The 144,179-nt window shown below is 40.9% G+C and overlaps 4 protein-coding genes across 13 annotated transcripts; 2 read left to right on the top strand and 2 right to left on the bottom strand.

The window, feature by feature from the left end:
- The first annotated feature begins 17,263 nt into the window (after positions 1–17,263).
- LOC139460401 (uncharacterized) lies at positions 17,264–18,698 on the top strand. The gene has a single exon (XM_071241900.1). It carries the CDS (start codon positions 17,264–17,266, stop codon positions 18,362–18,364), a length of 1,101 nt encoding a protein of 366 aa, XP_071098001.1. The 3' UTR covers positions 18,365–18,698.
- A 46,807-nt stretch (positions 18,699–65,505) lies between these two features.
- Positions 65,506–108,860, bottom strand: LOC139473448 (tetratricopeptide repeat protein 39C-like). The gene is made up of 14 exons (XM_071256032.1): positions 108,602–108,860; positions 84,640–84,688; positions 81,660–81,797; positions 80,181–80,748; positions 79,491–79,588; positions 78,571–78,664; positions 77,245–77,299; positions 75,606–75,658; positions 74,067–74,176; positions 72,669–72,792; positions 70,158–70,255; positions 69,202–69,306; positions 68,166–68,204; positions 65,506–66,472 (listed from the first exon to the last, which is right to left on the bottom strand). Exons 1-14 carry the CDS (start codon positions 108,748–108,750, stop codon positions 66,356–66,358), a joined length of 1,797 nt encoding a protein of 598 aa, XP_071112133.1. The 5' UTR covers positions 108,751–108,860; the 3' UTR covers positions 65,506–66,355.
- Positions 108,861–120,089: 11,229 nt separating this feature from the next.
- LOC139460340 (carbohydrate sulfotransferase 9-like) lies at positions 120,090–132,735 on the bottom strand. Of its 9 annotated transcripts, none has more exons than XM_071241882.1 (5): positions 132,660–132,735; positions 126,362–126,470; positions 124,176–124,231; positions 123,152–123,313; positions 120,090–121,722 (listed from the first exon to the last, which is right to left on the bottom strand). In XM_071241882.1, exons 2-5 carry the CDS (start codon positions 126,468–126,470, stop codon positions 120,598–120,600), a joined length of 1,452 nt encoding a protein of 483 aa, XP_071097983.1. In that variant the 5' UTR covers positions 132,660–132,735; the 3' UTR covers positions 120,090–120,597. The 9 variants fall into 9 exon arrangements, with proteins under 9 accessions (XP_071097983.1, XP_071097968.1, XP_071097953.1 ...); XM_071241867.1 differs by having other exon boundaries at positions 126,362–126,473; positions 132,660–132,721; XM_071241852.1 differs by lacking the exon at positions 132,660–132,735 and adding an exon at positions 132,458–132,559 and having other exon boundaries at positions 126,362–126,473.
- A 2,681-nt stretch (positions 132,736–135,416) lies between these two features.
- LOC139460325 (uncharacterized) lies at positions 135,417–143,616 on the top strand. 2 transcript variants are annotated; one of them, XM_071241819.1, is made up of 3 exons: positions 135,417–135,561; positions 139,873–139,924; positions 143,385–143,616. In XM_071241819.1, the coding sequence occupies exons 1-3, from the start codon at positions 135,417–135,419 to the stop codon at positions 143,593–143,595; spliced, it is 408 nt and encodes a 135-aa protein (XP_071097920.1). In that variant the 3' UTR covers positions 143,596–143,616. The 2 variants fall into 2 exon arrangements, with proteins under 2 accessions (XP_071097920.1, XP_071097927.1); XM_071241826.1 differs by having other exon boundaries at positions 135,431–135,561; positions 139,876–139,924.
- The last annotated feature ends 563 nt before the right edge of the window (positions 143,617–144,179 follow it).

Below are 144,179 nucleotides of genomic sequence, written 5' to 3'. Positions count from 1 at the left end.
AGATAAGCGTGGAGCTTGTATATAATAAGATATGACAAAGCATGACAATACCGAAGCCAGGTCTTTCTATCAAGTTCAGGGGTGCCTACACTGTGCACATTTTGCGTGCGGCACCCATGGGGTAGAGAGATCACGGCAGGGCAGTATTACATTTTCTTTGGCACGTCAGAGTTATTGCGTCCGTTCATTGCTCCCAGGCCGCTAAAAGCATGTCGAATGCCAGCTCAGTTCTAGGTGCAACGAAAATCGGTACAAAGAAAGAAAACAAGGAGTTATTCCATACAGTCTTTAAAAGACATTGAAAGTTACTACCCGTGAAGATCCGGGTTAGAATAGGTCTTCAGCAATCGATGCTTGCCGTCAATGTCGACTATGCTTGTCGTAAGAAGCGACCAACGGGATTGGGTGGTCAGGCTCGCTGATTTGGTTGATGCATGTCATCGTATCCCAGTTGTGTAGATCGATGCTCATGATGTCAATCACTGGATTGTCTGGTCCACACTCGATTATTTACAGACCGCCGTCATCCAGCTGGAATATTGCTGATTTGGGCGTTTGACAACAAACAAACAAATGTAGTTAAATAGACTTAAAACACATAACACAATTATTACAATTATGCAAATTTACTTTCAAGCTAAGGAAGTTTTACAGGAGGTGTTAAACATTCATACCGGACATATTGTCTTGACATCATCGAAACAAATAATATTACTGAGATCTATGCAGAACATGTGTATGGAGTAGCGACAATTAGTTCAGATAACGTCACAACGTTACTGTGACGTTTAGTGACCCCCTTGACGTATTCACAGCGCTGCTGTGACATTCACTAACATCCGGGGCGGTGGGGTAGTCTAGTGGTTAAAGCGTTCGATCGTCACGTCGAAACCCCACATGGGTACAATGTATTTAGCCAATTTCTGGTGTCCCCCGCCGTGATATTGCTTGAATATTGTTAAAACCGGCATAAAACCATACTCACTCACTCACTCACTAACATTCATGACGTCGCGAAAACACGGTAGCAGCCGGATATGGTCGGACTCCATATATATCCAAAAAATCGAACCGACCCATACAAACCAGTGGGCGATACAATGAGCACCGATCCACATCCATCGACCTGATTTCGAGGTGCACTCCACACCAGAAGGTCAACGGAAGCCCTGGCTCCTGAACCCACCAACAACCCACCCCATATAATACCATATTAAATACATCACATAATGTTCCATTTTGCTTCGACAAATTCCTGGTAAATGTCGTCGAAGCAAGTGCAAGACGGTTGTCTCAATGTGAAGTAGAAAGTGGTCTCAACATCTATTTCAGTCCCTTATTAACCGTGCTACGTGCTTAATCTGTAATGAATCAGGTTCATTGACCTACATGCTCCGGTGTACACGCCTATATCAGCTGTTGTATCCGGCCATATATAGTCTCGGTGTGTAATTAATCAAGTATATAAATAGGGGGCTGTCGTCCTTTACGCACCCCAGTCTATAGTCAGCTTGTAGGGGGTAGTTTCACTGCAGGGGATTATTTAGATTTCCCCAGACACAGCAAATGACTCAAAATAGAAAGTCATGGCCTTAAGCTATTTAACTTTAACTGTCGAATTTAAACTTTAAATAGATTAAGATATTTCGTTTTTATGTAGATAGCGTTTGAGTTTACAATTACTTTGGTTCGTAGTCATAATGTCAGTGTATGCACTGCGATTGTTGTTTATTTATTAACCATATTCAAAGGGTTTTTTTATCCTACTAAACGATGACATGCTGTCTGTTGTCGTCATTTTCAACAAGCATGATGTTGAGACCTCGTCCCTCGGGCTGATATGGGAGCCTCGAGTAGATATTGGGAATGTTATGAAGGTCACAAATAATTGAGGCGACCAACGGGATCGGTTATCAGGCTCGTTGACTTGGTTGATGCATGAATTCGTATCCCAGTTACATGGATCGATGCTCATGATGTCAATCACTGGATTGTCTGGTCCAGATTCGATTATTTACAGGTCATGCGGCTGGTATATTGCCGAAAACGGATTTAAACAACGAACAAACACGAATAATAACCTATAATATGTGCACCTGGAAACACTACTCGTAGAAACAAAACATATATTTTTGTCTGGACACACTTCTGAGTACAAAACCTATCTAATCCATTCGGCATCTGCCACACTAACATAAAGGCGTAAGTATAAATTTAATTTAGGGGAGCACGTAATCACCTGTCTGGCAATAAAACTTAAAATAAACATGAATGTGGTCGCCCCGGGAGATTTCCGTCACAGAGGAGGTCCCTAGCAACCAATCATAAGAGGCGATTTAACAGATCGGGTGATCAGACTCGGTGACCTGGTGGATGGCGTGTCAACGTTCCCGGACGGTGTGGATCGTTGTTCGTGATGTCAATCACTGGCTTGTCTCGATGTTTTACCCTGAGTGAGTGTGTTTAACGCCTTCTTAACCACACACTACTCCAATCATATACTTAACAACCATCAATGTACCCATGCTTGGAATCGAACTCAGTCTTTCGGGTTGACGAACCAACGTGACCACTCGGCTACCACACCGCCTATAAACCCACGTGCGTCTCGTACTTTGATGTAAATAATAAAGTCATACACATATTCTCAATCTGATGACCATATTTTCACGATGAGATCCGTTCCCGCAATCAGTCACACTGTTACACGTATAGAAGTTACTGTCAAGGTGAACACCTGCGAGACATGTTCGTGTTGCACGTGCGAAATTGACAAGGCCCCGGAAGAGTCCATTTCAAGTTATGGGAACAGAAATAAACCAACCCTGATCATAACTGTGCCTCGAGCCCATTACGAGTCGTTTATGATCTCATATATTTATGGCCATAGAATGTCTGTTTGATCTGCGACGTTGTAAAGGAAAGCTTCCATATCCCTTTATCTGTGTTTGCCATGTATTTGATTGGCCTGATGAAACTATTGTTTATGCGAGTTTACTCCTTGAAATGTCAGTCACACAATGTCCTTGATCTCAGGCCGCGGTCCAGTCACACATGCAGCGATCTGTTTGTATCTGTGAATCTGTGTGTGTGTGTGTGAGAGAGAGAGAGAGAGAGAGAGAGAGAGAGAGACAGAGAGAGAGAGAGAGAGAGAGACAGAGAGAGAGAGAGAGAGAGAGAGAGTCCCTAAATAATTGTGTGGAAGTCTCGAATTCTCCGTAATCTGATTGTACTTATATCTGTGTACTTCCCTTTTTTAGACGTCCTTTTGAACTGTACTGTCGTTTTTGCACAAGCTTCCGACCTATGACAGTGACAGACTTTCAGAGCCACCACCCCCCCCCTCTCTCTCTCTCTCTCTCTCTCTCTCTCTCTCTCTCTCTCTCTTGAATAATTTACCTTTAATGTTAATTACAGTGAGTCCACTGAAGTTTTAATCATTTTGGAACGTAAACAATGTGTCTCCTCTCTCTCTCTCTCTCTCCCTCTCTGCCACCCCTCTCTCTCTCTCTCCCTCTTTGCCCCCCCTCTCTCTCTCTCTCTCTCTCTCTATCTCTCTCTCTCTCTCTCTCTCTCTCTCTCTCTCTCTTTAAACACATATGCGCGTGGCAGTTTCTTTCCATATTTGTGCCGCGTGCAAAAATCAGCATTAGCTGGAAGCGTTCGTAAATTCGCCCAAATTTAACACTTCGTACTAAAACCAAAGTACTATTCAAAGCGGCCTTCAACCATAAATGCACTCAAAAGGTGATATTGACCTTTGTGAAATGGGTTTCATCCGTGCAAGACTATGCTTTGATCATTTTCAAAACCCGCGGGTCGGTCAAACGTCAAATATATGTTTTAGTTCAAGGTAAATATATAAACATACAGAATCTTATATCCTTAGAAGAAGTTTGAAAACACGTTTACACAAAAATGTTTTGAGCTATAAGACATGAAAATAATTTACGGTTTCTCGTCAGGCTGAAAAAATCGTTAGATGTAATCCAGTGCTGAGAAAAATTTAAAAAGTTGGTTATGGGGTCACGGTAGATTCGTTAACAATGAACTAATATACATGTAAGATTAAAGTGATATGATCTATACAAGTAAACACTGGAATATATCCGGGTTTTATAAACCATGCACAATGTCGAACAACAAACATCATTCGTCTACAAGGTCTCGTATGACTAAAGTCTGTATTATAGCACTTTACCTGTCCCAAGAGCCATTCACGTGATACATGCAGATCGTTCCTCGGAAATCTAAGCCTACAGGTACACATTACAACTTCCAAAATAACCCGTGCCTCAAAGCAAAGACACAATATTTTTTCAGGTTTCATGATCATTTATGAGAATGTTATAACTGTTGAACGCGCCTAACCTCGTTCCTTCCGCTACAAACACAACATTCCAAATGATAGGATTTTCAATGTAATCCCTATGTATTTCTAGTGTAATAAAACATATATATCCAATGTTAACGGTAAACCTTAGTACAAACCAATTTCATTTTGGTTTTTTATTTAAGTCCTTAAGCGATCTGGCAAGCGTTAGATAATTATATTATGATTGATAACATCGACTGCAGTTCTGTTGGCGTGATAAATTTTGGCAGCGGTTATATCAAAGCTACAACAACGAACTCAGATCAAGGCGGGGCTTCAAGGTGATAAATGCTCCAGTTTCTTAGCTCGGAAAGATTAGGCACCAAGACTTGTCTCCAGCCCCCAGTTGCCAGGGGACTTTCAAGTAGGTTGGAAGAAAATTGCCAGATTGCGTGTCGCTGACGCCGTTTCGTAGGTGGCGTTAAGTTATCGGTGTGTCAGTCTGGAAACAGATAGTTGGAAATACAAGGAATGTGCATTGAAGTGAGGGGATAACGTAGGACGGGAGACGTTATTAATGATATACACTGACTAAAGTGGCGGTGAGTATTGTTTACAGATAGCGTTTCCTGTATCGATAGGTGTCGGTTGCTTGAAGTTTCAGATCGATATTTCGACTTTTAAGTATCACTGTGGCTTTGAATGGATTGCGAAGTGCTTGAGATTTGGAATTTGGAATAAAATAGGATCATACAATATGGATTTCATATGCGTTAACCTTGTACATTACTGTAGAAATGTGATAAGGTATTAAAGTTTTTAGCTCTAGAAGTGTTCAGGGTTTTGCGCATTTTATCTAAACACGTTTAGGATTTACAAACAGCTAAGGTTTTACTTCATTCTTACCACATAGACAAAATGTACGTGTTTAGATGCCTGAAAATTTAATATCGAAAACACGCTTAGCATTGAGTTTAAAACCTAAACATAATGCGATCTAAACATGTTTATTTTCGACGAAAAGTGGTGAAGACACGAAATAGTGAGTGAGTGAGTATGGTTTTACGCCGCTTTTAGCAATATTCCAGCAATATCACGGCGGGGGACACCAGAAATAGGCTTCACATATTGTATCCATGTCGGGAATCGAACCCGGATCTTTGACGTGACGCACGAAATAGTGGTGAAGACACGAAATAGCGGTGAAGACACGAAATAGTGGTGAAGACACGAAATAGTGGAAATCCATAGTTACCCCTCTCGGGAGTCAGCACGATGTTCGGAAAAATGGTTTTAGATCGACTGTCGACAAAACCGGTTTATCAAAATCATGAAGAGCCTTGCGAAGGGGAGTGTGTTGGGTAATGCTGCTTTATGTGATGTTTCAATTAAAAGAGTCTTGGGGAAATGTCATCATTTGTCAGTGGAATCTTGCAAACGTCAGGATAGATATGGTGGTCACTGTGTGACAACATGTCCAAATTTCTTAGCATCGCATAATCATATTTTTAAATTATGTTGCAGTCCATATATTAATACACGTTAGATACTGTATTCTTAATGTCGTTGGTTTCATTTCACTTCAAGAAATACAGCATCATGCAAGAGTTATGGATTGTAGATGGGTACATATATGAACTGTCGCGATTTACTGGAAAGTCCTTGGATTTATTCTGTTCTATTGTAATACTTCTAAGGCTATTTATATCTACACCATCGCAAAACAACTATATACTTACACGGTACAATTCTTGGCCAAACTGCTAAACTTTCTACCAGGAATGTAGCTAATTGTAACATGTTTTTTTTAAATATAAAAAACAATTCAAGAGAGTCCTTATGTAAGTATGTTCTAAAACATGTGCAGGTTTCTAAACGTGTTACAATTATGGTACAAGGAACGTGTTTAGTTTCATGTTTTTTATTATTTGTGTGTTTATTTTAATCAATTAAAAATATTTATTCATAGAAGTCATGCTATGCTAAGACGTTATAGAAACTTGAGATTGGAGTGACAGGGTGATACCGACATGTTGTCTTGAAAAGATTGCGCTGTATAAGATAAGGTTGCTATGTTTTCCTTAAAATAGTTTTATTACAATCCATGTTATTGGCAAAAACCAGTATGTACATTATTTCTACCGAGTGGCTTTTAGAAAAACGTTTTAGTTCTAGTTTTAATGAAACCAAACATGACGGATTTTTTTCGACAAAAACGTCGCAGGTGGTTTTGAAGTAGCAGTCTGGCTTTGTGATCAGTACAGACTTCTTGACGTCCATTACGATACATAATGGAGGCTATGTTGACGACAGCTTGCGTTTTTCCTTTTATAGAATGCGTTGATTCAAGATACTGTTTTAGAAAGTGTTTGCTTAATCAGTGTTAGCTCAAGTGGTTGACTCAAAACTTTTAATATCCGGTTTTATTTTTTGTCTGCAGAATTATCGCAAACTATATTGAAACAGTAACGTGAGCACTGTCTGGGATATTTGGCCAACGTTAGTGATAATTAGTGTGGGAGTAGCAATTAAACCCATTAATCTGGAAAATCCCGAAACAACTGCTGGTAATGTGTATATATTACATAATGCGTCAAACGTTTGCAGGGTTGTGTCCCTTGGGCGCACCGGGATCCGCTGGTTGTAGGTTCGAACTCCAGTGTCGACCTGATTATGATCCTTGGTTTGTCAGCACCACGCCCGTGTAGGACCCTCTTCACGTTGGGCCTTCATCCTATATTCCGCTGACAAGTATTCAATGCGCCGTTATTTAAGCCCCACTCACTCACCCCCCTCTGTATTGCCCATGATATGCTGCTTTGTTGGATAATATGTTGATAGAACTTTGATGTTACGACATTTTGGTCTTTCTTCGATGTCTAGTCTTTAAGTTAGCCACAAGTACTGCTGCTACTACTACTACAACTACTGTTGCTACTACTACAACTACTATGATACTGCTACTACTACCACAATTACACCTGCTACTATGACTACTACTTCTTCTACTCCTACAAGTACTGATGCTACTACTACTACTACTACTGTTGCTACTACACCTGCTACTACTACTACTACTACTGCAACTACTTCACCTGCTTGTACTACTACTGCTACTACTACACCAACTGCTACTACTACTGCAACTACTGTTGCTACTATAGCTACTACTACACCTGCTACTACTACTACTACCACTACTGCAACTAGTGTTACTACTACAACTACTGCTACTACTGCAACTACTACACCTGCTACTGCTACTACTACTACTACTACTACTGCAACTAGTGTTACTACTACTACTACTGCTACTACTGCAACTACTACACCTGCTACTGCTACTACTACTACTACAAATACTGTTGCTACTACTGCTACTACTACTACTACTGCAACCACTGCTGCTACTACTGCTACTACTACTACTGCTGCTGCTACTACTACTGCTACTACTACTGTTGCTACTACTACTACTACCACTACTACTACTACAATTGCTACTGCTACTACTACTACTACTACGTATACTGCTACAAGTAATGTTACTACTACTACTACAAATACTGTTGCTACTACTACTACTACCACTACTACTTCTACTACTACTACTACCACTACTACTATCACTGCTGCTGCTACTACTACTACTACTACTACCACTACTGCTGTTACTACTACCACTACTACTACTACTACCACTACTGCTACTACTACCACCACTACTACTACTACCACCACTACTACTAGTACCACTTCTACTACTACTACTACTACTACTACTACTACTATTGGGGGGCACGGGTGGCCCAGTCGTCTAAGGCGCCGCGATTCGCTGTGCAGAGTTGCGTCCCTTGGGCACGCCAGAAACCTATGATTGTGGGTTCGAATCCCGGTTCGCCCCGATTATGTTGCTAGGTTTGTCAGCACCATACCCGTGCTCGTGGGTTTCACCGAAGTGGTAAACGTCTAAGACCTGCATCACTTTACTCCCACATTAAGCTGACACGCCGCGATATAACTGGAATACTGTTAAAGGCGGCGTTAAACCCAACTCACTACTTCTATTTCTATTGCTATTGCTACTACTACTACTACTACTACTACTTCTACTACTACTACTACTACTACTACTACTACCACTACTACCACCACTACTGCTACTACTACTACTACCACTACTGCTGCTACTACTACCACTACTACTACTACTACTACTACCACCACTACTACTAATACTACTACTACTACTACTAATACTAATACTACTACCACTACTACTACTACCACTACTGCTACTACTACTACTACTACTACTACTTCTACTACTACCACCACTACTACTACTACTACTACTACCACTACTGCTGCTACTACTACCACTACTACTACTACTAGTACTACCACTACTACTACTACCACTACTGCTTCTACTACTACTACTACTTCTACTACTTCTACTACTACTACTACTACCACCACTACTGCTACTACTACTACCACTACTACTACTACTACTACTACTACTACCACTACTGCTACTACTACTACCACTACTACTTCTACTACTACTACTACTACTACTACTGCCACCGCTACTGCTACTACTACTACTACTACTACCACTACTGCTGCTACTACTACCACTACTTCTACTACTACTACTACTACCACCGCTACTGCTACTACTACTACTACTACTACTACTACTACTACCACTGCTGCTGCTACTACTACCACTACCACCACTACTACTACTACTACTACTACTACTACTACTACTACTACCACTACTACTACTACCACTACTACTACTACTACCACCACTACTACTACTACTACTACTACCACTTCTTCTAGTACCACTTCTAGTACCACTTCTACTACTACTACTACTATTACTACTACTACTACTACTACTACTACTACCACTACTGCTACTACTACTACCACTACTACTACTGCTGCTGCTGCTACTACTACTACTGTTGCTACTACTACTACTACCACTACCACTACCACCACTTCTACTACCACTACTACTTACATTACTACTACCACTACTACTGCTGCTACTACTACTGTTGCTACTACTAGTACTGCTGCTACTACTACTGTTGCTACTGCTACTACTGCTACTACTACTGCTACCACGTCGTCTACTACTACTACCACCACCACCACTACTACTACCACTGCTACTACTACTACTACCACTACTACGATGCGTGTTGATATGTTTCCCATGTGCCTTGTATACACCTACTTGAAATATGGGGACGTAAATAGACATGGAGCGTATCCGCAAGTCAGTCATTGTTGGTCATGTTTGTCATGTTTGTCATGATCAGCAGAAGTACTGTATGTATTCATACACAGACCGACAGTAAACACGAGTGTTAGGTTCTGTTAGTCTCTTTCTAGGGGGTAAGTTTCCAGTGTGTCCCTCGACAATACTTGTTCCTGACTACTAAGTCAACATTAATACTCATCTTTACGAGTCAATAGTATTTATGACAATGAAATGTATGCGGGCGTGTCATTCACACGCGATCTGGTATGCATGTTTTATGTTCACTCGGCTAACATCGTCAATTTCCGTAAGACGCGAGACAACGCTAAAGTCAGAGTAATCACAGGGACGCAACTTGTTTCGAATGCCTAATTGGAGGTGAGTGTTATACAAAACTAGAAATCGAAAGTAATTCAATTCGAGCGTATGTACGGAGAGAAGAAGATCGGTGGTCGATCCCCTGGCAGCGTCAAACCAAAAGACGTTACATTATGGTACTTGTTGTTACCCTGCCTTACGTTTGCCAATGAGGGGATTAAACAAGGACTGGTCAGCTCGGAGTCAGAATACTACATCTGAGTGGAGTATCCATGTTTAATTACGGCATGGTATCTCAATGGATGCTTATTTGCAGACCTTATCGTAAACGGCGAAATTGAGATCACATTGTAATTAGAATCAAGAGGCTGCTAGTAATGGCTGCCTGATGTGGTGTGTGGTCGTACCCAGACGGCACTGCTATTGGTTTGAATGCACAATGGGGCGGTCGGGTAGCTAGTGGTTAAAGCGTTCGCTCGTCACGCCGAAGACCCGGGTTCGATTCCCGACATGGGTACAATGTGTGAAGCCAATTTCTGGTGTCCCCCGCCGTGATATTGCTGGAATATTGCTAAAAGCGGCGTAAAACCAAACTCACTCACTCACTCACTTGTATGCACAATATCCGATCAAACACTGTGCAGACCCGCGATGTTGTGTGCTTCACTTACACCTGTTCCGACAGTTCAAAGAGTAAAAAGAGCTTTGACCACAGAGAACTGACCACCATCACCTGATACGATACGGTCAACCAAGAAGCCAAAGATTTGTTTTCTTGTGTTGGTGACATTTTATGCTGTTTGTTTGTTGTTTATCGTCGCACTCAGCAATATTCCAGCTCTATGACGGCGGTCTGTAAATAATTGAGTCTGGATCAGACAATCTAGTGATTGACATCATGAGCATCGGTCCACGCAAGTGGAATACGATGACATGCATCAACCAAGTCAGCAAGCCTGACCCCCATCCCGTTAGTCGCTTCTTACGACAAGCATAGTCGGTTGCTGTAGACCTATTCTAACCCGTATCTTCAAGGGTGTTACGCTAGGTTAACCAGTTAGGACAAGACGTTTAAATAACTGAGTGATTGCTGATTACCGCGAGATGGAAGACCCATATTCAAACCAAGCACCCACAAGGGCTCAATATCCCCATTAGCCAGTCATTCTGGTTTGTGCGCTTGAACGTATTAGATGTCTTCTAATTATGTTAAATGTGAATGATATTTTGTATTAATATTATAGTAGTATTTATTAAACTTTTTATTTTTTTTGCATTTGACAATCAAATGACAGTAATTTTCAACAGTAAGAAGTAACAATTGACAAAAGTCACAGCTAGGAATCTATCAGCCTTAGTTATATTATGGAGAAGATGACATACATCAACCAAGTCAGCAAAGCCTGACCACCCGATCCCGTTAGTGGGTTGCTGAAGATCAATTCTAACCCATATCTTTACAGGTCAGTGCTGTACGTCGTTTCCAGCAATTTCAATCATACCTAACAACAATTATATATAGAGAGAGATTTCGGATCTTCTTACAACAAGAAGGTAGCTCCTAAATGCATGGATGTACATGCAGTCGCGTAGCCTAGTGGGTAAAGCGTTCGCTCGTCACACCGAAGATCCGGGGTCGATTCCCAACATGGGTACAATGTGTGAAGCCGATTTCAGGTGTCCCCCGTCGTGATAGTGCTGGAATATTGCTAAAAGCGGCGTAAAACCATATTCATTCACTCACTATACGACCGTCATACGGCTGAAACGGAGTTAAGCCCCAACCTTATTCAGATTAGGTCGGTCCTACGGTCAAACTGACCATACGTTAAGGTCAGTTGACACTAGCCAGTGTGGCCATACCTTGTAGAGTACACCAATAAGGCGGCTATAAATAGAATATGTGTCGCGCAGGCCGACGTACTATTAGACCATGTGACATGGAATCTTGGAGCATGTGAGCAGGGCGTGTTTTGTCATGCTAACTAGGCATGCTCTGGCGGTGTCACTTTGTATGTTTGACGACAACTGTCGATAGCAAAACACATTGTCAGTCACAATGTAACTTCCAACTGGGTAATCGATTTGGTTTGTTTGGTTATATCATGGTTCGTGTTGTGCTCTATAGAAATGATTTCACTTAATAGTACATGGCGGTATTTCGTAATCATCTTATTTAAATGCATTGGGCGGTATTCTATTGCTTTACATATTTTATATAATTTATATAGTTGATCAGCATTGTCTATCTCGATTAACGTAGAATGGCGCTTTTGGTTGGTACGTCGACAAATGCGGGGCACCATTGTCCAAACATTTCATTTTGTAACTGAACATTTATTATACAATCTGCCTTTGAAAGAAAATAACCCACCACATACATATGACGTAGCTTGTCTTTGGGACCGTTTTGCCTTGTGTGGGCGTGGTCCCGTTTGCTACGTCATAATGACCAAGATAGTGGGGGAATTAACTTGGTAGAGCTGATTACTCGGCTGTCACCTTAAAACAGAGAGAAGGCTGCTGAGTCCCTTACGTCTTTATTCGTGGCAGAGTGACGTATCTGCCACTGGACTCCGTATATATATAGGGACTCAGGCCTTCTGTGGAATGCGTTAGTTACCTAATATTGAAACTATGATCTAAATCTGCCACATGTGTGGTATATTAATTACAATTATCGACAGTTACGGAGCGCACTGACCACCTAATATCCTTTATATTCCATCTATCTGATAGTAAAATGACGATGCGTCCGGCCATACACAGCATGTTACAGCCTGGGGCATAACCCTAGCGTGGCCGCCTGGCTGAGTTAGATAATCCAGAGTCACTGGTTTGTGACGGTCAGTTACGTGCACGGCAACTGACTAACATGATCTACAGAAATATATTTAGGTTTGGCTGGTTGTAAGATAAAATATTGGGAAAAATACGAAACGTATTATTGAAATATGACCACTATAATTATGGGTTAATTATAGTGACTTTAGAACTATGACACATACAACGGTTCCATTTATTCACTGTTAGCATGACAGCTCGTGGCTCAAGCATCCAGAGAAATGTCAGCCTAACAGTCCAAGGATCGAGGTTGGTGCTCCGATACAATGAATCAGACTGTTGTATGTGGCCATGTAGAATAAACGCAACCAGACAGTGTCCCGTACACTGAATTCTTGAATCTGATGTTACACGTATTTGAATCCTATCTGACCATGCCTGAAACCTATCCGACAGTATATTGAATCCTATCTGCTCAAAATGTTGATCCTATCCAACAGTATCTTGAATCCTGTCCGAACCGTGAAGATCCGGGGTGGAATAGGTCTTCAGCCACCCATGCTTGTTGTAAAAGGCGACCCGGCTTGTCGTAAGTGGCGACTAACGGGATCGGGTTGTCAGACTCGCTGACTTGATGCATGTCATCGTATCCAAATTGCGTGGATCGATGCTCATGATATCAATCACTGGATTGTCTGGTCCAAACTCGATTATTTACAGACCGCCGTCATATAGCCGGAATATTGCTGAGCGTGGCGTTAAAAAACAACAAACAAACAAACCAAACAAGCAAACTTGAATCCTGTCCGACAGTACCTCGAAACCTATCTGTTACTTTGCATCTCTTCAAACAGTGCCTTGAATCTTGCATCGTATTTGACAGAACATTGAGTCCAATATGACCATTGCCTTGAATCCTATTTTCCCAGCAACTTGAATCCTACCCAACAGTACATAAATTACTATTTGGCCAGTGCCCAGAATCTTCAGAAGAAGCATTCAACAGGCCCTTGTTGTGTTAGTGACATTTCTTATCGGTGTAGTAATATACTTGTTGACTTGCCATCTTATGTGGGACCCCCTTGGCTGGGTTATATCCAAAACCATTAATCATTCCAAGCAGGTACATGTGGTTACGTATTGTGGCTAGTGGCTAGTGGCTGACCAGTGGGGGTAGCCTATGTGTCAGTAGAGTATTTAAGGAATGGTAACAATGTACGGTTGTAAATAGTCGATACTATACTGGGCTGATCTATGAGGCACTATCAATGTAATAAATAATATACAGGACGGAAGTAGAGTCACTGACCGCTGTACTTTAAATGCGAGTTACACCTTTCGATGTTATGTTATGGTTAATTTAAATTGTGAGATCCCATTAATCGTCCTGTTAAGGGATGTTATAGTCTTTTAATGCTTTGAAAACAAAATGGTCCTCAGGTGGTCCAGACTCGATTATTTACAGACCGCCGTCATATAGACGGAGTGTTGCTGAGTGGGGCGTTAAACAACAAACAAACAAACAAAAAAAACCTGCTGGATTGTCATAAAAATAAAGTGTTGTTGGAGAAAATGACCAGTTTGAATTAATATAGTCGTACCGGAATGTGAGGTGTCCGGATTACCGTTGTCCGGGATATACAGGTAACATTGTTTATTGCATCATCTGCCTGTGTGGATATAAGCGAGGTAGGTATACGGACGACAGTCTGGAAGTGTTTTGGTGGTTGATAAAGAGTCTATTTGAGGCATAATGCAGATACATACATACTTCACCCAAGACTCAAGTAGCTGTATGAGTGTTGGTTAATATGAAATGACTCACAGCGTTGAGTTATCTCCCTTTACTAGATCGCTTCGTGAACGGTTGTAACAGTTTGATAGCGTCATGTGTGAGGTATGGTGTGTGTTTCCCCACAACACTGGGTCGATTGGTGCATGATATGTTCTCCCGTTAATAAAAAGACTTTGTTAATTATTGGGAACACGTCGATTCATTTCTACAAAGAAATGCAAAGGATTAAAGTTTATATTTTATTGCAAACTTTGACACTATAACGGGAGAATATACCAACACGCTATTTCACCAATTTGCCCTAACACTGATACACACATCCAACAACACCTTTATATACGCACTTCTCCTAAATACACATCTCCCCCCAATACACATCTCCATCAATACACATCTCCATCAATACACATCTCCATCAATACACATCTCCACCAATACACATCTCCATCAATCCACATCTCCACCAATCCACATCTCCATCCATACACATCTCAACCAATACACATCTCCATCAATACACATCTCCACCAATCCACATCTCCATCCATACACATCTCAACCAATACACATCTCCATCAATACACATCTCCATCAATACACATCTCCACCAATCCACATCTCCACCAATCCACATCTCCATCCATACACATCTCAACCAATACACATCTCCACCAATCCACATCTCCATCAATACACATCTCAACCAATACACATCTCCATCAATGCACATCTCCATCAATACACATCTCCACCAATACACATCTCCCCCAATACACATCTCCATCAATATACATCTCCATCAATACACATCTCCACCAATCCACATCTCCACCAATCCACATCTCCATCCATACACATCTCAACCAATACACATCTCCATCAATACACATCTCCACCAATCCACATCTCCATCAATACACATCTCAACCAATACACATCTCCATCAATGCACATCTCCATCAATACACATCTCCCCCAATACACATCTCCCCCAATACACATCTCCATCAATATACATCTCCATCAAAACACATCTCCATCAATACACATCTCCCCCAATACACATCTCCATCAATACACATCTCCATCAATACACATCTCCATCAATACACATCTCCACCAATACACATCTCCATCAATATACATCTCCATCAATACACATCTCCACCAATACACATCTCCATCAATACACATCTCCATCAATATAATCTCCATCAATACACATCTCCATCAATACACATCTCCACCAATACACATCTCCATCAATATAATCTCCATCAATACACATCTCCATCAATACACATCTCCATCAATACACATCTCCATCAATATAATCTCCATCAATACACATCTCCATCAATACACATCTCCACCAATCCACATCTCCATCAATATAATCTCCATCAATACACATCTCCATCAATACACATCTCCACCAATCCACATCTCCATCAATATAATCTCCATCAATACAAATCTCAATCAATACAAATCTCAATCAATACAGGGGCGGTCGGGTAGCCTAGTGGTTAAAGCGTTCGATCGTCACGCCGAAGACCCGGGTTTGATTCCCGACCTGGGTACAATGTGTGAAGCCCATTTCTGGTGTCCCCCGCCGTGATATTGCTGGAATATCGGCTTGACGAGTGAACGCTTTAACCATTAGGCTACCCGACCGCCCCACATTAGACATGAAGTATATTCAAACATTTCTGGTTCCAGGTGATAGGCGGACTGTGTTACCGTTCCACACGTGAAGCCTGCTGACAGGGCCGCCAGAACAAGGTGAATACTTGGTGGCGGCAAGGTATTGCAGTGAGTGAGTGAGTTGGGTTTAACGCCGCTTTTAACAGTATTCCAGTTATATATCGTTATAAATTGTTTGCTCAACTGTTTCTGTTGCGCTTTTTTAGAACTATTTTCCATTCAGTGTGACTACCGGTATATGTTTTTAGTACGGGCCTCATAAACATATTTTCTACTTTAGACATTAGACTCGGGCATACAAATAAAACATTAAACATCTACCTAGCAATCGTATTTATAAAATGATATAAAAAAAAATTCAGATGATTCTATAATATTATTAAGTCCATAATCGAGTCTATCTGTTTCTATATCCGCCACATGTGAATGTCCTATCTTCTTTCTCTATTGGTTTACCAGTCTCTATGCTGTACCCTGCCGTCACTCCGTAAACATGTACTGGTACTAGTTCATCCTTGTTTTAACACCAAACTTTCCAGTTTTTATTTTCAAATAACAAGAAGTCATATTACCAATACCATATTGAATTAAGATAATAATTAGTCAAATAATACCGACAAATTTATTTATAAACAATACTCATTCAGTCAGTTGTGGTGAGATTTTCCCAACGATATGTAATAACTACTTTGTAACAACTCATAGAAGCGCCGTGTTCAATGTTCCCACTGAGTGCAGACCGTCTCTAATCAATGTCTAAACTATGGCGAATGCAACACAAGAGCTACCGCTACCACGGGTTATATTACCAGTGCTACTAAGACTTTAGGACTGAGTGGTGTTGCCTCATATTGACCAACAAATCAATTATGTCTTTCAGGGAGGGAACTTGCGTGCAAGACTGTTACGTCAAATTGAATTATGCCCAGACCTTGAAGTAACGCTGCGTTCCACCCGCAATGGAAACGTGGTAGTGTGTCGGCTCAATTGACCACGCTCCATATACCTCAATACAGCTGATCAGCCTATCATATAGCCCTGCCGGGGCACAATGCGCATGCGCACCATGCGAGCAGACGACAGCGATCATTTGACGAGTGACAGTGTAGAAGCGAGCACCTCGCGACGAGGAAGTGTAGCAAGCTCGCGTTTACCGGGTGGATTGTCGACCGGTGTTAATCCTAAGTCTAAACGGAGAGGTAGCGCAGTTACCTTCGACCTCCCAGATGATTCGGATGAAGAGGAGAGGAAATTTAGAAGGAGTTGTGGTTATCGCAGGATGAGCGCACCCGAACTCCCGCCAATCGCGGACCGGTCGGATTCAAGAGGTAACCGGACATCCTCAGGTTCCATTACTGAACGGTCCAACTTCTATCAGAGATTCAAAAACGGTCGTTTGCCTCGGAACCACAGTGACAGTTCCATTAAAGGTATACTGACACGTTCCCCGAACAGCCAGTCCTCCTCGTCGGTGAATTCCATCCCGTCAGGTCCGCCCGGTTATCTTTCGTCCAAGACACGGTCGTGGTGTGACACTGATAAAAGTGCTGGTTCTACCACCAAGCTAGGGACGCTGTTCGAAAGGAAGCCAGTAAGTCCTACCAGAGAGAGTGGATCGGGATACAGGTCAACTTCCACGGACAGAGGCCTTTCCAAAGGCCATTACAGAATGGAGGGTGAACTGAACAATAATGATGAGGAGATATTTCCCATAGAAAGGTACGAAATTGATAACAAACGAGCCGTCCTGAGAAGAAATTATTCTGAAAATGAACTAACAGCTAATAACAAGAGAAGGAACTCGCAGCTCACCAAGAACACCTTGTCCGTGGGGAAAATGGACAACCTTACCAAATCCACACGTAAAAATGGATTTAATACAAACACTTTAAAGAGATTCAATTCCACCCCGGCTATCAACAGAACCTACACGTCTCAAGCATACCCAGATCGGGTAACCGAGGAGTTGAAGAATAGACAATTGCAAAATGGTGAGGATTCTGAAAATGAGACAGAGAGGTTGGAGAGGATATTTGAATGGCTGAGGGGGGTTCAGTTTGATGCTGAGGAACCCCCCGAGCAGGTGATAGACTACTCAGATGACCCTCCACAAACCGACACAGCTGTACATATCGTGTATAGCGAAGACTGACTAGTTTTGTCCATAGTGTTTGTGTTTTTGTATCTATGTTGTGCCCAGATGCTTCTGGAGGATGACCTGTCCGAGCAATGCATGATGGGATTGAGTCTCAAGGACTGTCTTCATCTGAAAATGTCTTTCAGGTTCCGGTATAGTTGTTACGAGTTAAACCTTTTTACCCAGTGACAGTGTAGTAACTTTAGGATTCCTTTAGGAATAGGCGTTAAGGACACCCCCTAAGAGATATACTGAAATGGTGTAGTTCGTGCACATAATGCTAACTGTAATGGATTCCACTGTCTGGAATTTCGAATTTGATTTTCGAAGGAGCTATCAATGATTAATGTTTTCCCGTGTGTTGATATATATATATATATATATATATATATATATATATATATATATATATATATATATGCATATTTTGACAAGATTGTAAAACGATTCAATATTTCCAAGAATAATTAACAAAACAGTATTTATTTCAGTATCTGTTATGTAGCCGTTACACATATCTGTGATACGTTCATCCTCGGTGTGCAAGGACCAAATCTGCACACATTGCAGGGGAATACTTGATAACGTGTGTCTGAGATAGTGAACTGGACAACAGGGTTGATCGAGGCGAGTGACTGAACATTTCCAGGTTGGATATCGTCCTACATCTATCTTGTGACTTCACTATCATGTTCTGAGATATGAAACTTTTCTGCCAAGTGTCTTGGATCTTGTGTGTGCATACTGGCGTTCCGCCCAGTGATTCAACAAAGCCAGCCAACCAAAGCTATATGTTACATAAACTTACAGTGACTTACAACAAGAAGAATTCTCTTTCACCTATGCGACATCTCACGTCCTCTTTAAAGATGGATTATTCATACAAGCGTTACCTTGAACATTCCTTGGATGGTCAGTCGTCTCAGCTCCATGGAGAGGTAAACAAAATATATCAACACCCTACTCCCTGCCCCTCTTACTCTCTTCTCGAAATCCCCTTAAATACCAGCACAAAGAGCTGAAGTAGCTGGCAATCACGCACTCGACCAAGTCATAGTTTGTATGAAAGTCATATCTAATGGCTAGATCTGATTTCCTCGTACAAGGCTTTGCCATCCAAGTATATCACAAAAAGACACGGGGAAAGAGAGCCCCTTTGACCGACCCCACTTTCTACCGGCTTCTTAAATCATTCGATCTTCTATATCCATTTTTAATATTTGTGTAGTATGTTTACCAAGGGCAACAAATATAAACCTCACACTAACAGTACTGATTTCCCCATTTGAGGGGTTTATATTTGATCTTAACCGATGTTTTTAAAGACATAAATTTAAATAATCATCTAGGAATAATCATGAAAAAATGTGTCTGTAAACTTTATCATATATAATTTCAAATATCGGTGAATTTGAGGTACTGTGTTTAATTACGGTAGTATTTCATTTGTAAATGTATTGTCTGGCAGTGGTTAACGATGGTTTCAAATCTAGTCAAGATAACGCATGTTTAACTATTGTGTGAAAATGTTTATGGTACAATCTTTTATCGTGGAATATAAGACACCTCTGGTTTACAAATACATTTTATTACATAGCCACACAAACTTACGTCATGCAGAATCGATATACAAGCTTGTGTGTGTCTTGTTATCGCAGTGACAGGAAATATACATGTACATAAATATAAACATCGTAACAATGAAAGGTAAACACTGCTTAGGCGGGGAGTATGTGTATAACAGGCGGGAGTACACTGGCGGTATTCATGGCTGAACTATTGGAATATTTATGAGCACAAAAGACACACATTTTAATAAGCTAGGGTTATATTTGAACATATTTATTTGATATCGTTACGGAGAATGTAACGAATGGGATCTTCATTTGTTGGAATGTCAATGAACCTGTGGTTGCTGTTTTGGTCACATATAAATACGACATATTCATTTATATGACAGGATTGTTGAACTGAGAGATTATTATGTTTGACTTGATAGGATCAAATTTCTTCAATGACTTAGGTGAAGGAAGAACAAAGTTACTTGCATGTCAAATATATATATGTCAAATTTATATAGAAATTGGGAAACGTATCGAACAGTCATCTCGAACACACTGTGTTGAAACATCAACAGATTGAGAAATGGTCCAAATTCATACCTAAATACATATTTCAAGGAACATTTTTAGACAAATATTTCATTTTTGTTCACATGACGAAAACTCAGCATATCATAATGGAAATCCCTGGCTTAATGTAAGTAATATTTCCCAAGACCCAGATAATCACCATGTTAAGGGCCTAACACACCCAGTTCTCTGCCCATATCGAGCACGAGCGTCATAAGTCCCTGCTCCAACTGTAACACGCTTCCAGCGAATGCAAGGTTAGTTATACTTAATAGGAATAAAGAAACTGTGACCCACCTCACCCCCAGGTACTAGTATATGGTACAATTGAAAACTGATACACTGTTAGGGTTTAGATACGCCATGGTTGAATGGCGTTCATGTTGAGCCTCAATAGAAGGTTGTCAAGCTGATTTGAATAATTGACAACCATAAAATATGACGTATAATTCAAATATTTGAAAATAATTATGTTTTAATGAACTTCTCAAGTAATTACTTCCAAATATTTGAATTATTCGTTCATATTTTAATGTCTTTCCCCGTATTTCACACAAATGATTAGTTTCTTGGAACAGAACCATGTTCCATTCTGTAAAACATTTGATTTTTCAACTTTGTAGACCACTTTCCAAAATGGCAAACTTAAGAAAAAACGTCATTTATGGATCCATGGAGCATTTGTTACAAAACGTGGTGACCACAGATACATTTACATATCTATCTTCAGTGGTTAAAAAATGAAGTCTTCTGAGAAAACAATATGTGAAATAACGGACTTCCTCCTTGATAAAATCCATGTAAAATTTGAGGGTAAGACATTTAGGCTAGAAGTAGGCATCCCCATGGGCACCAATTGTGCTCCCCTTCTTGTGGATCTGTTTCTTTATGCACATGATACCGGAATTTCTCCACAAGACTGTATGACAAGAGTGAGGACTTCAAGTTTCCAATAGTCAACTTTCCCTTCGTGTCGAGCAATATTCCTGCAGCTACAGCTTTTGGTGTTTACACTTTAAAACTCTTGACATATTCAATCGAGCATGCTCTTTCCACATGAATCTTGTTCAGAAGTTGTTTGATCAAGGTTACAACATTCAAGGCCTCAGTAAAGCTTTCAAAACGTTTTATGGTAGACATGTAGAAGACATTTCTAAATGTGACGCATAACTGACAAATATGAATTCCCTATTTTGACTTTTTCCGTGTTATTTCAGGTTAACAATGGACATGCCTTTGCATGTGTTTGTAACGGTTGCCACCGGTGGGGCAGGACGCGAACACCTGGTGTCATCATTGTTTGATAGTGATTCACAAACACAAGCAACATGATATGGTCGTAGTCGTACAATCGACTCTCACGATTTCTTATGGACATGAGGGGGCACGGGTGGCCCAGTCGTCTAAGGCGCCGTGATTCGCTGTGCAGAGTTGCGTCCCTTGGGCACGCAAGAAGCCTATGATTGTGGGTTTGAATCCCGGTTCGCCCCGATTATGTTTCTAGGTCTGTCAGCACCATACCCGTGCTCGTGGTTTTCACCGAAGTGGTAAACGTCTGAGACCTGCATCACTTCGGGCTTTCCCCCCACATTAAGCTGACTCGCCGTGATATAACTGGAATACTGTTAAAAGCGGCATTAAACCCAACTCACGCACTCACTCTTATGGACATGGAAAGGTTTGTTTCGCTTTTATTCATTACCCCCCACACACACCCTCAGCCTGACCCCCGACCCCAGACGTGAGCACGTCTTCATGCCAACTGACGTTGCCCGTATCTATGTCTTTCCCGGTATTTCACACAATCGTTGGCTGTTTGACAACTCACTGCACGGGGATCACGTGCAACCGGCATGTTTGTCAACTCGCTGTTGTGAGGTGGTTATGACACACCAATGTAACTGAGCAGATTATAAGATTAGCTATAATCACGCCTGCTTGTGCCTATTTTAAGTCAAGCAACACATCCTATTCAACCATTACGTAAGCCATTCGATTTGGAATTTCATTCACATCTTACGTTTTGTCGTTTGTCGTGTCAGCCACGTGATAAATGTTGTTTTAAATGTATTTGAACTTACATTGTTATTCAATATTTCTCAAAAGAAGTTGCCCAGGAGAACGGTAGGAAAAGTGTGTTATTCAATTAATCATTTTCGACGTTACTTGGCAATTGGTATGCATGGTGGATTGCAATCTCGGGAAGGTTTATGACGTCAACAGCACTGTAGCGTGATAAATGGAGTTTAAAACAACTGCAGTGAAATGGAAAGCCGCAGTCTTAAAAGAATTCTCTATGACTACTGTACCTATCTATGTATAACCTCAGACATATTCAACAAAAGTATTTGGTGCAATTGATGCTGACGTTGGCGTCATACTAGCCTCCAGAACATCAGAAACTATTGGTTATGTGTGTGAACATGGCGAACTACGTATATCGCATGCAGGTAGACTATTAAAGTTTGTCAACTTTTTTTATTTTGAGTATATGTGCTGGAAACAAATTCTTGGATGAACGGGTTCGAATTATTGATGACCTCTTTGAAACTTCGCTTGACACTTATGGTATCCCCATTGTGTTCTTGATCAGACCAAAGACGCACATCCTGACCTAACGACATCGTTCGTTCTTTCTATATCCTAACATACTTTGGATAACAGTCTAAGTCTCCATTCATCGGTGCGTGGGTGGACAGACGGGTGTGTGTCCTCAATTCCATCCCGTTCAAGACCCGATAATGTCTGAATTATAGACTGTATTCATTAAATTCTTGAAAAAGCTTTCTGAAAAATTATTTTTTAAAAATTCCGTAACTATTGCTTTCTGGAGTTGTCCGTGAAGATCTAGGTTTATTCCAACCCAACCCCAACCCCAACCCCAACCCCAACCCTCTATCTACCCGGCCTAGGTCAGGTTGTACCTCGGGTATCAGCTGATCAAGGTCTGTGAGGCACTAGGCCGTGGTGTAATCGATGCCGGCTCGCCTTGTGTCCCAGTGCTGGTCGGTCGGTCGTTAGCTACCGCCGAGAGCAGCTGTGGCTATGACGTTCAGCTACCGGATTAATTGTGTCAGGCAAACTAAGAAAGCTGATTTCTTTATGTCAAACCGCACTGGAGACGTTATCAGGCGTTGGAGGCATGATGGAAAAGTACAACTTGCCATTGATTTCTTAAAATTCCATTGTCTCCATTTTGCTGCCATATTTGGGGAAATTAATAAGTTACTGTACTTTTAACAACGTAAACTAATTAAAATGTATAACATTTCAAATTAGACACATTAAGACATATATACTATTCAAAAGAAGTTAAGGATGACCCGATTCTTTCATATTACTTAAGTTGATGTCATGGCATGACAGATTAACTATAGTCATATGAAAGAATCGGGTCGCCCAAATTTCTTTTGAGCTGTATAGTTATCAATTTCGAAGGAAATTTCAATTTAAAGGGTTTGCTCATAAACACAATTTGCTAATTTCCGTTGTCCAAAACAATATTAATTACCACAATTGTAGGATACGAACAGAATACGACAAAAAGTATCCGAAACAGAATAAACTCATTCAGATATAAACATTTTCTCATTGGTCGTGGGTGGACACAAGGATGTGAGTCCTCAATTCCCAAACCGTTCAAGACAAAAAGTAACCGAAACAGCCTAAAAACTCTTTCAGATATAAACATTTTCCCTTTGATCGTAGGATCGCTCTATGATGTCGTAAAAGTGACAGACTGTTGTCATGATATGAAAATGTCACCATGACATGATATACCATGTCAGTTTCACCCTTCCTTAATCCCGCTTTCATCTCCCCCGATCTAGCACTGCTTAAACCAATATTTGTTTCTTACGAAGTCTACCTTACAAGTCCCTCTGTACTGGTGTGATTTACTGCCGATCTTTCAACAAGAGCACGTTACCACCATTCAAGAGCAAACAGTGTTAGACGGCTGGCACGATATGACCTTTCATTAAATTATTGCAGCAAGTATTTGGTATTTTATGGTATTTGACATAGACACATTTGAAGAAGATGTTTGACAGTTTCAAGACCGTCTGTCTTTTAAAGCGCTCTCCAGTAACAATAACGTGGCCAGTGACTTGCCGGGTCATCGACCTTCCGAGGCTTGTTATATATAACAGTACACCGTTATTCCGGGAACATCTTTAATCCGGAACGCCGTTAATCCGGTCGAATCCGCCCCAAGTGAAAACGTCCGGATGAACAAAAACGAATCATTGCTAATGAGTAACCTCTTTGCAAATCTGTTCGGATTACGAGGTGTCTAGATTAACTAGACTTCTTTGTATATTTCGAAGAGAATATGAACAGATTTTTATTAAATTATTTATTATTATTAAATTTTATTATTATTTCATAGAAATCTTACCATCGGATCATCTGTAATAGGCAATAAACAGTATTACATTTCTAATACTCGAAAGAAGCATTTAGGATATAAAATTACTTCTGTATACATATTCATGCCCCGTGCGTAACGTTCCATGTTAGCGGCCCCGTTTGTGCATATGTAGTATATGTCCCTTCGTTAACAATGCCATATAACAATAGGCTTAATACCAAATCAAACTGGAATGTCCTGCAGCTCACTGAAACATTAGTTATACGCGTTGCCCTTAATTTATATATATACATATATAATACTCATTTGGAGTAGAGCCCGCTGGTGATGCCCCACTATCCCCGTGGCGGCCTTGGCAACATGATAATACCAAAAGATGCTGAGGGAAGTAAGTAAGTGAACCTATTTTAAACCGATTTGTTGTACCCTTAGGTCCTGAAGATGATTATCGTTCTCTTTACACTACACTGACACCGAACTCTGACATTGAACCATGTCATTTTACACAGTGTCACTCCACACAATGTCATATTACACTGTGTAATTTAACACTGTCACTTCACACAGTGTCACTCCACACAATGTCATATTACACAGTGTCAGTTAACACTGTCACTTCACACAATGGCATTTTACACAGTGTCATCTAACACATTTTCATTTTATACGGTGTCATTTAACACATTGTCACTCCACGCAATGTCATATTACACTGTGTCATTTAACACGGCGTTTTTATTCAGTAAAATCTTCTATCTTACATGTTGCCTTACTTTAATCCATAGGAACATTGTGACTAAGATAGCGTACATAGACAGAAAGATTGCGTCTCTTTCGTTGTATAATGATGATAATTATGACAGTGTATTTGTTGTAGTAGTCTGACTTTAATCAAATGCATCCTTCAACCATTTGTCTTTCACTATTAGAAGCAATACTTCCCTATGTGATTCTTAAAGGGACAATTGTCATTGCTTGTACCATGGTTATTTACTGTTATATTTAATAATCGACATTGTCCCTTTAAGGAATATTTTAAGTTTCGCTGATGCTGATTCTAAAATAGTCTCCTTTGTCTCGAAACTGTAATTTCCTCAAATATGTGTTTATAAAAAAAAATGTTTTTATCCTGAAAAATTGTTTGTCAAGAATTGTATTTCACTGGAAATTTATTTTCTCTCGTATTGCGATTATCCTAACGTTGATCACCTCGAAATTGAGTTTGTTTCTGAAAGTATGTGTCTCACCATTGAACCTGTGTAGTCATTTCAACATATAGCTACGTTGTATAGCGTACACTCGGTTACCCCGAAGTTTGTCATGGTCCTCCAACTTCGTTAAAAAAAAGGTGTCAGTTCTTTGTGTGGACTCGGAATATCTTGTCACTGAAGTATAAAAAGCGTTATTTATTCATAATATATTTACATGTAGCTGGTCCGTGCGCACACGCTTTCCACAATGAGCGCCTGGTGTGCGTGGTTTCATATCACCTGAGACTTTTTGAAATATTTATTATCATAATTTATTGTCATAAGACTTCGTAACCTTTAACAGGAAAGACTGGTGAATTTCTTTTGAATTTGAAACTAGTTTAAATTTCCAATTTACAAAAACTCGTTTCATATTCTGCGAGACGATTGTCTAATGAAGTTACGGATTGTTAATTGTTTTATTTGTTTTGTTGTTGTTGTTTTGGGGGGGCGGGGTCAGCAAAACTGATTAAATTCTACTCGGAAATGCCTGTCCTTCCTGTTCTCAAATAACTCACACATTAACTGTGATGTACGATGTACGTCATGCGATCACCTGTCTATTATTATCTTGATGCCAATATTTTGGGACATAGTCCAATCATGTTCGTTTGGAATGCAAGTTGTTACAAGAGAATAAATATTGAAGTTACAGACATTAGTTTGTTTTGTGTGATTACAGTTTAAGTCTCAGACACTGGTTTCTTGCGTGTCCCTGATGCCACAGCTGTCATGTGTCATGTGAACGAGTGGGTTTACCAGGTGAGCTAAGTCGCTGCTTCAGTCAGAAGGGTAGTAATGAGTTAGCCTTGGATAGTGTGATCGTACAATGCACAGGCGACCAAAGTTAGATTTCATGCACAGAAAAACACGCTCGCGCTTACGAATACGCACACACGCACACACGCACACGCGCTCACACAGTTAAATCGTACACACCATCGTGATGCTTACTGGCTGTTACAAGTTCTGACATGGTCAGATTGTCATGTAATGGTTAATGAACAGTTCAGCAGAGATCGTACTGTGCGATGGTTGTTCAAGAACTCAGCGAAATAAATACAGAAATTCGACTGTAGAGAATAACCAGTCTCGATCATCTGACGAATCATGATCAGATTCCATTGGACGTTAAGGGCAAAATAGCGGTGGAAATCATATGAATGGATGACTGAAAATCAGCGATGACACCAGCCGTCCACGAAAAGGGTAACCATGGTTAACATGTCTGTGACCTTATTCAAGTGAGTGATGGTGTCTCGACTACACATGAGTCAGGCACAACGATACACAATCAACCAGGTCACACATTGGCCCACCCACTCCTCACACAGTGTAACCGATCAATCGTCATGGGTCATACAATGTAAACAGTAAATCGTCACAGGTCACACAATGTAACCACTCAATCGTCATGGGTATCACAATGTAACTACTCAGTCGTCACGGGTATCACAATGTTACCACTCAGTCGTCACGGGTATCAGGATGTTACCACTCGGTCGTCACGGGTATCACAATATAACCAATGGGATTTAATCGTCACGATTCACACAATGCAACCACCCAATCGTCACGGGTCTCACAATGTGCCTACCGAATCGTCATCGGTCACACAATGTAACCTGCAAAATCGTCACGTCACACAACGTAACCACACAATCCTCAAACGTCACACGGTCCAGATGTCCAAGGCTACGCAGTTCCTGTTGCCATTGGTGGTCCAGTGGACAGATCTTCTGCCCGGAGGTCGAGGGTTCAATACCCCGTCCGCATGATTGCAAAAGAAATTAATAGATGGTACCTGTTGTTGCCCTTTTTGGAGATAAAAGAAGGACTGGTCATCTCGGAGTCAGTATATATATTGTGTCTGAGTGGGGTATTCTTGTAAAACTGTATCATAGTGGGCTAGCACTATTATGGCAGGACTAGTCGAAGCAAACACACACACACGCGCATACACACACATTCACGTCACTATAACAGTGCAATAATCTTGAACGCGATGTTAAACCCCAGATCACCTCACCTCACCTTGTGCAGTTGTCACTTGGCTGACTCGATCCTCCGCACGTGGATTCGAATCACGGAATAGCTACAGTTAAATAGCCCTGGTCAAACAGCAACATACCCTGGTTCGTGGCTTTCACAAAAGTGGTAAACCTCTACGAACTGCTTGACTTCAAGTCTTCTTCAAATCTGTCAAGCCAAACTATACAAAGAGGGTTCACCTGACTCACTCACCATCACAAGAACATACATACAACTTCCAGCCAGGACGACAGTTCGGTGCGTGTTTCCAAGCAGTGCGAAGTATAAAGAGGAGAACTAATGCAAATATTAATCCATGGGCTAAAATGACTGAATATCCATCATGATCCTAAATAACAGGATCCCAGGACAACTGTTTAGCAGGTTAACTGTCCATGCTTGCCGTGAGAGATGACATATATTTGTTTGTTTGTTTGTTGTTTAACGCCCCACTCCAATATTCCAGTTACATGACGGCGGTGTTCTTTATTATTATTATTATAAAGTTGGACAGTTCGTGAGATCTTTGTTGATGAATATGAATCCATCTGAAACCATCGGATTAACAAAATGTCCTGGTTAATGAAGTATGAACATCATTGATGTAAATGCATGCTTTCCAAGAAGTGGTTCCCGGACTGGCGGGGTTGCACTGTACACACGATGAACATCATATAATATCGAACACCTTCAGGGGACTTCGGGGTAGATTATGCGCCCGGCACCACGTCGATAGACTTGTCGAAATGAGAAATGAAAGGTGTAATGGAAAGAGCGTCTGCCCGCAGGTCGTTGGTTCGATCCCTGACGGGGGTCTGTTAATAATCGAGTCTGGACAAGACAATCCAGTGATTGATATCATGAGCACCGATCTACACAATTGGGATACGATGACATGCATCAACCAAGGCCGTGAACCTGACCACCCGATCCCGTTAGTCGCCTCTTACGACAAGCATAGTCGCCTTTTACGGCAAGCTTGGTTTGCTGAAGACCTATTCTACCCCGGATTTTCGCTTGTCAAGAGATGACTAACGGTATTGGATGGTCAGGCTAGTTGTCTTCGTATCCCATTTACGTAGATCCCACAGCTATTATTTCATTAAAACCACACAAACCTTTCCACATTCACAGAGTTGATTGTACGATTCCGGTGGCATGCATTTGCAATAATTTTATTGCATGTGTCTATGAATCACTATCACATAAGGAGTCTCCTGTACATATTGCTTCAATTGACTTCTACAATCTACATTGTCGACAGACGTGTTTATTCTTTGGACCATAGGACGTTGAATGAATAAAGTAAATCGGAGTGACATTTTGTGAAAGAATTTGTGAAATTGTAATATTGAAATAAATTTCCTGATACTTTTCCAGTTTTACTAAATAATAAAAATAACATGTGGGAATCGTTCCCTGTTTCCATAGTGAACGACTGCATTGCTATCTAATGAGGAAATTCACATCATAACTTTCGGAGAAAAGAAAGTATACACCCACGTTTGATGGTAGCTAACAATGAGTGAGTGAGTATGGTTTTACGCCGCTTTTAGCAATAATCCAGCAATATCACGGCGGGGGAGACCAGAAATGGGCTTCACACATTGTACCCATGGGAATCGAACCCGGGACTTCGGCGTGACGAGCTAACGCTTTAACCATTAGGCTACCCGACCGTTATTCTATGATGATGTACATGTAGGTGATACGCGTGTCATATTCTGCAGTGTTTCGAAGACTGTTTTTAGTCTAGTAACGTTTTGAAAACTTTTGTAATGTTTTGAACAAATCCACTGTTCAAGTGAAAACTTTCTTTTTCCCAGCAGTTTATGTACAAGACACACATCTTCCTGGCTCGCCTGACGAATGTGTTCCACTTAAATATAGTACGGAAAATACGATAAACTCAGTGGTAAAATAGTTTGAGTAAACATAAGTTATTGAAAAGTTACAAGACGGCGAGTTGTTTGACAGGAAGTACTAATATGTTTTCAATGAATAAAAACCTTCACTTGACAATACACCGACATGCAAAGCAATTGGAGAAGCTGCGTTAAACACAACAGCCGCCCTGGTCATGAACCTGGAATACATCGACAATGGTAATATTTTCTTTCAAGGGAGCGAGAACAATTTCCCCCAACCTCAAACCGTCAACAGCCCGGGTTCACGTCGCGGGTCACTGACACCTCGTTAACACAGGAAGCCATTACCAGTCGCTTACTTTACACCTAATTTGATGACGTCATCAGTTTCTGCGTGGGCAAGGCACATAATTATCAGGTTGAATTTGAACAACCCGCTAATTGTTTGGACCACAATATTTCACAATAGTAGTGTGTCACTGCAAAACATTCACTTAGAAGGAAGTGATCTGATTACGTACCAAAATAACACACGATCTTGTTAAAACATGGTAAACAATTTACGCCAAACAAAGTAAGCCGTGACTGTATTTCACAACGAGAACTACGCAGGAAAGAAAACAATTGAAGAATGTATTTGCTTCGTAAATACGACACGATATTTTGTTAATAACACATTCCATGTTTCCTAAATGTTTGTTCACGGTTAATTGTGAAATGAAAACGTGACGTCGGACCTCTTGTGCCAAAATGCCAACACTGTACTGTCACTCAAACACAGCAATCTATTGCTTTCTGTTATTGACTGGCATTAATGTTTATTTCTTCCTTCGTAAACACAGGTTTTTTCAATATTGCTTACAAAAAATGCACAATGATATTTAGCTTGCTGTAGCCTGTATGAGATCGTTTTCTTATTTCATTAACAAAACTATATTCAAAGTAACCTGACATTGTGGTGATAAACAACATGGTGATCAATATCACTGTAATTGAAGTGTGATGTTAATTATTCACGGCTGTAAAGTATCCCCCGGTGACAGCCATCTTTGACATAACTACACATTTCTATGCATGGCGTGCAGTGTTTAAAGTATTGATCAGGACGTAATGGCGACCTAGTGCTCCGACGTCAACCAGCAGACGCTGATCGATGTATCCGAATCGCTAACAATATATACTTTCACCCACATTGGATTACAATTTCACTGTATTGAGAAGGATGGGGTGTTATAAGAACAAAGTAAATATACTGTGCAAAGAAAGTAAGGGGTCATGTATTTTGGGGGGATATTCTTATGAAATTTTCAGCTCTGTCTTCTCAAAAACTATTCATGACACCTAACCTTTTTGTTCAGTATTTTAATTTTAGTAATTCTAAATATTAGGACATGTTTCTTGTAATTAGGACGCAATCATATTTAACTTTGTATTTTTTTAAGGATTCTCCACTATTTACTACATAGACCATATCAGCCTCACAATATAAAGAACATGTGTGAAATGAAGTTGAGAGTACTCCGGTGGGTTGCCGACGTTTGGGTTATACTTGAACAGTCCAAGCATGGTGAAGTGAAATGGCGTTCAAGATTATTTCGCTTACATAGTTACGTGCATGCTCATTGTGCTAGTCCAAACTTTAATGGAGATATCCCACTGACATACCATGCCGCAGATTAACTCGTGGAGATCCGGGGACGACTAGGTAATCAGCAGTCCATGCTTGCCGTAAAAAGTTACTATGGTTGTCGAAAGAGGCGACCAACGGGATCGGGTGGTCAGGCTCCTCGCTGACCTGGTTGAAGTAGGTGATCGTGTCCCAATTGCGTACATCGATGCTCATAATGTCAGTCACTGGATTGTCTGGTCAAGACTCGATTATATACAGACCGCCGTCATAAAGCTGGACTATTGCTGAGTGCGGCGTTAAACGACAAACAAAAATAAAACTACTCAACATTATACTCCTAGCCGACCGGTCCTTGTTTTATGTCGGTATGTCAAGCGCTAGTGGGGTAACAACAAGTAGAACCACCGACCTGCGGGCAGACGCTCTTTCATTACACCAGGGAGGGTAGCTTAGTGGTTAAAGCGTTCGCTCGTCATGCCGAAGACCCGGGTTCGATTCCCGACATGGGTACAATGTGTGAAACACCCATTTCTGGTGTCCCCCGCCGTGATAGTGCTGGAATATTGCTAAAAGCGGCGTAAAACCATATTCACTCACTCATTCCTGAATATGTCCAGCAGTAGTCCCTTTCAAATTCCTGATTTATATTTCACTTGGAACGATAGCGCCTAGATTATGAGGTTTATTTAGTGTGTCGTGTAAGGAATCGGACATCAGATAAGCATATGCAATACATAACCATGAGGTGGGCACGATTCGGGCATACGTGATCGTCAGCACGTTGCATGTTCTTCCTGGGGAGCCCTGCCAGCGGACGTCGAGTTGACACGTACCTATGTCCATGAGGGCAGCCTCTCGTGACGGACAGTGGCACCTCGTGGCTGTATCAAGTTCCAATATCAAGAAACTAATCCTTGCTGTTTGAAATACGTCACAATGTTCTATCAAAGGATCATGAAGTTATGGCTGTTGTAGGTTTTGCTATGCTTCCCGTTGGTAGCGGTTCCATGTTTGTGATCTATACATTTTTAGTCTTTATCCCACATGCATACATGTGACTACAAAGTCTTTATAAATTGCAGCTTTCTAAAGAGATCTAAAGCTAGTGAAACAATAAATGACTTCCAAGATTATATTTCAAACACAAAGTTCACTCGGTATGAATGTTGAATGTTTGATAAAATATATTGTACTTACTTTTTTTTTTTTTACATTTTATTATTAATATGTAATTCTATGCAGTAAAAGTATTAATTTTCTCCTGTAAATGGGGAGCAAGAAATGTAACTATATATGTATGCTTCACTTACTATATAACACAGACTATATTTGCTGACGCTATAGCCCTCATTGATGACGTTATACAGACACCGCTGATGGCGTCATTTGTAATATGAGATAGCAACGCGATAAATCACAAAGAACATTGAAGAACGAATTGTTGTTTATTTCACGATAAAACATTATTCTATCGTGACGTCATTTCTGGAGATTCGAACATGCGCTCGCAACTTGATGACGTCGTATATTGGACGACGTTATTTGAGAGGGGAGTGCCTAGTGAGTTGTTCCCCAAAGATGTTGCTCGGCAACACAGAATAACGCGATGGCCGAACGATCGCATCCAAAAGCGGGATAGATATGACAATCGTCATTGGGAGAAAAGTTACAGGGAATCCACGTGCCGATTGTGAGAATATGCGGGAAATACCCATCCGTGCATAAAATGGACTTGTCCATCATTGCCGCGGTCAGATTCTATTGAGGGAGTCATCATTATTAAAATACGGGTAAATATATTTAAAGCTTGTACATTTCATCATCATCATTAAAGAGGCTGTACATAATATTGATATCTCATATAAGAAATAAACGACTCGTGGTCATTGTTTATCGTACAATAAAACACTGCAGGGAGAATACACCACTCTGAGCTGTGCCCCTCGATCTAGCTCATGGTCTTCAATATAGAAGACACTGCGTCTTCGCGACATGGTAGTGTGAACGAAGAACAATATATAGAGTATTACGATATTCTATACCAATGATCTCAATACCGAACTTTAACTAACCAAGGGGCCTCAAACCCTGTACATCGTTTACTCACTTGTGTCGTTACAAACTCTGATAGTTATTAAATTATTTTATTGATAGCTGTTATTGAAAAAAATCGCTGTAGTTTGTAAACACACCAAGTAGTTAAAAGCCAAGATAGCGGCTTCTGTCTATATGCTACGGGTTCCGTTAAGCATTTAAAGGAGGCCTATAATTAGAGAAAGTTATTGCTTTGATAGGCGTAGGCGAAGAATGCCCAATACACCTTTGATCTGTATCCATGTAAAGAGGTAGTTATATGATTATAATATTTACCGTTATTATGTGCCTCTTTCAATGGTATTATCACATCTGGCAATCTGTACGAGGTAAATACGCGGATTTGTTTACAGGTATATGCGTGTTTGTTTTCAGTGTTGGTGAGTCTTGTTTACAATGATTGCTCATAATAGGCAGCTTAGTTTCCCTGTTTGTCTATGCAGTGTAAAGATTGGCCATGTTGTACATATGATATTGTGTCGAACCTTACTCGGCACAGAAGTGGAATAAAGGTCAGCTCTGGTATGCAATGTGGTGCCCTTGTTCTCCAACGACAACACCGAGACAACAGACACTTTCTATGCAAATTGTGTGAGTGGCGGGTGCTGCCAGTAGAGCAGGACATGTTTACCATTTTCACGAACACCTGGTGTCATCACTGATTTTCAGTGATCCATTCATATAAGTTTCACCGCACAGCCTTCACGCACAATGGCATCAGCGGATAATCGGTTTGGTTGTTCTCTTGCGTTGATGTTTGTTGTTGTTGTTATCATCATCATCATCATCATCATCATCGTCGTCGTCGTTGTTGTTATTTCGTTATATGCTATACAAACTGTAAAGGATTACTGTTTACAAACAGTCAAACTAAGGAAGCTATTCACTTAACGATTCTTATATTAGTTCACAATTCAAAAATTATGTCTGGACTCACGCAGAATTTATTATTCAAGGAGTGATGAAGTAGCTTAGCGGCTAAAGTGTTCGATCGTCGCGCAGAAGAACGGGTGTTCGGTTCCCCAAATCGATGCGAAGCATATTCTCCTTGTGTCTCGTCGGGATTTTGCTTGATTGTAGCCATTTTGTACTGTAGTTCACTTCTCACCTTTAACAGTTAACAGTCCGTGGGGATTGCGGGTTAAAATATGTCCCCAGCAACCTGTTCCCATCGCATGATGCAGTTATATGGATCAGTGGGTCAGGCCCAGGGACGTGTTTGATTGCTTGTCATCGTACCCCGTCGTCTTTGGTCGCTGCTCATGATATCATTCACTGGTTTATCTGGTCCAGACTCGAGTATTCGTCACCGTGATAAAGCTGGAATATTGCTGACTGCAGTAAACAACAAACAAGCAAACCAAATTCCTGCATGATCACATCATGGGGATGAAATACTGTAACAGTAAATATGTAACTATATTTATAATCGAGAGCGCATGTTATCACAATTCACGGGGTCCGGATTAACCAGACGCTATAAATATTTATATTTCACCCGTGTACATTTCAACCCTTGAAATGGGGTTTAACGTCGCGTTCAAGATTGTTGCGCGTGCGACGTGCATTCACATGGAAGTGAGAGATAGACGATGATTTTGACGGAATCAGTCGTCCAGAACCTCAGTGGGGAACCCCCTGTTGATGTTTTCGAGGTTGCATAGTTAGAAAACAAATTCCGACTGTCGCTAACATGATCTGGTAAGCGATGCTTTGCTTGGATGAAAGGCCTTCTGACGATCAAATAGTTTTCAGACAGTTATGCTTCTGTTTTTTCTTATGAATAATTAGCCAAAATATTGCAATGAACAAGAAACATACAAATGCCCTTTTAATATTTAGTTTACACACGGAGCTATATAACGGTTATACAAGTCGGTGGTTTATAGTGTTATCAATTAATTCAGTAAGGCATGGTTACCAGTGAAATCGCTCGCATGTACAAACGGCATCGGGTGGTCAGGCCCTCCTGTAGTTTACATTCATAACCGAGGAGCCTCGTAAAGATCTGGGGTAGAATTGGTCTTTTTCAGCCTGGGCTAATCTTACAAGGCCACTACACGGATCGAGTGGTCAGGCTCCCTGACTGGGTTAATACATGTCATGGTATCCCAATTGCGTAGGACCTGTGAAGATTCCGGGATAGAATAGGTCTTCAGCAACCCATGCTTGCCGTAAAAGGCGACTGTGCTTGTCGTTAAAGGCGACTAACGGGATCGGGTGGTCAGGCTCGCTGACTTGGTTGATACATGTCATCGATCCCAATTGCGTAGATCGATGCTCATGATGTTAATCACAGGATTGTCTGGTCCAGACTCGATTATTTTACAGACCGCCGTCATATAGCTGGAATATTGCTGAGCGCGGCGTTAAACAACAAACAAACAAACAAACACAATTGCGTAGATCGATGTGTGTGATGTAAATCACTGGATGGTCTGATCTAATCTGAATTATTTACATGCCGCCATCAAAAAGCTGAAATATTGATGAGTTCGGCGTTAAACAACAAACAAACAAACAAACAAAAGAACTCGTCTGGAAGGCAAGTTTTCAAACTAGCGCTTCCGGATTAAAGAGAGATCATTATAAATGGTATTTAACAATTTGTTCTTGTTTCCGATATGATTATATGTTGACATATTACCCACCACCTGCAGGTGGGACATGGCACACCTGCAGCCGAGCGCACTGGCACTGAACACCAAATACGTGCTGACACACTTGTGTTTCCTTGTAACATCGATCACGTGAATCAATCAAGCAGCACACTAAGTGATCATTAATTCCTCGCGTGGTTCCTTCCAAGCTATTGATTGGCGTGTCAATATCCCAATGAAATTGGGCACCTCCGGAAACCTATGTATACAACGTTGTTACACGGCTTCACAATTAGGATGCCTTTATGAAGGCCTTCTCTCTGCGGTCGACAAGTATCGGACTGCGAATATGATTTGTGCTGCTTTTCTGTGTCACTGGTTCTAGAGTTTCCTTTGGCTGGGGTCAATGACGTCACAAAGCACCCAGTTTTGCCACATTTAATGATATATAATATGAATGATTTGTATACTGATTTCTTGGCAAAGGCGTTTATGGGTTGAGTTCAATGGCCCTTGGGTCAAATGCTTTTAGCAAGTGCAGACCTCACATGGGCAAAATACTATCTACTGACATATATACAATGTTCATTTAATTTGAAGGGCAGTTCCTTCGTATACGAATGAGTGAGTTTTGTTACGGCCTTATGTTTAAGTGAGTGAGTTAGGTTTGACGTCGTTTTGAATAGTATTTAAGTTATATCACGGCGTGTCAGCCTGGCGTGGGAGGAAAGCTCGAAGTGAAACATTTGGTAAATGTTTACCAACTTGATGCAACCCACGTATGAATAGATTGGACCCGTGAAGATCCGGGGTAGAATTAGTCTTCAGCAACCCATGCTGGCCCGTAAAAGGTGGCTATGCTTGTCGTAAGAGGCGACTAACGGAATCAGGTGGTCAGGCTCGCTGACCTGATTTATGCATGCCATCGTGTCCCAATTGCATTGATCGATGCTCATCGTGTCAATCACTGGATTGTCTGGCCCAGACTCGCCATCATATAACTGGAATATTGCTGAGTGTGGTGTTAAACAACAAGCAAAACAAACAAACAAAATCTGAGATTCGAACCCACAAGCAGCAGACCATGGTATGGCAAAGGGAGGCAACTCTACACAGCGCCTACTGGGCCACCCGTGTACCACTTTGAAGTTCGGTACAACATGGATGTGGAAATGTGGACGCCTGTAGCTCTTTTATATCGTTTAAAGATACAAACACACTCTGTGAACATCCTAGAATAAGGTAAAAACGTTTGATAACAAGAGATACCATTCAAAAATGGTGATATGTAATTAGTGTTATGTTCTTTATTGTCATTTGGAAGATGGACGAACAGTTGTCATAATTGGGGTTGGAGTGGGGGTTGGGGTGTGGGTGTGGGGTGGGTGTTCTTGGTTTGTCAGCACCATACCCGTCATTGCCGGTTTCACGACATTGATACCGTCTATGGCCTAAATCACTTTGGGCATTCCTCTCACATTAAACTGATGCGTAATAAATGAAATAATTAAAAAAGCGGAGAGTTTGTGTTTGGGATATTTGATTATGTGTTCCGAGATGGTTGGCTCCCTGTCCAATTTAGCAATGTGTGTTCTTCGATTCTAATGCAAATTTCTTATTGAATAGGTTGTTATAAATTTATTAATATTTCTTGAGTAACAGATGAGTATAACTCATTATTATGACATTTTGAAAAGTATAAAGGCTTTCTCCAAAATTACGAGATTTCAGAGAAATGGCATTTTGTCCAAATAGATCTTATGGCGAAAATATATGTTATACCGTCAACCATTATTCTTACGCCCAAACCAGAATAGTAACTTGATTGCAATAATGCATGCCACTATCACCTGACATTAGCTTGCATTACAGTTCCAATGATTGCACAGTCAAAGTTTTGTGTAGCCTGGTTGAGGGAAATCGATTAGTTGTAGCTAACAGATAGATCCCCCAACATGTATCTTCTGTACGGGACATGTATCGCCGACAGGTACACACAGGTGTAGACGGAGTTAATTCAGATATCGATTTGTGTTATAGGTTATGTGAATTCTGAGCTTTAAGCTGTGTTGTCAATCAGACATGTATTTACTGACAATCGATATTGTGTTTGAAGTAATATCTGTCCGTCTTGTTGCAGAATTAATTCAATGTTATCATGGAGATGGGGAATGAGTGAGAGAGGAATATTGTTTAGCGCCGGTGCCACCTTCTATTCAAGCTATATCAAGGCGGTCAGACAAACGCGTGATTGAAATCATGAGCAGTGATCCATGTTGGGGCACGATGACCTGTAATCGGCAAGGTTACACAATGTGATCATTCGATCCTCTTTTAGCCAGTTCCTACAAGTTTGGGGAACTGTCGACATTTATTTTTGTTTTAATGTTTTTGTTTTGCTTCATATCTTATAGAAAGCACCATTCAGTACCGCCGCGTATATAATGCGTTCTGACCCGTGAAGATCCGGGGTAGAATAGGTCTTCAGCAACCCATACTTACCGAAAAAAAGCAACTATGCTGGTCGTAAGAGGCGACTAACAGGATCGGGTGGCCAGGCTCGAGGACTTGGTTGATGAATGTCATCGTATCCCAGTTGCATGGATCGATGCTCATGATGTCAATCACTGGATTGTCTGGTCCAGACTCGATTATTTACAGACCGCCGTCATATACCTGGAATATTGCTGAGTGCGGTGTTAAACAACAATAAACAAACAAACAAAAAATAGTATAACGCGTTCTCAACCAGCGTAAGTGTTGTGCAAAGTAGCTTATTTCAACTTGCAGTCTACCGTTGTAGATATATATTGTATGTGGTTCATAAAAGGGTCAATGTTGTGGTAATAGCTATGCCACGTTCCTTTGCTTCCAAGTGACACATCCTTGTTGGTTTCCCCAAAGCTCTAAACAACGTTAGGTTGAGACGTGATAACACACATGCAACTGAACAAACATGAAGAGAGGTGTTTATCCCGACTACAGCGTCATGTTTAAAACAACGATTGTACGAGGGGTGTTCATTAAAGATTTCCCCTAAACCACTTAGGGTTATCATATTTGGTTGAAGTTTCACATGTGTAATGATACATGTATCTATGGGTTATGTCTGAATTTGCAGCACCGAACTATTAATCTTACCACTTTTACAGGTGTTATGATCGAGTAGGGTGTGACAATGGAGCCAGTAGAAAACCGAGCAGTGATTAGGTTTTTGTATTTGAAAGGTCGCACACCAAAAGAAACTTTCGATGAAATGAAAGTAACTTATGGGAAAGATGCCCCATCATATGACGTTGTTAAATACTGGCATCGCCAGTTCAAGTGTGGTCGGACATCTGTGGAAACAGCTGCCATTCCAGGTCGCCCCCATTCAGCCATTGATGAGGACACTATCCATCAAGTGGAGACCGCCATTTTGGCAGACCGACTGTTCGCCAGTTAGCACAAGATGTCAAGATCAGTGTAGGGTCTGTAGAAAAAAATCATCAATGACAAAGGCTTCACTGCTGCGGAAATTGCGGGACGCTATCAAGCTTAAGAGGCGTGGCATGCTGACCAAGGGTGTCGGTCTCCTGCAAGACAATGCACCAGTACACAACTCTAATGTTGCCCAGACAGAAGCACGGTCCTGTGGCTATGAAATCCTTCCACATCCTCCTTACTCTCCTGACCTTGCACCATCTGACTTCCACCTCTTTCCAACCATGAAGTCATTTTTTAAGGGAAAACGTTTCACAGATGATGAAACACTGATTTCTGAAATCAAGTCCTGGCTTGAGACGCAAAATGAGGGCTTTTACAAGCGAGGTCTCCATAGTTGCAGGAAACGATGGGAGAAGTGTGTTACTCTTGGTGGTTCCTATGTGGAGGAAGACTAATACCTATGCCAAGTTTCATTCCACTAGGCCCACCAGAAGTGGGTCAGGGGAAATCTTTAATGAATACCCCTCGTATGTAGCCCGTCCTCTTCTTTATCAAGCCCCTGGCTTGACGAACTAGTGTAGCATGACACCCCAACAGCAGGAATCAATGTAAGAGACCGCCGTGAAGTTTCTGCAACAGAGATGACCACGACTTGCCCCAGGGCCATAGTTAACTCTTTTTGACAGGGGTGTGTGTGTGTGTTGGGGGGGGGGGGGGGGGGGGGGGTATCACTTGTTCCCAACTTGTATTTTCATGATTCATATTAAACTGTTTTCTATATATAAAAAATGCCCCCCCCCCCCCCCCCCCCCCACCCCCCACCCCACACACCCCCACCCCCCCACCCCCACCCCACCCTTATTATTACTTATTATTACGCGAAAGGATTCTGGGGTGGCCCAGTCATCGAAGATATGACGGAATCCATATATGATTTGCTTCCGTAAATAGATTCGTCAACACCATATGTGCTCAGGGGTTTCACGAAAGTTAGAAACTAGTAATTTATCATGGGGGTTAGGGGGAGTGGTATTTTTACTTTATGTAACAAATTTTCATTTGCCAAATCCGAATCCCTACCTAACGTTCAAGTTTAAAAAGGGGGCGTAGGGGTAGCCTAGTTCGTCACGTCGAAGACCCATTTCTGGTATCCCCCGCCGTGATATTGCTGGAATATTGCTAAAAGCGGCGTAAAACCATACTCACTCAGATTATTAAAACAAATTATATATAAAAATTGAACTGTATAATTATTTCATGATCCACCCCCTAATCCCACGGACCCCGATCCGATCCCATCCCCGATCCCGCTTTCGACCCCTCCCCTACAATAACTGACGAGTCCCTTGAGTCTTGCATCACTTTTCAAATTGGGCTTTCCTCCCACACTAATAAATGCGGTGTGGAATGTGGATCTTTGTGTTCACGTGAGTGAGTGAGTGAGTGAGTTGGGTATAACGCCGCTTTTAACAGTATTCCAGTTACATCGCGGCGTGTCAGCTTAATATGGGAGGAAAGCCCGAAGAGATGCAGGTCTTAGACGTTTACCACTTCAGTGAAACCCACGAGCACGGGTATGATGCTGACAGACCTAGAAACATAATCGGGGCGAACCGGGATTCAAACCCACAATAATAGGTTTCAATTCTGGCGTGCCCAAGGGACGCAACTCTGCACAGCGAATTGCGGCGCCTTAGACGACTGGGCCACCCGTGACCCCATTGTGTTCACGCCGTGGTATAATGCCGTGATATAACTGGAATACTGTTCTTAGCGGTGTTAAACCAGACCCACTCCTTCACTGTTGCGCGAAAACCACATGCCACGCTAGGTGAAATACAAGCACAGGGTTAATTGTTAAAGGGCAGAGGCCCTGTAACTCTAGCATCAAACACATGACTTCGGTCATTAACCTCCCTTGGTAGTATGTAGGCCATTCGTGATCAGCATACCCGCGCGTGCAATGATATCCATCTCGGCCGTTTTGATTGACATGTTTACATTGCTTGAAGAAACAGTTGGTGCTTGGGTCGTATTGGTGAACATAATATTGTTAATTTCTGCGATAACTCACGCTGCAAGAGCATTACGAGGTCTGTGGCAGGAGAATATGATTGTTTTGTGTATTTATAACTTAAGCAACGCCTTTGCATCCTCGGTTATCAATGTATTTCATCTCCGTTCCGGCATGACAAATTATAGAATGTAATTTAATACACTGGATAATCAATGACGAAGCTGTACAGTAAGCCTACTATGAGGAGTATGGTTGGATCCAAGGTGACGCTGTTTACAGGAAGATCGAGTTGTGTAATCGAGGTATCGAGGTTTCGGTCCTGGCTGGTAGAACATGACATGCTTACCATTTCGTGGGCATCATCAGTGATTTTCTGTGAACCAGTTATATAATTTGCCTTTAGGCCCAATGGAATCTCTTTATTAAGATAATCGAGGCTGCTTATTATCAGGTGTTGATGTTTGATATTTACTTAAATATTACTAAAACACTCTAAAAATATAAAGAGGGGTGGTGTACCTTAGTTGCTTGGCCTACAATGCATGTCATCGAATCCTGTATGCGTAGATCGATGCTCATGATGTCAATCACTAGATTGTCCGGTCCAGATTCGACTATTTACAGACCGCCGTGATATACCTGGGTTATCGCTGAGTGCGGCGTTTAACAACAAACAACTTGACCTAGTGTGATTCTGTGTCAAGCTGCAGACCGTACAGTTCAGTCTACGTACAATATTCATTATTACTCCTTGTCTAAAGTTACATTTTAAACAGCAACCAAGGTACGACTGTAAACAAACAACACGCGAACCTTAATGCCTATTCATAAGGACCCCACACATTGAATTAGTTATAGTGGTGTTTCTTTCTTGTTTACTTTATGTCGCAATTAACAATATCCTTGCCATATCACGACGATGGGCTTATAATCGAATTTGGGCTAAGGTCTCGTTCCACAAAGCGATCTTGGTCGTAACTCCCAACTGGAAAATACACTTACGACAACCGTCGTCAATTGTTGCAATTGACGTCGTTATCGTCGCCGTACGCGGTATAGGTCGGAGGGAAACGCATCCAGCCAAGGCACAAGAGAATAGATAGAATTTAGTTACAATGAGTAGAGACCTATTCTAGCCCTGGCCCAACTGTTCCTTGGGTATTAATGTTACATTGAAATCATATTATATTTTTTAAAGGTAAGTGATCCTTTACACGAACGATTCCTTATCGTGTACCGTATTTTGAATAAAAACAATATCATTGATTTACCGTCATCGATTTCTTTATGTCGCGTTAAGATTTGTTTTGACGACAGAACAATGATGGACTCCCTCTGAAGTAATATCTAATTTCATTCTGAACAATAGTTAATAAGAAATCAAACAGGATAATAATGACCGAAGCCAAATGTTCAATAATAAATACACGAAGAAGTAAAAATACGCCCATCAGCTTATCATTACATCTATCATCTCCGGGCTGCCGTCGGCGTTCCCCAATCACTGATCCCAGAGATCAATCTGCAATATCGACCCCCTGATCAGGTGTGCGTGGGGGGATGTAAGGGATCAGATGCCTGGTTGTCTCTGATCATGTCAACAAACGACAATAAACAGTGGGTGGTCTGATGCAGTAAGATGAAATGTCCACGTTCATGTCAGGAAGGTGACATAGAGATAAGTTAAGAGTTAATGGCCTCTGATTGACATGAACATCCCAATGAGTACATGGTCATAGGTTCCGGGCGTGAGTAACTTTGATGAACCGTACGACCTGAAATTGACAAATACAATAAAACCTCGTTAATAAGGACCCCTTTTGTCCGGAAAACCCGCTATCCGGACGACTGTTGCAAGCAACGTCAACCAATATGCACCGTCAACCTATTTGCAACGTCAACCTATTTGCAATGGACATCGTGGTGGAATAGAGAGAGCGCCTTTTCGGAGAGCGGAAGGTCTATGGTTCGATACCCGATTCATACCAAAATATATTAAGAGGTGGTACTTGTTGTTTCCCAGACTGACGCTCGGCAATAAGAGGATAAGGCAAGGACTGGTCGGCTCGGAGTCAGTATACTGTGTTTCTGTGTGTTATCTATGTTTAGCTGCGTCATGGGCTTGCACTATTACCCCAGCACTATAATAGTCCGGACTAACACAGACACAGACACACACACACAGACACACACACACACACACGCACGCACACGCACACACACACGCACACACACACACACGTTGCTAAATAAGTGAAATAACCTTGAACACGACGTTAAACCCTCTTTCAACTCATCTCACAAAGGACATCATCCCCTAACAATGATTCCTAAGTCTGGATATTTGGTAATCCGAGTTATTTCTAAATGAACGACCCCGTCTGGAATAAGGGTCATTTGCTGTGAACGGCGCCTGATTATATCGTGGTAGAATTTCGCAGCTTGTATCTGTCTGTTACGAAGTAAACTAAAGTACATGTATACACAGTTAATGATAACTCCCTGAGGTTTATTGTTAATTTTAATGTTTTGTTTATCTATTTGATTATAGATAAGCGAGCAGATCGTACTGAACGGTAATATTTTAAAACAAAGTGGATTGTATCGACATCTAGCGGAAAAGGTTCGGCATAAATACTTGGAAAATACAAAATAGATAGGTTTAATAGAATTCAATAAATAAATGAGAAGCGTGGTTGTCTGCAGAACTGGTGTGTGAGTTGTGTTTTACGCCGTTGAGCCGGCGTCCTTTTCCGCAGAACAGCTTCAGGTATAAGGCTATGTAAAGCAGTAGTTGAAGTACATGTGTTGTTTACAACCATACATGACAGCATGGGCATAAGTACTGGAATAAAATCTCTGACAATTATTTCATTTCCTGATTATGACCGACCCGTGAAGATTCCGGGGTAGAATAGGTCTTCAGCAACCCATACTTGCCGTGACTATGCTTGTCGTAAAAGGCGACTAACGGGTTGATACAGGTCATCGATCCCAATTGCGTGGATCGATGTTCATGATATTAATCACTGGACTGTCTGATCCAGACTCGATTTTTACAGACCGCCGTCATATAGCTGGAATATTGCTGAGTGCGGCGTTAAACAACAAACCCACCAACCAACCAACCTGATTATGACCAAAATAGGACCTAAAGAACGTTATTGTGAATTACTCACAGCCTACTATTAAAGATGTTTGGTTTCGTCCTATCGGATGCAGTGTATATTTATTATTTGGTTGAAGGCGGCGGGATAGCTTAGTGGGTAAAGCGTTTGCCCGTCGCGTTGTAGACCCTGGTTCGATTCACCATATGAGTTGCCAATATTTGTTCTCCGCCGTCTGGTATTGCTGTAATATTGCTAAAATTTGCTTAAAACCCTTCTCACTCATGTTCTTCATCGTGTCAGATAAGCATGCTGTAAATGTGTACAAGTTGAAATTCACCGAAGATACTTCAGCAATTCATTGATTCAGTTATATTAATCATTCATATCGAGGTCTATTGGTACAAGCGACTAATGTTACACATTCAGAACGTTCCTCATCCTGAAAATATTTATAAATGTTTTAACGTTTTAAATAATTCACCGAGTACACTGTACGCAAGTTAGTTGAGAATCGCATTCCAGGCATATCGGCCGAGGTGTCTAACAAAACACTAGCAGAAGCAGTACACAAATCGTAGTTTGTCTCGATTACCTATTGCGTTACATTAAGTGTCATGTTAACCATATACCATACGTATATACTTCACGTAAATGGCATCTGAAGTATTTCCCCACTCTAAACGTCATACCCCCCGAGTGTTAGTGCTTCCTGTTTGACGTCGGAACCCACCCCCAAGCTTTTCACGAGTAAAGCACGCGTCGATCACTTTTTCTTTGTCATTCTTTGTCAATTATGTGTACTCAACCCGAAAACAGGACATGATTTCAATTTCAATATTAGTAATGCCATATTATTGCTCCTTATGACAACTGAAGGCTTTCTTGGAAACTTTAGAGGCATATAGAAATAACGCCGTGACGTCTCTGAACCAGTGTAGGATTGACTGTGTTAATCTTTCATCTCCTGGGTCACGTCGGGAAAACCCAAGTTGAAATGACCAAACGATAAGCCATTAAGTACATGCTCAAATTTCATTCATCGCCATACAACCTTTAAATGTTACTCGTGGCATCTTTGATGTGCTACTTTACCGAACTCTTTTATATTATAATGGTCTATACGCTTTAAAAGGAGGAGCGGTTGGTAAGTCCATAGGGGGCTTAAGTTTTCGCTCGTCACGTTGATGGCCCGGGTCCGATACCCACAAGGTTAAAATGTGTGAAGAACAGCGACAAAAACAATTTCCATTATTATAAGTAATCTCGGCTACAACCAGAAGCCATTGTAGACTCCGATTATATCATGAGTCAGTGCATTCGTGATCAACTCTTCCTATTCCGTGTTGTAGATTACGGAAACATGCGAGTGGTGACGAATGGAGCTGGTGTTGATGGATCACAATCATAGCCTGGTTCTGGTGTCCCCGTCGTAATATTGCAGGAATATTGATAAATGAAGCGTAAATCATAATCACTCACTCTCAAAAGGAAAGTTCCAAACTCACATGATATAATATGCATAGTTATATTCAAATGTCGTATTCGTTTTTCAACATATGTAACAATACGTTGAAACTTTCAATAACTCAAAAACGGTCCGTAATTATTATATTTGTGTCACTTTGGCGTGCAAAACGAGATCGCTTATACGTTATATCCGTGTTCGTTAAAACCATTTCCACAGTATTCTTATTTTGGTTAATGAATACTTATTTCAAATATAAATCATAAACATAAACACTTCACGTTAAATAGTATGACTTTGCTTACTTTTAACCAACGTTGATCCTTTTGTTTCTCCGAGAGTTCAAGTTAGTGATAAACGTCAGTAGTATTGACTTTAATAAGGCAAATAAATGGATCCGGTTGTAGTATTGCCACCCGCTGTCCGGTACCATCATACAGACTGAGTACAATTTACGAGCAAATTGAGTTCTTACATTTATCGAATGTTTATCACGTGATTTACACTTCTGTGGACCAACGGATGGACACGACCTGGTGAGTTCCATTAACACACACTATAAAGTACACATAATACCGCATTACTGACAATTATCTACATTTATTACAAGGTTGCTCGCAAAATTACACCTCTTTGAAATGTTGAACCAACGCGTCATATTCAATTATGATTGTATCCGATAACATAGATTACTCAAGTGACCCGTATCAAGTACAGAGGTATGAGGACATATTAGCAAATCGCCTACCCCCATAACTTTAATCCATCCCCTTCGACATTCTGCGTCTCATTCTATTGACCACGTGGACATGGGTGTTGTATATGCTGCTCTGAATGCAACGATCATGCCTGTCCATTATGGCCCGACGCATGACTTCGCGGGGGGTAAATGGAACGGTTTAACAAAAACTTGTGTTAATAGCTGATGCGGAATATGACTGCCTTGATAATATTTGTCAATATGAACGACTATCCTCTTGCGTCCTTGGACAAAGTAAACCACATGCTCTCCATTGATGTGGATCGTAAAAGCAACCACCTTTAAATGTAGTGTGTTCAAAATGAACATTTGATACCGTTGACTAAAAATCCAGGTAGTTGTGGGTAAATATTTTTCTTTATAGAATAAGAATTAAATTACAGTGGGATTGATCATGTTAAAACCCATTTGTCTTCGAGGTTCAGTAAACGAGTGAGTGAGTGAGTGAGTTGGGTTTAACGCCGCTTTTAACAGTATTCCAGTTATATCACGGCGTGTCAGCTTAATGTGGGAGGAAAGCCCCAAGTGATGCAGGTCTCAGACGTTTACCACTTCGGTGAAACCCACGAGCACGGGTATGGTGCTGACAAACCTAGAAACATAATCGGGGCGAACCGGGATTCGAACCCACAATCATAGGTTTCTGGCGTGCCGAAGGGACGCAACTCTGCACAGCGAATCGCGGCGCCTTAGACGACTGGGCCACCCGTGCCCCTCAGTAAACGAAGTAGTCGACATTCATAGGCAGCAAGCCTCTTTCGAATATATCATAGGTATATTTTGGGTACATATGATGTATTTTCGAGCAAGGGATTTATGATCATCATTCTGACAACATATAGCTAGACTGGTAAATTTACAATATAGCCTTTGTTTTCCAGAAAGGATCCGTAATAAAAACAAAGTTAACTCAAAATACTTATTTGACCCGTGACGATGCGGGGTAGAATATGTCTTTTTCCGCTTGCCGTAAGAGGTGACAATGCTTTTCGTAAGAGGCGACTAATGGTATTGGGTGGTCAGGCTCGCTGACTTGGTTGATGCATGTCATCGTATCTCAATTGCGTGGATCGATGCTCATGATGTCAATCACCGGATTGTCTGGTCCAGACTCGATTATTTATAGACCGTCGTATAGCTAGAATATTGCTTAGTGTTGCCTTAAACAACAAACAAACAAAAAACAAAATACTTATTACATATCATATCTAATTACTGTTAAAAAACAAAAATCGCGTCCTCACAATTGAACCCGAGAATATTCATAATCAGTGCAGACGACAACAACATGGGGTGGAAGATCAATCTCATTAAAATCAGATATTAGGTCCCGCTACTGCTAAAGAAAGCCTTGTTTAGCAGTTCGAGAACTAAAGTTCTGATTTTAATGAGATTGCGTGAAAGATTTACGCTGGGTCAGTCGGTGTTCGCTTGCTGCTGCCCGACTGTGTCAGCGTGAACTCCTCGTGCACAACGTGAACTCCTCGTGCACAACGTGACACCCAACTGCAGTCCCCTTTTCAATGAAAACGAATTCTTCCGGAGCACGCGGAACATTTACTGTTCCAAAACGCGGCGTACACGCAAAACTTGTTGAGCGGAAATGTTTATCATTTGTATTGGAAAAAAATATGTTCTGTAATAGCACTTTTAATGTGATCACATTACTTTCATACAACATACTTATCAAATCTAAACTTTCATATATGTACAAAATACCTATTAGTTGTAACCACGGTAGTTCAGTTGCGTTGCACACGAGTTGAAACATCCGGGCTACGAGATGCGCAGAAAGGTTAAATTTGTTTCTGCCACGCACAAACATGTTTATTCACTATTAGCACATGCATCTCGTGCACACTGCATAAGTGTTCGTTTGGTATCTTCGAGGCAGAGAAGGCATTTCCTCCTCGACACATTAGGTGAGGTGAAATGGTGTTTAACGTCGCGTCCAAGATTATTGCACTTATATAGCAACGTGTGTGTGTGTGTGTGTGTGTGCGTGCGTGTGTGCGTGCGTGCGTGTGTGTGCGCGCGCACTAAAGTACTGTCGGAAATGGGAGAAAAATGCTTTCCTGGCTTCATTTAACAAATACGAGTCATAGGGCTATGAAAATAGCATATATCAAAGCAGGGCAAATTGACCTAATCTAGCCTAGTATCCTAACTGACACTGTGTTTACCCTTAAAATGTACTTTTACAGGTAAAATTATTATTAACTTAGAAAATGTTCGTGTGTTGTCATGCATGTATGACACGGCCTATAACCTGAGGTAATTACCTAACAGCTGTCCCCGAGGTGATGACCTCACACCGGTCTCAAAATATTGCTGTTATTGTACTTAATTGGCATGTGCGTTGATGGGGTAGTAATTTAGGATATGTACTGGATTAAATTTGATTGGATAAATGATGGTATAGTTAAAAGCTGTGAAACGGGATGTGTACTGGAAGGTTGCGGTTTTAGAATCCAGAAGTATTTGTTTTTTTATAGATGATTTCTTGAGCCAGCATCTATCTCCGCCGATGACGTATATGAATCTGTACTATCACCCAAAGGTATGATATCTGGTTCAACAAGGCTGATAGCTAGCAAAGACTGCATTGATCCTCCCTTCGACATGTGTGAGTTTGAATGTTGTGTTATGTCTTGCCACGAATCATGTACAGTTAGCCAAGATAGGCTCAACAGGGTTGAGCTCACAATGTCTGACTGGCGTAGGTAAGACAACATGACCGTGTTGTGCCGCCAGCACATATGTCTTGTACTTTACTGGTTTCTTATTCAGCCGAATTTTCTCCATGAACTTTCGTTTCAGATGGTCTGAAGTCGACAATGTCATATATTCCTGTATGGTCGCCTTCAGACTATTCATGGTTGGAGCCACTGTATCTGGTTCCCGGGCGTTATATTAACTGGCGTTATCCATGACTATGGCACTGATGTTTAAAATGGGCAATAGGTGATGTTCATACCAGTCTGTGAACAGATCTCCTTCTATAATTTCCTTATGGAAATCGCCAGTTTTCTTTTTCACCTCGAATACTAGCAACACATCCGCCAATACGCCCCAGATCACGGCGGCGTGCAAAACAATGACACGATTACCTTTACCTGATGGTACCATGGGTGATGTTTGTCCATCTGCCGATAGCCACATGATGTCGGTGGAATGATTCATCAAGGTAAATGATCTGGAAGCCCTGACTGTGATAGTTATGAATGGTGCGGAGATAATGTGACCTCATCGACGGGGTGGAATTTTTAGCCCCTGAAAACTGCTCGGCCATCGGGGGTACCTGCTGCTCATAAAGCTTGTACACTATACACCACTATACACCTATAGTCACCCTGTATCAAATATCCTCTTATGGCCCGGTTTTGTTTTTGAGACCCCCCCCCCCCCCTCCCCTCCCCTCCACACACACACACACACACACACACACACACACACACACACACTCCCCTATACCTTTTTAGTTTAATTATTACACCGTAGACTTGATGGAATGAATAGCTTGGGCAGTTCGGTAATTCACCCTAGTATCTTAACTAATAAATGGTTCCATCTATCTTTCTAAACTGTAAAGGGCGGTCGGGTAGCCTAGTGGTTAAAGCGTTCGCTCGTCACGCCGAAGACCCGGGTTCGATTCCCGACATGGGTACAATGTGTGAAGCCCATTTCTGGTGTCCCCCGCCGTGATATTGCTGGAATATTGCTAAAAGCGGCGTAAAACTATACTCACTCACTCACTCACTCTAAACTGTAAAGTACTTGTATGCATTTCCTAGCACGGACTCCGTGTGTGTACCGTGGCTATGGCTATGCAAGTGTAATGTAACATGCATCATGGGATGCTGGCCCAATGAGATACCATGCCGCAGTTTAACATAAATACCCCTCTCAGACACAGTATACTGGCCAGGCCTTGTTGTTAGACGTGAATTTGTTGTTTAACGCGACAATCAGCAATATTCCAGCTATATGGCGGCGGTCTGTAAATAATCGAGTCTGAACCAGACAATTCAGTGATCGATATCATGAGCATCGATCTACGCTCTTGGGATACGATGACATGCATCAACCAAGTGAGAGAGCCTGACCACCCGATCCCGTTGGTCGCCTCTTATGACAATCATGGGTTACTGAAGATCTATTCTACCCCGGATCTTCACGGGTCACCTTACCAAAGTGGTAAATGTCTAAGGCCTGAACACTTTTAGTTTCACGTCGATACTAGGGCTAACAATCAAAATCAAAAGCAGCTATTACATTAACACAGGCAGTATCTTCGTAGGAAGTCGGTCTGGGTGCAAGGGGTCGAGTCATGCATGCAACAGTAAGGGAGGGAAGTCGATTTGTAGGTCACAATAAAATGTGAACAGTTCTGCAATGAATGGTAGCAGAGACGCTTGGACAACAGACCTCTGTGGCTTTGCCTACATATGAATTGTGGTTATCATAAAACCAACAACAAACCGAGTGCAAAAAGTTAGGAACGACTGGTTTATTGATCAGGAGTTACAAATTGGAATACACTGTATACGAATCCCCCGCCACCGGTCTGTCGTTAAGTCCACAATGAAACCAGTACGTACAGTCCTTCATTCTTACCTTGTCGAGAGAGTGAGTTCGGTTCTTAACTTGTCGAGAGAGTGAGTTCGGTTCTTACCTTGTCGAGTGAGTGAGTTTGGATCTTACCTTGTGGAGTGAGTTCGGCTCTTACCTTGTCGAGTGAGTGAGTTCGGTTTTTACGTTGTGGAGAGAGTGAGTTCGGATCTTACATTGTGGAGTGAGTTCGGCTCTTACCTTGTCGAGTGAGTGAGTTCGGTTTTTACCTTGTGGAGAGAGTGAGTTCGGTTTTCACCTTGCCGAGAGAGTGAGTTCGGTTTTTACCTTGCCGAGAGAGTGTGTTCGGTTTTTACCTTGTCAAGTGAGTGAGTTCGGTTCTTACCTTGCCGAGCGAGTGAGTTCGGTTTTTACCTTGCCGAGAGAGTGAGTTCGGTTTTTACCTTGCCGAGAGAGTGAGTTCGGTTTTTACCTTGCCGAGAGAGTGAGTTCGGTTTTTACCTTGTCAAGTGAGTGAGTTCGGTTCTTACCTTGCCGAGAGAGTGAGTTCGGTTTTTACCTTGCCGAGAGAGTGAGTTCGGTTTTTACCTTGCCGAGAGAGTGAGTTCGGTTTTTACCTTGTCAAGTGAGTGAGTTCGGTTCTTACCTTGCCGAGCGAGTGAGTTCGGTTTTTACCTTGCCGAGAGAGTGAGTTCGGTTTTTACCTTGCCGAGAGAGTGAGTTTGGTTCTTACCTTGCCGAGAGAGTGAGTTCGGTTCTTACCTTGTCGAGTGAGTGAGTTCGGTTTTTACCTTGTCGAGAGAGTGAGTTCGGTTCTTACCTTGTGGAGAGAGTAAGTTCGGTTCTTACCTTGTCGAGTGAGTGAGGTCGGATCTTACCTTGTGGAGAGAGTAAGTTCGGTTCTTACCTTGTCGAGAGAGTGAGGTCGGATCTTACCTTGCCGAGAGAGTGAGTTCGGTTCTTGCCTTGTCGAGTGAGTGAGTTCGGTTCTTACCTTGCCGAGAGAGTGAGTTCGGTTCTTACCTTGTGGGGAGAGTGAGTTCGGTTCTTACCTTGTCGAGAGAGTGAGTTCGGTTCTTACCTTGTGGAGAGAGTAAGTTCGGTTCTTACCTTGTCGAGTGAGTGAGTTTGGATCTTACCTTGTCGAGAGAGTGAGTTCGGCTTAAGGCCCACCATTTCAGTTTTGGCAGCTTATTGTTAACTAGGCTAAAAGTATGAACTAAAAGTCACAGATATTTACCAGTTTACACGGGTAGGAATAGTCACTGAGTATGGTTTTACGCCGCTTTTAGCAATATTTCAGCAATATCACGACAGGGGACACCAGAAATGGGCTTCACACATTGTACCCATGTCGAGAATCGAACCCGGGTCTTCAGCATGACGAGCGAACGCTTTAATTACTAGGCCGTCTAGTCCGCCTCCAGGCAGCAATAACTTCCTATTTAACGCATTTCCAATGTCTGTTAAACATTGTATGGCATACCACATTTGTTTAATTTCTTTGTACTTTTGCCGATTTCCTCCCCACGTAGGTCCTAAATGGCTAGTCATTCCACATGCTTTTGGAGTGCATTGCAGGAATAACCCTGACCTGCCAGTCACTTTAATTGTTCTCTACGGTAATGTCTCCACCCCATGGCTGAAGCACACAATACCTACACCGTTAGGACACCTGTGTTTGTGTGGTTGTTCTTTAACGCCGAACAATGTTCCAGCTACATGACGGCCGCATATAAACACTCGAGTCTGGACAAGACAATCCAGTAAGCAACGACCTACGCCGTCGGGGCACGGTGACACGCCATCAACCCAGTCACCGAGTCTGACCACCCGATCCACTAAGACGCCAGCAGAGGCTGCTGGCGATCTATTCTAACCCGAAATGTGAGTAGGGTAATGTCATATATTGTCATGTATTGTCATACACAGTGTACATGTTTTATCCTTCTCCGCACGTCTTTTCTGAAAACACATATTGCAGTTGCCTTATCTATTGAGACATATATTTCAGTCCCATATTTCAATGGGACACTTTACCCGTGAAGATCCCGGTTAGAATAGGTCTTCAGCAATCAATACTTTTCATAAGAAACGGCTAACGGGGTCGGATGGCCAGGCTCGCTGACTTGGTTGATGCATGTCATCGGATCCCAATTGCATGGATCGATGCTCATGATGTCAATCACTGGATTGTCTGGTCCAGACTCGATTAATTACAGACCGCCGTCATATAGCTGCAATATTGCTGATTGCGGCGTTAAACAAGAAACAAACCAAACCAAGGTTTGCTCGCACATACCCGGGCTCATGGTGGACGCCTGAGACGTGTATAACATTCCTCTCCTACTAATACTGACACGCCGTCATATAGCTGCAATATTGCTGATTGCGGCGCTAAACAAGAAACAAACCAAACCAAGGTTTGCTCGCACATACCCGGGCTCATGGTGGACGCCTGAGACCTACATTCCTCTCCTATCAACACTGACACGCCGTCATATAGCTGAAACACGTGTAAGCAGAGTTCAACCACATTATTTGACTTGAATACCGGTGTGGCGGTTATTTAGGTATGTACGGTAAACAATCTTGGTTCTATACAACAACGATCTTTAGTGTCGGGACGGTACTTGTGGTAAGCTGGTTGAGCGAATGACTAAGAGTGGACTGACTATATGCCGTATTCTGCTTATACAAATGTACATTCAACAAGCACTTATCCCTTGTGGCATAAAGTATTCAACATGATTTATTGTTGTGAACAACTGTTCGACCGGGTACACGTCCAAAAAGGAGAACATGCATTATGTAAATGTCTTCTCTTTACCATATCATTAACCTAGTAAACCTTGGTCTCTAGACTACTGATATGGCTTTCGATTTCTTATTTTAGGATTTGTGACTATGCGCGCTTACGTCATTCTTTGATCAATAAGACGGAAAGCTAATTCTGTTCTGGTTGTCGACTGTTTGTTTTCTTGATCTAATCGTATTATTAGGTTTAGATATGCAACAAGTTCACCCGCACTGAAAATGGCTTCCTATGAATGCGAAATGGACAAATTACGGGTTATCATTATACAACTAGAATTAAATGTAACTATTGTTGTTTGTTTGCTCTTCCACACGGTAATATTCCAGATATATGACGGCGGCAAGAAGTTAATCGAGTCTGGATCAGACAATTCAGTGATCGATAGTGTGACCAATGATCCAGGCCGTCGGGGTATGATGATACTCTATCAACCCAGTCACCGAGCTTCACCACCCGCGATCCAATAAGTCGCCTCTTACGACCAGTATAGATTGCTTGGGAGCACGGGGAGCAGTTCTAACCAATGATTCTAATTTTAAGGCTGTCGGGTAGCCTAGTGGTTAAAGCGTCAGCTCGTCACGCCGAAGACCCGGGTTCGATTCCCGACATTGGCACAGTATGTGAAGCCTATTTCTGGTGTCCCCCGCCGTGATATTGCTGGAATATTGCTAAAAGCGGCGTAAAACCATACTCACTCACTCACATTCTAATTCTAATCTAATCGAGGTTAATACTTGAAAACAAATCCGAAAGGTATTGAAGAGTGAGTGAGTGTGTGGGGTTTAACGCCGCTTTTAACAGTGTTCCAATTATATCACGGCGTGTCAGCTTAATGTGAGAGGGAAGCCCGAAGTGATGCAGGTCTCAGACTTTTACCACTTCGGTGAAACCCACGAGAACGGGATTGTGCTGACAAACCTAGACGTTAACAGTTATTTGCAGCGTTTCCTGATATTCCCTTGTTTGAGTCATTGAACATTATTTAATTTATTTCACGGCGTGTCGGCTTGATGTGGCAGGAAAGCTCGAGCGATACAACTTGGTGAAAGCCACGAGCACGGGTATGGTGCTGACAAACCTAGAAACATAATCGGGGCGAGTGTAGGATTAGAACCAACGATCATAGGATCCTGGCACGACGAAGGGACGCAACTGCGTTACAATATGCTTCATTTTTTGTTCCAGATTTACGTCCAAAGAAATAGCATGAATGACCATAACCGATGAAACGCGTGTGGTAGTGGACGTTTGCCATTTCTGTGTTTACTGGCCACGGATAGGAGCAAATGGAATTCGAACACGTCATCACCGAATGCGGGTACGGCTAAGGGACGCAACTCTGCATAGCAACATTTTTCCACCATATATATCCCTGGCCCCCGTCGTCTTGTATGCTATTGTACTGGCAATAATAAATGACTTTGAAAGTAAAACTTACATTTTTCAGCATAAGAATTTACGAATCAGACAGGATCTCTAACTGTAATCTTAAGTAGGTCATGGTGATAGCGGGGATAGAAACATGAGTACACCTATAAGACATCAAGCATTTCGACACAAAGTTATTTTTTTAATCATTTTACGAAGATAGCCTATGTCACGTTAATGTGCGACGATGAGATTCTCTGTTATTGAGAGTGTCAGATTAAGATAGGGACATCGATTATTCGATTAATGGAATCCCAGGTAATCCCGTGTTTATGACTCCCATACAGTGTCAATTCGACAGGTGACTGATACGACGGTCGCTAGGAGATAAAGGTCAAAAAGTGTGTCCACACAATGACTGTTTTCAAATAAAGTTTGTAATCTTTGCAATCCTGATAGTGACTCACTCTTGGTAATGATGGCTTCACTGATACGTAAAACATAAAACAAGTTTTGTTTGTTTGTTCTTTAAAGCCACATTCAGCAATATTTCAGCTGTATGATGTCGGTCTGTAAATTATCGAATCTGGACAAGATAAGCCGGTGATTGATATAGCGAGCAACGATCCACACTGTCCGGTACGATGACATGTACCCGTAAAGATTCCGGGGTAGAAGAGGTCTTCAGCAACTCATGCTTGCCGTAAAAGGCGACTATGTTTGTCGTAAAAGGCGACTAACGGGATCGGGTGGTCAGGCTTGCTGACTTGGTTGATGCACATCATCGATCCCAATTGCGCGGATCGATGCTCATGATATCAATCACTGGATTGTCTGGTCCAGACTCGATTATTTACAGACCGCCGTCATATAGCTGGAATATTGCTGAGTGCGGTGTTAAACAACAAACTAACCAAAACGATGACATGCCATCAACCAAGTAACCGAGCTTGTCCATCCGATCCACGAGTCACCTCGTTCTTTAAGCATAGGCTGCTTGGGAACAATTCTAACTCTCATTCTAATAATGTGGGGGTATACCTTTCACATTAGGAATACAGAGGTATAGAGCATCAGTATCTGCATCCCAGGGAGTTCTGGGCAATTTCGCGATTGAGATGTGTCACCGGGATTGGTCTTTACTTTTCGCTAAAACCCTTTTTTTTTATATGTTACCAATCTTTTTGTACAGAAATAACAATGTTTGCTTTTTGTCACTTGTAAAGAAATATTTCAACAGTTCACACTTCTTTACTGTAAACATCCCTTTCCCCTACACCCTCCCTTTCACCCTATCCCCAATAGAATGGAGTTCATCCCCTGTCATAACGAACATGCATGGTGTGTAGCTTTAGCACCCTGGGTGGCGTTCAATATGATCTAGCTAATCCTTAACTCTTATGTCGACACAGAGATCGGCTATATGACAACATATCTGTTGATATCACCCCTGGCTTATCTTGCCAGAAGGTGGTGCTGCTTGACGTCACCATGGTTACGGAGACATGAATATTATTCTCTCCAACTTTAAGTATCAATAATACCTATTTGGTTAACCATAAAACAAAAGGCCATGACCATATAAACATTACACAACACAATTAGTTGTCAGTCTTTATTCCATACTCAAAAGTACATGATATCACCTATAAATGTCTTCACGCGAAACATACACACAATCTTACAATTACTTGGTCAGTTGGTTTTGGTTCAGTAATGGCATGTAATATTTTGATTTTAATCATAGTACCGTGGAACTCATATATTGCATAGTCACCAACCATTAAATATTATGAGAGGTCGCCTGACATATTGCCTAAGAAACAATAATCTTTTCAAGACATCCGCTTTTTGGACACGAGGAACGTATCATGAAAAAATTTCAATCCACACCTCAAGCTCCTACCCCACCCCCTAAATAATATCAAATGGTTGGCCTCACACATAAGGCCATAATAAATTAATCATGAGGTATTAACTCTCCATTCTCTCCTGTATCTCTCCAAAATGCTGATGCAGTCAAAAAGCATTTGGTTTTCCTTTGCCGGCTTGACTTAAAATACCTTACTTCACGTATCAATTGGCATAATAAATTTTACAGAACACATTCTTTTCTTTGTCATATTAAGATGATAAAACTTACAATTGATTTATTGAGGCCTTATCTGTGTCAACAACAAATACAATGGCAGAAATGTCTCAAGAAAAATAATTTCCAATTGAATTTCTAGATGGGTCTTACATTAACTTGATGAAAAAATCTTGTGGCTATACAATGGGGCATATTGATCAGAAATCAGCTCCATTTCAAAGTCTGTCATCATTGACCTGTTACTCAAATGATCACCCAACTAATAAACCAGATGATCATTGACTGAGTTGGGATTAACACTGCTTAGGTTACGTCAGTCCTATCACAGAGTGTCAGATTATGTGGAAGGACAATCTCATTAAAATCAGATATAAGTTCTCGCTGCTGCTAAACAAAGATCCTTTGTTTAGCGATAGCGAGAACTAAGATCTGATTTTAATGAGATTGTGTGGGAGGAAAGCCAGGAGTAATTCAGGTCTTCGATGGTGGAAACAGATCAAGGTCAAAGGTGAAGGTATGGGATTTGAACCTATTCCCTGCAAATCCTGGTATTGGAGAGGGACACAACTCTACACATGAAGACTACTGGGTCATCCCTTGGTGTGCATGAATACATCATAAGCCCAAACAACATCTTCTATTGGAACAGAACAGTTCAACAATGTACTTGTTCAAATGCTAACTAGCATTTCATTTCAAAATGGTTATAATGGAAGTATTCGTTGGTTAACATATCCAATGTCTTCATGACACTATCATAACAAAGTCAAATATTATTCAAATTATATTCATTGCCATTTAACTATAACTAATGATATTCTTATCCAGATACTTCATATGGTAAGGTTTTCATTTATTAATTCAATGCAATACACATATATCTTAAAGATGGTATTGGTAGAAAACAACATACTTTTCATTAAATAGCACTGTTCACAGATACATTTTAATACTAATTTATGTTCACAAGTTTCTTTAAAATCACACAACATATACACCAATTATATAAAGTCTGATCATACAAAAGCTGTAGGCCAATCTCACTTCACCAAACACTATAAAGCTTGAATAAATTAGACACTTACCACAGTGGTAGTACACCCAGTTGTATGTAGATTGAGCTGTGTCACACATCAGGACTGTGCTAACACAGGCTAACACAGGCCAACACAGACTGAACACAGACTGAACACATGTCAGGTAGGGCAACTGAACATGTTCTTATTCAAGTGAAGGACAGGGTATGAGTACCAGGGCCCTATTTGGCCCACAGAATTTGCATAGCTTAAGACATGAGCAAACCTTTTCGAATTTCTTACAAATAACAACGGCTTTTGTTTTTGACATAACCAAATGTACAGAACAAAATATGTGTGGCAAAGACATTTTTTAGAGGTTTTCAAGATGCCATTCACTTATCTTTGAAAATGAGCAAGTCTCTGGTCCCAGCTAAAATCCAAGAAGATGTAGATCACAGATTTCCTCTTGAAAGTAGAAAAGATAGGGGTTTTTCACTAAGTACTCCACACTTATTTAAATCTATGTTTCATGGATTTATTCCAACTTTCCCACACAAGGTTGGTCCCAAAAAAAATAGATAGCTACCTTATGTCAATCATTTAATTACATATATGAAAGTCATTCTACTGTGGAGATAAAACTGCAGCTGGCTCCTTGAATAACTGACAGTGATGTAGACATGGAATTTACCGGTATATAACATTTTATCTTCTATAAGAGGGTCTATATTACTAGCGGGGTAGACATAATAAAAACAAATATTTTTATGTTTATTTCTTTTCCAGCTGCTTTTCATTAGGGGCGGCAGGCACATGAAACAAAAAATAAAAAATGGGTGGCCTAACTAATAATATTTGTCAATTCCAGTGCTCCTATAAAAGGGCATATTACCTTTCTGATCCTTTCTTCAAATTATGTGCAGAAAATCTGCAGGTTTTACATACTTGGGAATGGGAGGTGCATACTTCCTGAAGTAATACTAGTACCTGTGCTACAACAACCTGTGCTACAACAACCTGTGCTCCCATTCCTGTGCTACAACAACCTGTGCTCCCATTCCTGTGCTACAACAACCTGTGCTCCCATGCCTGTGCTACACTGACCCCAACAGCCACTGTACAAGACCATACTCAGAACCAGTGTGTATTCATCACTTCTCGGATGGAATTTTCACTTCCACTCTACATCAATGGGACCCTGAATCAAAGTCTTTGGTAACTAGATAGTCAACATCAACACAAATACCATCCTGCACCCGAGAACAGAGATGATTTGATGATGGTTTGGGTTCAATTCCCCACATGGGTACATTGTGTGAAGTCCATTTCTGGTGTCCCACGCCGTGATATATTGCTGGAATATTGCTAAAAGCGGCTTAAAACCCAACTCACTCACTCACTCGCATTGTGTCACAGTACTAGGCAGTCCTCTTTAAGAAGTCCCGTACACAAGCTGAACATCTTCTGGATACAAGTACTGTACTAAGTTTGACAAATATTTTACCCTATAAATATTAATACCAGCAACTGAGGGGACGAAAAATCCATTTCCACTTCATAAGTCATTGACTCATGTCAAGTTTTAAAGAAGTCAAAACAGTTTATGAATCGGCAACAAAAATGTTGTAACTGAATATATTACTTAAACAGTTAAAAATCGTAACAGCTTTGAACACAAGTTATCTTTATACATGCCATGCAAAACAACGATGGTAGCATCCCCTAAGGTACGGTTCCCCTTATACTGATAAAAGCAGTTGCTCAGAATCTGCCTGTGTTCTGCACACTGACACACAATCTCTACTCTTCAGACTGGATAAAACTGATCACCTGAGAGGGGTCACTCTTATGCGTGACGGTCTGTCAGTCAACCACGGATTTCTGCATGTTGCACATAAATGTATCTACAAGTGTTATTTGTGAAAATAATAAAACAAAATTACGTAGAGTCATTGAAAATCATACTAGTTATCGTATGATATGAAAAAAATGTCATTAGAAAAATAATAAACGGTCGAATTCGGAGAAAAATGTGAAAAAATTGAGCAAAATGTTCTGTTTTTTACAGCAATTTTCTCCTATGTACATATTTTTCAGAAACTAACATGTAGTATTTTCTAAAAGCTTATTCATCGTAGAGTTACAAAATATATGAATTATTTCATGCACACCAACACACACCCATTTGCCATCGCGTTGAAACATGTTTACCTTCTTCGAAACTGCGCGAACCGTCTCACGTACCGATAAAGGGAGGTAACCGATGCCTGACTAAAATGTTCAATCCGATCATCCCTCTTGTTACACTAAATGTGTCTGAATCAGAATGGTGCTGATATTTGCATGTTCATGATGACTTGGGTCAAACTGATATGTCTGTTGCCTCAGCAACCGTGTAATGTGACATTGGATACATGCATCTTCTGTTTGCTACCTTTTCAGTGAAGTTGTTAGTGACACTTAACCCTAACAACCAGTGCAATGTTGGATGTCATGGAGATGAACTATCTCAGTCAAACAAGTAACAAAACCCCAGGAAAACAATTCCACGCCGATTGACATAAAGTATAAATCAAACTTAAACAACAAATGGTTGACATGTAAACAAAAAGAAAATATTCACCATAACAAACACACAAAAATAAACTATACAAATTCAAATTATTTACAAAGCATCTTTTCATTTAGTTACCATGGTTACCAAAAAATATAATCAAACAAATGTGTAACTAAATGCAAGATTCCCTAATCATAACCATCATAACAACTATCCCTAACATTTGAATAAAAATCTCATCATCACACCTAACACTTTGCCTGATTCGTAATGTCGAACAGATACTGCAAGCAACATGGAACAGACGTTAATAATACTCTCTGCTAAGCCTGCGTTACAGCGATACTACTTCATCTCAATCATCGTCAATACTTCAGGTTGATGTGTTCACTACATTCCTCCATCTCCTGTGAAAACATACAGCTGCTATGAAGCGTTGTGTTATATTACACCAATAAATCTTGATTGCTTCCGGACAGAAGCATAAGTGTGAGTGAGTTTGGTGTTAGCTTACAGGAAATCCCGAAATGATGCAGGTCTTAGACGTTTACCACCATGGTTAAACCCACGAGGATGGGCATGGTGCTAACAGAATGATAATCGCGAACGCTTGGACCAATGAGAGCTCACATTACATCACCCAAATAATTCCCTGTCCCCTCTATGATCTCACAGTGGTTCTCTGCTCATCTCATACTTAATGTCCATGGTGTACATGGCTCCAAGACTTCGCGTTTCCATGGCTTCTACACCACCACAGAGCTATCACGAAGAAGCATCAACCCACCCCATGTGACTATCACAGCAACAAGAATACTCCCATCTATAATCAATACCAAAATCTCAAGTCAAAATATTACAGGATTCAAAACAATACACAAGATTTGAGAGAGGACAACCAAAATCAAAAGTGCCTGGATGATATGTAAAACCCAGGGGCAGCATCTGATACAATCTCATTAAAATCAGATCTTAGTTCTCGCTACAGCTAAACAAAGATCTGAGGACATCCCATTACGGCTCACGTCAGACCGACCTTGCGCGAACTTTGACCGACCAATGGAATGACCAATCAGAAGGCAACTTTCTCGTGCTTTACGGCACTAATTTCAAATTGGAGACTACGCTTCGAAACATATTTTGACAAATTCTCGAATACAAACTTGAAACCTAAACAAAAAGAAGATTCTGGAATGGCTACTTGATGGTCTACATTGTATTGATTCAGTCGTTAAGCCCGTAACTATCGTTTGGAGTTAAAGTTTTCGAGGTGGCATGATTAGAAATCACATTCCGACTGTCACTTTCATAATCTGGTAAGCGATGCTCTGATTGGTCAGATGAAAGGTCGTTCTGACGTGACACCTAATGGGATGTCCTCAGATCTCTGTTAAGCGGTAGCGAGAACTGAGGTCTGATTTTAATGAGATTGCATCTGATATGGTACTACATCCAGCAACAAGTAATACATGAAGCCGAATGGGTCACATGTATACCAATGTTCAGTCTACTACAGAAATCTATGTAATTGTCGAGTGAGAGAGTAAAAATTTAACGCCTCATCTGCATAATTTTTGCGATATGGCAACAAGCTAAGTAACAGTTAACATCAGTCACAGCACTTAGACTGCTTTATACAAATGTACCTAGAAAACATACCTGTTTGAAGGTATAAATACAATGTAAACAACTACTGCTGACGAACATCAGAAATATTGGTGTCCCCACAGTGTTTGGTGGTGTGTCTGTGAATCCATTTGCAATGAACATGGGAGTGTGTTGGAGTGTGCGCGGTGCAGGTGGAGTTCATGCGTGTATTGGTCAATGTGCAACGTCACCTCCTGCTGCTGTTGTCTACTGCACAGATGATGCAGATCATAGGTAATTATGTGATCATTAGGGCTGGGACGGGTAACTCGGGTACTCGGGTCGGGTGGGTTCTGGAGGTCCTGATATTTCTAAGGTTTCTTCAACAGTAGTTTCAGTTACAATAATGTGGTAGGTGTTCACTTAATGGTACCTGACCATAAGAAACTGAAGCAAAAAAACATACAATATTAAATCTTTCAACATATTGCTTATTCTCACAACTCAAACCAAGAAAACACAACATCAACAACACAAAAACAAAATGGAAGCTCTTAAGAAATGGTATTAAACCACCAGATTTCTGGATCGATGCAAACAGTAGTTCAGTGTTTTTTCTCAAGATATAACATTCTTGTAAATTGTGTGTATATATACCTCAAACAATAATGAAATGTACTGACTTCAACCAATGATATGAACCTGAGAAATGTTCACATTTGATGTGCCCAGGGGCATCCAGAAGCTACCGTGAAGGAATGGAGGCTTTACAGGAATGGCTTTGGAGACATAGTGTTTAGGGACAACCACGGAATGTCTTGACACAGTATCAGCATTCACATGCTATAGAAACACCCTGTCTTCTATTCACTAGTTGGAATAATATACATGATTATATGATCCTTGTGGTGGCTTAGTCACATACTGATGAAAAGAATAAAGGAGGCTGGACCAAACAAACCAGTGATTGATATTATGAACATATGAAAAGTGACATTTAGTACTTACAAGTCAGAATCAGAAATTGATATGATTATTGTCTACCCAAAGTTTGGGTTGGTTGGTTGGTTTGTTGTTTAACACTGCACTCGGCAATATTCCAGCTACATGAAGGCGGTCTGTAAAATAATCACGTCTGGACCAGACGATCCAGTGATTGACATCATGAGCATCGATACACGCAATTGGGATATGATGACATGCATCAACCAAGTCAGCGAGTCCGACCAGACGATCCCATTAATTGCCTCTTACAACAAGCATAGACGCCTGCAAAGTTTTGGAGTTACAACCAACACAGCACTCACTACAAGTAATGATGCTTGGTCTCATTACGATTTGGCAAGGTAAGGAATAAATGGATACATTCTTGAAAGATTTATGTGAGATTAAGCAAGTTCTGTGGCTAGCAGCCTTTTTTCATTCCACTAGCCCTTTCACATATTGACTAGTCACGGGTAGGGGCAAGTGTAAACACTGAGCTCATGAGCAGATACAGGTGGGAAATTCATTCTTCAGGAAATACTTGTAGCGTAGTCTTGCACCGTTTGATTGCCTTCAGTCGGTAGCCATGTTATCTGCTTCCTTACACAACTAACGCAAATTATGAACATACACAAGTTTATAAAAATATATACTGTTATGTGTCATGTGTCTATGAAGATAGGAAGATGGCAGATATTGGTGAAAGTGGTTTCGAATGCTGACTTTTGATTGGCTCAAGAAACCATGTATCCTTTATTTAGATTGGGGGGGTCATAGTTCACTCATGGTTCACCAGATGTGATCTTCTCTGTCTGCAGATCTTCACTCAGACAGGCATTGTATCGGAGTACAAGATCTGATTTTCAAGAGATTGTTTAGCTTCAGTTTCTTTTAAACAAGATTTAAGTTTATTATTATTCATTAAGTCTCTTAAGATGTACCATGGATGGGCAAAATGACACAGAACAGAGGGTCTGATATAGATCTAAGTCCCTACCTATATTATGCTTGTATCATGAAAACAATACTCAATTAACCTGATACTGCAAATAATACTACCATACAAATTTTCGTGTCCTCCCATAAAATCATCAAAAGTTCTCATAAGCAATGTTAAATACCTTTCTACCTCCAAACAAATTTTTACTTCATAAATATCATTCATATTCAACCCCGTATATTTTGAAGGTTATTCAGGTAAAAATAATTTTCAAAGCCATACAATGAGACTTTGGGACTTGATGCCTTTAGTGGACAGGGCACAAGCAATAGCTACAAACCAACACGACTCAATGTTCAACAAACAACATTCACAACAACTGATTCATCACAAATTATTTCTCACAAAAAGAGTATTGGTCGTTATTAACCCTGTTGTCCCCTACTTCCAAGCAAGACAGTTCGACATAATCAAGACTTTATTCAACATGATATCGGAAGTAATCAAAGGACTGAAAGCTACACAAATCAAAGTCTGGTGTTGTTCAACAATGAAATGTGTCAACTGGTACACTGTACACACAATACATAGGCAAGAACCGTACACTGTATCGTGCTCACATAAATAGAGTAGTAAAATATTCACAGTTGACTAAAACTTTGTAAACAAAACATTGATACTGACGGAAGACCATGGGTTCTGAAGGTTGTAAAACTGTATGAGTTATTCCCCTTGCTTTGGTTCAATGTTCTGGGGAAGACCACAAGACAAGCTGTTTAATCTTGAAATATTTACTGACTCAACTTCAGGTAAACACATGGAATAGGTGAGGAATATGCTCCACAGTTAAAACTTAAACTTCTGTAGCAGTATGATAATAATACAAAATAGCAACACTGTAAAAGTGACAAGGGATAAAATGCCAAGAATAATGTCAATGTTCTGCATTGAAGTATAATATTTTCACCAAGGATTATTTACCAAATGTGCCTCAGAAAGTGGCACTTATTCTGACATACAGAATTTACTAGACGACATCAAACAGTCACCAGAAATAATCAAATCACCATTTTCAAAATATTAACTGGTATCATATTCCTGGAGCTACAACTAATCTACCAATAAAGCTTTTCTATTTATCAAGACCTTAGATATAAGACACAATATAATTCTAAACTGCTACAAATCGTCTCTCTGACCAGGTTTATCAATGTGGTCAATCACAGGCTACCTGTCTTGGAGAATGATTTGATATGCAAGGGAGATAACTCACTCAGTCCTGGATATGTACGCGAAATAGTATGACACTGTCAGTTAGCTCTTGCCCTTCTTGTCCACACCAGCCTCCTGGGACCGGCGCTTCAACTCCTTCAAGGCGTTGTTCACACGAACAGTCAGGCGATTCTCAAAATCATAATCTTTGAAATTATCCTGAAGAAAAAAATCAGACTGGCCTTCAAATTGATTCAGAAAGGAACAGATACGAATAATGATGAGGACACAATTTTGTTGAAGATGCACTGAAACGCACTTGTGAAAAAGTGGGTTTTCCTGCATGCAAAGGCTGATCCAAATATTTTGTACAGATTATATACTGCTCAAAGAAAGTTCAGGAGCACATGTTTCTTTAAAATACTATAACAAATCTGTCATGCCATTCTTAAACTTTTTTTGAGTAGTGTATCATATTCCTGAAGTACACCAGATTCTTTCATATGACTATTGTCAATCTGTCATGGAATAACAGGACCCCTGAAGTTCCGGGGTAGAAGAGGTCTTCAGCAACCCATGCTTGCCGTAAAAGGTGACTATGCTTGTCGTAAGAGGCAACATAGGGATTGGGTGGTCTGGCTCGCTGACTTGGTTGATGCATTTCATCAATCCCAGTTGCGTGGATCGGTGCTCATGATATTAATTACTGGATTGTCTGGTACAGACTCAATTATTTACAGATTGCCGTCATATAGCTGGAATATTGCTGAGTGCGGCTTTAAACAACACACAAACTATGGAATAACAGATTAAAAGGACAGTACGATGATGGTTCCTCGTGTTTTTTAATCCTACATGACATAATTTAAATGAGACGTCACAAGCCAGATTCAATTATCAACCCAGAACAAATAGAGCTCCGCATAGTGAATTCGACAACGCAAGAGCTGTGCAGAGTAAACTGGCTTCAGTCTTGTTATTTTAAAAAACATCTTGATTAGATTTGAAGCCAGTGTTTATCAAAGCCTAGATTAAAATATATGCCTCTGTCGTATGAAGCCAATTAACTCTCCTACCTAGGAATCCTTGTGGCCATCTGAGTACCTCTGTCACATCATCACATCTTACACAGTCCATTCACGTGTTTTTTATCTGTTTCATTTTGGATGAGTCATTCATCATGAAATGTTTAACTTTCATTGAGAAAATATCCTAATACGTGAAAAACTATTTTCATTTGCATATTTATCCTCCATGTCCTGTCACTGAAGCCCTACGGAGAGCTAGCGATTACGGCCACTTAGATGTGTAACCTATATTGTCATGCACCTCATTGTCGCTGTTGTAGTAGTATAGCTATATAATTTTGAAAAACACTAGGTAAAGAGCACCGAAAGGCTTGCATTAGGCCTGTCTGTCCTTATTTCAGAATAAGTGCGTTTGTTTACACACAAGAGAAAAGTCCAGTCACGTGATAAGCCTACACCGTCTGTGAGGTCTCTAGAGCAGAAACGGAATAAGGCGAGCACAGCCGAGTAAGCTCAGGGGTTATCGACTACTGTTTACAAACAAAGCTTCAACCATCGACGTCATATCCGTTTAAATAAAGTCATATGAAAGAATCAGGCGTTCTATTACTTGTTTTGAATCCTATATATCACACACATTTGTTCTGCACACATAACTCTGTCAAGTATTGTTTTGGCATTGAATTACTTCATAAGCCCTGCCAATTTTTAGACTCTGCAGGTCTTGTCATTTGTGTGTACCAGTAAAGACGAATAAACAACATCTACACTCTGTACAGCCTTAACACTTCTCAAATTGATTGACCCTTTACATGTTCAGGGCCTCGGTGTCCTCAAACATGGTTCAGCCGTACCGGTAAAAGTGAGAATAACTAGACACTGACCTTGATCTTCTGGAGGCAGGCCTTTGCTTCGCCAACCATCTGCAATGACATATTGGAATGTGTTTTTACTCAAAACCATGTGTCTTCCCTGTCATTTCTTTTTATACGTTAGTTCCAGTTGTAACTGCAAATGTGTTTGCAAAAATAATAACAATAAGAGCAAAATATAGACTGGAAAGATAACGGTTTCATGCAGACATATTCATAAGCTGTAGAGATGTGGCTGAAACAAATGCTACTTGTTTGAGACAAAGTTCAAATTGTTTCCATGGAAACACAAGAAATAAAGGATACTGAAAAAAATTATGAAAAGGCAATAGGGCCATTGCACATGTATAGTTTCATGCAAAAAACATCCATTAGTGTGAGAGTTATGGCTCAGAAAAAAAGCCTAGAGTTGTTTGAAACTAAGTTAAAATTGTTTCCATGGAAACCTCACAAAAGAAAATTTAGAAAAAATTAAAAATAGCAAAAAGCTGATGAGCAATGGATATATCCCAAGTTTCCGTTGAAATATGTTGAACAGTAGAAACAATATGTCTCCCCTCCCCTCTTTGAAGCTGGAACACCACCAGCATGTTATGTAGTTTGCAAGTGGAGGAGGTCTATCATCAACTCCCAGAGATATAGGCAAGGAAAAGGATGAGTGAGTGAGTCGGGTTTAATACCGCTTTGAACAGTATTCCAGTTATATCAAGGCGTGTCAGCTTAATGTGATGAGGAAAGCCAGAAGTGATGCATGTCTCAGACGTGAAATCCACAATACAAGCCTAGAAACATAATCGGGGCGAATGAGGATTCAAACCCACAATCATAGGTTTCTGGCATGCCCAAGGGACTCAGCTCTGCACAGTGAATTGCAACGCCTTAGGTGGCAGTGCGACCCGTGCCCCCACAAGGAACAGGGAGTAGATCTTGAACCCTGGCTTGCAGGGGACAACATATACACCTCAATTTACTGTGAAATAAAGATCTTAATTTTTTAGAATATCAGAAAGTTCTAAACACAGTGCCCCTGTTGCTGATGGGCTCATACCTCTGGGGTCTTCATGTAGATAGAGGCCAGCTCAAACAGGGTGAAGGCCGGAACATGGTAGTCATCCTTTATCCCCTGGTGCCGAGCCAGCGCCTCCTTCAGACACTGTCAACACATACAGCAGACACTATCAATACATATATCAGACACTGTCGACACATGCAGCAGACACTGTCAACACATACAGAAGACACTGTCAACACATACAGCAGACACTGTCAACACATACAGCAGACACTGTCAACACATATATCAGACACTGTAAACACATGCAGCAGACACTGCCAACACATGCAGCAGACAGTCAACTCATGCAGCAGACACTGCCAATACATATATCAGACACTGTCAACACATGCAGCAGACACTGTCAACACATGCAGCAGACACTGTCAACACATACAGCAGACACTATCAATACATAAATCAGACACTGTGAACACATGCAGCAGACACTGTCAACACATGCAGCAGACACTGTCAACACATGCAGCAGACACTGTCAACAGCAGACACTGTCAATACATATATCAGACACTGTCAACACATACAGCAGACACTGCCAATACATATATCAGACACTGTCAACACATGCAGCAGGCACTGTCAACACATGCAGCAGACACTGCCAATACATATATCAGACACTGTCAACACATACAGCAGACACTGCCAATACATATATCAGACACTGTGAACACATGCAGCAGACACTGTCAACACATGCAGCAGACACTGTCAACACATGCAGCAGACACTGCCAATACATATATCAGACACTGTGAACACATGCAGCAGACACTGTCAACACATGCAGCAGACACTGTCAACACATGCAGCAGACACTGCCAATACATATATCAGACACTGTCAACACATGCAGCAGACACTGTCAACACATGCAGCAGACACTATCAACACATACATCGGACACTGTCAACACATGGCCAACCTACCTGCACTGCCATCTCCTCCTCACCCAGCTCCTTGTAGATGGAGCCCTCCACCAGACACTTCAGGTGGTAGACCTTGTGGTCAGTCTGCATGTCACACACTGGAACACACAACAGACAAATGACAGAATCTTAAACTACTTTTCTTTGATGACAGGGTAGAAGCAAATTTTAGCCTGTATTAATTTGACAAGAACTTCCACCCTTCCTACAGTGGCCTGTACCACCCCTCCTACAGTGGCCTGTACCACCCTTCCTACAGTGGCCTGTACCACCCATCCTACTGTGGCCTGTACCACCCTTCCTACAGTGGCCTGTACCACCCCTCCTACTGTGGCCTGTACCACCCCTCCTACTGTGGCCTGTACCACCCCTCCTACTGTGGCCTGTACCACCCCTCCTACTGTGGCCTGTACCACCCCACCTACTGTTGCCTGTACCACCCCTCCTACTGTGGCCTGTACCACCCCTCCTACAGTGGCCTGTACCACCCCTCCTACAGTGGCCTGTACCACCCCTCCTACTGTGGCCTGTACCACCCCTCCTACTGTGGCCTGTACCACCCCTCCTACTGTGGCCTGTACCACCCCTCCTACTGTGGCCTGTACCACCCCTCCTACAGTGGCCTGTACCACCCCTCCTACAGTGGCCTGTACCTACCCCTCCTACTGTGGCCTGTACAACCCCTTCTACAGTGGCCTGTACCACCCCTCCTACAGTGGCCTGTACCACACCTCCTACTGTGGCCTGTACCACCCCTCCTACAGTGGCCTGTACAACCCCTCCTACAGTGGCCTGTACCACCCATCCTACTGTGGCCTGTACCACCCCTCCTACTGTGGCCTGTACCACCCCTCCTACTGTGGCCTGTACCACCCCTCCTACTGTGGCCTGTACCACCCTTCCTACAGTGTCCTGTACCACCCCTCCAACAGTGGCCTGTACCACCCCTCCTACTGTGGCCTGTACCACCCCTCCTACAGTGTCCTGTACCACCCCTCCTACAGTGGCCTGAACCACCCCTCCTACAGTGGCCTGTACCACCCCTCCTACTGCGGCCTGTACCACCCCTCCTACTGTGGCCTGTACCACCCCTCCTACAGTGGCCTGTACCACCCCTCCTACAGTGGCCTGTACCACCCCTCCTACAGAGGCCTGTACCACCCCTCCTACTGTGGCCTGTACCACCCTTCCTACAGTGGCCTGTACCACCCCTCCTACTGTGGCCTGTACCACCCCTCCTACTGTGGCCTGTACCACCCCTCCTACTGTGGCCTGTACCACCCCTCCTACAGTGGCCTGTACCACCCCTCCTACAGTGGCCTGTACAACCCCTCCTACAGTGGCCTGTACAACCCCTCCTACTGTGGCCTGTACCACCCCTCCTACTGTGGCCTGTACAACCCCTCCTACTGTGGCCTGTACCACCCATCCTACTGTGGCCTGTACCACCCCTCCTACTGTGGCCTGTACCACCCCTCCTACTGTGGCCTGTACCACCCCTCCTACTGTGGCCTGTACCACCCCTTCTACTGTGGCCTGTACCACCCCTCCTACTGTGGCCTGTACCACCCCTCCTACTGTGGCCTGTACCACCCCTCCTACTGTGGCCTGTACCACCCCTTCTACTGTGGCCTGTACAACCCCTCCTACTGTGGCCTGTTCCACCCCTCCTACTGTGGCCTGTACCACCCCTCCTACTGTGGCCTGTACCACCCCTCCAACTGTGGCCTGTACCTACCCCTCCTACTGTGGCCTGTACCACCCCTCCTACTGTGGTCTGTACCACACCTCCTACTGTGGCCTGTACCACACGTCCTACTGTGGCCTGTACCACCCTTCCTACAGTGGCCTGTACCACCCATTCTAAAGTGGCCTGTACCACACCTCCTACAGTGGCCTGTACCACCCCTCCTACTGTGGCCTGTACCACCCCTCCTACTGTGGCCTGTACCACCCCTCCTACAGTGGCCTGTACCACCCCTCCTACTGTGGCCTGTACCACCCATCCTACAGTGGCCTGTACCACCCATCCTACTGTCGCCTGTACCACCCCTCCTACTGTGGCCTGTACCTACCCCTCCTACAGTGGCCTGTACCACCCCTGCTACTGTGGCCTGTACCACCCCTCCTACTGTGGCCTGTACCACCCCTCCTACTGTGGCCTGTACCACCAATCCTACTGTGGCCTGTACAACCCCTCCTACTGTGGCCTGTACAACCCCTCCTACTGTGGCCTGTACCTACCCCTCGTACAGTGACCTGTACCACCCCTCCTACTGTGGCCTGTACCACCCCTCCTACTGTGGCCTGTACCTACCCCTCGTACTGTGGCCTGTACAACCCCTCCTACTGTGGCCTGTACAACCCCTCCTACTGTGGCCTGTACCTACCCCTCGTACAGTGGCCTGTACCACCCCTCCTACTGTGGCCTGTACCACTCCTCCTACTGTGGCCTGTTCCACCCCTCCTACTGTGGCCTGTACCACCCCTCCTACTGTGGCCTGTACCTACCGTCCAGCATGGGTTTCAGTTCCTCATGGGTGCAGGTGGGCAGGGCGTGCCACAGGAACACCAGCTCCAGGGTCAGCAGGCGGCACTGCTCCTGTGTGGGCGGCACCTTCTTGAACTTCTCAGCCTGGACAGAGCAAATCAGCTCATTAGTGAACACAATTATATTTGATTCCACTTACATTTGTCAACATGTTTGTTTGAAAACTCATTAATACCTTTTCCAGAAGAGAGATGATTGGTGAAAAATGATAGCAGAATCGCACAATTAGCATTATGACCATGACTTGCCTACCAGGGCAGCAATGCTACTTCAGCATAAACAGGGATGAGAATGGATACTTTCCTTTTCAGCTTAAACTTCTTTTCAATGAAGGGGCTTCACCCCCTTAAAGCCATCAGATTTTATTAAATTTGTGGTCACTACAATTCTCGGAAATTGGCGGATTCGCGGAAGATTCTCACCGCTGCATATATCTATGACAGTTACATCATGAGAACCGGTTTAATCCTATAGCAGGAAGTAATAGCAAGAACCCTTTTCAAACAAATATTTAATCACTGCAAAGAATGATAAAGTCCCTAATCTTTTTTTAGCGAAAATCAAACATCTCATCCAAACTACCACTGTGATTACACAGCAAGGATGAACAAGCGTATAGTCGATGAAGTCATCTATATCGCCCGCCCATTTTAACATGCTATGGTCCCAAACCAGGTAACTGACCCAACATTTCTCTTAGCCCAAGTCAAAATAGCTGCAATGGAAATTCTAAAAAAAAAATGTCTAAAAGTGATAAATATCAAAAAGCACCAGTTTAGTATGTGCCTGGTAGACATGCAAAGGTTTGTAAGAAAGTATTCAACGGTTTTTGAGTTTGTTGGGTTGGGGGATAATGAACGAATGAGTAAGTTGCATTTTATGCTATATTAAGCAGTATTTCAGATGGATCTCAGAATAATTTGGAAAGAAAGCCAAAAGTGACACAGACTGTAATCATGATCATAATCAGGGCAAATGTGTGACTTGAAACCGTATCATAGCATCATGGTATACCTCAGGGACACAACTCTGCACAGTGAATTCCTGCACCCTAGACAACTAGGCCACCCTGGCCCCGAGGGAAACTGACCATGTGTTGGGGTACATGTGTCATGTTTTCTCAGGACATTTTAACAGGTCAGTATGAGTTTTTTTCAAACTATGAAAGGTATATTTACCTTTTAGTGTACCTCTGAGGATTGATTAGGTAATTTCAAGTCACAGTAACATTTTCAAGAAGAATCTATATTCCAGACTTTTGAAGCCCATCTAAGCCCTGTAGATTGCTTGGGAACTTTGACATGGTGACATATCTGTAAATGGCTTGGGAAGATGGAGAAGACTAACAAGTGACTTACCCTGCGCCCAACAAACGCCTCTATTTGGTTGTTTTTCTTCTTCACAAGCCCCGGAACCTCCTTCAGGATTTCATAAGCCTTGTCTACATCTCCCTGAGCTCCTAGACACACTGGGACACAGACACAGACACGGTTGTCACATTCAACACAGCAGACCTACAGATAAGCTGCATATTTGCATAAAATACCCCCCAAACTATTCAAAGCCCAATTACTTTCAATTAATTTGCGTACAGAAATGCATGCATTAAAATGAAAAACTTAATTGTTGAAAACAGCACACATAAATACGGAGAGAAGCTTTTTAAACATACGTACAACAGAGCTAATTTCCAAAACACAATTACATGCTAATGTACTTTCCAAGTCTAGCCTATATTTAAAACCATTATATACATCTAAACCATTATTTCATTTTTTTCAAAATCTCAAAACGTTTACTTATTTTGAGAAAAATCAAATAGAGTGATGAATAGATGGGTGACAAAAATATTGGTTACCCAATGAAGAATGTAAGAACCCAATTAAAATAGAAACCCTTGAGTAAAAACTCAATTGCTCAAAAAGTTATCTGGAGCTCTGAACACATCAAACAGATGCAGCTAGAGATTCAGCTGGGCAACAGTCTTGGAAGTCTTTCACTCACATGATCTTATTGTCTTTAAGCAATATTCCAGCAATATCACGGCGGGGGACACCAGAAATGGGCTTCACACATTGTACCCATGTCGGGAATCGAACCTGGCGCTTCGGCGTGACGAGCGAACACTTTTAGCGCTAGGCCCACCCCTGATCTTATTGTAAGAAATCATGGCAGGGTACACTGGCTGCTCAAACATGTGGTATTCATCTGATTACAGACAAGCAATGGACTAAATATCTGTACATCCTTATTATGTGACACTTTATATGGTTCATAATCTGGACAAGTAGACTATGTCTCGTGACAAGTGAGTCTTACTGTTTACTTGTCTAGAGACAAGTTCACAATCTTGATACATCCACATCCCTGTTCATCATTCTTAAGTTTGTTTGCTTGTTTATTGCTTAATGCTGCACTCTCTGCAATATTCCAGCTTTGTGACAGCGATCTGTAAATAATTACCGTAAGTCTTTCCCAGACAATCCAGTGATTGACACCATGAGCATCGATCTACCCAACTGGGATACGCTGACATGCATCAACCAGGCAGCAAGACTGACCACCTAAGCCTTTTAGTTGCCTTTTACCACAAGCATAGATTGCTGAAGACCAATTCTAACTCTGATCTTCTCTGGTTCTTGAGAAGATAGTGAACATTATTTCAGTTATATCATGGTGAGTAAAGCCTGATGGAATGGCCACTGTGACACAGGTCGAGGTTCATCGACTTGGTGAACCTACGTGGTCCTGATCAGTGGACGATCTCAGGGCAATCTGGCATCTAAACGAAGAATTTGCAGATCCTTGTAGAACCAAGGTAAATAACTCTGCACAGCAGATTATATGCTGGGTCCATGATGGATATCATAAGTTAGAGGAAGAACGTATGAACTTACCTGACATAAGATAGGAGTAGTATGCCTTGGACCATTTTGATTCTGCTCTCAGTCTGATGAAGAATGTCGAAGATACATAGATAAGAAGAATGTCACAGATATATAGATAAGAAGAATGTCACAGATACATAGATAAGAAGAATGTCACAGATACATAGATAAGAAGAATGTCACAGATACATAGATAAGAAGAATGTCACAGATACATAGATAAGAAGAATGTCACAGATATATAGATAAGAAGAATGTCGAAGATACATAGATAAGAAGAATATCACAGATACATAGATAAGAAGAATGTCACAGATACATGGATAAGAAGAATGTCGAAGATACATAGATAAGAAGAATATCACAGATACATAGATAAGAAGAACGTCACAGATACATAGATAAGAAGAATATCACAGATACATAGATAAGAAGAATGTCACAGATACATAGATAAGAAGAATGTCACAGATACATAGATAAGAAGAATGTCACAGATATATAGATAAGAAGAATGTTGAAGATACATAGATAAGAAGAATATCACAGATACATAGATAAGAAGAACATCACAGATACATAGATAAGAAGAATGTCACAGATACATAGATAAGAAGAACGTCACAGATACATAGATAAGAAGAATGTCACAGATACATAGATAAGAAGAATGTCACAGATACATAGATAAGAAGAATGTCACAGATACATAGATAAGAAGAATGTCACAGATACATAGATAAGAAGAATGTCACAGATACAGCACGAGGGCACTAGTTAAAGGGAGATAACTCTTTCAAACTCAATTACTTGACACTGCCTCCTCCATAAAGTAGTCATGTGATCATGAGTCTTTTACTGAACACGCTGCTGATTTGTTCCATGCCTAAATTTGCGATAAAGTTTCTTGATACATCCTAATAGATCTTAATACATCCTGATACATCTTGATACATCCTGATACATCCTAATACATCTTGATACATCCTGATACATCCTAATACACCTTGATACATCTTGATACACCCTGATACATCTTGATACATCTTGATACATTCTGATACATCTTGATACATCCTGATACATCTTGATACATCCTAATTGTTGTCTGTTTAGAATGCTCTATTATGCTAATCAAAATAAGACTTATCAGCTCTACTTTAAATTTAAGCTTAAATTCTAATTTATCAAAAAAAATTAATCAAACAGGTCTTCACTGGGTTTACTATAAACAATGTGTTCACTGCATATAAAATTAAACAATGAATTACGATAATTAAATTTTTAAAAAGTTGCCAGGTTAGGAATTTTTTTGAGTACTTTTGTGAAACAAAATTTCCTCAAGATCAGCCTCACTGAGAGAGATATATAAAAGTATAGCTACGATTGGTCGCCAGATGACTGACAATGTACCACCATATAAGTTCAAACGAAATATCCTGCAGATCCTGAGACAAATTCCATATCTTCTTTGAGACACACTTGCAAAGTATTTATAATGCACTAGATTCCACACATTTTGTGCATGCTTAAAGTGCTACAACATTTTTACCCTTGTCAATGGATCAATGTTCTCAAATGTCATTCTCAGCTCCATTGGGAGTATACAAACTTTCACCCAAGCATTGTTTCATTTGTTCCCCCGTACCTTGTGAATCCTTCTAGCGTGTCTCTCCACCTCAGCTTCAGTAGATTACACCAGCCTGGGGAAGGGAGGCATCACATATCAGTCAATGAAATGGTAGGGATGTTACAAATTAACACCTGATGGTTACCCATGTATAAATTAACAATCTTAGCGGTATCAATTTAAAAAAATAAGCTTTGCAAAAAATAAAGCAAAAAAGCTTGCAATAACCTGGCTTAATAAATCCTTAAACATGACCTTACTGCCTGTCATTAAACAAGGCAATAAATCTGATTGAATATTAGCATCAGAACAAGTCATGCAAGTTAAACAGACTGGATGATGGTCAGGCCACATGGACCATCGAGCAGTTCACACAGAAACAACACATAACAACATCACGATGCATGTCATGTGGTGTACCCGAGTATCCCGATGTGTGTAGATACATGAGGTGGACGTATCACGTACTTGTGTTTGACGATGTGTAGATATTTGTGAGGTAGACGTATCATGACACCCGTATGTAATGGTACATTTGGAAGTAAAAAGCAGGGGCCTGGACACTGAACTGGAGAATGTATGCTTGATATGTTTTCAAACTAACACAAGGAAGAAAGAAAAGTCAAGATCAATGAGGATTGCTTGGCTCTGATAGCATCTGAGTATGGACAAGGATGTGAAAACCTGGGCCAACTTCTGGTGTGTCATCACAACCCACCAGTATGTTGCAGATAGTGAGTGAGCGATGTTGGCTTTCACACTGTTCCAGTTGTGATTTGGAAGCACTGGGATTCAAACCTAGAACCTGATGAATATTGCAGCCAACAGACACCTGCCGACGCTCCAAAAGGGGTGAACAAGTAGACTGTGCACTGCCCCTGAGACAGTCCACAACATGACAATGGGAAACCAAGCATCAGGCATGAGACTACTCCACTCCTCAACAGTAGCGTACCCAGCATCACCACACACAGACGTAGCACTGATGCACTTGTCACGTTAATATGAACTATGGTGTTAACAGATATTTCCATATTGATTTATTGGGATATTAATGGTCATGTTTTTGAAATTCCAAATCGTTCCACACTGGTGTCAAGTGAAGTGAGTGAGTGAGTGAGTGAGTTTGGTTTTACGCCGCTTTTAGCAATATTCCAGCAATATCATGGCGGGGGACACCAGAAATGGGCTTCACACATTGTAACCCATGTCAGGATTCGAACCCAGGTCTTTGGCACGACAAGCGAACGCTTTAACCAATAGGATACCCGACCACCCCTCAAGTGAAGTGAGAATTCTCCACAAGATAGTTGCTATGCCCCGAAACATAACCGTGTTACTTACTGATTTCGTAGAGACACATAAGTTCTATCTCCCTCTGCCCTGCAGCCTCCTCCAGGGCCTTCTGGTACATCCCCAGGGACAGGTCATTCTCTTTCTGAAACATGTACATCAGTAGTGACAGGCTAATCTCTTCCTCAAACAAATAGCTATCCTCCCTCATTCTGCATAAGCTACCCTCCCTCATTCTGTATAAGCTCCCCTCCCTCAGTCTGTATAAGCTACCCTCCTTTAGTCTGTATAAGCTACCCTCCCTCAGTCTGCATAAGCTACCCTCCCTCAGTCTGTATAAGCTCCCCTCACTCATTCTGAATAAGCTACCCTCACTCAGTCTGCATAAGCTCACCTCCCTCATTCTGTATAAGCTCCCCTCCCTCAGTCTGTATAAGCTCCCCTCCCTCAGTCTGTATAAGCTCCCCTCCCCTTATCCCTAACCTACTCACCCTCAGCCTGTATAAACTACCCTCCCTCAGCCTATATAAACTACCCTCCCTCAGCCTATATATACTACCCTCCCTCAGCCTGTATAAACTACCCTCCCTCAGCCTATATAAACTACCCTCCCTCAGCCTGTATAAACTACCCTCCTCCCTCAGCCTGTATAAACTACCCTCCCTCAGCCTGTATAAACTACCCTCCTCCCTCAGCCTGTATAAACTACCCTCCCTCAGCCTATATAAGCTCCCCTCCCTCAGCCTGTATAAACTACCCTCCCCTTGTCCCTAACCTACACACCCTCAGCCTGTATAAACTACCCTCCCTCAGCCTGTATAAACTACCCTCCCTCAGCCTATATAAGCTCCCCTCCCTCAGCCTGTATAAACTACCCTCCCCTTGTCCCTAACCTACACACCCTCAGCCTGTATAAACTACCCTCCCTCAGCCTGTATAAACTACCCTCCCCTTGTCCCTAACCTACTCACCCTCAGCCTGTGTATCCGACCCCTGAAGAACAGAAAGAGAGCAGAGTTGGGGAAATCATTCTCCTTCTCAGCAATGATGTTCTCAGCTTCTGTTGTACCTGCAACCATTCAACAGAATGTGTCATCGTCATCATCAGTCATAGGCGAGGTGAAATGGGGTTTTACATCACATTCCATATTATTACATGTATATAGCGATGTGCATGCACATGTGTGTGTGGTTGTGTGGCTGTTTGTACTAGTCCGGACTGATGCCGATTTTATAGTGCTAGCCCACTGAGATTCCATGCCACAGTTTAACATGAATACACCACTCAGACAGTATACTGACTCCACATGCTCCAAGCCAACCAGTCCTTGTTTTATCCCCTTGATGCCGAGCATCAGGCAGGGTAGCAACAAGTACCATATTTTCACAGCTTTTGGTATTGGTATAAATCTTGTTTCCCTTGCCGTTGGACCTCATCACCAACTAGGAAACAATCTTTTTGGTTGAGTGCTCTTGTAAATAATTGCCAATTAGAATAGAAATAAGATTAAAGACAACACAGACATTTTCTACACAAGATCAAAAACTGCAAAAAGCTGTGACAGACACATGCACAAGATCACATAATTTCAGCATAATACATATAATTGATGAAATAAAATAAAATAATAATCCCTCCATAATCATGAATTTTGACCCACCTGCACAGAAGCTATTGGCGCCATCGAGAGCAAAGAACGGCCTGAGCACAGTATGGTACCACAGCAGCCCAAGCGTGGCAAGAGGTGCCTTCATGTCCTTGCTGTGACTTGTGTACTCCAGCGAACCTAGTCCGGCTTCCCGATCACCTTCAAAACCTAGAAACTCAATCAGCTTCAATATCTTAGGAGGCACCATGGATATACACAACTGGAATGTACCATATCCGAAATTCACGGCACCGCAAAGACGCGAAAGAACTTCCTCCGTCAGTTCATTGTCATTGCCATCGGTGGCGCTGTCATGGACGTATATACTGTTCTGGTTGGTGTTGGAAGGAAGGCTGTTGGTCATTTTTTCAATCTTTGCTCGGGCTTGTTTCTCACTGAGATCCAAGATTTCTTTATGAACCTTTTCATAGAGCTTCCAAGCCTTGCGTAGGTACCACCCACCCTTTACATAACTAGCGATGTCCTGGTTCGTGAAGACAAGAATCGCCTGGTACAGCAACGAGTCGGCAACAATCACTTGGCGTTGGATACGATCCTCAACACTCACCTCAGCCTCTGACTGAAACACAAGCGTGTGAAAAGTATACTTGCAGATTCCATCAACACTGGTGACGGGTGTTGGCCTGACTTTTATATTTGTTTGTTTGTTGTTTAACGCCGCACTGAGCAATATTCCAGCTGTATGACAATGGTCTGTAAATAATTGACTCTGGACCAGACAATCCAGTGATTGACATCATGAGCCAACAACAAACAAACAAACAAAACGTTCCCCAACCAAAACATTGTCTTCACAAAACTTAGCAAAATTATTTAATTTAAATGGGAGTGCAGTTACACTGTCAATATGCTAACTTTTTAAGGAAATTTACCTACACAGGCATGACATATTTATTTCTCATATCTCGTGAGAATTTGACCATGAAACTTTATAAAACATGTTATCCTAGTGATTTAGCCTGAAGTATTGCAGGTAGTGAAGGAATTCACAGATAACTCACTATTGTTGCAGAATTATGATTACCGTATTTGACGTAATAACCTCACACAGCAATATTTGCAAAAATATTGGCTAGTGAACAATCCCAATTATCACCCCTTCCGATTGATCAATGTACACAAGACATTTATTTGTGAGTAGCATGCACTCATGTGATATATGCAACCTTAATTATGGGCAATTAAATTCTGGAAAAATATATCTGTCGTATATAAACATTTCAGGCTGTCAGCATAAACCACGAAATTTACGACCTTTCAACTCTGTTTCTTTTCACCAATATACTTTTGTAATAAGAGCCCCCTATTTCTAATTTTTAGAGCACCCTGGGCGTTATTACGTCGAATACAGTAGTATGATGTGTAATATGATTGCAATGCTCATTCATGTTTTTATACACACAAATGTTCATCCATAGACAAATGCTTGAAACCGCAGCACTGTGAGACCGTAGATGCGAAACTACTCACTTGCTGTCGTTTTTTCTTTGAAAACCGTTTCTTCACTGATCGTAAAAAGCCATCACTTATTTCACATTTCTTCTCAGTGTGCTGGAGTACTTTAAGAGCCTCGCCCAACTTTTCTTCCTCGAATGACATGAGAGCTTGCTGAAAAGAAGATAACACACCTGTCAGTGATTTTATTCAATGAAAAAGCATTATTCCTGAACATGCTGAATGCACAACTCGTGGTAATAGGTATGAGGAATACATCCTCAGTGAATAGAAATGTTGATGTGCAAGTCAATCATTATCCCAGATACTGAGAGGAAGACACTGAACTCTTTCAGAAGGAATATCAACACCCTGTCAGGGTTAGAACATAAAACTAGCACGCTAGCCTGGGTCTAGTACAAATTCCTGAATGTTAGTACAAGTTCCCCTAAATCTCCCCATTGTTTTAACATTACAAAGGCATTCTGTTTTACCCGGGCTTGGAAAGATTTTGTGTTCAGTTCTAACCTTGTAGAATTATGACCATACAGAAACAAGATAGACATAATCACAACAGTCTTGACTGAGTGGGCTAGCCTTGTGTTTAGTGCATTCACTCGTCACACCCAAGGTCGTTGCCTCGATTCCCTATACCTTAGATTCCCTATATCTTGGCTTGATTCTCTATCCCCTGGCTTGATCCTATGCTTGATTCCCTACATGATGGCTTGATTCTCTATACCTTGGCTTGATTCCCTATACCATGGCTCAATCTTTTGCTTGAATTCCCTACACCTATGCTCGATTCCCTATACCTAGGCTAGATTCCCTACACCCTGGCTCAATCTTTTGCTTGATTCCCTACACCTAGGCTTGATTCTCTATACCCTGGCTAGATCCTATGCTCGATTCCCTATACCTAGGCTAGATTCCCTACACCCTGGCTCAATCTTTTGCTTGACTCCCTACACCTAGGCTAGATTCTCTATACCCTGGCTAGATCCTATGCTCGATTCCCTATACCTAGGCTAGATTCCCTACACCCTGGCTCTATCTTTTGCTTGATTCCCTACACCTAGGCTAGATTCCCTATACCCTGGCTAGATCCTATGCTCGATTCCCTATACCTGTTCTGCAAAATTCTTGCATAGTTGTCATAGATATCACATCAACATAAATTCAGCACGATTGAAAATCGCGTACATCTTTCAATAGTTTTATCAGCATTGACACTCTCACTTTCACCTACAAACATCGAAAAAGTTGTATTGCTTGAAAAAATTATCTACCAGGGATAATTCTAGGCCCACATTTTCAAATACAATGAGGCATTTTAACATTGTGCTGTATGGGTGTAACTCGGGAAAATGCCAACAAAATGTCAACAAAATGAACAGCTGATGGTGGTAAACATGACACATCTATAATTGTTCTCGCAAATAATTCTTCCAAAAGTGGACAATAAACTGAAATACATAAATATTAATGTATTTTCTCCTAAAGTAGACAATGAACAGAAATATAAATAGTAATGCATTTTTTTGTTGACACAAATGCTAATATTTCTAAATACATGTATTCACAGTGGAACAATTAATGTTCAAAAATATCCAAGGATGTATCTATATGATCTAGTAACATTAATTGCCACACAATTTGAATCACAAATACCGAATATCAACTACAGTTTCCACTGTCTCATCACACGTCCAAAAATCTCATTGCTTTTAGACCAGGGGGGATTTTCCTCTCAAAATTAAAAAAATCAAGGATAATCTTTGAGTGTGTGAAGTCCATTTCCGGAGTCTCCTGCCATGATATTTCTGGAATATTGCTAACTCATTCACAACTGTTTTAATGGAAACTGAAAAAGTCCAACATTAAAATTGCAAAGGTGCAAGGTTACAGCCATGCTTGCCACCCAATCCCCACAAGGTCTCCTCTGCCACAGTGACAGTTATACTGTGCAAGGTGAGCATTCATCAATTACGGTCATGCTAGCCACCCAATCCTCACTAGGTCTCCTCTACCACAGTGACAGTTATCCTGTGCTAGGTGACTGTCAATCAATTACAGTTATGCTTGCCACCCAATACCCACTACGTGACCTCTGCCACAGCAACAGTTATCCTGTGCTAGGTGACTGTCAATCAATTACAGTCATGCTAGCCACCCAATCCCCGCTACGTGACCTCTGCCACAGTGACAGTTATCCTGTGAAAGGTGAGCATCCATTGATTACAGCCATGCTTGCCACCCAATCCCCACTAAGGCCCCTCTGCCACAGTGACAGTTATCCTGTGAAAGATGAGCATCCATTGATTACAGCCATGCTTGCCACCCAATCTCCACTAAGGCACCTCCGCCACAGTGACAGTTATCCTGTGAAAGGTGAGCATCCATCGATTACAGCCATGCTTGCCACCCAATCCCCACTAAGGCCCCTCTGCCACAGTGACAGTTATCCTGTGAAAGATGAGCATCCATCAATTACGGCCATGCTTGCCACCCAATCCCCACTAAGGCCCCTCTGCCACAGTGACAGTTATCCTGTGAAAGGTGAGCATCCATCAATTACAGCCATGCTTGCCACCCAATCTCTGCTCAGTCCCCTCTGCCACAGTGACAGTTATCCTGTGCATGGAGAGCATCCATCAATTAAAGCCATACTTGCCACCCAATCCCCACTAAGGCCCCTCTGCCACAGTGACAGTTATCCTGTGAAAGGGGAGCATCCATCGATTACAGCCATGCCTGACACCCAATCCCCACTAAGGCCCCTCTGCCACAGTGGCAGTTATCCTGTGCTAGGTGAGCATCCATCGATTACAGCCATGCTTGCCACCCAATCCCTACTAGGTCCCCTCTGCCACAGTGACAGTTCTCCTGTGCTAGGTGAGCATCCATCGATTACAGCCATGCTTGCCACCCAATCCCCACTAAGGCCCCTCTGCCACAGTGACAGTTATCCTGGCCTGTCTACTAACATATCATGCGGCAAGGTTAGTCTGCTTACCATGAAGAACACAAAGCTGTAGCCTGCATGCATCAATGGGCTTTCATTTCTGTAACAAAGCAGAGAAAGAAATAAGAAATTTGTGACAGAGACAGATATATTTGAGTCTCACCTCAAATATGTTACATACAGTCGAATCGTGTCCGGACCCTGATGTCATCATTATTCCAGAAAGCCTGCCTGGAGTACCAGTAAAAAGACAATAGAATACTACTCTATACTCATAATTGCCAATGGTTTGTCATTCTGGAAATATATTTATCTAGACAATTTCACTGTACATGAATAATACATACACAACAAATGCACAAAAACATACAGGTTGGAGACACTCCATAAGGAATTACAAGAAACCATATAGATCTACATTTAAAAACTGCATAAAATATACATAGTGACTAAAACTAGATCTTAACTCCTGCAAGCAGTAATGTATGGCTTGCATGCAACACATTTATTTATTTTATTATATTTGTTTAAGTTATTTGTTGCTCCAGCGTTAAGTATACTACTCAAAACAGTGTGTTTTCTTTTGAGTAGGTGGGATGGGGCGAGGGTGACATATCTTACTGACACTACATATTAGTACCCTGTGAAGACCTAGGGTAGAATAGGTCTTCAGCAACCCATGCTGGCCATAAAAGGCGACTATGCTTGTCGTAAGCGGCAACTAACGGGATCGGGTGGTCAGGCTCGCTAACTTGGTTGATGCATGTCATCGATCCCAATTGCGTGGATCAATGGTCATGATATTAATCACTGGATTGTCTGGTCCAGAAGATTTTATTTGCAGACCGCCATCATATAGCTGGAATATTGCTGAGTGCAGTGTTAAACAAACAAACAAACAAACAAACAAACAAAACAAGCCCCGACCAAAACATTGTCCACACAAAACTTAGCAAAATTATTTAATGGGGTACGACAAGCATGGGTCTTCAGCAACCCATGCAACTCGATTATTTACATATAGTCATATTGTCATATAGCTGGAATAGTGCGGCGTTAAACAACAAACAAACAAACAGTGAAAGGAGTATTTTCACATGTTACTGTCTCTTGTCTCAGCAAGTGAGATCTTTACTGAGTGAGTGAGTTGGGTTTAATGCCGCTTTTAACAGTATTCCAGTTATATCACGGCGTGTCAGCTTAATGTGGGAGGAAAGCCCAAAGTGATGCAGGTCTCCGACATTTACCACTTTGGTGAAACCTCCGAGCACGGGTATGGTGTGTGAGAGATCTTTAACATGTTAAAGAGGTAAAGTGAGGTGAAATGGGGTTTAATGTAGCATTAAGATTATTGGACTTATATAGCAATGTGCATTGTGCATGCATGTGAGTGAGTGACTGCTTGTACTAGTCCAGACTGAATGCTGGTTTCATAGTGCCAGCCCACTGAGATACCATGCTGGGGTTTAACATGGATGCTCCACACAGACTCAGCACCATGGATGTACCTAACCCTGGTAGAGGCGGATATTCAGCCCCATGTCTTCAGCAAGTGTAAGTAAAAATTCCTAAATTGGAATTAAACATTTCCCAAATCATGTTGTTTTATCTCCTTTATGCCCCGTACCAGGCAGGGTAACAAGAAGTAAGAACTAAAATGTCCTCAGCAACAAGAGTCATCAGAAGATGACAAATCCCGCGGCCCCTATAATCCAAAAGAACAAATTATCTGCTTGTTAAGTCCACTTGATGAAGAATTTCTATCTGATCTGTCTGTCAGTATACAAGAGTAGTTATTGAGCTATCAAAACAATACCATGGAATTTGTATTTCTATGTCAGGTACACATGTTTATGAACAGTCAAAGTCAAACTTGTTGAAAAAATATAAATTCCAACAATCCCTAAATAGCAAAAGTCACCAGATGACAAGCTGGTCATATGTGTGCATAGTTTCAAGGAAGAATACCTATTAGTTTTAAAGATGAACTCAAAGTCAAACCTCTTGCCATGGAAACAGGAATTTGTTTAATCTAAATTCCTAATCATTACTAATAGCAAAAGCCATCACATCAACCCCTGAATAATAATGTTCCAAGTTTGATTCAACACTGTTGAACAGTTTTTAAGTGCTGCTCCAGAAACGACACCTACCTCCATTTCAGCAAAGTCTAACTTAATTGTGTCCATGAATAAACGGAAAAATGAAATTTTGAAACATTCCTCAATAGCAAAAATAAAAATTATAAAAATTACAAAATAGCAAAAGGCACTTAAGCATGTGACTGATACATCTTTCAAGTTTCGATCAAATACACTCAATGGTTTTTGAGTTCTGCCCCGGAAGAGGAAATGATTATGGACAGACGGACGAACAGACAGACTGGCTGATCGCTATACTTCCCGCATTATATGCCAGGGGGACAATGATGAAGCCAGAGGCCCGTGCAGATAGTAAACAGTCTACAAACACAGCAAACTATGGACATAATCTGACCAACGGTCCATGAATCACAGATGGCTATAAACACAGCCTATCTCATATAAATGTAAAGCATTAAAAGCTAAAGAAACAAGTAAAGTCTGATAGTGATTGGACAAGAGGTGGCGGAGAAATAAGGAAATATTTTGTTGTGGTATTGAGAGTCTACAATTGTGTAATTATAATAATTATAGCTAAAATGGATAGAATTATCATTAAACCGTCTGCATGTTATCAGAAATCAGTGGGCCACTGTAACTTGATAATGCCCTCATATTGCTTAACAACGGGCCATTATCACTCCCGTTGTTAGGTGACGTCATAGGATAGGGATAGGTGACGTCACGTTCAATAGTGACGTCATCTGGTTTGTTCTATGACGTTTCCATATTTGTAAAAGTCGGTCAGTGACATTCATGTTGATAGCAGTAAATGTTTCAAACCGATATTGTTGTTTCTTTTTATTTGATAACAAATTCTATTCATTTTAGTTATAATAACGGTAACGCTATTTTAAAGGGCATTATCATTTGCAAAAGCCCTCATGCCTAATGCCCCCCAAAATAGCACTGCCCTTATATTATAACAACAACAACAACAACAACAATAATGACAACAATAAATTGAACAATTTCAATCAGGTTCTTGCCCATTCTGGAGCCCTAAACATGAATAACAACCAGAACCAGAACTGATGCATATCCCATCCCAACACACCAACATTCCGTGTCTGCAACATGTGCAACCTAGTAATATCATGTCAACTGTCAGTCATAATGGTATTGATTAACATTGAGAAGATCACAATGTCCATCACCTGACCTTTTACTTTACTTCAAATGCATAGACCTGCACAGCTCAACCAAACAAGAACAGAAAGCATCCCACAATCAATACCATAGCTCGTGTCACACAAATATACTCGCATAATTATGTAGCATAAGAAAAATTCAAAATTTCTTTATAAACATGTCACATCCTTTGCATTAAAATTGGTGCAAATCAATTCAGAATCTGAAGAAAACTGTACAAGCACGGCCATGATTAATTTGAAGATAACGATAGTGATTACAGTGCTCTGTACGTTGTCTAACCAGGGTTTGATGCCGGTATGGATTTGAGAGTGCTGTCATTCTAATAATGGGCAAAAAAAGACTCCAGGGTTCAGCCTGACAATGGTCTTGTGAGCTAATCAAGGCAGATCAATAGCAGGGGTCTACGGTGTCTACACTGTGGGAGTCATTCCTGGACGTGCTCACATACGACAGAGACAAATCTAAGGATCATGGAAACACATTTTTTATTTGAAATACCGTATTCAACTTAATAAGCGCCCAGGGCGCTGTCAAAATTAGAAATACGGAGCTCTTATTAGAATATTATTTTGGTGAAAAAAAAACAGAGTTGAAAGATATATTTTGTGGATTATGGAAATAGCCTGAAATGTTTATGTACGACAGATATATTTTTCCAGAATTTAATTGCTCATAACTAAGGGTGCATATAACACACTAGTGTGTATTATACGCGAATAAATAAGTCTTGTGTACATTGATCAATCGGAAGGGGTGCTAATTGGGATTGTTCACTGGCAAATATATCAGCAAATATCTCCATGGGCGATTATCAGAGCGGGGCGCTTCTTAGAGCGGGGTGCTTATTACGTCGAATACGGTAATCTCGGTAGGATTTGGAGAAAACTGGAATATAGTCCATATGGTAGCATATGCTGCATAATTATGATACGCTGAACATTTTGTAAGAAATGGATTCAAAATATAATTGAAGGGTTGTAATGATGCTTGGCTGGAATGTGTAATGTCAGCCTTTGAAGCAAAGGAGTGCAGACCGACCATGGCTGAAAGGGCATGAGGAATGTAGATGGTTACTTGTCATGCTGTATCCCTATGCTCTGCCTCCTGAGTGAGGGATGACTGGGCTTCTCTTCATCAGCCAAGCCCTGGAGGTATACACTTGTAACTTGCCTTATGCTCAGGTGATGAGAAAGTGAGTGAGTAAGCTGTAACGCCACTTTGAACTGTATTGCAGTTACAGGCCTCGGTTCAATGCCACAGTATTTTCAAGCTTATGCTACAGCTCTTCAGTTCAAAGTGGGAGGTTCAAGATCCATCTTCCTGAGGCAAAGGAGTTAACTGACTACAAATGTCCAGTTCCCACCCTTGTCGAACTAGGCTGGAATTTCCAGGCTCAAATTTAGCACCACCAGTGGCTATTATGAGTTATGTCCCTTCTATGTCCCTCCTATTGACCAATCAGATTCCATCACTAACATCAGTTGCATTCGCTTAAAAAAAATGGTGATGCCCAATCAAAACGATCTGACTGATAATCAAGATCTATATTGTAATAAGACAGATCTTACGCCACAAAGTGCATCAAGCACTTGAGCACCTTGATTAAAAACATGAAAAGATTTGGAAAATATCTGTCGACATCCAATTGGCGGTACACATGGTTTGAAAATCATGCAGTCGACCAATGTTGAATCCATGTTATTTGTTACTCAATTTTGACTGGACTATGCTGGACTTGTTAGTCAAGCCAAAATGTAACTTCAGAATACCAGCCTAGTTCGGTAAGGATGTTCTAGGTGATACAGGGCATATGCTACTCTTTTGAAACCATTGTACATGGGTAGGTACAGACAAATCAATGACCATAATCAGTAATAAATGTTATATCTGAGATAACACCTTCTGAGTAAAGTGGTAGTCTAGATTACATACTTTGTATACCCCTCTGACAAGTGTAAATTGGCAGGGCTCCCATGGCTGAAAGATATGAACACACAATGTGTCCAGAAAGTGGTCAAATGTAACAAATGTTATATCTCTAGCACACAAAGTCAGCGATCTTACCCACAAAGTACGTAATCTAGACTACCAGTTGTCGGGCTTTCATTTTTGTGGAATCCTCGGTGGGTTGGTGGGTTAGATCGCTGACTTTGTTCGATGGTGATTAGGTGCCTCACTCTGGCAGTGTGGGTTTGAATCCCAGACGTGATTCAACCCCAAAAAGTACGAGAATCTGTACTTTATCAAGAAAGTGTTATCCCAGTATTCATGTTAAAGTGGGGCATGGTATCTCAGTGGGCTAGCACTTTTAAATCGGCATTAGTCCGAACAAATACAAGCAGCCACACACATACACACATACATACATGCATGTCGCAATACAAGTGCAATAATCTGTGACGCGATGTTAAACCCCATTTCACCTCAACAATGTTCATTCTCAGCTCCCTTGGGAGTATACAATCCAAGCTGTCTGTGAGGCACCAGGTTTACAGACACATAACCATTTCATCCTACAGGGAACCCATTCACTGCTGGGTCAACAGGGGCATATTATGAACTAAGTTACTTGTCTAAGGAGATGCCACATGTGCTTCAGTGGGGGGCGGGACTGAAGCCCCAGAAACGCTCAGGAGTCAAGCTGCTATATATGCACTAGGGCTGGGACGAGTCCACATTTACTACCCAAATACCCATCCTGCTATTACCCGACCCTGTCCGTGTACCCGCTATTACCCGACCCTGTCCGTGTACCCGCTATTACCCGACCCTATCCAGGTACCCGCTATTACCCGACCCTATCCAGGTACCCGCTATTACCCGACCCTGTCCGTGTACCCGCTATTACCCAACCCTGTCCGTGTACCCGCTATTACCCGACCCTATCCAGGTACCCGCTATTACCCGACCCTATCCAGGTACCCGCTATTACCTGACCCTGTCCAGGTACCCGCTATTACCCGACCCTATCCAGGTACCCGCTATTACCCGACCCTATCCAGGTACCCGCTATTACCCGACCCTATCCAGGTACCCGCTATTACCCGACCCTGTCCAGGTACCCGCTATTACCTGACCCTGTCCGTGTACCCGCTATTACCCGACCCTATCCAGGTACCCGCTACAGGTCTCAAGAGTTTGGTACAAAATGTCTGATTGGAAATAGTTTGAGCGTAGCCCTGGTAAAATATATTTAAATATATGTATAAAACGACTGGTCATGCATACACTGAAGTTGACTGAAATGTTATTTTTATTCAAACCTTTAAAAGTCAGAACCAATGGTGCTGTGTCAGATAGAAATGCAAACATTTGTGACTTGTACTGTAACCATAGAGTTCTAGATATGTTTAATCATTATACAATATATCACATGACCAACCATGGGTCCAGGTAGTCCTGTGGGTACCCGGGTCCTACTCAGTACCCACCCGACCCGAGTACCCGAGTTACCCGTCCCAGCACTAGAATACACTCACCCATCCATCTACTCTCCGCAACCAACATTGCTTAACTTCACCTGATTTGTGACCTGTGTGCTGTACACAGGACCAAGTATTATACTGTATTTGAAACTTAACAGTGGTCACCAAAGCCAAAGACTTGTGCTCAGGGACTCATATAGCAAACAAAACTTGAAACAGTGGCAGATAGACATGACGCTTAATACCACTAAAAACCCGTGAAGGATTTTTTCATAAAACTATAGTCTAATCGGTCATGCCATTATTTGGTTGGTTGGTCGGTTTGTTGTTTAACGCCGCACTCAGCAAAATATTCCAGCTATATAAAGGCGGTCTGTAAATAATCGAGTCTGGACCATACAATCCAGTGATTTATATCATGAACATCAATCCACACAATTGGGATTGATGACATGCATCAACCAAGTCAGCGAGTCTGACAACCCGATCCCGTTAGTCGCCTTTTACGACGGTAGCATAGTCAACTTTTACGGCAAGCATGGGTTGCTGTAAACCTATTCTACCCCGGAATCTTCACGAGTAGTCATGCCATGACAGACAGTTACATCATTAAAGTTTTTGTTGTTAATGATCATGTCATGTTCAGGGCCTGAGAAAGTACTGGAGTTTGGCATATGTTCAATCTTTTTTGCTGTATTAATCGTTTCAGTGAAATCTATACAAGATAAAAGAAGATTATATGGCAAGAAACAATATAAGAGCCATGAATAATTGATGATCTGGTTAGCATGGCGCCTTATTCTTGTTGTAGAATCAATAAAACCAGGAACATGAAACATGTCCTCCTGTAACTGATCGACCGTATCCATGACATATATGATATATACGTAACCATCTAATTCAGGCACTGTCCTCGTTTGTTTCTATGTTGTGTAACCCCACACTCAGCAATATTCTAGCCATATGACATGTCTGTGAACAATCGAGTCTGGACCAGACACTCCAGTGATTGACATCATGAGCATCGGTCTACACAACTGGGATATGATGGCATGCATCAACCAAGTCAGCGAGTCTGACCACCCGATCCTGTTAGTGCCCTCATACGACAAGCATGGTTGCAGAATATCAATTCTAACACAGATCTTCATGGATAATGAACAGTTATGGTGGTATGGATCTGGGCTTATGATTCAATTAATATTACTCTGAGGATCATAAAATGATTTGAACATTCTGAAATTTCTTCTAATTTCAGGGGATACACAATAAATGCAGGGATAGAAACTTATCTAGAAGTCTACTATACTGAACAGGATAACATAGGGGAACACACACCCAAAATGTTCAAAATTTTACCAGGCCTTGGGATACCTTTAACATTAAAAACTGGCTTGGGCTAAGGTCAATCTTATAAAAATCAGATCTTTTGCTTGAACAAAGGCCTGAAACATCCCATCTCAGGGCTTGTGAAAACGACCTTTTATCCGACAAATCAGAGCATTGCTTTGCAGATCGGGAAAATGACAGTCGGAATATTTTTTCTGATCATGCAACTGCAAAAAGGTTTACACTGGGTATTCCAGCTTTCAACAGCCCATTAGCCTATTAGCATTAGACATTCTCGAATTTCCTTTAATTCACTTTTCAAATTTTGAAACGAGAACATAATTTTTCAAAGCGTAATCTTGAAGTTGAATGGAAGTTTGAAACTGGGTGCCGCAAAGCTAGAGAATGCTGCTTTCTGACTGGCTAATGTTGACTTCATGTTTGTCATATCATTGGTCGGTGCAAAAAGCCATTCTCATGTGACCTGTAATAGGATATCCTCAGAATTTGTGTCACAGTAGCGAGCACCAAGATCTGATTTTAATGACATCGGGGCTAGAGTGCTTGTGAAATTTCTATCCCTGGTTATGAGCTTCTAACAATGCATTCTCAACTTGAAAGATATTTTTATTACATGCAAGTACTATATTTCTATTCCGCAGAATAAAAACATCATCTTAAATGTCTTTTTTAACATAACTTTTTCCCCACCTACCACCCAGTATGTTTCATTATATATTCCACAAATCAAGAAATAAATGTATCTCTCCTTGGCTGATATTCTGGTGTGTGAAATCATTACATGCAGGAAAGGGTATTGTAGTTCATAGTCTAAGTGTAACATGATGGTTTGAGTTTGACATTTGAAACTTGTGTGAACCTGATGCACTTCCTGCCTAGGACAGCATCTATCACAGGATGAGGTTCTGGCAGCTGTATCTGGGGGCGGCACCAGACGACAACACACTGAGGCGCTTCGACAACCCATAATTGAAATTTTCTAACATTTGGCAAAATAGACAAAAAATCAAATCAAGTTGTTCAGTGTATTTTGGCATGAGGTAATCAAACACAACCATGTTATCATTCCGGTTCAAATCTCATTTGATGTGTTTTGTTATCGACTTAAGCATCTCATCTAATGCTTGAAAACATGATGATGTGTTTTCTTTGTTTGTATGTTTGTTTGTTTGTTTGTTTGTTAATGCTGCATTCAACAATATTCCAGCTAGACACAATTTTTATGGATAACAACTTCTTTAATACTGTAAAAAGCGACGTTTCGGTATAGATCCTTATACCGTTGTCAAGCAGCCGATCTATACCGAAACGTCGCTTTTTACAGTATTAAAGAAGTTGTTATCCATAAAAATTGTGTCTATCTTGTCATCCGCCAACTTCTAAGTAATGCCTATCAAACAAAATATTCCAGCTATATGACGGTGGTCTGTAAACAATTAAGTCTGGACCAGACAATCCAGTGATTGACATCATGAGCATCGATCTACGCAATTGGGATATGATGACATGCATCAACCAAGTCAGCAAGCCTGTCACCTTGCTACAAAAATTACATTGTTGCAAGGTGTTTTTCTGAAAACAATATTCATCTCCATACAAAATCAACATTCTCCGCCCACCCCTGTGGGGATTCCGGGGCAGCACGGGTCCCCAGTAACCTATGATTGTCATAAGAGGTGACAAAATGAACCAGATGGCCAGGCTCCTGGAATTGGTTGATAGCATGTCAACGTACAAACACATATTTGAGAAAACAAGATGATAATAAACAGGTAGATATTTTACTTATGCTTGTTTGTTTGTTTGCCTGTTACTGAATTTAAGAATATTTTTGTATAAAATACACAGGAATGATGAGTCTTGTAAAATCCTGCATTTCTGATAAAACAAACAACAGAAATGTCCCTATCCACAGTTGAACAGCATATGTAATCAAGATAGAGAGAGCGACAAATTACAGACAGTCCATATGTCATGCATACTGAAAATAATGCCCAGATATTCAGGGTAGTGGACTCTAAGTTATATGGCACAGACAGCGACTAAAGATTGTATCAATTAGGGCTGGGACCAGTCCAAATTTATTACCCGGGTAAAAAATGTTGGGTACAAATAGTTTGACCACAGCCTTGGCAAAATGTGTTTCAATACATGTATAAAACGATCTAGTCATGCATACACTGAAGTCGATGGAAGTTTTATCTTTATTCAAACATATGGGTGCAGAGTCAGAAAGAAATGCGAACATTAGTAACTTGTGTAGGGTAACCATAGAGTTCTACATAATATGTCATTAAACAATGTATCACGTAATTAACCACGGGTCCGGGTACCTGGGTCCTACTCAGCATGCTCAGTGCCCACTCGACCTGAGAATCCGAGTTACCCGTCCCAGCACTAGTAAGTATGCATCTACATGCATCCTTCAAAAATTCACTCTAGTCCGCTAGTCTGAGACAACAATATTCTCCTGGGGACAAGTAAGAATCCAGTGATGGCTGTCCTCATTGACCTGTAGCAACTGAAGGATATAATTCTGACCCTGTTCTCAATGCTGTAAATGTAAACAGTGATCATATGTGTCCTGTTTAAGCCAAACTTGCTCCAAATTCGAGGACCAGTGAAATAAGCAGGTCTTTGAAAGGCATTTAGAAGTGATACACATAAGGAAGAGAATATATGGATGTCAACGTCTTCGTTATGAGGAACACAACGTTTCTGAGTATATGCTTACCCTTTCATCAGATGAATGATTGCCATGAGGCAGAGAGCATATATATATATGTACAGGTAAGGACAACAAACTATATAAGATAACAAAAGGTGGAAAATAACAAAGGGTTGAAATGAACAAGGGAAGCCCACAGTTGATTGCCGCTGATAGGTGCTTAGCAATAGACAATGAAAACCAACACTTTCAAATAACAATAATTTTTTAATTTGAAGTTTCACGATATACGGCTTTTCCATTGGACGAGAGGTCCGTCACAAGACCGCGAAATTGACGTTCATAAGTGTATGTACGACACAATTTGACTTTCATACATTTTTCAATGTTCTTGAAATGACGTAAACACTGACTACTTCCACATTCCTGAATTCCCTAGCACGAAACATACATAAGTGTTCTTTCTGATCATTTAGAACCTTTATTCTTGGTCTCAGCGTTTGAGTATACATTGAGAAGTGTCAGAGAACATGACTGATTGTTCACAAATATCCTCACTACGGCCTATCCTAAGGCAACACTTTTTTAACATCTTGGTTTATGGATTTCAAACTCATTTCAAAAGTTAATTTAAATTATTTTTTTTTAAAAAAGCCTCTCACATTTTTTTACTTGAATTTTGTCCTAAAAACTTAGGTAGGTATGAAAAAAATATCCTGGAGTAACAAAAGAAAAATAACTCAATTTTTCAAGAACATTTTATGATATCCCTGGCACTCAGCTTGTGCACAAAGGCAAAATAACAATATTCATGTCATGGGTGGAAATGCATGAAAGACGCTGCTATTTTTTTCCCAGAGACTCTTGTGTGATAGATGAAGCCAACATTTATCAAGGAAATCATCTGCTTGTAAAACATCTTTGCTACTACATGTTTGGCCATACACTATTTGAAACATTTATAACGTCCAGATTAAGGAGCAATGAAGCGAAAATTTAACGATTTTCGGCAAATCTAAAAATTTCATAAAATCCACTTACCTATTTCTTTTGTATTTTCATTTGTTTACGTAGTCGGAACATTATTTTAAAAAGAATTACAAATAATATCTGTCATCACCCATTTCCTGATTATAGTGGCTGTCTACTCACAAACATGAGGAAAAACCTCCGTTTTCAAAGCTTCGTATGAATAACACATACGTCGAAGGCTGCCATGTCAGTATACATTAAAAAGACTTATATTGTTTTACTGACATAATCTACTACAAGGTTCGTGATTGGTCAAATTTAAGCACGTGACCTAAGGCAGCCAGTCAAGTTACAGCAACGGTAATTTTCAGACTTTGGCGAAAGGTTTGGGTTAAATCATGTTATTCTGAACGTTTTAAGCATGAAATCGCAATCTATATTGAAAACATGGAACTCTATGGATGTAAGTGCTAGGTTACAGCTGTGACAAAGATTTCTTATGCATATATTTTGGCATTCAAGACATTGTGTCGCAAGCTCCGACTTTCATACAGTTTGGCCCTCACTCTATGGAGGTTCATACTCCAATGAACTCACACAAAGTGAAGGTCAATTCGTAATTCTTCCACTTGTCAACACTTAAGCTTGTCAGACTTGCCAGATTTGTGAAGTTGGTATTTGCGAAATCTATCCAATATAAAACATTAAACTAATTAATATGAAAATGTTTGTAATACCCGGTACTTGGTAAAAGAGTATTTGCTTCCCTTCATCAGAAGCAATAGAAAAGAACAAGGAATGAGAACCTCAAATTGTTAGACAACACACCCAGTAACAAGTGTACGAACAAGAGCCCTATCAGACCAGGACTTCCTTGTGCAATGTGACCTGCCACTCATACATTCCAGTCAACACATCAGATAAGATGCGATCATTCACTGCAGCACAACAAACAGCCACTCATCATGCTGATAGTGAAGATACAGTATGTGGACACAAGATAAAACTTCAGACCATTAGCAACTGCTGGACCAGGGCCCACTTGCACAAAGTTATCTTAGCGCGAAGATGATCGTAACTTCCATACTTTAACATAGGCTTAAGATAATCTTAGCACTAAGATGGCTTTGTGTAAGAGGGCCCTGGTCGTGAAATATTGTTTGTTTTTGTCAAAGTCAGCACTTTTCCAACATGTACATAACTGAGTGTGGACCAGACAAACCAATAATTGATACTAAGAGTGAGTGAGTGAGTGCGTGAGTGAGTGAGTGAGTGTGAAGCTTAATGTGGAAGGAAAGCCCGAAGTGATGCAGGTCTGAAAGCCCGAAATGTTGCAGATCACACATGTTTACCACTTTGGTGAAACCCTTGAGCATGGGTATGGTGCTGACAAACATAGGAACATAATCGGGTGAACTGTTCGTTTGTTTGTATGTTTGCTTGCTGTTAAACGCTGCACTCAGCAATATACACAGCAACTTGCAGAGCCTTAGATAACTGGGCCACCTGTGCCCCATGATATAATGAACAACTACTGATTATCTGTCGGGGTACAATGACACAGAAACAGTACGTGACCACCGGATACAGTTAGTCCCCCCTTGCACCAAGCACACACTCCTCACACCATCCCATGTAATAAAATAACTGTAAAAATGTCAAGTCCCAAAAGATTGTCTTAAGCCTTTAAGAACACTGAGCTAAAATACTAAGTGCTAACAGTGACAGTGGTGTCCCTTACTGACAGCTGGGAACTGACATCTACAACCACCACTTGATTATTCATACAAACAATGACTAGAGCACCTAACCTCAATGAGGCCGCAGGTCAGATGATCTTGCTGCAATTCACAAAATGAAAGTTCTGATAGTTCCAAATATAATACATTTGCAGTAAATTTGGTAGTATTTTTATGGCAGGACTTATGAATTTTCTGACAGTTATAGATTATAAATATATAAAAACATGAAGTAGAAGTCTGTTAACATAGTCTGGTTGCTATTTTCACTTTGATATGTGAGGTCTGTATGTATGATGTGGCCAGGGAGAAGAAAACTACTTGAAATCTTAAGCTTAAATGCTTTTAGTAATCACTGTGACTTCTCCATAGGCAAAATTTATCACACGATTTTTCATAAAAAAGTTCAATGTTTTGTCATATCAGCTGGGAAAGGAGACAGTGTCACAATACAGTCTTCGCAATTCCAATAGTCTGCTAGCCAGAGTCTAAATTGTGCTGGGGGCAAGTTAAAATCCAATGATGGTAGTCCTCACTGACAACTAGCCTATTTGAGGGCTATAGTTCTGAACCTGTTCTCAATACTTCAAGAATGCTGCTTATTAGAAATGAATAAAACAGAGTGAGTGTGAGTGAGTTTGGTTTTATGCCGCTTTTAGCAATATTCCAGCAATATCACGGCGGGGGACACCAGAAAATGGGCTTCACGCATTGTACCCATGTCAGGATTCGAACCCGGGTCTTCGGCGTGACGAGCGAACGCTTTAACCACTAGGCTACCCGACCGCCCCGAATAAAACAGAAACTGTAAACTCAGGAAACATGTCTGTCTCCTTCAAGATGGACAAGCCCCACACATTGTGGCTTAGTGAAATCAGGTTTACGCTAGTCCTCTAGACTGGTCTTGAAAAGGACGAATTTCTAAGGTTGCAACATCCATTAACCCATTAAAGTGGGACGAGGGTCGCGTGAACTGGTTGTCCCAGACAGTTGGATTCAATCATGAAACACAACTTGTTTAACTGCAAAAATTAAATCTAATGATGCAGAGCTCCAAATAAATGCTGTATTTTGGGGCAGAATACAAAAAAAAATTACCATTGCCTAATCAATTTTTAGCTTGCGTGAATATACTATGTATTAACAGGGAAAATGTATTACCCAGTTTTTCAAATTGCGCACTTGTATTTCTTTATCGTTACAGATCTGGACTGACATCAACATGAGTGCTACTGCTGTGAACAATGCACAAAGGGCTTTGTCTTGCCTGTTGCAACTCCCACAAACATATCACTGTTGTGATCTCATGCATGTGAGATGTGACACCCTTGGGAACATAGCAGAACATCAACAGATGCTTTGTTTGTTGTTTAACGCCGCACTCAGCAATATTCCAGCCATATGACATCAGTCTGTAAACGATCGAGTCTGAACCAGACACTCCAGTGATTGACATCATGAGCATCGGTCTACACAATTGGGATATGACAACATGCATCAACCAAGTCACTGAGCCTGACCACCTGATTCTGTTAGTCGTCTCTTAAGACAAGCATAGTCACCTTTTACAGCAAACATGGGTTGCTGACGACCTATTCTACCCCGGATCTTCACGGGTACATCAACAGATGCAACACAGTAGTCTTAGTCATGTGGCTGCTGATCAAGCAGAAGTATTTCTTTCAAATGTATACGCACTGGCGAATATACCCAATAGACTGAACCCAAGAGAGTAACAATTCATAATGTTAAATATATAATCCCCCAGGAAGACTAGCAACACCCAGTGTGAATTATAACTTGAGTAAATATTCAATGGCTCCAACAATTATCAAAAACAATGATGATCGATGTATATCAGTGCTATCAGGAACGAGTAAATTGCATTAGTTGCCAAAATTACAAATTAACTGTCCAAACTCATGACATTATTACATTTGCAAATATTGGCAAACAATTTGTATTGCAATAAATTGCAGTACAGGTATCTGTATTGTGATTGACACTTATTGTACATGCAGATTCTATTTTTATTTACTTACCGGTATGTAAGTATTTTGCAGCATGGTCACTTTCATGTTTTCATCATTTTGTCAATCAATTTTTCGAAGAGAAACATCATTTGTGAATGAATTTCTGTGCAGATTTTAGGCTAAATAAGTCTGATGATTTATGGTAAAACAGATTTGCTGAACAAGCATCAGTATTAAGATGTTTCTCTCAATTGTACAATTCATGGAGAAACACATCATTAAAACTAATTATCTTAACAATCTAAGTATGATCCATTCTATTAAGCAATTCTGTCAACAACAGGTCATTCAGAAGCTGAAGAAACTTTGTTGCCCAATTGGGCCAAACAAATAAAATCTTGTGGTTCCGATTACCAGACCGACCCTATAAAATACTTCACTATTAATTAACTTGATTGACATTTGCTCCGTCGTTTATGAATTCTGGCATGTGTTGACCATTCTGCTTTACTTGACAACATCATGTCAAAGTACTTTTCCCTCTTCCACCAAAAGTTGTGAGAGAAAACAATGATGATGTTATGAAAATTGTGAGAGAAAACAACGATGATGTTATGAAAGTTGTGAGAGAAAACAATGATGATGTTATGAAAGTTGTGAGAGAAAACAATGATAATGTTATGAAAATTGTGAGAGAAAACAACGATGATGTTATGAAAGTTGAGAGAAAACAACGATGATGTTATGAAAGTTGTGAGAGAAAACAATGATGATGTTATGAAAATTGTGAGAGAAAACAACGATGATGTTATGAAAGTTGTGAGCGAAAACAATGATGATGTTATGAAAATTGTGTTAGAAAACAACGATGATGTTATGAAAGTTGAGAGAAAACAACGATGATGTTATGAAAGTTGTGAGAGAAAACAATGATGATGTTATGAAAATTGTGAGAGAAAACAACGATGATGTTATGAAAGTTGTGAGAGAAAACAATGATGATGTTATGAAAGTTGTGAGAGAAAACAATGATGATGTTATGAAAGTTGTGAGAGAAAACAATGATAATGTTATGAAAATTGTGAGAGAAAACAACGATGATGTTATGAAAGTTGAGAGAAAACAACGATGATGTTATGAAAGTTGTGAGAGAAAACAATGATGATGTTATGAAAATTGTGAGAGAAAACAACGATGATGTTATGAAAGTTGTGAGCGAAAACAATGATGATGTTATGAAAATTGTGTTAGAAAACAACGATGATGTTATGAAAGTTGAGAGAAAACAACGATGATGTTATGAAAGTTGTGAGAGAAAACAATGATGATGTTATGAAAATTGTGAGAGAAAACAACGATGATGTTATGAAAGTTGTGAGAGAAAACAATGATGATGTTATGAAAGTTGTGAGAGAAAACAATGATGATGTTATGAAAGTTGTGAGAGAAAACAATGATGATGTTATGAAAGTTGTGAGAGAAAACAATGATGATGTTATGAAAGTTGTGAGAGAAAACAATGATGATGTTATGAAAGTTGTGAGAGAAAACAATGACGACAGTTAAGTTAAAATTAATTATAGTGATGCAGGATGTGATTCCGAGCTGATGGACGCAAATGAACATACAGAGAAACCGTCCACCCTGCGACAGTTGAAAGTAAATTGCGATCGGATTGTGTGAAAACAAAATGATAAAAAAGGAATCTTTATTGAAGTATGCGAGGCTAAAATATGATTCCTAGAAAAATGAGTGAGTGAGCTGTGTTTAACGCCGAATGTCAGCTTAATGTGAGTGTTAATCCCAAGGAGATGCAGGTCTGAGATGTTTACCACTTCGGCGAAACCCAAGACCACGGGTATGGTGCTGAAAACTGACAAACCAGAGTGAACCAGGATTCCAACCAACAATCATAGGTTTCTGCCGTGCCCAAGGGACGCAGCTCTGCACAGTGAATTGCAGCGTCTTAGACGACTGGGCCACCTGTGCCCCCCACCCCCCTGTATTGCGATAGATTACAACACAATTTACGCGTCAATACACCAACCCTAGATGACAGTGTGGACGAAGATCAGTTTGTCAGTGTGTCGTACTGACCATTGAGCTTGAGATCATATTCATGAGAAGTTGTGTTGCTGAATTGTAAAGGCATTTCAATAGTTCCATTTATCTATTTATTAAACTGCAGTTGAAGTATAACCATTTAAGAATTGACTTTCACTTTGTGAGTTCAATGGAGTATGAACCTTCACAGAGTCAGGGTCAACCTGTATGAACATCACTTCATGAAGGTTCATACACCCATGAACTCACACAAAGCGAAAGTCAATTCTTATTTTTTTTATACCACTATTTTATACTTCGGGGGATGTAGCGCTAAATCTATATGTGTGACTTGTTTACACTGACAACCACACAACAACCAGCTGTATCGCGGGATAAAATAGTTCTCCAAAAAGAGAGATGATGTGAGAGTATGTATGCTCCACTTGCTTTACAGGAACATCTGTTGTAGTTTGTTTACAAGAAATGTATTCAAATAATATCATAATTGGGTGAGAAAGGTCTGCGATCATTCACTGCAGCACAACAAACAGCCACTCATCATGCTGATAGTCAAGATACAGTATGTGGACACAAGATAAAACTTCAGACCATCAGCAACTGCTGGACCAGGGCCCACTTGCACAAAGTTATCTTAGCGCGAAGATGATCGTAACTTCCATACTTTAACATAGGTTTAAGATAATCTTAGCACTAAGATGGCTTTCTGCAAGAGGGCCCTGGTCGTGAAATATTGTTTGTTTTTGTCAAAGTCAGCACTTTTCCAACATGTACATAACTGAGTGTGGACCAGACAAACCAATAATTGATACTAAGAGTGAGTGAGTGCGTGAGTGAGTGAGTGAGTGTGAAGCTTAATGTGGAAGGAAAGCCCGAAGTGATGCAGGTCTGAAAGCCCGAAATGTTGCAGATCACACATGTTTACCACTTTGGTGAAACCCTTGAGCATGGGTATGGTGCTGACAAACATAGGAACATAATCGGGTGAACTGTTCGTTTGTTTGTATGTTTGCTTGCTGTTAAACGCTGCACTCAGCAATATACACAGCAACTTGCAGAGCCTTAGATAACTGGGCCACCTGTGCCCCATGATATAATGAACAACTACTGATTATCTGTCGGGGTACAATGACACAGAAACAGTACGTGACCACCGGATACAGTTAGTCCCCCCTTGCACCAAGCACACACTCCTCACACCATCCCATGTAATAAAATAACTGTAAAAATGTCAAGTCCCAAAAGATTGTCTTAAGCCTTTAAGAACACTGAGCTAAAATACTAAGTGCTAACAGTGACAGTGGTGTCCCTTACTGACAGCTGGGAACTGACATCTACAACCACCACTTGATTATTCATACAAACAATGACTAGAGCACCTAACCTCAATGAGGCCGCAGGTCAGATGATCTTGCTGCAATTCACAAAATGAAAGTTCTGATAGTTCCAAATATAATACATTTGCAGTAAATTTGGTAGTATTTTTATGGCAGGACTTATGAATTTTCTGACAGTTATAGATTATAAATATATAAAAACATGAAGTAGAAGTCTGTTAACATAGTCTGGTTGCTATTTTCACTTTGATATGTGAGGTCTGTATGTATGATGTGGCCAGGGAGAAGAAAACTACTTGAAATCTTAAGCTTAAATGCTTTTAGTAATCACTGTGACTTCTCCATAGGCAAAATTTATCACACGATTTTTCATAAAAAAGTTCAATGTTTTGTCATATCAGCTGGGAAAGGAGACAGTGTCACAATACAGTCTTCGCAATTCCAATAGTCTGCTAGCCAGAGTCTAAATTGTGCTGGGGGCAAGTTAAAATCCAATGATGGTAGTCCTAACTGACAACTAGACTATTTGAGGGCTATAGTTCTGAACCTGTTCTCAATACTTCAAGAATGCTGCTTATTAGAAATGAATAAAACAGAGTGAGTGTGAGTGAGTTTGGTTTTATGCCGCTTTTAACAATATTCCAGCAATATCACGGCGGGGGACACCAGAAAATGGGCTTCACGCATTGTACCCATGTCAGGATTCGAACCCGGGTCTTCGGCGTGACGAGCGAACGCTTTAACCACTAGGCTACCCGACCGCCCCGAATAAAACAGAAACTGTAAACTCAGGAAACATGTCTGTCTCCTTCAAGATGGACAAGCCCCACACATTGTGGCTTAGTGAAATCAGGTTTACGCTAGTCCTCTAGACTGGTCTTGAAAAGGACGAATTTCTAAGGTTGCAACATCCATTAACCCATTAAAGTGGGACGAGGGTCGCGTGAACTGGTTGTCCCAGACAGTTGGATTCAATCATGAAACACAACTTGTTTAACTGCAAAAATTAAATCTAATGATGCAGAGCTCCAAATAAATGCTGTATTTTGGGGCAGAATACAAAAAAAAATTACCATTGCCTAATCAATTTTTAGCTTGCGTGAATATACTATGTATTAACAGGGAAAATGTATTACCCAGTTTTTCAAATTGCGCACTTGTATTTCTTTATCATTACAGATCTGGACTGACATCAACATGAGTGCTACTGCTGTGAACAATGCACAAAGGGCTTTGTCTTGCCTGTTGCAACTCCCACAAACATATCACTGTTGTGATCTCATGCATGTGAGATGTGACACCCTTGGGAACATAGCAGAACATCAACAGATGCTTTGTTTGTTGTTTAACGCCGCACTCAGCAATATTCCAGCCATATGACATCAGTCTGTAAACGATCGAGTCTGAACCAGACACTCCAGTGATTGACATCATGAGCATCGGTCTACACAATTGGGATATGACAACATGCATCAACCAAGTCACTGAGCCTGACCACCTGATTCTGTTAGTCGTCTCTTAAGACAAGCATAGTCACCTTTTACAGCAAACATGGGTTGCTGACGACCTATTCTACCCCGGATCTTCACGGGTACATCAACAGATGCAACACAGTAGTCTTAGTCATGTGGCTGCTGATCAAGCAGAAGTATTTCTTTCAAATGTATACGCACTGGCGAATATACCCAATAGACTGAACCCAAGAGAGTAACAATTCATAATGTTAAATATATAATCCCCCAGGAAGACTAGCAACACCCAGTGTGAATTATAACTTGAGTAAATATTCAATGGCTCCAACAATTATCAAAAACAATGATGATCGATGTATATCAGTGCTATCAGGAACGAGTAAATTGCATTAGTTGCCAAAATTACAAATTAACTGTCCAAACTCATGACATTATTACATTTGCAAATATTGGCAAACAATTTGTATTGCAATAAATTGCAGTACAGGTATCTGTATTGTGATTGACACTTATTGTACATGCAGATTCTATTTTTATTTACTTACCGGTATGTAAGTATTTTGCAGCATGGTCACTTTCATGTTTTCATCATTTTGTCAATCAATTTTTCGAAGAGAAACATCATTTGTGAATGAATTTCTGTGCAGATTTTAGGCTAAATAAGTCTGATGATTTATGGTAAAACAGATTTGCTGAACAAGCATCAGTATTAAGATGTTTCTCTCAATTGTACAATTCATGGAGAAACACATCATTAAAACTAATTATCTTAACAATCTAAGTATGATCCATTCTATTAAGCAATTCTGTCAACAACAGGTCATTCAGAAGCTGAAGAAACTTTGTTGCCCAATTGGGCCAAACAAATAAAATCTTGTGGTTCCGATTACCAGACCGACCCTATAAAATACTTCACTATTAATTAACTTGATTGACATTTGCTCCGTCGTTTATGAATTCTGGCATGTGTTGACCATTCTGCTTTACTTGACAACATCATGTCAAAGTACTTTTCCCTCTTCCACCAAAAGTTGTGAGAGAAAACAATGATGATGTTATGAAAATTGTGAGAGAAAACAACGATGATGTTATGAAAGTTGTGAGAGAAAACAATGATGATGTTATGAAAGTTGTGAGAGAAAACAATGATGATGTTATGAAAGTTGAGAGAAAACAACGATGATGTTATGAAAGTTGTGAGAGAAAACAATGATGATGTTATGAAAATTGTGAGAGAAAACAACGATGATGTTATGAAAGTTGTGAGCGAAAACAATGATGATGTTATGAAAATTGTGTTAGAAAACAACGATGATGTTATGAAAGTTGAGAGAAAACAACGATGATGTTATGAAAGTTGTGAGAGAAAACAATGATGATGTTATGAAAATTGTGAGAGAAAACAACGATGATGTTATGAAAGTTGTGAGAGAAAACAATGATGATGTTATGAAAGTTGTGAGAGAAAACAATGATAATGTTATGAAAATTGTGAGAGAAAACAATGATAATGTTATGAAAATTGTGAGAGAAAACAACGATGATGTTATGAAAGTTGAGAGAAAACAACGATGATGTTATGAAAGTTGTGAGAGAAAACAATGATGATGTTATGAAAATTGTGAGAGAAAACAACGATGATGTTATGAAAGTTGTGAGAGAAAACAATGATGATGTTATGAAAATTGTGAGAGAAAACAACGATGATGTTATGAAAGTTGTGAGAGAAAACAATGATGATGTTATGAAAGTTGTGAGAGAAAACAATGATGATGTTATGAAAGTTGTGAGAGAAAACAATGATGATGTTATGAAAGTTGTGAGAGAAAACAATGACGACAGTTAAGTTAAAATTAATTATAGTGATGCAGGATGTGATTCCGAGCTGATGGACGCAAATGAACATACAGAGAAACCGTCCACCCTGCGACAGTTGAAAGTAAATTGCGATCGGATTGTGTGAAAACAAAATGATAAAAAAGGAATCTTTATTGAAGTATGCGAGGCTAAAATATGATTCCTAGAAAAATGAGTGAGTGAGCTGTGTTTAACGCCGAATGTCAGCTTAATGTGAGTGTTAATCCCAAGGAGATGCAGGTCTGAGATGTTTACCACTTCGGCGAAACCCAAGACCACGGGTATGGTGCTGAAAACTGACAAACCAGAGTGAACCAGGATTCCAACCAACAATCATAGGTTTCTGCCGTGCCCAAGGGACGCAGCTCTGCACAGTGAATTGCAGCGTCTTAGACGACTGGGCCACCTGTGCCCCCCACCCCCCTGTATTGCGATAGATTACAACACAATTTACGCGTCAATACACCAACCCTAGATGACAGTGTGGACGAAGATCAGTTTGTCAGTGTGTCGTACTGACCATTGAGCTTGAGATCATATTCATGAGAAGTTGTGTTGCTGAATTGTAAAGGCATTTCAATAGTTCCATTTATCTATTTATTAAACTGCAGTTGAAGTATAACCATTTAAGAATTGACTTTCACTTTGTGAGTTCAATGGAGTATGAACCTTCACAGAGTCAGGGTCAACCTGTATGAACATCACTTCATGAAGGTTCATACACCCATGAACTCACACAAAGCGAAAGTCAATTCTTATTTTTTTTATACCACTATTTTATACTTCGGGGGATGTAGCGCTAAATCTATATGTGTGACTTGTTTACACTGACAACCACACAACAACCAGCTGTATCGCGGGATAAAATAGTTCTCCAAAAAGAGAGATGATGTGAGAGTATGTATGCTCCACTTGCTTTACAGGAACATCTGTTGTAGTTTGTTTACAAGAAATGTATTCAAATAATATCATAATTGGGTGAGAAAGGTCGGTTAAGAACTACCTCAGTAAGTCAGTCACAATAACTGTCAGTCTAGACATGGACCAAGTCGATACTACTATAGTTGATGTGCATTTCTACGTTTTGTTCACTGGGATGGGTCATAGCGAGGATATTTGTGAACGATCATGCAGTCAAACTCTCTGACGTTTCTCAATGTAGGCCTATGCTGAGTTCAAGATGTAAGGGTCGAAATGATCAGAAATAAACGCTTTTGTATGTATTCATACAAGGGATTTCCCAGGGGTTTCCCCTGGAATGTGGAAGTAATTCATCAGTGTTTAAATCATTTCAAGAATACAGTCTCACGAAAAATGTACGAACGTCAAATTATGTCATTCATGAATTTATGAACTTCAGTATCACAGGAACATGACTGGGCTCTCTTCCACATGAAAAGCTGTAGATCTATATCGTGTAAACTTCATATTAAAAAATTCTATCATGTTAAACAAAATGATGATATAATATCATCTAAAGGTCATAAGCCAGGACTGAACAATTAAGGTCTCACACTGGCTTATTACACCTGTTCTACATTACGACATTTCAATATATATCACAAGATCATCCTCACCTAATATGTTTATAAATCAACATCTACCATTTACTATCTACTCTCGACAAGCCAATGTTTCATCAGCTGCTTGTTGTCAATCCATGTATTATACAGATTATGCAAAACGACAAAGGGGGCGTGGCTTAGAGTAGAAGCATGTGATTCAAAGTCATGATTGCTCATCAATTTCCAAGTGTACCTAGGTATGCGTTGACAACATTTCTGTCATTGGAACAAAAGAAATGAAGGGTGCATTGGAAATGAAGCATTGGATTTCGTGAAACGAATAAGTTCTCCTTACTTGTATTTCTCAAAGAGAGCATAAGCTTCGTCGAAACCGTTGTTTAGCAGCATGTTGATGCCAGTGAGAGCCATTTCGGCGTCATCTGTCAAACCTGGATCCTCTCCTTCTCCAACATTCATGTCTTCTATCTCGTTTGCCTGTGCCATGTTGATTCTAAGTCACCCACGCTTATGATATAGGTAGCCACGTCCTAAATGCAGCTTTAATCACATGAAGCTGACAGTTCCTCAAGTTTTCCTGGCGTCCGCCATGTTGTTTTGGACAACAGCCTCGTTTTGGTTTCTCATATAGTTTGTTTCAGCAGACACCATAAGTCTATTTTAATGGTCTCTGGTTTCAGCAGGCGACAGACATGAAATGGGCTTTTATCTTTATCTTTAGAGTGATGGTCCCTTCTTTATGTAATAAGAATTGTCAAATGTGGTTTTGTGTTATACTCGCTGAAAAGATCGTATGATTACCCGAAATGTTTCTCTAACAGATGTTATGTTTGTGATAACGCTTTAATGAAGAGTAAAGTACAGATTCTATTACTTTTGGGGGGTTTAGTCCCATCCGGGATTCGAACCCACGCTGCCATAGTGAGGCACCTAATCGCTAGCACACGAAGTCAGCGATCTAATCCACTCAATCACCGATGCTTCCACAAAATGAAAGTCCGACAACTGGTAGTCTGGATCACGTACGAAATGTTTCTACATTACATATGCAGACTCAATGTAAGACCAGACTGAAACGGCAAAGCGTCATTCGTCAATACATCTCCAACATTGCCCGGCGAAATCATTGTAAGGCACAGAACGGAGAAATTTACCCCCTCACCTATCATTAGATACGTATTATTAACAGTTAAATGAAACTGCCTTTGCAGACGAGGTCTATCATGGTGGCATATATGTGGTGATAAACAATACAAGAATAAGATAAGTGTAAGATATAAAAGGTTGTACGAATGTGTTCGAAATCGTGAATTACACTGTTAGAATAAGGGTATGTATATGTATTATAACATATACAGAGAGAAACCTTACCCTACAAGTTTGAGTCCTCTAACAATATCTATCTGAGAAGTTGAGAAAATTTCTTTCTTTCACATTTTCCAGATGGAACAAGTCAGAACGTCCCAAAACATAATTGAACGTCCAAAGGTGAAAATGCCATGTTTTTATCATGAATTAAACCGATAGCCCCAACTTATAATGCCTAAATACTATTGCAAACCCCTGAAATCATACCATTATTAATCTGTAAATGAACACAGGGAAAACAGTACCAGCTAATTTTCTTCCGGAAATGGAATTGACAGTCCTTGAACCGAAGTCGTTTATTGATAGACATATTTATGTGGTGGGATAGAAAGGAAATGATTATTATTGATGGTCACTCTTTGACTACATTTTCTACATGCCTGAATTGGGGACATAATTCGTTTTTAGTTTACACTGTGTAAACATTTAATATCAGAAGATAGAAATGGCGCCAATGTTTTTTTCTCCGATGTCTGGTACTGTTCAAAGTCATCTTTGACTTTCGTGTGAAAAGACATGCTCTAGACATTTTTTGGTGTAGATTTGTAATTATAAGATATTCTAAGACAGACACAACTGGTTTACTTTTCACTGTAGGTTTATGTCAGGTTTCAATCACATATGACATGGTGTCACGTGATGCCCCTTATTCTAACATCAAAATAACGGAATCTTTGAAATCAGTCACTACCAAGATATGCATGTTCATGTTTAGTCGGTGTTTAATATATCTTATATCACACTGTTGATATTCGGAAATAATCACTATAAAAGACACTGTCAACATTTAGGTAACTGGCATCTAATGAAAAGAAAGACATGTATGTAGTGTTGTACACGAAACAAATGCGTCGGTTTACCTCACCTACATTTCTAATACAGTTGCGTGTGAGGCAATCAGATGAATATTATGACAGATGTATTCGCATTAAACATCAAGAAAGGGTTATCAATAATAAATTCAATTATTTATTATAGTTTACCAGACATACTGAAACTTGCTGGCATCTCCTATTTAAACCCTTGGACATTTTTGTAGTTCTCCCGCATATACTTTTATACCCCTTTGAACGAGTTCGCTATGCTAGCAAATGGGCATCTTATGCTCTACTCTTGATTTGAAGTTTCAGATGAGGATGTTTGTATTGTGAAGGCCTGGTAACAATGCCTGAACTAAACCTTAGGCGTCTTGATGATACCTACTCGGTGTCTTCTGAAATCATTACGTCACATCTGCAAAATGTACATTTTGAGTGTATCTACCTACACAGGGTGTAATCTATTCATCTATCACAATGGTTATCGTGATTGCGTTATTGTTTGGGTCACAATAGCCAAATCCGTGTCACCATTACACCTTCAGTGTACTTAATCATCTTCTGTTAATCTCACTATAATTCGTCATTATACTGTTATATGCACTTACTTGGCCCGTGTACGGATTACGCATCATGTCGGAAAGCGCACGTAAAATCTCCAATTACTTACTAGGCATTCACCTGATGAAGGCGCATGAAGTAGATCCGAAACGTAGTACAAATAATAAAAGAAGTTGATCTGTAACAAAATGTTATTTGTTCATATTCTCCCATCTTCTAAATGCCTATCAAAGACTTCATATTTATAATAAACATATTATCCAAGGCCTAAACATAGTCTAAGAGAACATATCTAAATATTACAGTATACACTAAAATTATCAATTTTTATATTGAATTCGATCTTATTGTTTCACCTATTTCAAGTCATTATAACGTACAATTATATATTTCCTTATAAAGACTTTCGGTCATATGTTTTTGAAATGTAGAAGCATTACACAACTTTAGGGATCTTCTCTAAAACAGACTATACACCGGAAAGACAGGTGCTCTAAGGGGGGTAACTCTGAATTGTTTACGTTTAGACGCATGCTTAACGATCTCCGCAGCGCAAGCACGTTACGTTTTATTTCCCCCCACAGTTATTAGAAGTTACACGCGCATACTATCTAAAGTGGCATGAATGTTGTAAGTTTAACATAGTGACCAGTCTAAGGTTTGTCTCTATTACTGCATACCGGTAACTTAAAGGGAAACAACACCAGCCGAAGCCATTTTAATTAGCCCGCGTTGTCACCAAAAGCGACAGAAGCCAGAAGCGACCCAACAAACTGGGTTTCTGAGCGGCATGGGGCCAACTGGAAATCCTTGTTGACAGCCAGGGGAAATCCCCTTGAATCCACGCATTAGAGTCTATGATGATTACTCTAACCTTATGTATAATGTAGTTTGGTACAAAAATGGAATGACTTCCGCACTTACGCTCGTACCTGTCGCCAAATGTCATATGCATTGCCGCCCAATCCTTTTAATTTTATATGTTTTTAAGGGGGGGGGGGGGGGGGGGGGATACAGGTGGAAGTTTTACCTAATCCTCCACCAGTGTATTTGTCGTCATTCACTTGATGCTCAATTAATTACTTTATTACTGGTATAATTTGTTGTAGAACTGCAATATTAATGATTATTTATCTGGATTTAACAGTTTAATGATCAAGTTTCTTATCACCTTTTCTTTACCTGAATTCTTTGAAGGATACTATGTAGTTTTTATAGTACATAATTTGATGTTGACCGATAGCTTCACCCTTTCAACATGTTCAAGTACATGCATTAATCAGCAACAAAACACCTGTCCGTTTGGCTGCAGCCCTTTTTTGTATACCTTTGTTATGATCAAGATGCAATACGGCTTCTCAATCTTGGTTGCTCCGATACGTGTCATGCAGCACAGCAAGAACACAAGCCAAACCAGTTGAAATTATAGTATATAGCCTGCAACCTCGGGGTATCGCGGTACTTGTCATGTACGCTAAACGGAACAAAATGCACTCACTAACCTTTATGTTTATTCGTGTTCTCTGTATCAGATATCATTCATGTTATCAAACAATGCATATTTTACTGATAAAAGTTCATTATTTACATTAGCAGCTCCGAGTAAAAGCCGGGCCTCGCGCTCTGTTTGACAAGGGAGAGAACTCCATCGTATCGCGGTACAGAGAAAAGTTGTGTATGGAGGTTCGAATTGGACAAAAAGAGGACATAATTCTACCATCCACTTGGTATGATCATGCCAGACATCAGTGATTTGTCCAGACAAGTGCAAAGACAGCACAAGTAAAATTCTAAATGTGTTATCAGCAATAGGTATTCAATGCATATTTACCGAAAAGTAAGAGAAAAATATTTTTATAAGTCAACATCAAAATATCAGAAATGATATTTTAAGATTGTTTAAAAAAAATTGGATGACAATAATTTGTCACAAAATGGAAAAATGTTAAAAGTCAACAATAAATATATAAAAAGCACTCCTAGTATGCCCAAAGTATGTATTTATCTTTTGGTTACTAGTGAAGAACGTATTTCTAAGTTTGGCATTATGGCCCTTATGATCTCCCAATAGATTCTGGGCACCGAGCGGGAAAAAATGTGCGGACTACGTAACTTCCGTTACCCCATTAGTCGCCATGAATATGCAGATGATCTAGTTCAGGTCGATAGAGAAAGTTTACTTGGGGAACTGCGGGTTATATCGTTGGCCATTGATAGATGGGGGTAAGGCAATATTACAACAGATGCCAGAAATATGTATCAACGGATTAATAACTCCTTACTTACAGCAGACGGAACATTCTGAGGAAATTGAAATTGTTTACGAAGTGAGCACTTCCTGGTTACTGATTTGCATTAAAAGACAGCCGCTAAGAGGCGTGTCCCGTGTGAAATACCGGAAATCACAAATGCCGCGATACGATGAATGCCGCGATACCATGGGGTCCGAGTATAATATGCAAATTTTGGATCTGTGAAGATAAAGCCCATCCATATTTCAATACTTTCAAACTTGGAGTGTTGTTTCCCTTTAAGACCAAAATTATTAGACTGTGTACTTGTCGAGGCAACTCAATCCCCACACTGCCTTGGTTTTGCCTGGCTATGTGTAGCAAGGATACCAAAGCCTGGTAATATGCACTGTAGTATTTTCAGCACTCAACTAACCTGTGAAGATATAAACAGTGAATGGTTTGGGGTGGTCAGCATTTCTTGTGATCCAAATCAAAGATACTGTTAACCACACTAGCCCAAATAACACTGTGTGAGAGAGCTATGTAACCGCCTGAATCACATTAGTCAATTTAGGTAAAGGATGGTCAAGCTGTCTGGGAACCACTATTTGCTGCGCAGAGTTCCATGCATTAGGTGTACCAGGGATTATGATGGTGATTTAAAATCCCAAATTGTTTCTACAGGTTTTTGTGATCATTGAAGGGGAGGTCGGGTAGCCTAGTTGTTAGCCTAGTGGTTATAGCGTTCGCTCGTCATGCCGTAGACCCGGGTTCGATTCCCAACATGGGTACAATGTGTGAAGCCCATGTCTGGTGTCACCCACCGTGATATTGTTGGAATATCGCAAAAAGCGTGAAACCATACTCACTCACTCACTCACTCTGATCATTGAAAGATACAGGTCTCTGTGGGTTTCCCCAAAGTACCAGGTAGTAAAAGATTAAGACATTTCTCATTTTGGTCTTTTCTCCTCATCAAGGTATCATGCAGTTATACAACTGCAATACTGTTTAAATTTGCATTAAGCCTAACTCAATTGCTCACTCATTCATAGGAAGTCAGTGCCATGGCAATCATAGGGAACTGCAGTGGGGACCTATTCTGCATCTGAATTCACATTGGGAAATCAAGATCATAACCTGATCTGTTATGAAATCATAATTTGGGTTGTTTATCTTTAATCTTTGTACATTCGTGTTGTTGTTTTTAACAGAATAAAAATGGACAGTGACCAGGTCAAGCAAGAACAACGTACATTCCTTCGGGAACGATTCCTGCGTATGCTTGGCGCCATCTCGGGGAAGAAGGCAGAAGTAACGATGGTGCAAAAATCTCAAGTTTCTGCCACCTTAGGACCATCAGACATCGAGTTTGAAAGTATGCAAGTGTCTGACCTGTACACGCCCCTAGGCCTAATGCCAGCTGCTGTACTCCGAACATCCGATATTGTGTCAATAAGAATGGAAAACTACCTCCAACATGACTCTACCTGAAGCAATCTGTTCACAAAGACTGATTTTTAAAAGTACCTTCAGTTACTGCTGAGGCCAGAGAAGTTTATTTTTTGGTGTTTTTTTTATAAGTCAACCCTGAAATTTAAATTTCACAAATTAAGTAGACATGATGTTTATTGAAAGGTTTGATTATGTATTGTTGTATCTTTTGTGAAGTTAAGTGTAAAATTTGGCAAGGAAATCCATATCATATCAACTCTGATAATGTTTTCTTGCATCCTTTTCTTGGAATATATTTACTTAGAAAATTGGTAAAAAACATGAAATAATATTGTCTGGCCATGATATCCGATTCCAGACTTGGTCAAATCCAACTCAATACCATTCATACAGATTGTGTGACTTGTGGTGATGGTCATGTGATGATGAAGAGATGATGCAGAAGGTGCAGCAGCTGTCCTCATCACCCCGTCCCTTATATCTAAACAAATAACCACTGTTAATAAGGGCCTTTCCAACTCAAGTTTTGTTTTTGTGCTGGAATCTGACATTTTGTGATTTGGAAAAAAACTCTCTGATGGATGACACATAATACCCCATGAAACTTGAGATCATCAGTGTGGCTGGATCATTCATATTGTGTGGAAACCTGGGGTACATCTTATTTTATAACATCTTTTATGCATGTTTTATGATTTGAATTTATGCTTTGTTGCTTAGTTTTTAATGTAATTTTTTTCATATTCTCTTTTAAGATTTCTTGAATGGTGGAAATTTAGGCCATTTTGTGTTTGCATTGATTTTCTAGAACATTTTACCCTTGTCTTTTACCTTTCACAGTGAAATTGAACTTGTTATGAAATTACAGCCATGATAGACACTGCTGGGACCTTATTATCTGTTCACTATAGTGGACCGTTATAATATGTTCAGACTGTCATTTCCCAAATATGTCTGATAAAGTTATCCGAATAAAGATAATGTGAAATAAAACCACCGTTTGATGTCATTCACATCTATGCAATACATGATTATAATTTGACCCCCATTGAGATCCTGGTTGAGAGGACTGCTTCCGTGGTCTAGTGGTAGAGCGTCTGCCCAGAGAGCGGAAGGTCCGGAGTCCGATCCCCAGCCGTGTCATACCAAATGACGTTAAAAGATGGTACTTGTTGTTACCCTGTCTGGTGCTCGGCATTAAGGGGCTAAAACAAGGACTGGTCGGCTCGGAGTCAGTATACTGTGTCTGAGTGGGGTATTCATGTTAAACTGCGGCATGGTATCTCAGTGGGCTAGCACTATAAATCGGCATCAGTTCGGTCTAGTACAAGCACCCACACACGTACATGCACGTCGCTATATGTGTGCAATAATCTTGGACGCCACGTTAAACCCAATTTCACCTCGCCACCTAGGTGAGAGGAAGCCCCCAGCATCCCATGTTTGTGAGAAGACTAAGACGAGGATCTGGGGGGCACAATGTGTGCTCTGCTAAATGGTGTCAACTGATGCTCATTCTATCACCCGCTGGTCAGTTCTTGAATATTAACAGGCCTTTGTGATATAGGTTCAAATATTACCGACTGTATTGTAACCGCCCCCGCCCCCCCCCCCCCCCCCCGAACACTCACACTTATAATGAGTGAGTGAGCTGTGTTTTTCCTCTTCGTGTGGAACTATATGATAATCAGGGTTGAAGTGATGCATCCACTTCTGTAATTCCAGCATCTCGGTTAGCTTGGCCACCCAGTCTCGAGTCATCGAAGCAGGTAGAATGAATTTGATGTAGTCGGCATGTACATTTACTGTGACAAAAATAGTCAAAACATTCTCCCAAGGCATATCAACATTACTTAAATCCGCTTCTTGAGTTACCAATTGTTTAATGAATCTGTAAGAAATGTTATTTTTCTGAATTCTTAAGATTGTATCCTGCCTAAATGATCTTAAAGAAACAAAGTGTGTTTTCGTGTGAATTTGCAAATATAAATACATGCATTTCGATTTTTTCAAAATGTGAGAAATGGAGATAAAATGGCAGCCCATTTGTGTAAAGTGACTGCAGTCTGGGACAATTGGACCTGTCATTGATTTGTTCATGCTCTTCAACGTCTACAACAGCTTGCTTGTGTTTGCTTTGCACATGTGTAGATCGGCATTTTATTCATACTGAGATAAATGCGCATAGCCTTGAAAACTCAGACCTATAATGTCCTTATACATTCCTGATCAAAACCAGGGACAGGCTATGTGGTATTGATAGGGGAGAATGTGTAATGCATTTGGGATAACTGACAAGAGCGTGATTTAAGGTCTTAACATCTGTCCCCTGTGGAATTTGGGTCCCAAATATCTCACATTTTGTCGATTACAATGTGGATTGGGTGGGTTGCCCCTGTGGATGCAGTTGTCCGCATATGCCACTATCGATGTGCCTGCTTCAGAGTCGATTAATCACAGACTGCCATTGTGAAGCTGTAACATTTAATGCTTACTGGCCCCGTGGGATTCTGTGTTAGAAGAGGTCCCCAGCAAGCTGCGCAGGACTTAATAGACGACTGGGGAAGCTGGTCAAGGTCTGTAATTTTGTTGATGATCTGTTGACAACATACCCAGAAAGCGTAGATTATTCATGTCAGTATCCGTGAGGTGAGGTGAAATGGGGTTTAATGTCGCTAGCCCACTGAGATACCATGGCGCAGTTTAACATGACCACACTACTCAGACAGGATATACAGTCTCCGAGTCAACCAGTCCTCGCTTTTGCCCCTTAATGCCGAGCGCCAGACAGGGTAACAACAAGTTCCACCTTTCAGCGTTTTTTTGTTTGATGCGGTTGGGCATTGAACCCCGGACCTTGTGCTCTCCGGGCGGACGCTAGCGGCGTTAGACCCAACTCACTCGCTACTAACATAAATATAAATTCTTAATCGCGCGATCCACGCGAGATTAGCTTCGTCATTCCTTACATATTTATAAACTGTAAAACATTACATTGTGTTTAGAAGTGAAACACAACAAAAAATCATCAGCTACATGTGACATTCATTCTAAAAAAACATTCATACAGGAAACGGAAACTGACAATGAAAGTATATCTGATTACAACTATAGGCCCTTAGCTTTGTTAAGTTAAGTTTGAAAGTGGGTATACAGCTTTTTCACATATTAAATCCTACATTCAGCTGTTAAACAAATATTTTAACCATGATTAGATCTTAACATGTTTAGACCCTAAATCCGTCAAGAACATCGACCAAGGAACGGGCTTTTGTTTATGTTTTGGATCGAGACACGTTTTATTATATTCCTCGAAAAAACACTCTCTATATATTTCTATAAAGCCATTGTCAGAAATCCTACCCTGCATTAATTTTCTAACGAAATACTTTCAACTAACATTCTCAAATAGAAAATCTAAAATCAACAATCTAATGACGTGTTTCACTACCCTTTTATTTACTCCCAGTTAGCACTACGATAAACAGTGACATTGTAGCCACTTCTCTCAACGAGATGAATGTCATGTATATAGTTCGAGATGTATGGTTATAACTGGTGATGCTTAACCTTTTTTTCAAGTGTATAGTTCCCATACCCGGACGAATCTGTCAGTAATAATCATCACTTGGAGACGATATCTCAATGTTCTCTGTATTACAGTTATTGTGCATCTTCCCGAGGCGGGGGCACGGGTGGTCCAGTCGTCGAAGGCGCCGCAATTCGCTGTGCAGAGTTGCGTCCCTTGGGCACGCCAGAAACCTATGATTGTGGGTTCGAATCCCAGTTCGGCCCGATTATGTTTCTAGGTCTGTCAGAACCATACCCGTGCTCGTGGGTTTCACCGAAGTGGTAAGCGTCTGAGACCTGCATCACTTCGGGGTTTCCTCCCACATTAAGCTGACACGCCGTGATATAACTGGAATACTGTTAAAAGCGGCGTTAAACCAATCTCTCACTCACTCTTTCCGAGGCAAGGGAGTTAACTGACTAAAAACAGTTCAGTTTCCACGTGGAAACTGGCTGACGATTGATTGATCATTTAAAGTTTTATAGGCGCTCGGGCAACTAGGCCCATTTACACCTTGCCCATAATAAAGGTTTGCTAAGTACCTGGATATTTATAAACTAGTAAAACTGCCACACGGCTTAATATAACCGAGATAACGTTCTGAACGTCATGGCGAACAATATTCCTAGAACATAAAAGTCCAGCCAATGAGAGGCCAGTATTGAGAACTATGAGAGACTCCACCATTGCCTTACGCTGATTGACATACTTGTGGCATGCAGTAAATAATGAGCCATATTATCAAGCTGATTGCAGAAATGTCTTTATTAATAACGTTGAGATATGCACCAAGACCACAATGCCCAAGACGAAGACTGGTTAAGAGTACCTCCTCTGTCCAGTTATTTCTAGATATGTGTAATTTAGTAATAAAAGAAACGATGCCATAGAGATGGCGTCCTTTTAAGGATGATGCCCATATCTGCTGCCATTTTGTTTTAGCATGTATCATACTGACGGTGCCATCTCTGCAGGGGAAGGTAAAATTGTATCATCCTGTTCTGATTCATCACATTCTAAAGCAGTTTTTGCCAATTTATCAGCTTTCTCATTTCCATGTATTCCAACTGGACTTTTACAGTTAGTTATCTCCCTTGCATCGGGAAGACGGTTATTATGATAACCCGTTCCACAAAAAGTGAATGTCCATCTCCGTTGCTGTGGGGGAGATGGGGTAGCCTAGTGGTTAAAACGTTCGCTCGTCACGCCGAAAACCCGGTTTCGATTTCCCTCATGGGTACAATGTTTCTGGTGTTGCGGGAATATTGCTAAAAGCGGCGTAAATCCATACTCACTCACTCACTCTACGTTCCTGTGAACAACATCACAGCTATTTATCCCACTGAGCCTGGACAGGTAGACCAGCGCTGAACAGCGTGAATAACGATCCACACTGTTTGGAGGAGACGACACAAGTTTAGGTCACACTGTAGGGGAGTCCATACTGTCTCCCCGACCCTAGAGAATAATCTAAAAAAAGATTCCAACTCAGTTTAGAATGATTTGTCAAGCTCAGATTAATTATATTAAGCATTGTTCTGGGCTCCATTCGGATTTTCCTTTTTATTTTGTAGATATATATTTATAAATAAGCTAACTTTGTTTCTGGAACTAAACGTTTGTCTAGGGAATCCACGTGTAACGTCGAATCAGCTATAGCTCTGTCATCTTTGCCATCCTGGTTTGTCGCCTCCTAGTACATGTACTGGCGATATGATGCACTATTAATCTCCATGGGTTTATCTCTATTGAGAGTATATCATACAGCACACAATCTTTACATAAAATAACTTTATTTCGCTTACAATATTTCCACAAACGACAATACAAGTTAAAAATATATAAGCAATTAACTAAATGAAAGTCGCAAACTTCCTCGCTATAAAAGTAGAACTCCTCACTTAACCCTGATTTTCCAAAAACCGAAATTAAAGAAAACATCTGCAATATTTTGTAATTGATGTACATGAATTGTCAGTTTAGTAAAATCAAGACAAATAAAGAATGTTGGTACGTTTGTAAAACAAAACCAGTTGACCCTGATTTTCCCCAAACCCCAAAGCTGTGATGGAAATTAAAGAAAACATCAGCAATATTTTGTAATTGATGTAAATGAATTGTCAGTTTAGTAAAATAAAGACAAATAAAGAATGTTGGTACGTTTGTAAAACAAAACCAACGGGCTACTATATCGACCTAATTGTTAAGTAAATCAAATTGGAAATAACTGAAGTAAACTGATATTTTATTCAACATGTGTGAATTTTTGGCCGTTTGGTCCTTAAACAGTGTACTTTAAGTAAACAATATATGTTATTAAAGGTGATTATTCTTTCAAGACATCAAAATAATTAAATGCTAGGCGCAGTTGTAAGGTTTTGTCAAAAAGTTCTTTTGGCCTGTCGTCATAATCAAATAACAGAAAGTCCTTTGAATACTTTTCCCGTATCCGTTCCAGATCACCCAACGGAACTTGCTGGTAGGCTTGTAAGAAAGCCTCCTTCTTGTTTGACCTTGACTCCGAGGATGTTCGCTTGTATGCTCCAAGCATTATATTTATCAACTGAACTTCTGTTATCGAGTCGCTCTCAGCCGGTGTTAACGGGTACCGTTCCTCCTTGGAAATAGATCCGGCTATCTGCATCTGTCTCCACAAGCGACGAATGGCCGCATGGAACGTTAAACACTTGCCAAAAGCACCCCTATGTAAAAATGTCCTTGTGACATAGTCCACGAACGAGTCCGCGGTGTATTCTATTCCAAAGTCTTTAACCTCAACATGCTTACCTAAAATGTCCGCTTTATTCATTAGATACAGCGAGTCAGCCTTGAAGGTTTCCATCTTGGCGATGACGTCATACTGGAGACTGCATACATCGCACCACTCTGAGACTGGGATGAAGTGAGCGTCTAGTGATGCAGTGGGCGTAGATATGATGGACTTGACAAATTCCCCAAATGTGACGTCATGACCACAAGAACGGCTTTTCTCAGAAGAACCATTCCTGAATTCCGATATGATTTTTTTGCCAAGCCCCCATAGGTATGTATTAGGAGCCAGTACTTTATCAACATATGCAGAGAAAATACGGCTGTATGGGTCACGGGTGTACATGAATTTCAACGAGGAATTAACGAGATGTTCAAGGCTGTCGTCGCTGTCTGTGAGTTTATTTTGACGTTTTAACAGAAAGGGGCCTGAATGAAAATCTTCGTATGAATACTCATATGGGGAGTGTATGATGTCACCCCTTTGACTAATCACTGCCTTCCAAGTCCGTCGCCAGAAGCTGGATCCTGCCTTAGCAACAGAGCAGTACAACATGTTAGTTCGATCCATGTACCAGAGGGTACGGATGGTGGAGCGCACGCCCTTGTTGCTTCCAGGAATGGTGCCACATGCTTTCTGGGCATGTTGGCGTCGTTTCTCGTATATCGTCTCAGACGGTTCCTTTATCAAAAAACGGAAAATATTTCGTAACGTCATGGATGAATGCATTTGAATACAATTTATACAGCTTATATAGGTTTCCTTAATACATTTACATTTGTATACCAAAAACATGTTCAGTGTACGATTTATTGTTTCCTCAAATTCCTCAGGTTTTAATCACGACCCATCCCACCTACCTTTAAATGAATGAATGAATGGATGGATGGATGAATGAATGAATGAATGAATGAATGAATGAATGAATGAATGAATGAATGAATGAATAAAATATAATAATAGTATATGAAAATAATTGTTATTGTACAAGGATGCTCTGAAAAATAAAGTTCAAATTTTGATCTTGGATTTGTTCCCCAAATGAATCGTACACTGGGTGTATAGAATTATAAAATGCTTGACACCAAATTGGCTTCTCCGTCTGGCTGGCATACACTGTACATAGGCATATGAAAGAGATTCAACAGGTAATATGCATATTCATAAAGCGTTGGGCGGCTAATTGCATTAGTCGTGCATCGATCTATTGCATTAATAGTAGTAGGTTCGGGCCAACATGCAGGACCAGCAGGTTTACATTCGTGTTAGTCTGCTTGGTCGCAAATGGTTTAAATTTGTTATAATGCGTATCGAGCATATCATTATTGCTCTCATTACACAACAACAATGTCTTGCCTTGCCAGGGTAGTTATAGCATTGTCCAGACCTAGACGGGAAATGGGGGTTAACTCTCTTCCTTCAGCATTAGTATAATGCTTATCGCTCGGATTAACCAGTTTCCGGAATAACCACTTGTGGTTATGTTCATTTCATAACGTATCATGATTCCCAACGGTGTTAGCTGGATTCCCAACGGTGTTAGCTGGATTCCCAATGTTTCAGTGTATGCACCATCCCCAAATATCTAGTGCATTGTATCTCTTCTATCTCTTTTACATCATTCTAAAATAACAGGGCGGTCGGGTAGCCCAGTAGTTGAAGCGTTCGCCCGTCACGCCGACGACCCGGGTTCAATTCCCGACATGGAACAATGGTAAGCCCATTTCTTGTGTCCGTGAAATTCCTTAGTAGAATAGGTTTTCAGCAACCCATGCTTTCCGTAAAAGGCGACTATGCTTGTGAAAGGCGACTAACGACATCGGATGGTCAGGCTTGCCGACTTTGTTGTACATGTCATCGAATCACAATTGCGTTGATCGATGCTCATGATGTCGATCACTGGATTGTCTTGTCCAGACTCGATTATTTACAGACCGCCGTCACATACCTGGAATATTGCTGAGTACGGCGTTAAACAACAAACAAACAAAGAAACAAACCCTACAAACTATTTTGAAACTGACTTGTGGCTACACAGTGCTACAGGCTAGCCCATAGTGTTCTAGCAGCGCAGAGATGGGTTACCTCAGCGAGGCTGACGTGTACTTACTTTATACACTTCCTGCACGTCACCAAGGGCCTTGTCGAGAATGGTGTGATACAGTTTCATCAAATATCCCCTGTCTCCCTTGTACGTCCAGTTATATGCTAGATCGAGGGTCTGATGGCGGTCTTTCGACAGACCTTTTTCAATAACACCTAGACCATTAGCCTAATAACAAAAACAAAATTATACAGCAAAAGTGGCAGTAATAAATGTTCGTTTGCGTGCTGACATCAGACGCAATTTCCTGTTTCACTTTCCTTAATCGTGTCAGGAAACGCTGGTTTTCGGATCAGATACGAATTAGCTCCGATTCTTATTTTTAATTATACGTTTCATTATTAGTTTGTCAAGACCAGACTGGTTCATGTGTGGTTATGCACTGCGTCACTTTGGGCTCTCCTCCCACATTACAGCAAACACTACTTGATATTGACATAAGTGGAATATACTCCAACTCCTAACACACAGTGAAATGTATTGGGCAATATATATATATATATATATATATATATATATATATATATATATATATGTAGTTACTTAACTTGCATGGAAATTACTGTTGAGAACGTCTATACCCGAATAAAGGGACATTACTCCGTGACCTGATTCGTTAATCCGGACACCTGATTTGTTCTCCCTGGTGATTTGAACTGTGTACGATTCAGTCCATATTAACGAGGTTTGACTGTGTATCAACTTTAGTACTGTAGAAAGTGTCATCTCCAGTCAACCCCCGTTAATACAGACAGTCCCTGTTAGATCACCCGGACTAACACCTATTGTTCAAGCGTGGACGTTTCCAACCACAATAGCCGGAAAAGCGAACTTTCCGAACGAACGGGCTTCAGTATCCATAACTGAGGAGGTATAAAAATATCAAAACCCCTCATTGTGCGAACATTCATACGAATTCGTGTGACCGAAAGAACATCATGAGTCATGTGCGGGGCCAGTTACATCTGAGTGTGAAACCTTGACATACACATTAACATTTTATACACGAAGTCGCTATTGCAGTACTTACTAGGAAGTCTGGAATAAGATGTTTGTCATTTGCAATACTCCAGACCGAGACGTAACCTGCAAAACAAATCAATGAATCTTCTTGATCACCAGATCATGCCTGTTCATTCAAATAACATTACTTGTTAAAGGGGCCATTACACCAAACGGCGATCGCTCTGCGCTACTTCTGCGTCCTAAAATTTGACTAGAGCGTAGTGGGGTCGCCATACGCAAGAAAACTCTCTTTTGGTGTAATCTCTCCTACGACCGTTCTGCCTTCCTTCTGCGACTAAATATGTTACTTTTGTCAATGTAACTGCGTTCCCTGAACGACCTAGGCGTTCACTGTGCGATATCTCTGCGCTCCCTCTGCGTGTCCTCTGCGTTACCTCCGCGTTACCTCTGCGTTCCCTCTGCCTCCCCTCTGCCTCCTTATTGCAACTAACTACCGCGCTGCCAACCCTCTACGACCAATGGCAATCGCTCAACGACCTTTCAGCGATGCCTCTGCCTTCTTTGCGGTTCAAAACTTTTCAGCGACAGTGGCGCTCTTGGCGATGGCTGAGCGTTCCCTCTGCCTCCCTTGTGCGCTCTACGCGACCGTTCTGCGACCCCTCTGCCTTCAACGCCGACCTGGCAAAACTTAAGAACGCAGAACGGTCGCAGAAAGGTCGCCGTCCGGTGTAATGGGGGTATAACCGACGTATGGAGAACTTGAGTGCAAATCAAGTTTGTTGACGTCATTTAAGCTATATAAACGTGGGGGGAGACCAAAACTAGGTTTCATGCATTCACAAGGCCATCTTCCCGAGGCAAGAGCGTCCACTAGCCTTTTTTCTTTTTTCCACCCTTGCCAAATCAAGCCAACTTCCGGTGCTAAATATGACTGGACTATCGCACATATTCACAAAATCAACATCCACGACTGTACACCTTCGTATGAAAGAAATTAACCGCTGCCTGTCTTTGTTGACATGCCCGAATATGTCTTTTTCATCTTTTACACACAAACTTTAATCAGGACTTGTAGGCCACGGGCCTTTAAAAAAACAAAATACGATGTAGGTGCAAACAGTATAAAAATACTCCTTTATATCGAACAGTGTTTCCTATAAACTACCAGTATAACACCTTGTGAAAGATGAACAAAAAACGATCTGGGTGTTTTATTCAGTGTTATTCCATAGTAGATTTATTGTCTGATAATATTATGATTATATGTGTAATGATTAACCCATAAAAGAATTCCTCACGACATACAGTACCCAACATAGGCTATTGTGATCGAATCGATTGAATACTGATTATGACGTCAATGGCTGTTCGCGTATTCTGTTTTGCGCAGTAAATGCATCGATTTTGTTTGAAGTAGCTCACTTTAGCTACGAAAAAGGGAGAACTTATAATTATGTAGACGGGTGAGTGAGTGGGTATGTTTTTTACGCCGCTTTTAGCAATATTCCAATAATATCACGGCGGGGGACACCAGAAATGCACTTCACACATTGTACCCATGTCGGGAATAGAACCCGGGTTTTCGGCGTGACGAGCGAACGCTTGAACCACTAGGCTACCCGACCACCCCGCTATTATGCAGATGAAACAACGGGGAACATCTTAACTCGCACATAACATGTTGTGTGGTTAGATGATGTCATGAGAGGTGAAACTGCAACTTGACTGAACACAGAACCTTTGGTCGGCTAATTTAGTTGTCCGTTTCGGAACGCCACTAGGATTGACTGACTGTCGATTATGTCACGGCGGGACAGCTGTTACGTGTTGATTTTCCAAATTGAAACGCGAAGGTTAAAATAGAACTGGGTATGTAAAGAAATCTACGGTGGCCCATAAGGGACATAGAGTCTGTTTTTCAATATTTTGATATTTCACTTACTGTTATCGTAACCTGTTGCAAATTAACACGATTTGTCATACAAATATGTGATAAATCATATATAACGTAGATACTGAATTGCTGAAAAGTGAAGCGAAAAGGTCAAAAACTAAATTGAAAATGTCAAAAACAAAAATATTAATAATATTTCCACCGCGGTGGAAATAGTTTTCTGCATTTTCATTTTAGTTTTTGACATTTTCGTTTTTGTTTTTGACATTTTCATTTTAGTTTTTGACCTTTTATTTATATATATGTATATATAAATATTACTTTCTAACTTGAATATACAATATCTTTCTACTTACGGTTAGTCGAAACATGCACAATGACACCGACTGCCAGTAAAACTACAATCAACCTCGTCACTGTCCGTCCTCGCTGCCTCGAAAATCTACATCGTCGCAGGCAAACCATCTTCTGAAATCAGGAAATAGTTGTCAAAAGTTAATCCGTCGCGCGTGAAACATTATAGGCTCGCATAATGAGGTATATATAATCTATATATCTCAGAGAACACGCTGTGCCAAGTATTGAACTAAAACGATCCTCTGTTTATGCCCGTCATACTCAGCGCTTCGTGAGCAAATATGAGTAGGTTTGTAGAGTTAATGCAACACTTAAAACCTACATTAACATCCTTTCACTGTACCCCTGAACGCAGGAATATATTGTGGTTTTGCAATGTAGGTATGTCCACCATGCTTCTTGCACGCAATGTATGTGTTTCAAAACGGTGGTGGGTAAATGTCGAGCGGTGATCTTTTGGACTGCCCTGCTTGTGTCAACATCGACGGCTGTTTATACACTGGGGACGTTTTCGATTTCATGAGTGAGATGTAACAGACGTTTTCGCCGCTTTAAACACTACTTCAGTTATAACCTACCGGGCAAAAGAAAGTATACACTTGAAGGTTAAATTTGACCAAGACATTATCAAAGTTATCGAAGGGTTGATACCGGTCGCCGAAACACTGCACACTAAACGTCTAAAACACAACGATGATACCCGTATCTAAACACCACTATTAAATAACCATTTCTTGTTTGTTTTATTTACACACCGTCAACATGGACGTATACTTTCTTTTGCCCGGCAGGCTATCACGGCGTGTCAGCTTAGCAAGTCCCGCGAAGCCGCATCTGATGCCTAAATCCACGGATCATAACCGAACCCACTATAAGCGGATCCTGATCTATGGGACGCTATTCTGTATATTAGATTTAGGCATTCTAGACACCTTGAAAATACTACAGTTATTGTCGGGAATATTCTGTTAAATGCTGTGATATACTATTGCGCTTTATGATTCTAAAAACCCTCTGTATTTACATAATACCACGTAGATGCTTGTTTTATATCATGCCGGTAATTGAGTATCATAAATGTTCCACTCGGCTCCACGCTGCCCTGGAATCTCAGGATTCCATATTTGAAATAGTGTCGCGAATCTTATATATTTTACAAGTCAAATGGTGTCCTTTTGCTTTTGTCTTCAAACCAAAGGGTATTCCTTGTTTCTGTTCATAGAATAATCTGTTTTCAGAGAGGACCTGACAGATATATCAAAATATTGGTTTCATTTTTTAATATTTTCACAGATTGTACCTTTGGCAACAATGCTCACACTTATGCCTCCATTGAACGTAAAGTGCTAAGGGTCTGGCTTAGACGCCAGTTTTATAACTTCCTTCCATCGTATATTAGGTTCTCGAGTCTAGCGTGATGCTGTGGAACACCGCAATACAAAGACCAGAAAACAAATGCCGTTCATGTTAAATCTCATACGAGATCGTTGTATAATTAACGGACAAAGAGTTGAACATGTGGAATCAGATATCTTGAGCAATTGTTAAATCAACATTTAGATAACTATGAAAAAGATTTATAGACAGCTTTGCAAAGGCGGTGCTCTTATATCAATTTTAAATTCCATGTTGCAGGAGGCATAACTTGTCATGTTTAAGAAATTGTATGAAAATCGTTAATGGTTGTTTCAACTTCAACAAAATCAACAAATTCACAATAAACGCCACACAAGAATCACGAGTCGTTCAAATAAATCAAGTTTTCGTAATTAAATAAAAGCAAAGTAACTAAATTTCAGTATTTGTACATACCCGATGTACTACTTACACCAATAACGCCTTCTTTACTTCTGTGCAATCTGTTCATACATGTATGTAGGCGATTTCACAAGTAGTATCAACAGCAAGCACAGTTTTGAAGTGCTGTCTCTGAATGCTGGTCACACGTCACGACTGACAATCACACTATGTTACATGAATCCATGACTTATTGACTGTATAACCAAGCTGTGTCCCTCAATTGATTTGAACACGCCCCCTGTTGCTTCGTGATGTCCGTGACCCACAGCCACAACCGACATGCTTTGCTGGTGTCTTGTTTGTTGTTTAACGCCATACTCGGCAATATTCCAGCTGTATGGCGGCGGTCTGTCAGTAATCGAGTCGAGTCCACGCCACCAGTGGCTATTACGAGTTATGTCCCTTCTACAATGTGTGTCCCTCCTACTGACCAATGAGATTCCACCATATTACTTGAATTTGCTTCAAACAAAATGGCGGCGACCAGTAAATCCGGTCTGATGGATCTATATCGTTATCAAACGCGACTTGCCCCGCGAAATGCATCAACTTACTTGAGTGAGCACCTTGATTTAAACGTGCAAAGATTTAAAAAATATCTGAAGACGCCCAGTTGACGGTACAAATGCTTTACAAATCCTGCAATCGACCGAAATCTGCAAGGCAGTTTACCAGATGTCGATTTCGTTACGCGATTTTGTTCAAGTTCAAGAGGTTTTATTGTACTTAAGGCCTCCGGCCCATATACAAAACAAGAGTACAAAGATATAATATCCGTGAGTACAACTGCTGCATACAATACATATGTGGAGACAATGTTACATAGTGATTGTACACAATAATTTGAAGTGACTTCACGATACTATACGAATACATAGACTCGTTAGTCCAGCCGAAACAGAACTCCGAAATTCCAGCCTCGGTCGGCAAAGGATCGAAACAGGACATTTTATAGTCAGTGAACTCCCTGCCTCCGTAAGGAGTTTGAATTGAGTCCAACTGCAGCAACAACAGAGTATTCTTCTTGACCAATCCGAAGCCAGAAGGCCCTACCTCTGGATAATTAATCATGATAACGCCTCACGTGACGTGTCGCCATCAAGCATCTGCTTAATGAAGCAATGAAATTAAGAAAATATTAAATTGAGTCAATATCACCACATGCCGTCACCAACCTCTTTTCTTTATCAACAATTTAACGCCTCCGTGGCCAAGGTGACAGAGCATCTACACGGAAAATTGGTGGTTCGATCCCCCGGCCGTGCCATACCAAAAGACATTAAAAGATGGCACTTGTTGTAACCTGTTTGGCGCTTGTCATTAAGGGCTAAAACAAGGACTGGTCAGCTCTATGTCAGTATACTGTGTCTGACTTGGTTTCCATGTTAACCTGCGGCACGGTAGTCCTTCGCCATGACTTGGAATTCATATATATGTAGATATTCTTTTTTACAAAATCCTAGGCATGTCTAGATAAAACTAAACCAAGTCTGGTTTCCTTGAATCCACATTGAAACAGCAGGAGAGGAAAGGTTATTTTGAAGGAAAAAAATATAATTATTTTAAAGAAATGTTTTCATTGAGTAAGTGTTAGTCTGGCGGCATGGTATCTCAGCGAGCCAGTACACGGAATCTTACTTATCACTGAGGGAAATGCGGGCTGGAATTGACCCCAGCAGCCAATGTTTGGCGTATGAGGCAACATATGGAACGGATTGTACAAGACGTATTCTGTGTGATTACTCAAATGAGGATCAATATGTCGATGTGACCCGTCCTTAACACACTGATATAATTTATGTCGATACGTTGTCCTAAATCATTCTAAATTTTGCAATATGACAAATAGAAGTTCGCAGTATTCGCTGAACTTTTTGCATGACACCAGGTGTCCTGGCGCTCAAAGTTTCATATATATGTACATCTATCTTAGTTTCTTTCTTTATAGGACCCGTTTAGATCCGGGGTAGTATAGGTCTTCACCAACCCATGCTTGTCGTAAAAGGCGACTAAAGGGATCGGGTGGTCAGGCTCGCTGACTTGGTTGATGCATGTCATCGATCCCAATTGCGAGGATCGATGCTCATGATGTCAATCACTGGATTGTCTGGTCCAGACTAGATTATTTACAGACCGCCGTCATATAGCTGGAATATTGCTTAGTGCGGCGTTAAACAACAAACCAACCAACCAACTGTATAAGAGTGAGTGAGTTGTGTTTAAAGCCATTTGGGACAGTTTTATAGTTTCACAGCGTCTCGGCTTAGTCCGCTTTGGGTAAACGGTGACCGTCCAATTGTCAGACATCCCATTTGTCAGATATCCCATACCAGGATTAGTCAAGGGTGGTTAGTTAAGTAATAGGTACCTGTTTACCTTTCATTAAAGTGGAACAGACCAAAAAACAGACATTTTGATTAAATTACAGGAGAGGTTTATTATGCACTTTTAATCATCAAATCATACAGAAATAAAAAATTTTTTGAGGTATTCACCAGAAATGTGAATTAATTACAGGATATATTTATTCAACTTTAATGTGGAACATATTTCATTATAACCATTCATACAGCGGACGGGAATGTTATCATTTTACAAAAGGAATAATGTTATAATGATTACATTATTAGAAAGACACTATATACACAATATACAATGAAACGTGTGATTTTACAGGATATATTTCATTACACTATTGCCATATATAACGTGTTATTATTCTACCTTACAATGTAATTTAATGAAAATAAAGAAAAACAAACTCAACGGTTAAAAGTTTTTTATTAATCTTGACTGAGTTTCCTATATTCTATATCATTGAAAAAACTACTCCTATTCTTGCCTAATAAAACACCATCAACCCGACACGGTTCAAGCGCAACTTACAAACACAATCATAATCTGGTTAATCTGTATCACTTAACGAGCTTAATAATTAGTAGGTAAGATCAGGCAGCTGCACAGTTACACTTAGTCACACTTGACTGGTCTGTCTGATGATTGGTTAAAGTTAAACATTTCAGTATCAGTTGAATATACAGTGCCATGTATATATGTTTCAAAATGACAAATAATATATTTTACATGGTAGCGTGGATTCAATGACATGTAATATGATGTTTACACTAATCATATTTAGAACGCATTGTTTTGAGACCCGTGAAGATTCCGGGGTAAAATAGGTCTTCCGCAACCCATGCTTGCCGTAAAAGGTGACTATGCTTGTCGTGAAAGGCGACTAACGGGATCGGGTGGTCAGGCTCGCTGACTTGGTTGAAGCATGTCATCGATCCCAATCGATGCTCATGATTTCAATCACTGGATTGTCTGGTCCAGACTAGATTATTTTACAGACCGCCGTCATATAGCTGGAATATTGCTGAGTGCAGCGTTAAACAACAAACAAACAAACAAAAGCATTGTTTTGAAGTAATGCTATTTTCGAAATGGCTAAGTATTGCTTTTTTTCGGAATGGCTGACAGTTATACAACAGCCTCCGCAGCTATAACTTGCACGATTTAGCAGAGCGTCCATGTTTGGCGTTATCTCCTTTTACTTTTCCCGACGTTAGCGTACAAGAACAACGTCAGGTCATGCAGAACAAAGGTGTGAATGTTTTATAGCTAACGTTGTTCAGCAGATACTGTATTCTTATCTGCCTATCGTTAATGGGCCAAACACCAGCTTCATCGACTGAACTGCGTGAACCACGTACACACCAGCCAAAATGTTTTCATGCGTGAAAAGGGTGCCAACGGTGGGGCAGGATACGTTCACCTGTTCGCGATCTCCAACAACCCATGCTTGCCGTAAAAAGGCCACTGTGCTTGTCGTAAGAGGCGACCAACGGGATCAGGTGGTCAGGCTCGCTGATTTGGTTGATGCATGTCATCGTATCCAAATTGCGTGGATCGATTTTCATGATGTCAATCACTGGATTGTCTGGTCCAAACACGATTATTTACAGACAGCCGTTATATTGCTGAGTGCGGCGTTAAACAACAAACGAAACCAAAAAAACACTATTTAATAGTGGTTCATAAACACATGCTATGATAAGTCGGATTCGTCTAGTGGACTCAGTTTTAGCAGACATTTCTTATGATTGGTGAGAGTTTTGTCTTTTGTTACACTTATTTCTACATTTCTACCATAGTACCTCTATTTGAAGACAATATATGTGTCCTTTAATGTGGAGACGCATAACGTTAGAACGGTAAACACATTATTAAAATAGGAGTTGTTAAAACCATTTAGACGTCACACACCACAACCCCCAAACCCCACCACTCACCTTAAACTTGTACAACCAAAAGGTATAGAACGCTATAGAGAAACCCTCGACCCGCCACAGCGACGGACGACTGGAAACGGTGATACGTCACACAGATGAACGTTTACTGTTTCGGTCGGTGTAATTGTCGCAATCACTTAACGTTATTGATTACAGCCAACCTTGCGGGAATTGCTATACATTAACAACCGCCAATACTCACCACAATGTATCTTGTCACTTGGTATACAAGCGTTAGAAGGATATAGCAAAACAAGCCATTATTCTTTTATGACGTCCGAAGAGTTGGTTACGGATGGTATCGATGGAAGCTGTGCGGTGATGACATCAAACCTGAATACTTCCACGTGTGAAGTGTCACACACAATATGTATAGCCTTAATCTTTGGCGCCTGTTTCATCCCATTGTGTATGTTATAAATAATCAATAGACTCTCGCATGCGCAACGCGCAGTGACCGTTTCCAGATGTGCTTTCTGATTATTCATTGTTTATAATTCTAAGATCGTTGTACATATTTATTTTTTATAGGGCTTTGCGCCTTTGTAAATGTTTTTGAATAAGGATGCATAGGCCCATGGGTGGATAGCGCCTGGCAACTATATTTATATCACCTTTACATGGCCTCAGTTGATGTTTACACTTGTTGTTCATAGTGCAGACACTGTGACGCTCGTTGTACATTCAACCATCACTGTAGGGCCTCGTACAGGTGAAACGTTTTTGTTGTTGATTTGAAAAAAATCGTACAGCTCAAACTTTGTAAGCATGGTTCACTTGGTAGGCTGCGCATGCTCTACTCTGGGCTGTGTAGTACTGTATACGCGCACTCCTTGCCGTTGGGTGGGACAGTCAATAGAAAGACGTAATCCATGGATTTCATCTGTTGACATCTGTTGACTGGTTGAGGTCGTTTAGGGAAATAGGTTTATATTAAGTCTGCGCTGGTTGTGTATTGTCATCTGGATACATTGCATACAGCAAGGGGTCAGTTTTATTCTATTAATTAGTCTTCAACTCTAAATACAGTTGAAATAAGTTTGGTAAAAGGGGAAGGTCTTTTAACTATAAGGGATGGTTATAATGAGACATTAAATGTGTGGGGTTATGGAATATATTTAATTGTAACCAACACTATGAGATTTTCATGCATTCGTGTAAAATTAGTTGATCAGATGTCCTATCAATAGTCACTAAATGAGTTAGTGAGTGGGTATGGTTTTACGTCGCTTTTAGCAATATTCCAGCAATATCACAGTGAGTGAGTTGGGTTTAACGTCGCTTTGAACTGTATTCCAGTTTTATCACGGCGTGTCAGCTTAATGTGGCAGTAAAGCACGAAGTGATGCAGGTCTCAGACGTTTACGGGCATGGTGCTGACAAACCTAGAAACATATTCGAGGCGAACCGGGATTCGAACCCACAATCATAGGTTCTGGCGTTCCCAAGGGACGCAACTCTGTGCAGCGAATCTAGGCGCCTTAGACGATTGGGCCACCCATGCCCCCTAGCAATATCACAGCTGGGGACACCGGAAAATGGGCCCATGGGGGAATCGAACTCGATTCTTCTGCGCGACGAGCCGACGCTTTAACCACTAGGCTCCCCGACCGCCCTTCACGAAATGAATGCTTCAGGGTGGTGCTTGTCATATTATGGTATTACATACTGTTAAACAACCCCAAACAGAGCTAAGGGGAATGTTATAAAAAAAATACTTATTATTTGTAATGATGCCTAAAATGAGTCAGTTCTAGGACAATAGAGAATGCTGTTTGTACGACGTCACCCAGCCACATTCCGTCCTGCCTGGACACTCAGAATATCCTTATCAAACGTTGAGTAGTGTATTATACCTGCTAGAACACAGAGGTTCCGGTGCAGTGGTGGTAAGCATGAATTAGGACTTCAGTTACATTTATTCAGTTAAAATATGTTGTATAATGCTGAGGTTTGTTTTAATTAAGTTGCCCAATATTGCAGTCAAACGGAATTTATCATCCAAACTGGCTCCCACAGGAGATATCGCTTGGATGAGATATGCCGCTAGCTTTTACCCAAAACATGATCAGTGCAATAAGACACTCCACTGTGGGTCACTCGAAACCTTTGTAAATCTAATCTCTGAAATGGACGTATTTTACAGAAAAAATATCTTTAATTATCTTAATAGAAGATAATAGAATGAAGCCAAGAAACTTTTTTATTTTCAGTAATGTAGACTTGCCAAATATTATTGACTTCCTGCATTGTTCTGTATTGGATATATATATATATATATATATATATATATATATATATATATATATATATATATATGGCCAAGCTTTGGTTACTGGTGGCTTATAGTCCATGTTTTAAACTGTATAAATAATATTGTTATGCCAAGTATGTTTCATGTATCTGTTTTTGAATATGTTTGTATTCATGACTAAACTGTGTATATATCAACTTTTTCTCGTCGCTATATGGCTGACATAATGCCGATACGACGTTACGTTTTCACTCACTCACTCACTCACACGACACTGTAGGGCACGCAATTAACCGGTTTGCTGTAGCTACAAATGTTTGCAACATTCTAACTACTTTAGCATTTGTGACCGGCCAGTCGTGATTATCATTAAACGGATGCGTGTCCCGAATGATGCTGTTAAACCACACAATACAGTTTGTGTCAACACAAGATCGGGGGCATGCCATACATTCACTGTCACAGTCACACCCTTCATTACATGTCATATCAAAGCTACTAATAAAGCCGGATAACATTTAATTTGAATGGCTCACAATTAGATACCAGCAAATCTTCATAAGTGTCTTTAATTATTGAATCTCTCGTTGAATGTGACGAGGGCGACATTTTGTTGACGCGGTGAAATATCCTGGCCTCAATCGTCAGTAACGTTGAAAGGTCGTGTCTTGCCCCCATTAGTCTCATGTCTGCTATAAATTGTCAATGTGTGAGCTTTGGGGCCACATACGGGAATATTCACTGAGAAGATTCTGTTTCTGGGGTGTTGCGATTTTACAGTCAAGAATGAGCCTACTTGTGCACGTTTTCGCGTGTCTCGTTGCCCTGGCGTGCCTCAGCCATGCATTGGGTGAGTGACTTCTTTATTCCTTACCTTCAGGAGTGAGTGAGTGAGTTGGGTTTAACGCCTCTTTTAACAGTATTCCAGTTATATCACGGCGTGTCAGCTTAATGTGGGAGGAAATCCCGATGTGATGCAGGTATCAGACGTTTACCACTTCGGTGAAACCCACGAGCACGGGTATGGTGCTGACAAACCTAGAAACATAATCGGGGCGAGCCGGGATTCGAACCCACGATCATAGGTTTCTGGTTCAACTCTGCACAGCGAATCGCGGCGCCTTAGATGACTGGGCCACCCGTGACCCCCTTACCTTCAGGAAACTGTCATGGAATTCACTCTGTTTGGGTGTCATGTCAATATAAATGATTTTGGGTTTAGTTCTCACTGCTCACAGGATTTATGTGTTTAAATAGTATATGTTCATAATATTGTGGTAATCATAACATATGTAATCTTGTGGTAGAGCGTCCGCCCGGAGAGCGGAAGGTCCGGGGTTCGATCCCCGGCCACGTCATACCAAAATACTTTCAAATATGGTACTTGTTGTTACCCTGTCTGGCGCTCGGCATTAAGGGACTAAAACAAGAACTGGTCGGCTCGGAGTATACTGTGTCTGAGTGGGGTATTCATGTTAAACTGCGGCATGGCATCTCAGTCGGCGAGCATATAAATCGGCATCAGTCCGGACTAGTACAAGCAGGCCAGACACACATACGTCGCTGTGTAAGTGCAATAATGATCCCGGACGCGACGTTAAGCCCAACATCACCTCTCCATAATATTGTGAAATAATAGGTTTGTTTTCAGACCTTCTCTCAAAACCATGTTCCGTTCAGTTGGCGTATAGAAGTAGGTGAAAATACGCAACTAGCTACAGACAGCAGATAATAAGAATTAAATTGTATCATTGATAAAATCATTAATGCGTATTAATTACATTTGAAATATGATTAATATCAAATAGAAATAGTGTAACACAAATATTATATTGTGTTAATACTCTCGTTTTCTTGTGTCATTAATGAAGTGGAATTTGATGTAGAGAACAATTCCCATAGGTATATACAACTTTGCAGATCGTAACATCATTATAGATCGTAACATCATTATAGATCGTAACATCATTATAGATCGTAACATCATTATAGATCGTAACATCATTATAGATCGTAACATCATTACAGATCGTAACATCATTATAGATCTTAACATCATTATAGATCGTAACATCATTATAGATCGTAACATAACTAATGAAAATATCGTAAACACAAAACACAGTTAGCGGCACGTAATTTCACACCCTCACTTAGATACATTCTACGAATGTTATGATTACATTTCTCTCGGGAACTGACTTTTAGGATAATTCATATTCGCAACAAAATCGCAATCCATTATTCACATTACTTGCTCTATGGTATAGATTAGTACCTGACCGTTTTAGAAGCCAAGGAACAACAATAATGTCACGTCAGTGCTGTTCAAAATCGTTTCAGTTTACGAATACTAAAAGCTTGTAAGGCTGTAGCCTTTCTAGTTTAAAACCTGCGAGATCTTTTTGAGATGGGAAATATTTATCGCGATGTGTCTGATATCGGACGACAAACCAAAAAGCAAACCCAGCATTATTTGTAATTTAACGGAATCTCCACGAGGAGCAATTCTAGAAGGGCTATGGTGCATATTTTCATTGAAATTAATCATGAATACTTCTGTTCGCATAATATACCTGTAAGCGCATATCGTCCATGAGCCAACCTATTTGAGAAATGGTTAATGCGTCTGCAATTGGTATAGCCAGTGGGTTATCTCTGCACTGGGCTTGTGGAAATATGAGTACACTACACGCTTAGTGTTTAGTTGTAAATGATTTGCGATCGTGAACAAAACCTATCTTGTGTTGAAATGTTTCAATGATTTGAAAATACAACAATAAAATTGCCATCGAGTAAAATTCTTCAAGTGCAACTTGGATCTTTCTCCTTTAGTACAATGTGGGAGGGGATCAATTACCCTTGCAGATATGCGGTACCATGAACGTAATTTTGTGATTTTGATTGTTGCTGGTGTCCTTGTGTACTTCTTTTCGCATTCTCGCATTCTCGCGATCTCGACCTTTGAAAACGAGCAAAATATGCCCCAAACACGAGACTTTTGGCCAAATCTCGCGTTCTCGCGATCTCGCATTCCAATGTTTTGAGCATATTTAGCTCGTTTCCAAAGGTCGAGATCCCGAGAATGCGAGATCGTGGAAATGTCCCTCACAGTATTCCATAAGTTCTTGAATCTGTTAAAAAATAACTTGACAGTCGGGGCACCGGTGGAGCTGTCATCTGAGGCATCGTAGTCTGCAATATACACGGACGTTGTTTTGTCATAACGTAATCATAAATTATATCTATGAAAATGTTTCTTAATAGTTGTACGATTGTTTACCCCATGATATAAAAACCTTGTGGAAATGAATACATTAATATATTTAAAACGATATTCGTTTCGGTAATCAGAAGGAAAAAAAAATAATACATAAAAATAATATAGAGGGTTGGTTAAAACACTATTTCAGTTGTAAACTGCCGGGCAAACGAAAGTATACACTTGATGGTTAGATTTGACCCAAACATTGTAAAAGTTATCAAAACGTTACGAGACTGAAAGCAGTCGCCGACACGCTCCAAACATAAGGTCCAAAACACAACTTTGGTTGGTTTGTTGTTTTACGCCGCACTCAGCAATATTCCAGCTATATGACAGTGGTCTGTAAATAATCAAGTCCGGACCAGACAATCCAGTGATTAACATCATGGGCATCGATCCACGCAATTTGGATCGATGACATGCATCAACCAAGTCAGTGAGCCTGACCACCCGATCCCGTCGGTCGCCTTTAACGACAAGCATAGTCGCCTTTTACCGCAAGCATGGGTTGCTGAAGACCCATTCTACCCCGGATCTTCACGGGTCCACAACTTTGGTACCTGTATCAAATACATCACCATGGAATAACCAATTCGTGTTTGTTTCATTTAGCTACCATCGAAGATGGGCGTATGCTGTCCTTTGCCCGGTAGTGTAGTTTAACGGGTGCCAGCTGTCACATTGCCTCATCTGCCGGCCTCATCATACGTAATACCAACAGCTGTGCAGCATGCATTAGATGTCGCATAGGTTAACAATCCACGATGACGGTTATAATTGGTTGATGGCTGTTTGTCCTGTTACCACCAGCAACTGTATGCCCCAGACCGATTGTTAAATTGATATAAACATCCATCTATTCTAATCTCGTAAAACTTGGTAGTGATACGCAATAACGTGGGTATGGCTCTCTCTTTAATTTTTCACTGCCTGTATAAATGTGCGTAATTGTCCGCTTTCTTAAAGATTGAAGGGGGCACGGGTGGCGCCGCGATTCGCTGTGCAGAGTTGCGTCCCTTAGGCACACCAGAAACCTATGATTGTGGGTTCGAATCCCGGTTCGCCCCGATTATGTTCCTAGGTTTGTCAGCACCATACCCGTGCTCGTGGGTTTCACCGAAGTGGTAAACGTCTGAGACCTGCATCACTTCGGGCTTTCCTCCCACATTAGGCTGACACGCCGTGATATAACTGGAATACTGTTAAAAGCGGCGTAAAACCCAACTCACTCACTCACTCATTTAAAGATTGAATGATAGTCTCAGCTGTTATATTCTGGTTGAGTGATTTGTTTATCAGCTGTTTAACGTCACACTCTGTCATATTCCAGCTGTATGACGACCTGTAAATATTCGAATGTCGACCAGACAAACTAGTGATTGACAGCATGAGCATTTATGGTCCTTCGTCGGTGTAGGATGACACGCAATCAACCATTATTGCCTGAATGAGTGAGTTGGGTTGAACCCCGTTTTGAACAGCGCAGAAGTTACGTCCCGACTACAGCAATGCCCGTTATTAAATACAGACCTTAAAACATTATATATATCTTTACTTAAACTCTCCTCTGTGTATCGAGCAACACATAGGTAACGGGTGTGAGATGGCATGGGAATTAGAGTGGAAAGTGAAATGCACGCAGACCTTCTGTAGTGCCTATAAAAGGCAGTGTGGTTTGTATTCTCCTCAGGGAGTCGAGAATGGAACCTGAATGTACGTACGCTTTATCCCTAATGTATTTCAGGTATGTCACAGCAGGGACAGAAGAGTGGGAATCGAACCCGGATCATTTGCATGACGAGCGAAAGCGGGGCTGCCACATCTACCCTTAAGCAGTATAGGACATATTTATCTTTGTCTTTCATTATCAGCTCCTGTTTTACGTTTCATTTGCAGCAGACGACAACTCAGAGGAGATTAATGGACACGTCCGAGAAATGATCGACAGGTAACAAATGCAGTATTGGTTTTCAACCGTTGTATTTCCTTTCTTTGAAAATGTGCGATTTATTTAGACATATTTCTAGTTTATTCATTCGTTCATTGTTGATGTTTTACTCTGATTAGAGACCGCCTCCGTGGTAGAGCGTCCGCCCGGAGAGCGGAAGGTCCGGGGTTCGATCCCCGGCCGCTTCATACCAAAAGACGTTAAAAGATGGTACTTGTTGTTACCCTGTCTGGCGCTCAGCATTATAGGGCTAAAACAAGGACTGGTCGGCTCGGAGTCAGTATACTGTGTCTGAGTGGGGTATTCATGTTAAACTGCGGCATGGTATCTCAGTGAGCTAGCACTATAAATCGGCATCAGTCCGGACTGGTACAAGCGGCCACACAAACACACACACGTACATGCACGTCGCTACATAAGTGCAATAATCTTGGACGCGACGTTAAACCCCATGTCACCTCACCTACTAAGATTAGAAAAGTGCCCCGGATAAGAACAATAAGAATTCTGTTAGAATTCTTGAATCAGTCGTTCTTAATGTAACTTCATTAAAGGAAAATGACTTCTTGGAGCTGATTGTTCTTGAAAGAATACCCCTTGATGAGCTGTTTTACTTATGAACACCAATTACCCAAAAGTTCATGCAGCCTAGAACTGCCCAGGTCCCCGTTCAACAAAGCGATCTTAGCACTAAGATGATCGTAAGTCCAATACTTTAACATAGGTTTACAATCATCGTAGCGCTAAGGTCGCTTTGAGGAACGGGGCCCAGGTGCTTAAAGGGCAAATAAAGTCTACGCAGCAACTTCGCAGATTGTAATACTTTAGGACATACACATGCTTGACCAATATAAATTTGAAAAGCATAAATAGAGTAAGGCGGACAATAAAAAACGACAGGTGAACATTGTGTTCAACATTGATTGTTTTCGACACGAGTTTTGACTAACAGCATCTGGTGTTTAGCCACACGAAGGCGACGCCCCTAAATAGAGTGTGATTGGAAGTCGATTACGGAGTGTGTGACATCGGGACATTCTAATACTCTCTACGAATATTTTGAATGTATCTGGGAAAATACATATACGCAACAATCATCGCAATCATTATTTTTGCAAAGAAGTATGTGTCATTATCACCGCAGCCTGCACGTGATCAGCCCAGGGCGACGTAATAAATGCAACATCTGCATGCGCCCTGACTATCGGGGCAGCGTGACACACTGCGAGTCACACATTGTATCAATACAAGCATATATACTGGAACATATACTGGCCCGGAATTTCTTTGGAAGGGTAGAAGGAAATTTACATTAAAATTATATAGTCTCTGAGGCAATAATTATTAGTTTAATAACTTTTATAAGGATATAATTACTATGCATCCATGGCTTTCCCGGGACACGAGTCGCCCAGTCGACTAAGGCGCTGCAATTCGCTCTGCAGGGTTGCGTCCCTTAGTCATACCAGGATTCTATGTCGTGGGTTCGAATCATCCTGATTATGATCCTTTGTTTGTCAGCACCATGCCAGTGCTCGTGGGTTTCACCAAACAAGCTAAGCTTTGCTATTAGACACATGAAGATCCAGGGTAGAATAGGTCTCAGCAACCCATGCTGGCCTTAAAATGCGATTATGCTTGTCATAAGAGGCGACTAAATGGGATCGGGTGGTCAGGCTCACTGACATGGTTGATGCATGTCATCGATCCCAATTGTGTGGATCGATGCTCGTGATGCTACTGACTGGATTGTCTGGGCCAGACTCGATTATTTACAGACTGCCGTCATATAGCTGGAATATTGTTGATTGCGGCGCTAAACAACAAACAAACATGTTGGGCAGCCAGGACCGGTGACAGAGCTGAGCGCTGTAATCGTAACCCGATTGCGTGGAACAATGCTCATAATATCAATCACTGGCCCAGAGTCTGAAAATGTAAGGCAACGCAACTCTGAATGTATAATTACCTCCCTTGAGCGTGCCGCGATCCTATGATCAATGTTTCGAATCCTATTTTCGCCCTGATTGTGGTCGTTGGTTTGTCAGTACCATATCAGAACTCATGGATTTCACCAAGAGCAAAACGACCTTTCCTCCAAAGTGAAGCTGACACCACGTGAATTAACTGAAACAATGTTTCAGTGGCCTTACATTTCTCCTCCTGATTTACTATTGTAGTGGAATAATATTTAAAACACATCATTCAACATATTTAACGAGCTTGGATTCCACGAGACATTCGCTATTGTGTGAATAGTTCTTTCTTACTTTCTACTCATTGCAACAACGAAATAAAATCACTCTATTACTAAAAGCGGCATTAAACCCCAAATGACCTCCATATTGCCACAAGCGACGTAAAATCACCCCAACAAAACTACTGGCAAGCAAGGATAAGTTGAGTTGTGACTTAACCCCGTGTGACAAAGTATGAGGTCCCCCCACCTGAGACTGGTATGTACCATTGTGAAGAAAGGGGTAACGGGTGGTCCGTGACAAGTAGTACGATGGATATGTGCATGTCCTCAGAGAGAGAGAGAGAGAGAGAGAGAGAGAGAGACAGACAGACAGACAGACAGACAGACAGACAGACAGAGAGAGAGACAGACAGAGAGAGAGAGAGAGAGAGAGAGAGCGCCGGAGAATGCTCACCTAGCTTTGACATGTTTATTCGTGTGAAATTAACTTCTACCAAACGACTTTTAGAGACTTCTGTTATCGCCTTGTCACACCGACCTCTGACCCTTGAAGATCCGGTAAGTCTTCAGCAACTCATTCTTGCCGTAAAAGGCGACTACATGTATGCTTGTCGTAAGAGACGACTAACGGGATCGGGTGGTCAGGCTCGCTGACTTGGTTGATGCATGTCATCGAATCCCAACTGGGTGGATCGATGCTCATGATGTCAATCACTGGATTGTTTGTTTCAGACTGGATTTTTAACAGACCGCTGTCATATAGCTGGACATCGATCCCAATTGCGTGGATTGATGTTCATATCAATCACTTATCTGGTCCAGATTCAATTATTTACATACCGCCGTCATAGAGCTGGAGTGAGTGAGTGAGTTTGGTTTTACGCCGCTTTTAGCAATATTCCAGCAATATCATGGCGGGGACACCAGAAATGGGCTTCACACATTGTACCCACGTCGGGAATCGAACCCGGGTCTTCGGCGTGACGAGCGAACCCTTTAACCACTAGGCTACCCGACCGCCCCTCATTGAGCTGGAATACTGCTGAATGCGGCGTTAAACAACAAACAAACACCCCGACCTCTTATAGTCTTTTGAACATCACGTTTTTCTTCGAGAGCGTAGTCAATTTCATCGTCATGACCTGCACAACATGCGAACACCCTCTCTACCAACAAACCAAATATGTTTGCCCAAATTCCGTGCACCGCCAACTTGTCTCACGCGTTTTGTGAGTTACCAGGGCTAATTCTTTGTTTCAGTGTAAGCTCCGCCGCGAGACGAGCGAGTGACGGCGACGTCAGTGACGGGAGTGACGTCAAGCGGGATGGGCAGGTTCTGGGTATCGGGGGCCGATGTGCTTGGTACAACGACAAATGTTCTGGCTGGACCACCCACTGCTGTGATCCCTGGAAGTGCAAGTACAAGAAATGGACCCATCGCTTCTCCAGGACTGGGGGTCGCTGCCTCTAGACGCTGGTGTATTGGACTTAATAAAGCTTCACAAAATTAGTACAGTTATGTCTTTTATTCTATATCAAACATTAATCAATCATAATTTATTCCCGGTCCGTCCCGATCATGTTCATAGGTTTGTCAAATTCGTACGCGTAAGTTTCACCAAAGTGGTAAACGTCTTAGATGTGCATCACTGTTTCCTACCATATAAGCCAAGAAGCCATGATATAAATAAAATACATTTACATCAAACTCATTCACTATACTGTATGCCTAGCCACGAATAGCTGGAATATTGCTGATGCGGCTTAAAGCAACATTTACTCACTCACTCACTATACTGCATGGACCGCTTCCTTGGTCTACCCGTGCTCGTGTGTTTCACCGAAGTGATAAACGTCTGAGACCTGCATCACTTCGGGCTTTCCTCCCACATTAAGCTGACACGCCGCGATATAACTGGATTACTGTTAAAAGCGGCGTTAAACCCAACTTACTCACACTCACTCACTCACTCACTGTACTGGACGAATGAAAGAGGGGAAAATACTAAGTTGAAGAATCCGGGCATCGATAGCTTATGCAATTCGTGCGCACAC

This window comes from Haliotis cracherodii, unplaced genomic scaffold (genome assembly GCF_022045235.1).
Source record: "Haliotis cracherodii isolate W230 unplaced genomic scaffold, xgHalCrac1.p SCAF_1, whole genome shotgun sequence".
Classification (NCBI taxonomy): domain Eukaryota; kingdom Metazoa; phylum Mollusca; class Gastropoda; order Lepetellida; family Haliotidae; genus Haliotis; species Haliotis cracherodii.
The sequence above is the reverse complement of the archived record's forward strand: the minus strand, read 5'-3'. Positions and strand labels throughout refer to the sequence as shown.

Excerpts from the sequence above, each read along its gene's own strand:
- LOC139460325 (XM_071241819.1), top strand. The coding sequence starts at position 135,417 with ATGTGTGAGCTTTGGGGCCACATACGGGAATATTCACTGAGAAGATTC. Across the intron at positions 135,562-139,872 it reads GTGCCTCAGCCATGCATTGG|CAGACGACAACTCAGAGGAG; the intron begins GTGAGTGACTTC and ends TTTCATTTGCAG. Across the intron at positions 139,925-143,384 it reads GTCCGAGAAATGATCGACAG|TGTAAGCTCCGCCGCGAGAC; the intron begins GTAACAAATGCA and ends TCTTTGTTTCAG.
- LOC139473448 (XM_071256032.1), bottom strand. The coding sequence starts at position 108,750 with ATGGCACAGGCAAACGAGATAGAAGACATGAATGTTGGAGAAGGAGAG. Across the intron at positions 80,749-81,659 it reads CAAAGAAAAAACGACAGCAA|TCAGAGGCTGAGGTGAGTGT; the intron begins GTGAGTAGTTTC and ends CTTGTGTTTCAG. Across the intron at positions 69,307-70,157 it reads AGGAGGAGATGGCAGTGCAG|TGTCTGAAGGAGGCGCTGGC; the intron begins GTAGGTTGGCCA and ends ATGTGTTGACAG.
- LOC139460401 (XM_071241900.1), top strand. The coding sequence starts at position 17,264 with ATGCGCATGCGCACCATGCGAGCAGACGACAGCGATCATTTGACGAGT.
- LOC139460340 (XM_071241833.1), bottom strand. The coding sequence starts at position 128,229 with ATGAACAGATTGCACAGAAGTAAAGAAGGCGTTATTGGT. Across the intron at positions 124,232-126,361 it reads TGTGCATGTTTCGACTAACC|GTTACGTCTCGGTCTGGAGT; the intron begins GTAAGTAGAAAG and ends TTTGTTTTGCAG. Across the intron at positions 121,723-123,151 it reads ACGTGCAGGAAGTGTATAAA|GAACCGTCTGAGACGATATA; the intron begins GTAAGTACACGT and ends TTTTTGATAAAG.